General features: G+C 49.2%; 3 protein-coding genes and 1 non-coding gene across 16 annotated transcripts in view; 2 read left to right on the top strand and 2 right to left on the bottom strand.

Annotated features, from left to right (window-relative positions):
• IKZF1 (IKAROS family zinc finger 1) overlaps positions 1-31,146 on the top strand; it is a 95,935-nt gene extending 64,789 nt beyond the window's left edge. Inside the window, exons 4-8 of one of the 5 annotated variants that reach the window (XM_045864960.2) lie at positions 3,583-3,843; positions 9,349-9,516; positions 13,618-13,743; positions 18,156-18,260; positions 26,722-31,146. In XM_045864960.2, coding sequence (XP_045720916.1) covers positions 3,583-3,843; positions 9,349-9,516; positions 13,618-13,743; positions 18,156-18,260; positions 26,722-27,431 — 1,370 coding nt within the window. In that variant the 3' untranslated portion in view covers positions 27,432-31,146. Of the gene's footprint in view, positions 1-3,582; positions 3,844-9,348; positions 9,517-13,617; positions 13,744-18,155; positions 18,291-26,721 lie in introns of all 5 variants that reach the window. The other 4 variants (XM_045864959.2, XM_054505364.2, XM_054505363.2 and 1 more) reach the window with 4 other exon arrangements.
• Positions 31,147-64,516: 33,370 nt separating this feature from the next.
• FIGNL1 (fidgetin like 1) lies at positions 64,517-70,429 on the bottom strand. Of its 9 annotated transcripts, none has more exons than XM_064575482.1 (4): positions 70,130-70,429; positions 67,276-67,419; positions 67,073-67,157; positions 64,517-66,716 (listed from the first exon to the last, which is right to left on the bottom strand). In XM_064575482.1, exon 4 carries the CDS (start codon positions 66,704-66,706, stop codon positions 64,676-64,678), a length of 2,031 nt encoding a protein of 676 aa, XP_064431552.1. In that variant the 5' UTR covers positions 66,707-66,716; positions 67,073-67,157; positions 67,276-67,419; positions 70,130-70,429; the 3' UTR covers positions 64,517-64,675. The 9 variants fall into 9 exon arrangements, with proteins under 9 accessions (XP_064431552.1, XP_045720911.1, XP_064431549.1 ...); XM_045864955.3 differs by lacking the exon at positions 70,130-70,429 and adding an exon at positions 69,411-69,557; XM_064575479.1 differs by lacking the exon at positions 70,130-70,429 and adding an exon at positions 69,411-69,430 and having other exon boundaries at positions 67,276-67,535.
• An 8,208-nt stretch (positions 70,430-78,637) lies between these two features.
• Positions 78,638-141,883, bottom strand: DDC (dopa decarboxylase). Its single transcript, XM_045864961.2, has 14 exons — positions 141,569-141,883; positions 138,619-138,732; positions 136,231-136,350; positions 130,283-130,417; positions 129,458-129,601; positions 116,180-116,246; positions 111,359-111,453; positions 106,679-106,746; positions 95,041-95,117; positions 90,882-90,901; positions 86,988-87,086; positions 84,774-84,875; positions 80,998-81,227; positions 78,638-79,030 (listed from the first exon to the last, which is right to left on the bottom strand). Exons 1-13 carry the CDS (start codon positions 141,767-141,769, stop codon positions 81,027-81,029), a joined length of 1,443 nt encoding a protein of 480 aa, XP_045720917.1. The 5' UTR covers positions 141,770-141,883; the 3' UTR covers positions 78,638-79,030; positions 80,998-81,026.
• On the top strand, positions 127,726-127,862 carry LOC123836224 (U4 spliceosomal RNA). Its single transcript, XR_006788910.1, has one exon. It is a non-coding gene; the product is annotated as a U4 spliceosomal RNA (small nuclear RNA).
• Positions 141,884-142,417: the final 534 nt, after the last annotated feature.

Raw genomic sequence — 142,417 nt, 5'->3', positions numbered from 1 at the left:
AGATCTCACCCCGGGCAGGACCCCGAGGCTGCATCTTCTGTTTCTTCTTTTCCAGCCGCATCACTAATTGAGCCCAAAGCCCCAAAACCTTTTTCACACTTAGACAAGTGGGGCCGACACCTCCCCCCCTCCTGAGTTTGTGTTTTTATAAAAGGTGTTTTTTAACTTAAGGGGACTTGACGTTTATGTCCCTTAGATCACAGTTTTGGAGACTGGTGTGTTTGTGACTTATTACGATAGGTTCGTACCCTGAACCCCTGGAAATAATAACCCTTGGCCTGTGTTCTCCTTGTAGCCAGAGGGGACACCCCGTTTTCAGGGACGCCCTCTTCGGAGGGCAGGAGCCCGTCCGTCTCTTCTGTGTGGCCAGCACCCACTTTGCATTTGTCCACAGAGATAGGAATGCTTTAGGGAGCCTGCTGGAGATTCTCGCTCTCCCTCTGCGCCTCCCACCACTCTCTCTCCAAAAAATAAGTCTTTAAAAAACAGAAAGATAGGAATGCATTTTGCCCATAGTTAGGGAACTGTCACTCGTGCTTGGCTCTGGTGTGCCCGTGGGGACAGTGTTGCCCCTGTGATCTCCCGGCCCCTCCCTGTCATCCTTTCTCCCTCGGTCCCTGCAGACCTTTCCTGTCCTAACGTGGCCTGGAATCTGTCCCCGAGAGGCTGCCAAGCTCCCAGCCCTAAAACTCTCTGCATCTGCCACCTGGCTCCAACCTGGAACGTGGGTGGCGTCTGCTTCCAAGGGCCCCCGTCGCGCTCCCGTCAGTCACGGTCGCCCGACCTGGCCCTCCGGTGGCCTGGGGCATTGTCTGCGCTCTTTCCTTCAGAGACCCACAGCATTACGGCACCCCGAACCCCAGTCTGTGAGCTTTCCCCCTCCGGCATGGCCCAGCTCCACCTCAACCTGTACCTGGGGTCCGCAGAATCGTGGGGTCGCTTCTCACAGGCTCTCATGCCTTTTGAGCCTCCTGTTTTGGTTCTGTCACAGTTCTCGACTATCACATGACGTCATGGTAATGAGAAAGCCGGATTATGATGGGACTCGGGTCTGGTTTGAGGACTTCCGTGCTCCCTAAGGTGACACGTGGGCCGTGCCGCCCCCCAGGCCACCCTCACCTCCTTCCTGCCACACTGCAGGTAGCCTGCTGTCACCCATGTCACCCGGGAGTTCACCCCGCTGCTTCCCGCTCTCCTGCCCACCGCCAGGAAGGCCCACACGTCCCCAACAAGGCAGCCCCACAGCACACCGCAGGGTGATGGCCATGTCTGTCTGCCTTAACCACGTGCAACAAGTGATGGTTTCTGGCGAGGGTCGGTTCTCTCCACGTCCGCACACCCTCCACAGGGGCGCGGACCTACACCCCTTGTCTCAGCGCCACTGGCTGAAGAGCCTGCCACGCCAACAGCCATGTGCCCCGCCGTGCTCTGGAACGCCCCAGTCTCGTTTGAGAAAAAATACAAGCCGCCAGTCGGATGGTTACAAATAATCCCAGGTGAAGGCGTTCAGGAGTCTTTGAAACTTGACGGTCGTGTTTCCAGAGCCTTCTAGCGCAGAGCCCGGGGATAATGAGACCCTAGAGAATGAGCTTGCACCTGGAAAGGTACAGGGCGTGACTGGGAAGAGGGATTCTAGAGAGCTCCGAGGTCAGAAAGCCTGACGGCACCCCCACCGCCTGGCCTGCCCGTGTCCTGCACTCCCCATGTCAGTGGGACTTGGTCCCTTTCTCTGGCAGCTGGGAGAGGTCAGCAGGGGGCCCCTCTGGGGCGCTCCAGGGTGTCTGGTCTTCGGAATCTAGTAGGAAAGCACGGGTGGGGACTCCCTCTTTCTGGATGTAACATAGGGACCGGATGAGAGGAGATACTCCCTCCTGGGCTCTGGCCCGTGTTCCAACTCACTGTCCCATTTATTTATTTATTTTCCTCCCCAGAGAGCTAATGGGAAAGTCTTGGCGGGTCAGCAGCTAGGAATGTGGGTGCTAGAGCCAGGCTGTGTGACCTTCCCACGTCATTCAACCTCTCTGTGCCTGAGCGTCTTCAACTGTGAAACAGGATGACAGCATGACCTCCCTCAGCAGGTCCCTGCGAGAGCTAAATACCCCAGAGCAAATAAAGTGCTGTGTGCCTAGCACAGAGTCAGGGTCGCAGATGTCATGGGGGTCGGGGGGCCCTTCCACGGACAGCTCTGTGGGGAATGTGCAGGCCCCGTGCTAAGCTGACTCCTCATCATCTATCACTGAGTCCCCGCAGCGCCCCTGGCCGGCCACCGCGGATCCTTCCAGCCTTGACAGATGTGAAAACCAAGGCACAGAGAAGGTGTGTGACTTTGCTCCCGAGATCTCAGCGCTCGGAACGAGTGGAGCTGACGTGCCCAGCCATGAATGTCAACTTCAGAGTCTGGGCTCTCGACTTTTATAATCAAAGCGTTGCATAAAATGACCCTGGGGGGTTACTAACTAGGTTGATTATTTAAAACCGTGGTCTCAGACAAGCCTGTACGTCGGAATGCCCTGGAGGGTCTCATGACAACACAGGCACTGGGTCCACCCCCAGAGCTTCTAGCCCAGCGCATCTGGGGCAGACGGGAGAATTTGCTCTTCTGACAAGTTCTCAGTTGACGATGATGCTGCTGGTCCAAGGGCAAAGCCTGGAAACCCACTGATTGAAAATGTCGGTCAGAGATTTCATAGTCAGAACTACTATCTATGTCACTGTTTCTTGTACTTGGCAAAATTCGCCTCCCCGCCCTTCTTAATCCCTGAGGCCATGATAGAAGTGATAGCTTTCAGGGTCGTTGTAGTTTGTCCTACTGATTATGGGGTGGGACTCATCAGTTCATCGCCAGGCTGTGTTTCAGAATGATGCACACGGAATGTCTCTGATTTTCTTTGCCAACAAAAATATGCAAATGGCAGAAATAACTGCCCTCAGTGTGACTTTAGCGGAATCAGGAATGCAGAGCAAACAGAAGCCGGTGTGTTCCTTAACATCAGCTCTTCGCCCTCACGCGTGGGGCCGGCCCCTCAAGAAGCTAACGAGATCTGTCACCTCCACAAACTCTGCCCATCCACCCTTCAGCAGCTCGAGACCCTGTAGGAAATCGTGGCTCCACTCCAGGGCTCAGGCTCTGTTATCCTGAGGCACTAAAAAGGAATTAGGAGGATCCTGTACCAAAGAAACAAACAGAACTCTTGCGGAAACCCTTCGGGAGTCCGTGGCCAGAAACGGGAACACGTGCTTTTGCTGAGCTTTGTCCCAGTGTGTATTAACCCATGAAACAGGGACAGGGCGCCTCACGAGGAGGAGGAGTTTTTCAGGCTTGATGACCCCTTAGCAGGGATGCTGCCCCAGGCGGGAGGCACCACGCGTGGTCGGTAATCACCTGCCGGCCCAGCCCCGCTTGGCTCCCTGGCACTTGCCGCCGGAGCCCAGCTCGGGGCCACCGTCCCCGGTGGTACAAGCCGCTGAGAACCTTCTCTGCTTCGATGTGCTGTCTTTTTGCTGCTGTGTCGTTTTGGGTTTTTTTTTTTTTTTTTTTTTTTTTGCAATGACACTGAGTGGCCCCTATATTGTGTCTTTCAGCCAGTAATGTTAAAGTAGAGGCTCAGAGTGATGAAGAGAATGCGCGTGCCTGTGAGCTGAATGGGGAAGAATGTGCGGAGGATTTACGAGTGCTTGATGCCGCGGGAGAGAAAATGAATGGCTCCCACAGTGGCCAAGGCAACAGAGCTCTGTCGGGAACCGGAGGCATTCGACTTCCTAACGGCAAACTAAAGTGTGATGTCTGTGGGATAATTTGCATCGGCCCCAATGTGCTCATGGTCCACAAGAGAAGCCACACTGGTAAGGCCTGGCGCAGTTCCTCCTTTGGTGGCCTGGAAAGGTCCGCGGGGTGTAGCGGGATGAGAATAATACCCTGGCTCGCAGCATTGGCTCCAGGTCGTAGCAGGGGGTAGCCTTGTTCTTGCCGATCAGCATCGAGAGGGGCTTCTAAACACGCACCAGTTCAAACCTAGACTTAAAGCCGTCAGACAGGGACCATTCACAGCCTCTCCAGTCCTGCCAAGGGCCCCAGGGCCTCGCCGCCCGCTAATGAGCAGGGCTGTGTGGTTAGGGCACCTGTAACTCCAACCCCCCTCCCAGCCAAACACAAGACGAAACCAAACAAAAAGAGAGCGAGCCGCTGACGTGCACTCCTCCTCCAGGTTTCCCCTGAGAAACCATGAGTAAAATGTGCCTTTTTGAAATCCAGCCTGCCAGAGCTCAGTTTTTAGAAACGTGAGTGAGCAGTGGAAAAGCAGTAAAATCCAGTGTGTCACCGAGTCCAGCTCAGTTTTCAGGCGGCTTCCCCGCCAACAGGTGAGCCTCAGAACAAGACTGCTGATGGCTGCTTAGTTTCCATCTCACACGGGCACAGAATTTCCCATCAGAGCCTCTGCCTGTTGGAGGCTCTGGAAGCCTCAGAGAAGGAGGTAGCCTGTGTCCAAACAGGAAGGGGCGAGAACAGCGTAGCATCCCACGGCTGTGTCCAAGCTCACGAGGTGTTCTCACGTCAGGGGTGGGGGGAATAGTTCTGCCCCTCCATGTGCTCGGCCGTGGCAAAGGATCAGCCCCATACTCTCCCACCAGGACTGTGGGATCACCTCGAATGGCCCCCGACAGTCTTCGAGACATGAATGGGGCCCCATAGTACCTGTTAACCGTACGCAGGAGGTGTCCTCCGAATTGAAGAGAAACCTGACTCTTTTGCCCTAAAGGTGTGCAAAATGCAATAAAGTCACCACCTATAGTTGTCACTGAAAGTTTAAATGTACAATGCAGGAACCCCGAGTCGTGGCTGCCTAGGGGCTGGTTATCAGTGGGTCACCACGGAACCAGCATCTGCCACCGCCCCCCGCAAGGGGATTTAAAACAAACAAACAAACAAACAAAACAGCTGAAATGTTTACTCTGGAGGCACAAAGGTTTTTATCAGATAACTTAGGGAAGTAGGAAGAAGGCTTGAAAATCACAGCCTCGTGTGACTCTCACCCAGGGCCAAACAAATCCAGTGATCATCAGAAATTAAGCAGGAATTCAGAAAAATCATTGAGCGAAACAGCTAGCTTGTCAGGACACGCAGGCCTCAGTGGAGTTGTGATTTTTGACATCTGATTCGGGGCAGTCTCCTAAATGATATCTTCCATTTGCAATACATCGGGAGAATCCTAAAAACCTGTTTACTTTCGGTAAACGTGCGTTTTCAATAAAAACGTAACTTGTAAAATTAAGCAAACTTTGCTTTTCCTAATGCGTCCCTTAATCTTCCAATTATCCCGTGAAATAGACCCCTCACATCAAGCCCTAAGTCAAGCTTGCGTGAGAGTAGTCAGGTTCTCCCCTTTTGTAATGACTTGGAAATTAAAGCGAAGGTAAGTTACTTTGTGATAGACACCTAACAGAAGACGCTGGGACCCAGGTTAATACATTCCTGACGGAGGAGGAATGTATTCCTCACAAATGAATTACTTTCCTTGCTAATTCATGTAAAGCCTGACTGTACTGTGAAAATTAGCTTAAATAAATATTTGATAAATGAATCAAATTCTGGCATACTAAATTGTCAAAACATAATGACTGCCTGCCCCAATAAAAAGAATAATTGCATTTAATGAATAAACCTGCCAAGTATAGATATGCAGAGTAGCCCCCACTGTTTGCTCCCCACTTCTCCCCACAAATCGCGGCTAAGTGCCAAGCACACAGTAACACGCCGATTCTTTCACTTGTAGGACAAGTTTATTCCAGAAATAGGGACATGCAGCCCGTCATTGTTGTGGTTCCTGGCCTGGCTTTTATTAAACAAACCAACCAACCCCTGAAACAGTAAACTCATGGATTGTCTTCCTGCTGTGTCCCCACTCGCATAAATGTGGAGGGTCGCAGGTGAAGCCAAACGAGGACTGAGTAGGTGGACGATACTAGGGAGGTTTCCATTTCTCTGGGATCTGAGTGGAGTATGTTCGAAAAGGCACGCTTTGCTGACCATCAGTCCCACCCCGAGTTCTCTGAGTTTCCAGTGTTTCTCGAGCAGTTTCTTCTCAACCTTGAAGGCCATCTAAATCACACCAGGGTTTCCCTCGCTGGTACCCAGCAGCTCCCAGGGGCAGGCTGCCCCCTTGCCTCTGCCCAGAGCCCCACCTGGGGAAGGTGCCGTGGGCGCCACTCCGAACTGTGTATTGATCCCACTACTTCCGTCCCTAGTTTTGCCGCTCAGTTTCTTTTCTTTTTCTTTTTTTTTAACTCAAGTGTAAAAGCACTGCTGTCCCCAGCAACACCTCGGGGTCGATGTGAGAATCACAGGGGAGAGTGGTACGAAACAGCCACGCAATGCAGGGGGAAACCCCGCTATGCAAATATGCAGCGGTGTCGTCCTAAGTGATGGGACTTTGAACTATCAAGATCAAGAAAAGTGTCTGAATTATGGTTATTCTGGACAGTCTCGGGCCTCCCCTGTTCCATCATCACCAGCATCAGAGTACAATCTGCTCCGACGTATGGTTGCAGTGGGCCCGAGTTCATTTTTGCAGCTCAGGTATATATTCTGTAATCTGCCTTCTTCTGATATCCCCTCTTAAATGTTATGACGGAGACACCCGTGAAGCCTCTGTTTTGTACCCAAATAAGTTCTTCAGAGGGGCTCAGACCTTCTTACGGAGAGTCCCTCGAGTGGGACATCTGTAGACCCTGAGAGTAAAGACTTAATGTTGAGTTAGTGATGACGATAAAGCCTTCGTCCCGCCAAGGAAAAGCGATCCAGCCTCGGCGCGCTTGATGTCACTTAGCCACAAGAAGCAAGCTAGGGACCCAGAGGAGGCAAGCGGTTGATGCTGAGCCTCAGCAGAAGAGCACAGGTAATGGGGGCTGTGTTCTGTCGTCCCGCAGCGGGGCCGTGCCCCCTGTCCTGCTAACGCCTCCAGAGGGAAACCACCTTGAGCCGAGCCCCGGGTTGTCACTTCGGAGAACGCCGTCTTCGGGAGTCTCCAGGTCCCGCGTTACATATTCATGCCAGCACAATCAGAAACAAATAGATTTCCAGGAAAGCTTGCCAGTAGGATTAAGATGCCAGGCACAGCAAGATACACGAGAACCGTTGACTCAAATTAGAAGACAGATTTCACTCTTGACGCAACGGCCGCCTTTCTTCCCTTCCCGCCCTGTCGAGCGGGTGGGGGGCATGGCTTGCCTGCGAGGTCCCACCTGGGTCCGCTGTTGTTACTTCTTCACAGACAACGGCTGCACGGCAGGGTCCGACCTGCCCCCCCCCCGCCCCAGCCCTTCGGATCCCCAGCGCCTCGTCAGCCTGGAGCTAGCTAGCTTTGGGTCACGCCACAACACACCTGTGTCACCAGGCATGTCCTTCACCCTTCCTGTATGCATTTTGGGTGGCGTGAGCTCTCCCGACTGACGACCTTTCCGGAACATTCAGCCGAAGGTCCACTCTGCCAAGATCCATCGCACCCTGCTGATCGCCCTGCACCTGCCCCCAGGGACCAATTACTTCTCTTTTCCCTTGCATCTACGTGGAGTTAAAATATGCACATTCACGCACGTGTGTGTGATGAAGGCCCAGAAGTGTTTCTAACAGATAATGATCTCTCGCTACTGGATGCTCCTGGGGGCCGCCCGGCCATCGACTCTTTGAGATTTAGCTCCGGCTGGTCAGGGTCACCGTCACCTTCCCACCTGCCTGACTCTTTGCCCAGCCACGTCCGACCCAGATGCAGATTTGGGACAATGCCGAATACGTCCTGGTTGGTATCAGGATCCCTCCAACTGGCCTGTAATTAAATATCACTCTATCCTTATGGCAGCACATCTGTCCGGCCCACTGAAAAATAAAAGTGATGGTAATCACGGCATCCAGGGGCCAGTGTAAACTTCTCCGTTTAAGCCGGTGGAGGTTTGACTAGTCCCAGACACGCTTCTGCTAGTTGCTTTCACTAAGTGCCGCCTTGTTCACCAAAACCACATTAAGCAATTGAGAAAATTGTTAAATATACATTTTCACACATTCTTTTTTCCTAAGAAAAACCCGTTACCGGGAAGTCTGTTGTTTTTGTTTTTGTTTTTGTTTTTGTTTTCATGGTACCTCCACACCAGCGATGGTGGGCACAGAGAGCTCTTCTTAAAAAAAGAAAGAAAGAAAAAAAGAAAGAAAGGGAAAAAAAAAAAAGCAATTGTTCTCAAAAGAGCTTTAGCGTTTATTGAAACCTGACCAGTGTATCATCCTTTCTACACGAGAGCCAAGTAAAACGGTCACTGATGTGGAGTCCAAGACCCGGGACTGCTCAGTGGCGTATTTCTTTCTCACAGATGCCTGTGCATCCCTTTGTTGGATCCCGAAAACATGGGACGGGTGCTGCTGTGCACATCCAGGGCTCCCCTGCCCTCTTAGCCACCGCTCCAGCCGGAACACCCCTAAAAGAACTCCTAATAACAGCTACATTGCCTCTCTTAAATGATTTGTACTGAAAACACGACCGACCTTCCGTGGAGATAGGCCAGTGATAGTTTTAGTGGTTTCAGGATTTGGGAGAAGGAAAAAGCCAGAAGGCTCCGTGAGCCTCAGGCTGGGACGCCCCACCACGGGGGATCTGGGACTTCTCTCTGGACCATCTGGAGCATCCTTCACAGTTCCTTCTCATTTTATTCAGTCTTTCTCCTTCTCTCTCTCTCTCTGAGCCTCACACTCTCTTCTGTCTGTCTCCTTCCTGATTTGCCTGCGTAGGGACAGACAGGTAATGGAGAAGAAATTGAAAGGCAAAATACAGGAAAAATGTAAATGAAAAGAAGTTATTATAACTGTTATAATGAAGTGCCTTTCATTTAAATATAAGAATGTAACGCTGAAATGAACTTGTGATCCTGAAATGCATTTTTAATGAGTTTCCTTTTTATTTTGCTGCTTCAGTGGCATATTTTAAAGACCCTTTGAAAAAAGCCACATTAAAAACCCCACCAAATGCCACAACACGCAAAATTGGATATTGGTTTATTCCAAAACTGCTGATCAGGAAGAGTGGCTCTTCATCACAAAATGTTGCAGTCACTTTATTTAAATGAGTTTGAATTTGCATTGTGATGTGCCATTCTGATTTAGGGGAAAAAAATTAGATTTTCAGATCAAATTGACCCAACCAGTGAAGCGTTAAGGAGCTGGCAGGTTTAGTCTGAAAGCCTCATGTTCTATCAAACCTGCAGCCGGTGGAAGTCACCGGGCCCCGTGGGAAACCAGTTCCTCTCCGGTCCTCCTCTTGTCCCCGCGCCGAGTTCTGTTCTCACCCATCCCTCTCCTCCTCCTCCCAGGGGAGCGGCCTTTCCAGTGCAACCAGTGTGGGGCCTCCTTCACGCAGAAGGGCAACCTGCTCCGGCACATCAAGCTGCACTCCGGGGAGAAGCCCTTCAAGTGCCACCTTTGCAACTACGCGTGCCGCCGGCGGGACGCCCTCACGGGCCACCTGAGGACGCACTCCGGTAGGTCCTCGGGGCGCAGGTGCCGGGCGTCCCGGCCCGGGTTGCGCGTGGCGTGTTGTGTGTGCGCGCATCCGCGGGGGCCCCCCCACCCGCCCGCCCCAAGGTCTGGGCCTGATCCCCAGCACAGCCCCCCCTCAATCGGGCCTCCCCACGCACCCGCCCGGGACTGTGGCAGCACTGCCCTGGCCCCCCAGTTCGGACTCCCCCGCGGGGCAGAGGATGTGGGTGGGGGCGCGCGCGCACAAGTCCCGCTTTATGGAGACTCGTTCCAGGGAGACCTCGTCTTCCCGGGGTCCTCAGGTAAGTGGGGCCCTTCTGCAGGATTCTTCCAGCTCTCCTTTCACCCGGCACGCTGCTAACACCCAGAACATTCCCAGGTGCATTTCCTCACGTTAATGGTCAGGCCGCAAGTATTACTGCTTTAGGCAGGGGACTCCCGGCGCGGTCACTGTCGCTGGCGTAGTTTTTTTTGCAAAGCTGAGAGAGAAGGTGAGCAGGGCCTGCCGCCCTCCGTCCTGACTGGAGACACGCCTGTGCCCCCGGGGACACGCCCCCCTCTCTGCGCCCCAGCCTAACTCGTGCCCGAATCCAGGCAGGCCTCAGCAGACAGGCCACTCTGGGGCTCTTACCAGATTTTAGCAAATGCACGTCGAATAATCCGGAGACTCGGAGCATGATTACCACAAACGCTTGACAGTTCCCAAAATACTCCCAGCCTGCGAAGCACACATCCACCTTTGGGTTCAGTCTCTGCCTCCTGAGGAATCTTCCTGGCTATCCCATCAGGGGGCCCCATGGTCTTGCAGGTCAGAGGAACAGAGAGGGGCCCTCTGTCCAGCAGGGATACTTCACCCCTGCCTTCCCAGAGCTCATCATCCAGACCATCGGCTGGTCAGCGACTTCTCTGGAGCGGGGCGCTGTCCGGGGAGGAAGAGACTTCAGACCAGCTCCCCCCGCCCCCCGACATCTCCAGGGCCTCGCTGTCCCCCAGGGGCAGGGATGCTGCGTCTCTGGGAATGCGTGCCTAGCGTCAGACTGTCTCCTTCCCAAATGTGATGAGTGTACTTAGTGGCGAGGTCCTAGTGACCTCTCCCTGTGCCTCTTCCTTTGTCACTGAGCATTTACAGAGCACCCAGGGGCCCCTCTCTCTGTGGAGGAGGCTGGTGGGAGGCAGCCAAGTGCCAACATGTTACCAGTGTGCTGACACAGTGTCTGAGGGGCCGGTGGGAGCACAGGGAGGGGACAGCCAGTCTCCAGGGTAGGATGTGAGGCTTCAGGAGAGACTTCCAATAGATGGAGGGGCTTGAGTCCACACCAAAAGGGGAGTTTCTGAGGTTTACCTTCAGAGAAGTTCCACGTGAATGTGTAATCCTGTAAGTGACCCCAGAAGGAGGCGTGGTACGCATTTTAGCCAGTGTTGTGGGGAACATCGTCTTTCTCCCAGAGCAGTGCCTGCAGGAGCTCACGAGGAGGCTAGGGGGGTGGTCACAGGTGCCCTGGGAGTGCCAGTACCCTGTCGGGGTCCAGCCAAGCCATCTCCTCCCCATGCTGATCTCCTTCCTGGTAGTGAACATGGAGGAGACTCCCAAATGCTACCCCTTCCCCCACAGGGGTCCATGCTGACGGCTGGGGAGGGTTTTGCTGCAGGGGACAGGTTGAACAGATGGCTCCCCCAACATGGGAGGATGACAATGAGCATCTTACAGTGTTTACAGTGTGTCAGTAATGAGGAGCATGTGTGTTGCCCCCTAGAAGTGAAGGTGTCTGGGGAACTAAATGCAAGGCTTCAGATATGACCATGATACCGGTGGTGTGCAGAGCCGAACAGGTGATCTGGGACAAAGGAACTTCACACATATCATTCATGCAGGTCAAGTGGGCATCAGCGCACTTGACAACAGGACTGCATCGGGGTTGGTAGGAAGCACAACTCCATGCAGGTGGAAAACACAAAGACTCATCCCTAGGTGACACCAACCACGTCATCGTCAACCCCAGTGACTCTGATTTGCAACAGAAATCTCTCCTGCATATCGGTCCTTAAAACTCAAAGGGATGCCGCTCTCTTTGCTCTCCTACCTATTATGAAGTTTGGAACATCTAATACAGTACTTTTGGTTATTCTGGCCCCATGCCTGCTTATTTCCTTCAAGGTGTGATGATGGTATCCTGCTCCAAGCATGGCCAATGACTTGAGTAATTATATATAAGAGTGGTAGACTCTGCTATGGATGCAGCGATGAGCAAGTAGCTAACACTGTACCATTGACCCAGGGCTGCTGGTGATTCTGGCATCTAAGAGTGCCATTGACACACAACTCTTAGAAAATACCCAAATGGGGCCACTCCCCCCATTCCACGAAAGCCATGATCAGCCTCATAGCTTTCCCTGGCCACTGGTGGTGGCCTGAGGTGCCAAAGACCAACACATTCGTAGTGATATAGGCATAGAATGTGTCCCATACTGATAAGAGGAGGGCTCAAGTGGTCTGGCAAGGTAGGGAAGACATCCCGCTTTGTTCCTCACTGCTTTTTTTCGGAGTTGAGAGCTGAGCCAGAGTCTTTCTTTCCTTCAGAATACTGGGCTGTGATGCAAGGTATACTTTAGTTTGGTTTCTTACTGTGAACATATCTCTTATGTTCCAGAGTTAAAAGCAATCATATAGTTAGAAAAATGGATATTCAGACACCATGCCATATGTACATGAATTTGCTTAAGTGATAGCTTTTCTAGGAAAGGGCATTGACGGGTTATCTATATCCTATTAATTTCTAAAGGTGGCACTCAATAAAATGTGCAATTTTAGGCAACATTGTATATTTCAGTGTTACTTTCCTGACATTAGTGATACAACTTTCTACAGATAAAGATCCATCCTTTTCTTCCTCTGTTAAATGTCCCAGAAGTCAAATTTTGTTTTTTTGTCTTAGTCTTCTTAAACCATTGCCTCTATTCACCTAAAGAAGAGACTGAACCAGTACAAGCTTTGGTTAAACCTTTTTACCAAACATTCCTATTTGGATGGTATTGATTTTTATACCATGCATTCAAATCTGTGAAATCTAACAACGTAAGAAGGAAGTCAGAGAAGATTCTGGTCTGAGGATAGAAATTTATATTTGCCATTTAAATAAAGATACTTTACTTATTTCATCTCTTAAGTTGCTGTGTATTAAAGTCTTTAAGCTTAGGCATGATATGAACTTGTTTGTGCTAATCTTCTTTCCCAAAAATACCGCTCAATAAAGTTCAGGAAGAACCAAACCCATCATACAGAACCACACTGCTTAATAGGGTAGCCACTAGCCATATATGGTATTTAAATTGTAAGTCTAGTCAACTGAACTTAAACAAAATCAAAACTTCAGTCCTCGGTGACTCTAGCCATACTTTAAAAGCTCAGTAGTCATGTGGGGCTGGTGGCCGCCATATTGAACAGCACAGTGGCTGTCACGTTGGACAGCGAAGACAGAGAACACTTGCATCTTCATAGTAAGTTCTGTTGGTAAGGGCTGATCTCGAAACCAAGTCATCCTTAACTTTTTGGGGAGAATGCGGAGCTTTCTCTAAACTAGAACAAGGAAATACATTTTGGAAAGGAATGCTCATTTCATTAATGTATATCTATCCACTGTGGTTTCTTAGAGACCTCAAATTATCCAGTTTAGTATCCTGGAATTTAATCCACTTTGGCTGCATTTGGATCTGTCCCCAGTGTCATGCCAGACCTGGCCCACAGTGTAGATGCATTCCTCACGTCTCCGCCCAGTTGTTGGGCATCTACCTGATCACATGGCAGTGGCCCATTTCCTCCAGTTGAAGAAGTGATTGAAGTCCAAGAGAATTTGGTAGTTAGGACTGTGGGCAAATTAAGATGAAACAAAACTCACAGGAGTTCTTGGTACAATCAAAGAAACCTGTGGGCACTAACGTTTTTAAATTTAGCAATTTTGACTGAGTCCATAAGGCTTTTAGCTCTCAAGAGTAGAGGGGTATTTTTTTTTTTTTTGATTTTTGATAATGATTGTATTGCATGCATCCCCATTACACATATGGCCAATATTTAATTGGGGTCTTGAACTCAATTGTGTTTTCTGCAGTTGGTAAACCTCACAAATGTGGATATTGTGGCCGAAGCTATAAACAGCGAAGCTCTTTAGAGGAACATAAAGAGCGTTGTCACAACTACTTGCAAAGCATGGGTCTTCCAGGCACGCTGTACCCAGGTAAGCGCTGGCATTCCCTCCCCAGCCCGCGGGGAAGAAGGTCCCCGGGCACACAGCTCCGGGCGCAGAACGCGCAGGTGTGCGCATCACCATCACCAGGACGGACGGATGTTTTTGGCCACTAACACGGCATGGTTTCACCCGGAGCTAACTGTGCTTCCTGACTTTTGAAGCTCTCATCTCACCAGAGGGAGCCTGACCTTGAACCCCTCCCTCTTGAAAGCTGGGGAAGCATCTAAGACAATAGTGACCCCTGAAATTTTGGGGGGTTTTCTTGGTTTTTGGTAATTTTTTAAAAAATTTTGGAGTATCGATTGCTTCTTTGTGCTTAGTAATCAAAATAAGATGTGAAGTCTTGTTCAAAAAACTATTTTTTCATGAAGTTGATCGAATAAAAGCTTTCAGGCTTTGGCACCTGCCTGGAACAGGTGAGCTCCTTGGAAAACCCTGACAGTCCGGATGATTGCGGCTGTCACAGATTTCGAGGAAAGGCTGCTTTTTTCCTTATGAGCCTTGATGTTTCTGCAGCACCCCATCACGAGGTAGCGTTTGACTCTGATCTTAGATAATGTAAAGTGAAGGATGTAAACAGATGGCTGAATTTGCAGGAGGCTGAATTTACTCAGAGGGACGGTGGTGGGATAAAAGGCACCTTTCTAACTTTTTAAGACATAATAAATTTATGAATAGATCAACTGAAGCTAACCTCTTTCAAAACACCGCTTGCTTGGTGCCGCCAAGGGAAAGCTCATCGTCGGACCCAGGAGCAGAAGTTAAATTAAGAGTTGAAAATTTTTTAAAACCTCATTCAGCTCTCTGACTTGAATGAATGGCTCATAAAGGAAATCGACCAGGGAACATGAAGATCACTTTTATCATTTTAAATTTTATGTGGTCACTTACTGGATTTTTATTAGGGTGCAATGCACATAGCAGACAACTTAGGATCTTAACCATTTTTGAGCGTATGGTTGAGCGGCACCGAGTAAGTTCAAGAGCACTCAGACTAAGGACAGGTAAGAGCAGGAGAGACAAATGGTCAGAAAGGCGTTCTAAGATTCGAATGGTTTTGGCACCCACGGGCAGCGTGTTACATGGCCAGAGCTCCCTGGTTCTAGGGCTGCCTTCCCCACCCATCAGCCATTGATCTAGGGGCTGACTCTTGATCTCCCTGGGCCTTACTCTTCTCACCTGTAAAATCAGGAGATCCCATTACATTTTCAGTTAGCCTTCTCCAAAGTCTGAGGTCTGTTTCTAGAATGGAAAGGTATTGAGGGTTACTAGAAGAGAGGAAATTAGGTACTAAAACAGTAGTAACAATGTAATAGTCATCAATTTGTGGCCAAACCCCAAGGTGGTATCTAAGGGATGAGAGGAGGATGATGCTCCTTTAGAATAAAATCTAAACATTCAGACATTGTGTTTTCCTGCCAAAAATAAATTAATGGATCTTGGAAGTAAGTGCCACCGTGCCCTGCTTTGCCGAGAAGGAGGGACATGTGAGGAAGCGTATTAGCTCAATAGGTCAAGCATATGACTGGTGGGATTAGGTTTTTATGGATATTGTGTGTATCCTTCATATAAGTCAGGGTGTGAGCTTTTATGTTTGCCCATTTAATGAAAAACAAATATTTCCAATGTTGAAAAATTGCATATACCAGCTATAAGAACGAATTTGAAATATATGGAATAAACATGGACTGATCCATGTTTAAATAAGCCATTTATCTACCCAACAGATATTTGCTGCAATTTATTATCTACAATACTGAGCCCTCTTTGAGCACAGTGATCTGAATTTCCTTTAAAACCATACACATGGAATTTCTAAGACAAAATGAACAAGAGACACAGACAGAACACATTGGTTTTCTCTGCCATTTTGTTACTGAAGGAACGCGTTAGGAAGTCAGCCCAGGCTGATCCAGGGGAGAGCAGCTTCTGTGTCCCTAAGACCTGGGTTCAGGTTGCATCTCTGAATCTGTTTGTGAATGCAACCCTGGGCTCTCAAGTAGGAGTGGTAATTCTGGCCTGGCCAACCTCGCAGAAAGGCTCTGGAAGAAAGAGGAGAGAGCCTTAGGGAGCATCGACATGCATCACGCACTCACGTGAACATACAAATGTCAGTCACTGAAGTTTTGACACCTGACTGGTCTCCTCTCTTGGCTGTCTATGTCCGTGAGCTTATATGTCCGCAATATATCTTACCCTCTTGCCAGAATCACCTCCGTGTTGAAATGTTAATTTGTTCCCTTCGGTGATCAGATCATTAGGAATACCACAGTGATATGTCCTTATGTTCCTGTGTTCAGGAGATAAAGAAGGTTTCCTGTGTGCAGTGAAGGAACTCGGGGTGTGGAGGGAATCCATAAAAGCACTTCAGTGCTAGTCCTACAAGCTGACATCTGGGATTCAGAGGGCAGGCATTGGGCTGCTGGGGTGTGGGTAGGTCTGGCCGGTGGTCCTTGCTCACTTAGCTTTGCTGTGGTAGGTCTGGCCGAACCTGTGCCTTCTCATGCCCTGTCCTTCCCACGGCGCCCGAGACCAGCCCCTTCGGTGCTCAGATGGACACCCAGACAGCCCCCCCCTCTTCAATCCCCATAGGTTGGGGCCATTCTTTGGGATTCTGTAAAAACAAAGCCTAGCTTAGCTAGGATGTGGGAAAGTTTAATTTTCCTGAATATAACTTTATTTAGTTAAAGGCTTGTTGGTCCTCTGTTGTAATTTCCCTCATGGAAAAAGTAAGTTTCTCTTGAGCGTTTGGAAGATGATCCATCAGGTACACAAATCGTGTTACAAGCTCTTAGGGGAAAATGCATCGAAGACGGGGTAGCCACTGACCTGGGAGCTTTGGACTCCTTTGTCCCTCACTGTGATGACTCTGAGCATCTCTGCTGTCAGGAGGCCCTGTGGCCCGTTGGGGACGTAACTCCACTTGAAGTTCTGCAGGGGTCCTGGTTGGGGCTTGGCGGAGAAGCAGGGACATGTGAGGAAGCATATGAGCTTGATAGGTCAAATGTACAACCACTGGAATTGGGCTGTGTGGGTTTTGTATGTAGCCTTCATCTAAATCAGGGTGTAGATTATTATGCTTGCCCATCGAATAGCAAACACACATTTCCAATGTTAAAAACTGCATATACCAGCGATAATAACCAATTTGAAATATGTGTTTCCAAAATGGTCTTCATAATAGCAATGAAGACCTCAAACACTTAGAAATCATCTTTGCAGGTAATGCTCAGGACATAATGAGGACAGCTGTCTCACCATGATGGGGCCAGAAAGCAAAGGTGGGAGGTGGAGAGGGGGAGGGCCAGACACTGCAGGCATGTGTCTTCCCAAATCAAGGCATGGTTTTCACATAAAATGTGTCTGTAAATCGTATTGGAATATCTAGAAGAACAGAGGAGGGGATTGGCATTTTCAAAAAGGAAGAGTAATGTCTAGTGCTGTATTCACATGCAGCTAATGTGGAGCTCTTTGAAGAATAGACAGAAATCGAGAATAGGAGTGGATAAGCCTACAGGTCTTGTGCTAAATCAGCGTGTCGTATCTGAGAAAGCAGGAGGAGGTATACAGCAGTGGGATTGAGGTGGACCATTCAGAAATGGTGCTGGAATGATTGAATAGCTATTTGGAATATAATTGACATTTTCAGCTCCTCGTACATTAGGATACATTGCAGGCACATGAAAGAGTTCTATTTCCAAGCATCCAACATAAAAACTAGAATATGGATGGACTCCACAGGATACAAAGTTGTCTCTTCAATTATGGAAAGAAACAATGTAGAGAAAGACAGGGCTAGAAATACTCCCTACGTCAACACTTACCCTGCAGGGTCTAGGTGTTCTGCAGTTAGAAGGTGTTGATTTTCCAGAGTTTGCTGTGTGTTCCGGGATCAGGAGCTCTGGATTCTTCCCCCCACCCCCGTGTTGTCAGGATTCTCTGTCGCATTTCTGCATCTCACTTCACTGTGCCAGCCGATGGCATCGGACCCTTAGATCATTTCCAGCTCTGACAATTCTTGGATTCTCAGCCAGCTGATGAGTAGTGGATTTGGGAGCCCTTGAAAAGTTAGGAGGACTCATCAGAGGGACACAAGTGCTTAATCACATTCAGCTTCTGGTGACAGTGCTTGTTTTCTTTGGTTGTGGGAGATAACGTGCGGTCCCCAGGTGTCATTAGCAGGTGGCTGTGGGCAGACTCTGTCTGCCTGGCAGAGTTGCTGGGGAGATTAGAAATCATCATCATCACCATCATCATCGTCATCATCATCATCATCCCTCCTATGAAGGGCCTGGCTCTCGTAGGCGCTTAACAAATGTCAGATTTAGCGCGGGACGCGACCAAATTCTTTCAACTGTAAGCGTTTCTAAACTGGCCTCTCTAACTGTCTTTGACTTTAGTCATTAAAGAAGAAGCTAATCAGAGTGGGATGGCAGAAGATCTGTGCAAGATAGGATCAGAGAGATCCCTCGTGCTGGACAGACTAGCAAGTAACGTCGCCAAACGTAAGAGCTCTATGCCTCAGAAATTTGTTGGTAAGAGTCCAATGTTTGCTGTCTCTTAAAAAAACAACTACGCGGGTGCTTTAGACTCGGGTGGCCATTAGCTGAGAGTAGGAGAAAGAAAAAGCATCTCATTTTTTTTAAAAAGCAAACATCGGCAGGCTTACCGTGTCTTAAATATTTTGGATTTTTTTCTAATAGACTTCTTGCACATAAGAAGTCTTATCCGGGCAATTTTTCCTAGATGTGGGCTTACAGAGTCCTGGGCACCCAGGAGATCTGCCTGTGGACACCTGTGTGCTTCCAGGGGTGGCCGGGTCAGTGTGCTCAGGGCCGAGAACATGGGCCCAGCGTGGCTGGGGGAGATCCCCACACAGCCGATTCACCTGCTGCCTGAGCACCCCTGCTGAGCTGCAGATGCTCAGAAGTTCATAATGCCCCCTGCATGAGCTACCTTGAATCGCACAGCAGCTGGCCCCTGAGAAGGACCCAGGGAAGAGGGAGCACAGCCACGATCGCTGTGCTCACCGTGGAATCTCTGCCCCTGCCAGGTGCTTTGAGGGATAAAGGGAAGAGCAAGGTGGCCCTTTCCTCTAGCTCGCTGTCCAGTGTAGATGGTAGACAGATCCACCAGCAGCCCTCATCAGGCCACACACTGCAAGTGCAGGAAGAATGATACCTAATTAGCTCAGTGTAAGAGTGGAAATGCCCTGGGCTTGGGTCCCAACCTGAGGGTGTCAGCACACAGCCACGTGTTAATGCTATCACCTGGGTGACATTACTTGACCTCTCCGAGACTTGGTTCCATTCTTTATGTACCTCACAGGGCTCTGTGAACATAAATTAACATCAAGGATGTGAGAACATTTAGAACCCTTAGTGTAAAGGTCAACTATTATCAATAGGATAACGTGGAAAGAGAACGCTGGGGGAAAGGTCATGTGCAGGAAAGAGGACCACAGGGGAGGGTCATGGTCAGGAAAGAGGACCATGGGGGAGGGTCATTGTCAGAAGAGAGGACCGTGGGGGAGGGTCATGGTCAGGAAAGATGATGATTAGTGAAAGTTTCACGAAGCTGATAGTGACCTTGACAGGGGACTAGGATTTCAGCACATTATTAATAGTGGAAGAAAGGGACAGGATTCTAAACAGACATAAAAGTACAGGGACATGGTGACGCCGGGTGTAGGGGCTGGGGCGGGGAGGAGACATGTGGGACCTGACCTAGGAGCAGGGAGTGTTCCAGGCTAATTCATGTGCCCTCAGGGAAGCAAGAAAAGTTAAGTCCCAGTAAGCTCTAGCCACAGAATCAATGGCCTTTGAATGCCAAGGTGGGAAATGTCTCCTTAACTCAGGAGGCAGGAAAAAGCACTGGCATATTTTTGATGGGAGCCACCTGTTAGAAAACCAGACCACAAGTACCAGAAGTTGACTGGAAAAGGAGAGAGCCAGTGGTGGCGGGGAAGGAAGAGGAAACGGAGCAGAGAACAGAGGGGTTTGGTGAGGGGCGTGGGGGTCAGGGCAGGGACTCGGGGGGTGGAAGCCATGAGTCAGGTGGTGGTAGGAGAGGAGGATGCCATTTACAGAAATGGTAAAGCCAGTTTCTGGAAAAAGATAGAGTTCTGGTTTTGATCTGCTCATCTTCAAGGGCTTTCCGGTATAGAGGCCACATGGGAGCCTGGAAAATGTGTGTTGGGAGAGCGTGGGTCTAGAATGGTGCTAATGGTTAATGAGGCCTGGGGTTCCAGAGGACAGATGGGACAGCAGGAAGGGGGGAGGACCAAGGAGAGGCCAAGTTCTTGGGGCTCCAGCCTCCGTCTTGCACTTAAGCCTCCATTTGATTAGATTTGAGAGGCTAGCCACAGGCTGGGGTGGGAGAGTTGAGGGAAAGAAGGATCCAGTTTAAAACACTTTTGCAAGCCACTGGCTGGAGACCCTGTGGGGAGTCACCCACATAAATGTGCGCTCTTAGACTGTGGGAATGAGGGAGACCCTGCATTTCCTGAGCAGAGTGGGAACAAGGTCCTGAGCACAGAATAGGCTGTTGGGATGGGATTTCAAGTCGCAGTGGTCTAGGTGAGAGCACAGCACTCACAGGCGGTGCGCAGAGGGCGGGGCTCGGGGCGCAGTGGGCGGGGCGCGGTGCACAGTGGGCGGGGCTCAGGGCACAGTGGGCGGGGTGCGGTGCACAGTGGGCGGGGCTCGGGGCGCAGTGGGCGGGGCGCGGTGCACAGTGGGCGGGGCTCGGGGCACAGTGGCCAAGGTGCGGTGCGCAGTGGGCAGTGGGCAGCAGGCGGCAGGTGACGCAGAGGGCAGTTGCCGGGTAACCAGGAGGGGAGATGGAGCAAAGACCCAATAGCAAGTGTGCCGAGGTTATTAGTGGTCACTGATTTTGGGAAGCTGGGCACGACTTCTCTTTCATGTTGGGAATTTGGACAAGTCCTGCTGAGGACTTTTTTCAATGAAACTTCGCAGCTCATATTAGCTTTTGGAGGCTTCCAACCAAATGAGACTACCCGTGAACCTCTCCTGTAGCCACCTGGGAGGAGGCCACGAGTTAGGTATTGTCTTCAGATTTAGATGCTTCTGTGTTTAAACAAACAAACAAAAAACAAAACAAAACACCACACCTCTAATCAAGCCAAGCCAAGGTTAGAAAGAAGTCCCCGGGGGAGAGGGGGGCACAGGAGAAGTGTGATGGGTACAGTAGGATGAGGACAGCAGCTTGGAGATTCGAACAAAGGGCTCAGGAACAGCTGTGTATTCTGTTAGGTGTTTTCCCAAGAGTTTGGTGGTTGATAAGTTATTTCTAAAACAACGCCTCTTTCTACCCCCAAATGCCTAGCTTGTCCTCACTTCAATGTGATGGGATTTCAGTCAACCACTCCTGACTTGTCACAGCTTCTCCATTGTTAAAATAAAAAATAAAAAAAAAAAAGGAAGGAAGGGAGGGTGGAAAGAAAGAAAGAAGGAGGGAAGGAAGGAAGGAAGGAAGGAAGGAAGGAAGGAAGGAAGGAAGGAAGGAAAGAAGGGGAAAAGATGGATCTCTTAAGGTCCCTCTTAACTTCTAGATGCTGACTTTATCCTATATATAAATTCAGAAAGTGTGTAGGAATGCAGCTGTTATCAAACATGATCATACACACAGGTGGAGCCATTGAAAGAGCTCCAGGTCTGCATTCAAGAGACCTGAGTTCAGGTCCAGCTCCAGCTATGATTGGCTGGTGACCTTGAGCACGTCACTGGACTCAGTGTCCCCATCTGTGAAATGGGTGTGATGCCTCCTGCCCTGCATCCTTCCCAGGGCTATTCTGAAGATCAAAAGGGAGAATGGGTGTGGCACTGCTCTCAACTTGAGAAAGCACCTTAAAAATGAAAGGTGACATTATTTTCCTGTGGTATATTGCTCAGAATGGCCTATAATTTTGCTTAATTGATACATGGTCTATGATTAAAATTTTTACCTTGCACGTTGGCATGACTGTAAGTAAGTATTGATTCTGCCAGCAACATTCCTCACCAATTATGTCATCAAAGATCTCATCCTCGAGATCATCAGATAGAGGTCAACAGGATCAGTGAAGCCCAACAGAAAGGGGATAATAATGTTACATAGCAACGATACTCATTGTTCTTAGTCTGCCGAGCAATTGCGGGGAGAAAGTGTTGTTTCTTGTTGTTGTTGTTAGAGAGAGAGAAGGGGAGGGGCAGAGGGAGAGGAGGAGAGAGAATCTCAAGCAGACTCCACGCTGAGCACAGAGCTGGATGTGGGGCTCGATCTCACATCCCTGAGATCATGACCTGCACTGAAATCAAGAGTTGGATGCTTAACCGACTGAGCCACCCAAGTGCCCTGAGAAAGCTTTTTAAATACAAAAGAGGAGAAAGGGGAAAATAACAATGATTAATATTCCTGCTATCCATTATAATTATCTTGGTGTAGTTTCTTTTTTTTTGGAAAGAAAAACACTACTCTGTTGCATTATTAAAATGACACATGGTTAATATAAGGAATTTTAATGGAAAGATGATTGTTTTAGAATTACCCAAAAACCCCAACATCCAGAAATTGCCAATATTAAGAGTAGCTGAGCATTATTCTAAGTATCTTTCTATCCATATATACGTATGTGAGGGGCTAGTATGATGAACAGGTGGATTGACAGACAGGTGTGAAATAAATACTTCTGTAAAGATTCTATCATATTACAGATGCTATTTCAAAATGAAAGTATCACTTTTATTGCTGTCTTAAATTTAAGAGGTGAACAAAAAAACAAGTAAAACTGGAGGCATGGCTGATCTTCAAGTAAATATTTTCTCACAAAAAGATACTATTTTTAAAGGATTTTTCTAAGATTAGAAAGATGTACTGCATTATTTAAAACATGAAGACCTTCAAATCAATGTTTTAATCCATTTGTTTCCATTTAGGCAGTATCTACTGACTTGTAGCTTTGGGAAATAAGGACATGATTTTATTCCCCTGTCTTCAGTTATATTATTTTTACATCGTCCTGCTTCCTAATATTCACATTCTATTTCATAATCTTAATTCTCCCAGAAATCTAGCTACTTATTGTTAACTCTATATTTAAATAGATTCAAGGCTCAGACTCAGTCCTTTTACTGCTATTTCTATTTATTTTGATTATTCTCTTAACTGATTGGACTTAACATTAAAGGTGCTATAGGGGGCCTCTGGGTGGCTCAGTCAGTTAAGCATCTTCCTTTGGCTCAGGTTATGATCTCAGGGTCCTGGGATCGAGCCCCGTGTTGGGCTCTGCACTCAGCGGGGAGCCTGCTTCTCCCTCTGCCCCTCCCCCTGCTTGTTCTCTCACTCTCTCTGACAAATAAAGAAATTCTTAAAAAAAAAAAAAAAGGTGCTATAGGTGTTCTAGTTCCACGGTTGTTTTGTGTTCGAGGATGTCTACCTGTTGCCTTTCTATCTTGACAGAGTGTGGTGCCACAATGGCATTGCTTGTTGAATGTTGCCATGCAGATGTCTAAGGCCAATCTGATATTTTTTTCTGCAAGGTGATTTCCATTTTCTTCCTGAATGCTGGAAGAGTTCTTTCTGTAACCTTAGAGTTAAATAGCCTCACAGGATGTGTCTTGGTATTTTGTATTCTGAGTAAAAATTTCCTGCCATTTTAATTTGGGGAATCCCTTTTTTTCCTCTCTATTTCTGAGAAATTCTCTTCCTTATAGAGACATCTTTTGTTCCGTCTTTGTGATCTCTGTCAGGGATACCAGTTGTCCTTGTGTTGGATAATTTGTCTTCCATATCTGTTAGCATTTCCTTAAGTTAATTTTTTTGTCTTTTTTCACATTCATTCACACTTATTATCTTGTGTTTTTCCTCTATGTCAATCATTCCATTTTTAGTAGCTTATGTTCTATTACTCAATGCTTCTAAATCCATGGATTCATTCTATAATAAAACTGTTTGGGACCTCATTTTGTTTCCTGAGATCTGACATCTTTTCTCATCTCATTCTGTTGTTTTACCATGCTATCTTTCAGTACTTTTTTTTATGGAGTCCATGTCACAAAGTAATTATGAGATATTTCCTCTATTCCTTGAGTTAAGCTTTTTTCTTAGGATGGGCTCATTGGTCTGTTTTACTTCCTTTCCTCCCTTGTATTGCTAGAAAATATTTTCACCATAATCATGACATTTCTTTTCATCTTGCTATTCTACTTGGGCTGATATAGCCTGATTGACGTTTTGACATTCTTCCCACTGTATGTGAGGCTTTTTTTTTTTTTCCCTGTGAGAGCTATTGACTTTTCTAAATCCTGAAAGAATGCCAAGGATGGGGTGGAGGGGGTAGTTCAGGTGAGGCAAAGTGCAGTCTTTGTTGAAAGACTTTCTCTTTGCTCTCTCTCCCATCCTGAGATTTTTTTAAATGTCCTAAACCAGTTATCACTGTACCTGGTTAGAGAGTGCTTCTCAGCCCCACAGGGGGACACCAGGAGCTTCAGGCTGCCGCCCCCCCCCCCCATAGAGGACCCGACTCCTGTCAGGAGAGCCCACTTCACTGCTCACCTGTCCAGTGCCACCTGGTTCTTGCTAGCAGAGGTTTTCACTGCTTTTTGGTCAGAAGTGGAAGAAGATGCTTATTTGAAATGGTTCTCTACAGATATGAGGATATTAGGGAGAATGCTGAGGATTTTGTTGACTCATATTTAAGGTTTCTTAGAAGTCAGATCAGCAGACACCCTTTACTGTATGTCTTAGGACAGAATTGTCTTTCCTTGGTCCTTGATTTTTTTTTTTTTTAACTATTTCATTAGAACGCATTCTTTTATTTAGTTGATTGCCAAAGTGAACGGTGTGGGTTTTTATTCTTCTCAGTTTGTGGAGTATTAGGGAAGGGAAATTCTGTGGGTAGTTTCAATATGCCACAGTAATCTGCAATATATGTATTTTTTCTTCTGTCCATTTGTTGTTGAGACCAAGTTTTAAAAACAATGGACTTTAATGGTTGCTTGGAAAACCAGAGAATCATGACTTTGAGAAGAAGCAGGATGATGAGGTGGGAAAGCCCCATTTTTGGTGGGGCTATAAACACTTTGATACATACCTAAATCAGCCTCAGTATCTGTGCCTCATCTTGTCCCTACCAGGGTCCCTACAAACCTTCTGTTCTGGGGTTAGAGCAAAAAAGATATTTAGCACCTCAACACAAAAATGAGGAAAACTGTGTAGTGTTAGTAATGCTATTGAATTACTTCTTTGAACTTTTAAGGGAGAGAAACACCACCTCTGTGTTCCCTGCCGCCCACCTCATGGAGAGATTCCATCCATATGTTCCGTTTCTGAAGAGGGTGTAACGGGTCACCAGCCAGTTTTCCTTTCTATAATCTGAGGATCACACTGTTCCGCTATCAGGGCATGTGCCCCTCCTGACCACCAGTAGATTAGAATGAATGCAGGCTGAGCCGTTTCGTGATAAATCTCCTCTGCAAGCAAGAAATGAGGCCTAAAGATACTTTAGAGTATGATGGGTCTGATCCCTGAACAATTATCAGTGGTCAGAAACATTTTTCTAAAAGAATTAGTTCATAAGTTTTGAACTACCAGGGAGTTTGTCCTCCTGTTGCTAAGAGCTAGCAGGAGACCTTGAGGTCAGGTGTCAGTGTGGGGGGTGCGGGGACTCCTTCTCCCCTTGCTTTCCCCTTGCTGCTCCCAGTGTGGGACGCAAGCCCCACTCACCTGGCTGACTCTTCTAGGTCAGAAGCTCGTGTGACACAAGCTTTTCTTCATCAGACTTCACAGGCTGAGACCTGCTGTTTGTGCAGCCCTGTTCATACTGAACCTATAACCAGTATTCCAAGAAGGTGCATCTTGATGCAAATGTTTACTCAGAAGCCAGAGCTGGTCTCAGGGTTCACCATTCCCAGGGAGCAACAAGCTTGCCTACTGCTGCAAACTCTACTCTTAGACCAGAAGTTTCTTGAGGTGAAGCTCGTGAGCTGAGAGTCCTCAGCAGTGGTTCATTGAGCACCATTCAATTTTTGGAAAGATTGGATGAATGGCACACCTTCTCCCCTGAGCTTCCTTGGTTTGCCCCCAACCTGCCTGCACATACCTCTGTGGCACATGGCCCCTGAGCATCTTTTTACTCTCAGAGCCCAAAGTCAGCTTTCGATAAACCTTCTAGTTGTATCTTTTGATTAAATTTTATTCTGAGTATTAAAGTTCTGAATTTGAAATTCCATCATGTAATACTATTTTATTTATTTATTTAAATATGTATTTATTTATTTAAGAGAGAGAGAGAGAGGGATTGCATGCAGGGGTGGAGAGGCAGAGGGAAAGGGAGAGGGAGAGAGAGAATCCCAAGCAGGCTCCACACCCACCGTGGAGCTCAATCCCACAACCCTGGGCTCCTGACCTGAGCCAAAATCAAGAGTCAGACGCTCAACCGACTGATCACCCAGGCGCCCCCCATCTAATACTATTTTAAATAAGTATATTGCATACTATCATGAGTAATTGTATACTAATGTACTTTAATTAAGTTTATGAGAAGTTCACTAGTTACTGGAAATCACTTAGAAGGCTCTATTGAAAATACATCATTTAAATATTAATCTTAAATTAAATATAGTAGTGTTCTATTATACTGTCCAGAGGAAAAGACACAGGTGGTGGGTGAGTATTTAGTCGGAGGGTGTGCTGTTTATATTGACCCACCCTGACTCTGGGTCACGGATTCATTTGTCCGGTCAATTCTGTTTAAGTGCAGACTCCGGGCAGGTCCGTGTGCTAGGTGACCATAGGCAGAGATATCTCCACCTTCCCCATTTGGGAGGCGTTTGTGTGGCGTGTCTGCCTGAGCACTGGGACAGCCTGAGGTGGGGATGTCCCCCCCGCACCCGTGTAGACTTCAGCTGTCGCTGTCATGCGCAGAGCTACTGCGACCTCACTGACTGTCACCTGCCCCCCCCACAGGGGACAAGTGCCTGTCGGACATGCCCTATGACAACAGTGCCAGCTACGAGAAAGAGAATGAGATGATGCAGACCCACGTGATGGACCAAGCCATCAACAATGCCATCAGCTACCTGGGGGCCGAGTCCCTGCGCCCGCTGGTGCAGACGCCCCCCGGCAGCTCGGAGGTGGTGCCGGTCATCAACCCCATGTACCAGCTCCACAAGCCCCACGCGGAGGGGCCCCCGCGGTCCAACCACTCAGCCCAGGACAGCGCCGTGGAGAACCTGCTGCTGCTTTCCAAGGCCAAGTCGGTGTCCTCCGAGCGGGAGGCGTCCCCAAGCAACAGCTGCCAAGACTCGACGGACACGGAGAGCAATAACGAGGAGCAGCGGAGCAGTCTCATCTACCTGACCAACCACATCAACCCGCACGCCCGCAATGGCCTGTCCATTAAGGAGGAGCACCCCGCCTACGACATGCTGCGGGCGGCCTCCGAGAGCTCCCAGGACGCCTTCCGGGTGGTCGGCACGAGCGGGGAGCCCATGAAGGTGTACAAGTGCGAACACTGCCGGGTGCTCTTCCTGGACCACGTCATGTACACCATCCACATGGGCTGTCACGGCTTCCGCGATCCCTTTGAGTGCAACATGTGCGGCTACCACAGCCAGGACCGGTACGAGTTCTCGTCCCACATCACGCGGGGCGAGCACCGCTTCCACATGAGCTAAGCCGGGCGCGAGCGAGGCATGCGGGGCCCGGGCCCTCCCCTCCTGCCAGGAGCCCCGGACTGGACCAGAACGTCGTGCTTTGAGTTCTAGGTGGTTTTTCGTTTCGTTTGGGGTTTTTTTTTGTTTGTTGTTTTAAGTCGGTCGTTTGGCTGGGGTTTGATTTGCTTTTGAAAACAAGATTTTTATTGTTAGATGCAGGGTTACATGGGGAGTCCCCCGCCCCGCCCCCCCCCAAACTGCTATGTTACTAGATGTGCTCAGAGACTGCTCGCCGAAATCCCCCTCCCCTGGTGCTTCCTAGAATTCCCCTCCTCTAAAGAAGTGCTCATTTTCAGAGAAGGTTTCCTCAAAACAGGTCAGAGCCTGGGAACGAATGAGCTGGTTTCTGGGCTGAGCATCCACGGCCCCAGACCCAGTGAGCACAGCCCCCGGGGTCAGCCTGGCAGGTGCCCCCCCAAACACAGCAGGGCCGAGAAACCCATCTAGGTCTGGAAGGCTGCAGTTTATAAAAGATGTGATTATAGGTAAGTCACAGCCTGCACGAACAGTACCTTGTTGGAGAAACGGACTCCCCGGGGAGTGGTCAGGTCAAAGGGTGTGGGGAGGGGTCAGAGGACCTGGTGGTCTCCGTCTCCCTTTCCAAACCACTGTAGCAATGCTCAGCCTTCTCCGGCTTGCCGGCAGGTGGAAGGAACCCCCAACTGCACACTCCTGGAGGCCGATCTGGAGACCTCTGTCCTCTGCCTTCTCGAGTCTGTGCCTCTCACGGCCCAGAGTCTGGCACTGCAGTTTTAACATCCATCCTGAAATGCCGACCCTAATTCCTTTGAACCTCTCAAATGGTGACATTCCTCAGAAACCAAGACTTTATTCCAAATTCCACACTCCTTCCTTCCCTGGCTGGTTCCACCGACAGCCAGAAGCCTGTTTCCCCTCAGAGGCCCAACCTAGACCCCATTTCAACAACGTCACTGTTTTGTTTGTTGGTACATTTCGTTCCCCGCCCTCACTCTACATTATTCGTGTCTTAAAATCCATAAAGGAAGCGTGCAGAATGATCAGTCATTTTCAGAGCAAGGAACTATGACGAGCAAAGCCCAGGACCTGTGCCTAGCACGCAGAACCTACCTGCTAGAAACTAAACTTTGCAACAGTCTGAAACTCTCCCCGGAAGGACAGAGCAGCCCCTATGTGCCCACCCATATATAGGAGCCATCCTTTCTCACTGGGGGGGCTTGGAACGTGCAGAGCGACGCATAACCTGCCAGCGAGGTCTGCCGGGAAAGAGGCAGATGGTGCTGGAGGTAGAACCTTCCCCACGCACGCTGCCGGAAACCCCCATGAGATGTTTGGTGACTCCAGGCCCCACTGGAAGGGGTACCCCTCAAGGTTAATCCTATCATTAAGGATAATAATCCCAACCACCTAGGCAAGGAAGAGCGTACCATTTCCAATGTTTACGTGTTTTTGCCAAAACTGAACCAATGTGAACATGGAAAAAAAAAAAAAAAACACAGAAGAAAAATTGTCCATAAGCACCTCTGCATGCATTCTAAATCTGGGTTTCTTAGTCACGGTGCTCTTGACATTTGGGGCTGGATAATTCTTTGGGGTGGGGGATTCCCCTGCGCCTTGCAGAATATTTAGCATCATCCCTGGTCACTACCCAGTAGATGCCAGCCTCATTCGACAACCAAAAATCTCCCCAGCTGTTGCCAAATGTCCCCTGGGGAGCAAGTCACCCCGAGTTGAGAACCACTGCTCAACTTCTAAACCAGTCAAAGGTCTGGGAAGCCTCCCAGAGAGCCAAGGCACTGTCCCCATCGGGAGTCTAGCTCCTGACCCGCATTCCTTTGTCTTCACTGTCAATCCTATAAGTGAATGAGTACTTTCCATTCTTCGGAAGCAAATCTCCTCATGAGCTTTGTTGAAAGGACGGAGTCCACACATGTCCTACTTGAGGCGCGGGTTGCTTGGCTTGTGGAACGGGATGGTGTTTTGAAACTGGGAACACAGTCGCAGTGATTGAGGCTCGGGCACACTGGATGCACTGAGTCGGGTAGAGACAGACAGGGCGGCTGACAGCAGTAATTCCCCACACAGTCACAGAGAAAGCCACGCTTCTGCCATGTGAACATGCTCAAGGTGAAAGACTTCAGAGACTTCCGGCTGGCCGGCCAGTTGAACCTGCCTGTTCTTTTCCGTCCATCCCACACAGCCAGTCGGTTGAAAGGAGTCACTCTTCCCCACCCCATCGCTTCAAACAACGCTCAACCCAGAACTGTACATAGTGGCCACAGATGTCCTTTCCTAAAACGCTCCCCATCCCCTCCCCCCCGCCACTGCCTTTTCCAGCCAGTGTAACCATCTATTCACACACCTTTTCTTGTGGTTTTATATTGTAACACCGTTTTTCTTTGAGATTATTGTGCTTAAGGTAAGGTCCCATAGAATGGCAACAAGTAATTAAATTATGTTAGAAAGGTGGTCCTATTCTGTGCCGAAAGCTGTTAACGTTTTCTCTTCTAGCTGGTTAAAGTAGGATTTTGCATGACTTCACCCCTTTTTTGTTCTGTGGGCTGTTCTGTTGTTGGATGGCGTGAGTGTGTGTCTTGGGAACCGCTGTGTCCTGAAGGGTACCTAGGCTTTATGCACTCGTCTTTAGAATGAACACCGGAGACAGGAGGGTCGCCAGTCGTGGGTCCATGTGTTGATCGCAGTAAGAAATTGCTGCCCCGCCCCTCCCGACCCCGTCACTGAGCTTCCCTCGACAGAAAGCCTGGACACATGCTCCTTACCCAGGTGCCTTCTGTGACGTGGACCCGAGAGCATGGGCTGTCCTATCGGAAGAATCACTAAAAAGATTTGCACTGTCATTGCTTTGTCACCAAAGGGCGTATCCCAGCACCAGTCACTTCAGAGACCAGCATGTTCCATTTCCAATCGAGAATCCTCCACATAAAGAAATCTTAGAATCTTCATTGAAAAAGGAAGCTACTGTTATGGAGATGTGAGTTTGGGGGTTTTTTTTGGGGGGGGTGGGTTTCTTTCTATTTTTGTGGGGTTTTTTCCTTGTTTTGTTTTGATTTCCATGTGGCTCTTGTCAGTGTGGTATTCTTGCCAAAACAGAAGTGGGATGAGATGGACTTGCAGAGACAAATCATGAAGCAAATGTATTTCTCTTTACCTGCACTTCTTGAGTTTCAGCAATAAGGAAGGATCAACTCTACTTAAAAACCAGATAGCTTTCATTCAGTTCAGTGTGTTGTGTTGTTTGTTTTTTTTTTTAACTTTAAAATGAACCACAGTCAGATCTATTTAAGGTGTATAGGCATCAGAAGAAAGAAGCACATCCACCCATGGGTATGGTCGCATTCACTGTGAACAGATGTAACCAGGTATTAATATGCAATATTGTCTCAAATCCTTTCTAATACACTTTTTTACAATGTTGTCCGTGGGGATCGTCAGGGTACAATTTGCTTGTATCCCGGTGCAGCTTTAGGTCTTCGTCCGCCATTCTGGAAAATACGTGTACAGGATTGTAAATGAGAAAATGCCCTTGTATTTCCCATCGGCCTTCTCTGGTGATGTTAAATTATTTCTGTTTAGCTGTGAACAAGGGGTAGTGTACCCCTGGAGGAATAGAGGATCCTTTTGTACACATTTGGAAATGCTTCTTCTGTAGTGATAGAACAAATAAATGCAACAAATACTTTGTCTGTCCCGTCCCGTGAAGTCCGGGGCCCTGCGGCGCAGCCACCTGCTGCAGACTCCTCCCCCCACCCCCCAGCGGAGGTGGGCGGGCCTTGGGGGCGGCTGAGCCACAGCTGGGGACCACGTGACCGTGGGCATCAGACGTGTATGCAGTGCTCAGCTCGGCACGCTGACCGCCTCCCGTCCCCAGCTGCACTGGGCTTGGGGTGCTGAGTCTCGGCCTTTGACTTCAAAATGTGGATTTGAGGCAGGTGGAGGTGGTGAGCATCCATCAGTGCACCCCATGCTCTTTACAGCCCGCTGCGTAATGCCATGGGAGGCGAGTCCATGGCTGGGGGCGCGGGAGACAGTGGCTGACCACAGTGGCCACCTGTCAGGGTCCTGACCCTGCAAAGCTGCACACTTAGGTCAGGGCCGGGCAGTGCCAGAAGGCTCATCTCTCTTCTGGAGAGAGAGCCAGACATCAGATGGGCTCAGACCTAGTGAACGAGATGGGGTAACCAGGTCTGCATGGTGCAACATTTGATCGGAGCAAGGTGAAACTCCAGTGAAATAAACGGTCGTACTCTTTCCCCATCAGCCCCTTCCTGCCATCAATTCCCAAAGGAGACTTTCAAAACCAGCCCTGGACGAGGCAGCATCTTTTGAGGGAGTGTTCAGCCTCCTTAGGTGAGCTCGCTGCTGGAGCGTGTTGCTCAGATTGATGTGACCGGATGCCCATTTAGAAATCCGGTCCACCATTTTACACCTGCCCCTTGTTATTTCACAGGGATCATAGATCCAGAGAATAACGAACATGTACACTTACTTACAGATAAGCCGAGCCCCGCCTAAGGGGAATAAAGTCACTCAAAAGGATACGTTTGATAGTGAGAGTGAGGAACGTGTTTGTGTGCATCCTGGCAGTTCACATCCTTATGAAGCTTAATAAATTAAACTTAACGGAATGGAGAGGAAAGCTGGTGCTGATCCCTCCCAGACATCCCCGGCTCTCAGCTGCACACGTTGGAGGCTCATCCTGGAGCCGAGGTGTGGCCAGTAGGTGAGAGGGAGGTTTCAAATCTCGATTCCAAGAGCCACCGGTAGGACGAGAGGCTCCATTTCTTGGTTTTCATTATCCTTTATTCTCAGCACATCTTTCTGACACTGAATCTTTAGTGTCCCTGCGCCTTCCCTGGTCCTTGCGCACTGCGAGTCAGCGGTGCCTCCACTCGATGGGCCCAAATGATGAGACCCACTCTGGGAAGGCTGACCCAGAGGGGGTGCCCCCTTTGTGGGGTGGCAGTGAGGTGTGCCTGGTGGGCCCCAGGAGGACGGCACCGGATTCCAGGTGGGATGCAGCAAGGTGCGAAGAGTTGGCAGCAGGTGCAAAGGACCCAGAAGAGGCTGAGTGGAAGTGATGCATTCCTGACGCCCTGCCACTGTTCCCAGCCCACCCAGAGCAGCCTCTGAGCGCCCCCACCCTCTCTATCTCTCCCGGGGAGCCCCAAGGCTGCTCCTGAGGTTTCCTGCATGCATTTTTATCATTCCCACTGGAAACTGCTGCTCTTTTTTTTTTTAATATTTTTTGTTTATTTATTTGACAGAGAGATAGCACAAGTAGGCAGAGTGGCAGGCAGAGGGAAAGGGAGAAACAGGCTCTCTGCAGAGCAGGGAGCCCGACGCGGGGCTCGATCCCAGGACCCTGGGGTCATGACCTGAGCTGAAGGCAGACGCTTAACCGACTGAGCCGCCCAGGCGCCCCAAGGAAACTGCTGCTCTCGCGCACTTCACTTCTGTTCCCGATGAGTGCCGTGAATGTACAGTCGCACTATATATATTTTTAAAGATTTTATTTATTTGAAAAAGAGAGAGAGAGAGAGAGAGCATGATCAGGGGAGGGGCATAGGAACAAGCAGACTCCTGCTGAGCTGAAGCAGGGCTTGATCCAGGACTCTGAGATCATGATCTGGGCCCAAGTCAGACGCTTAACCAACTGAGCCACCCAGGTGCCCCAAAAGTCGCCCTATATTTTAAATGTTAGTGTGAAATTGGGGGAGCTAAAGATCAGGATTGCGGGTCCAGAAGCCAAAGATCCCTGTTCCCATTGCTAATTAATTAGTCATATTTTCTATCAAAATGGAATGTCTTGGAGGTTTTGTGACTCCTTGGTGGAAGCGTGCGTTGTCATCGAGATCATACGGATTCTCAAGGAACAGAATCCCTTCAGCACTTTCTAAAAGTCCTGTGTTTTTTTTTTTTTTTGTATGGCTTCTCAACTCCAAACAGAGAGCAAGGCACAAGAGGAAAGTCAAGGGCACCCAGTGATTGATACAAGACTAGGGGTGGGACGGTGAGTTTCTCCCCAGGCCAGGATCTGCTTGATGTCTCTGGGTTTCCTCTGCACCAGAACCTGGAGAAGCAGGAGGTGGCCCAGCCCCACCGGCTCAGGGATGCTGCCAAAGCATCACCACTCCCTGCTCTGCTTGCCTCCTGGCAGTCTTACCTACCTTTCCCCAAACACTCCGCCCCCAAGCCCTCTACAACAGGAGGAAATGGAGCCCCTTGGCTCTGAGGATAACAGTGCTGCCTCACAGCCAGGCCCCTGTCCTCTCACTGGCCCCTCCTGCCCTGAACCCAAATTCCCAATCCCCAGCTGCCTCAAGGCTTCCTCGCTCACCCACCCCAACCCCACCCTGGTGCCAGGGCTTCCAGAGATCCCCTGTGACCCTAGTTCTCAAGTGCAGCTCAGAATCACCCGGGTGGTCGTTAAAAATGCAGTTTCCAGAGACCCGCTGCTGATCATTCCAGAGCTGGGGGTCTGCGTGGAGTCCACCCACCGGGCGTGGGACCAGCTCCCCCAGACCAGAGAAGCTGATTCCCCATCCCGTTTCTCCCCAACACAGTTTACAGCTTAACCCTCTTCCTCTGCTCAAACCTATTTTTTTGGGGGGTGAGGAAGAACAATTATTAATGACTCTCTCTTCCCCTCTCGAGTCTGAAACAACTCAGAGACAAGAGGATTAGAGAGTGGAAAACCAAAATAAATTGCTGTTACACATAAAACCTAGATTAGAGGACACAGCTTCAGGGCGTGATCACAGCGGTCTTGCAAACTCCCTTGACCTGAATGAGACCAACGTACTCCCCTGGACTCAGGCAGCATTTAAGTTCATGCACCCCCCGGAAGACTGAGCCCCAGCCCTGTGGGGGATGGGGGATAGGAGACCCAGGAGGCAGCACAGCCCAGCAAAGCCGAAGGAAGCGTGCTCAGTTCCTGCCTCCAGAAGAGTGTGACGAGGTGACCAACCAGGTGATAGGGAGCCACTGGAAGCAAGGAGGGAAGATGGAGTGAGAACCAGGGAGGACCCAGGCGGTCCTTCCCGCAGGGGTCAAGCTGCTGACCTTGGAAGGGAGTCCAGATAAGAGGGAAGCAAAGATGGGAGGGCTTGGATTCTTGCCACTAAAATGAGATTTCCATGAATGGGGTGGTTTGGGATTTTTTTTTTTTAATTTATTTATTTATTTTAGAGAGAGAAAGGCAGACGGAAAGGGAAAGCGAATCTCAAGCAAACTCTCCACTGAGTGTGGAACCCGATGAGAGGCTCAATCTCACGACCCCAAGATCATGACCGGAGCTGAAATCAAGAGTCGGATGCCTAACCCACTGAGCCACCCAGGCGCCCCCGGGTTTGTTTTGTTTTTTTTAATGTACTAACTGCCACATCCTCAGAGTCAACAAGATTACCTGGAAGAGCCTAGGTCCTGCTCTGATCTGAAAGTTTGTGTCCCCTCAAGTCCGTGTGCTGAAATCCCAGCAGAGCCTTCAGGAAAGGGATTAGTGCCCTCATAAAAGGGGCCCCAAAGAGATTCCTGTCCCCATGTGAGGACACAGCGTGAAGCCATCACACAAAAGAGGGCCCTCAGTCTGACCCTGATCTCACACTTGCAGCTTCCAGAACTCTGGGAACCAGTTTCTGTTGTTTCTAATCCCCGTGAGTCTGTGGCTTTTCGTTACTGCGGCCCCTTGGGTGAAGGCGGTGCTCCATGAACATAGGCTACATAATCCCCTATTTAAGATGATTTGATCCATTGCTCATTGAAGGAATAACAGGCTCAGGTCCTAGAGGAGCCATTAAGACCACAGAGGGTTTGAAGAGGGGAGCGAGGTTTGGTCTTCTCTAAGCGACCAGATGACGAGAACAGGTGAGCTGTAGGGAGAGGTCCAAGACCTGAGAGTCACCAGGATGTGGATGGCTGGCTGTAAGGAAAGTGACAGATGAGCCACGTGCCTGAAGAGGAAGACCGGGGGGCAGGGCAGCAGCTTTGAAGAGCCCACGAAAGGAAAACCAGCTGCATGCAGCACCCCGGATTTTCTCTGTGCAGGAAGAGAGGCCACAACCGGGTCCAAGAAAGCAGTGGAAATGAGGAGGGGCAGGGAAGGAGCCACTGGCTGAGGGTCCAGGACACTCACAGGGACATTCAGGGAGCACCCCCACGGAGGAGTGGCAGAGAAGAAACCAGGAGCCCTGTATACTGTGGGCCTCAGGCCTCAACTTGGACCTGCTGCTTTAAAAATGCCAAGTTCTGGGCAGTATTTTCCCAGGGACACAGGTACAGATATCATGGTGAAGTCCCCTTGCTTTTTTCACTTTTTGGCAAGGCCAAGGACAGGAACAAGGCTGACATCCCTGAGCTCAGTCTCCTGGCTGCCCTCCTCTGGGGCCAGTGGGCACCCCAGGGAGCAGGATGATGTCCCCTCCCTGCTCAAGAGCCATCCCAAGTGTCCCTCCTCCCCGGCAGTAGGGTGCTGGCCCGCGGAGCAGATGGGCTGTGGCTACCCGGTGAATCGGCACGACGGGAAGCAGATGTAGCCACCAAGGTCCCCGTGCACAACTGGGAACCAGCCGGTTGGGGAGGAAATTTGCATAACAAGGATAATTTGGTACCAAAACTGTCCCCTGAAGTGAACTACATGGATCTCGGTACAGCTAACAAATTTCACTTCTTCTTTCCCATGTTTGTCAAACCAACTAGATGTGACATTGAGCATGTGAATTGTCCCAAGCTATTCTATGTGTCCCTCCGTGGGTCAGCTCCAGGCCTCCCTTCTGTGCTGCCCATCCCGGGGCCTCTCACGCAGGGGTCCCCTCCCCGGGTGTGCCCAGGCACATGCACCCATGCCTACGCCCAGCAGGGCGGGCCCAGGCTCTCCAGAGGCCTGCTGGCTGCTACGCTGGGGCGGCATCACCTCCGGGGCATCTCAGCCCACCCGGCACCTGCGGCAGCTTCCTCATCACATCTCCCTCCCGCTTCCTGTGGGCAAGGGCGGGCCGGGCCCCACAGCAAGGAGGGTCTGTGGTTTTGGGGCCTTCATCTGATTCCCCTTTCAGGGCCTCCTCCCTCTGGGCCCTGCCCCTCCCAAGACCCACTGTGGCCCCCCTGCCCACACCCAGATCCCATCCCTGAAAGCATCAGGATGTCGTTTCAAAACCGCGGTGTGCCACCCAGCGGGAAATCGGTTGCATGTTTATATCCAGTGTGAGTTCGGGAAGTCTGCCACCATGACTGCAACCCTGAGAGGTCAGGGAGGCTGGTCTAGGCTTCAAGTCCACTTTCTCCAGAATGGCATCCAGCCTGACCACCACCTGACCACGTGGTCCCTCCAGCCTCGCCGCTGCTGAACTAGTCATGCAACAAGGCTGAGCTCACTGTACTGAGCTGGTTTTTGGAACTTTCTCAAGACCAGGTCTCTGTGTTCCTGGAATCCTTGAATAAGTCCATGCTGGGAGGTCTCAGGATTCTGTGTCTCAAGTGTCCACCTACTCCATCAGACTGTGAGCCTCTGGAGGGCAGACGTCTTGCCTCCATCATCCCCAAATCTCCAACAGCAAGCAAAGTCAGGCATTCACAGCTCTAGGAATGTTGTGTGGTATGTGAAATGGATCTTCACTTCTACTCCCTGGACTCCTGGGGTCTTATCTTGCCCTGAATGATGACCTGGACCCCACCTCATGACTCTTCCTTCTGAAGCCCCCTCCCATCTTCCCACTTGCTTCAGGGCCAGGGTCACTCTCCCTGGAGACAAGCATGAGGCAATGGGACTCAGGCCCCAGGCTCCCGGGCTCCCTGAGGCTCTCCAGGAGGGTCCTGTCTGCATCCTGGCATTTGGGCCCTCACAGGGGTTTCCATCCAGGGGACAGATTGAGTGGTCCTGACGGGAAGCTGCTGATATAGAGCAAGAGGGGCTGAGAGTCAGGGAAGGCAAGCCTGCTGGGGTCCCCTGGACCAAGTGCATCTCAGTCAAATCTTGAGAGACAGAGGTAGAGAGAAGAAGCGGAATCATGCAAAATATCCAGTTAAAACCAGAGGAAAGCAGAAAGAATGGAAGAGAAGGAGGGAGGGAAGGAAGGAAGGAAGGAAGGAAGGAAGGAAGGAAGGAAGGAAGGAAGGAAGGAAGGAAGGAAGGGGAAAGGAAGGAAGCCAATAAATGGAAAGCATAAGAATGTACAGTTGTGTGCCATTGGTCTAAATGCACCAATTAAAGGGACACCTGGGTGGCTCAGTCGGTTAAGCATCTGACTCTTGATTTTGGCTCAGGTCTTGATCTCAGGGTCCTGGGATCAAGCCCTGCCTCAGGGCCCACGCTCAGCAGGGAGTCTGCTTGAGATTCTCCTCCCTCTACCCCTCCCCCAACACGTGAGCTCTTTCACTCTCTCTCAAAATAAATAAATAAAAGCTTTAAAAAATAACTAAATGCACCGATTAAAGCACAGAGATTATCAGAGTGGATCCACAAACAAGCCCCAACTATATGTTGTCTGCAAGAAAGACCCTTTAAATATAAAGACATGTAAGCTAAAAGGAAAGACGTGGAGAAAGACACCATGTTAGCACTAATCCAAAGAAAGCAGGAGTAACATATGAAACTTCCAGACAGAACTGACTTCAGAGCAAGGACACTTATCAGGGACAAAGAGGAGCCTTACCTAATGATAAAGGGGTCTGTTCTCCAAGAAGATTTAACAAGCCTGAATGTGTATGTAGGGGCCTAACGACAGAGCATCAAAATACATGAGGCCAAACTGATAGAAATGCCAGGGAGAAGAGATGAACCCATGCTTGCAGTCAGAGGCTCTCAGAACCAGACAGATCCAGCAGGCAGAAAATCAGCAAGGACACAGAGAACCTGCAAGACAGAAGAAGTTATTGGGGTGAAGGAAGGTGGCGAGAAAATTCAAGGCAAAGGGACAGTATGTATACAGGTGCAGAGACTCGAACGTGGAAATGGTGTTTGAGGAAGGCCTTGGTCCACAGTTTGGCTAGAGTGTCCTGGGATGGCTCTCTGGGCCTGTGGCCTCTGGCCGTCCCCCTGTGGGGTGGGGGACAAGCAGGAGGAGGGGGACCATGTTTAGCCCCAGAAGTGTCCTCTCAGCACCAAAACTAAGCAGGGGCCAGAGAGGGGTGGAAAATAAGCCCTGTTCTTGTCCTGGAGGGGCCAGGCTGCTCGGGAGGAAGGGCAGAGATGGGTGTGTGCATCAGTTTCAGGTAGTGAAACTAAGGCCAGGGAAGCAGAGTGACTTTTTCAACGTCACAGAGAGTCACCCTTGAGCCATACTTCCTAAAGCTCATTATGCATAATACAAAAAGAAGAATGGGACAGAGTATTTTGGGAAAAAGCACCCAGTCCTGCCCCTTCTCAGAGAGTAACGCTGTATGGTAGCATTTGAAAGGCTCCAAGAGGGGCACCTGGGGGTCTCAGTCAGTGAAGCATCTGCCTTCAGCTCAGGTCATGATCCCAGGGTCCTGGGATCGAGTCCCGCATCGGGCTCCCTGCTCAGCAGAGAGCCTGCTTCTCCCTCTGCCTGCCCCTCCCCCTGCTCATGCTCACACACTCTCTTTGTCTCAAATAAATAAATAAAATCTTAAAAAAAAAAAGTTAGGCTCCAAGAAGAATGGAATATAGGTTCTTTAATCCAGATTCCCACAAATGGATTTAACTCCACCAAATCCCCACTGCCCCTTGTTTATTGTTAACGTCCATGTTGCTCGGGGAAGGCATGGTGAACAGCACCTAGCCTGTCCCTGCTCTAGGAGCGGCCCCCCACCCCCAGCCATGCCCCAGCACTGAGGTCTGGACCACTGCTCAGCAAGACTATTCCTGCGGTGCCAGGCCCTATGCTGGGGGCTCTGTGTGCTTCTCTTACTGCTCCCATCACCCTGCTGGGTGGTCCCTAACATCCTAGGCTGTGGATGAAGATCTAAGCGTGGCTCCATGACTTGGCAGATGTCCCAATCCGGGGGTGAAGCCAGGGTGAGAACACAGGCTCCCAGGCCCAGACGGTGTCCTCCCAGCCCCCCGTGGAGCTGATGGGTGCCTTTGACACAGAAGGGTGCTTGTATGGGTTGTCTCCTGCCTTCTGCAAGTCGGTCTTTCCATGAGAGTAGAATTGTTTCAGGAACATGTCTTTTGCTGCCAACAGGGGTGTAGCTGGGGCATTTGAGAAGTGAATTTGGGGGTGTTGCATTCTCTTTATGGCAAGGAAAAAAGGAGGCAGGACGCTCACATTCTCAGCCTATGCCTCCACTCGACATTGAGACATAGGACCTGATGTAGGGCCTGGATGATTCAGAACAGGTTGAGGTCCTGTACACCTGGGCTGACATTTGAAATGGAGCACCACACCATTTCCTGGTTCAGGCGTTGGTGAAAAACACCATTAGACCAACCATAAAACACGTGGGAAAACAAAAGAAAGAAAGAAATGTGCTGAGTTGGTCTCGGATACCAGGCACAGTGCCCTTGTGATCCTTGCAAGCTCCCATCACACCTCACGTCTCAGACAAGATGCGTCGTTTCCCCCAAGTCACACAGCGTTCGCGGACCCCTGACACCCAGGATATTGCAATTTAATAACAAAATAAAAGCAATACACCAACATGGAGGTAATACAACTTCTTAATAATATAGCTACTACGTCATGTTCCATGTAAGGGAAAAGGAAAGGTATCAGTTATGCTAATAAATTATTATTTGTTTTCCAAACAGTTCCCCATGACTGGTTGCTGTTCGGTATTATTCACATTTCTGTTTTTCAGTACCTAGACTTTTCAGTTCAGACTCGGTCATATTTTGTATCCATCGCCATACACAGTTAGAATTTCTTTTCTTGTGGCAAGAACTTTTAAGATCTACCCTCTTGGAAACTCTCAGCTATGCAATACAGTGTTAAGTATCATTACCAAGCTGCGCATGACACCCATGTGACTTATTTATTTCATAACTGGAAGTTTGTACCTTTTGATCCCCTTCACCCATTTTTTCCATGCTATGCCCCCACCTCTGGCAACCAGCAATTATGAGGAAGAGCCCTCAAAATTGTTTCACTTGGGTGATGTAAGTCTTGCTTACAACATTTTATGTTCAGAGGCTAGGGTGAGAGGCAGGCAGAGAGAACAGTTTTGGGAAAAAACATAATAAAGAAACTTGAAAATTTACATCCATGGGGCATGCCTGAATTTGAATGATGGGATGAAGACATGTGTTGAGAAAGACTAATGATCCAGAAAGAGAATCAGAAGTAGTAGAAAGCTGAGTGGGAAAAAAACTGCACAGGAAAAAAGAAAAAAAGGTGTAGCCTTCCACTCTTCCCTGCTATCCGAGGGGGGAGGAAACCACCATGCCGGAGCCCACCGCCTCCTCCAGCGCCTCCCATGGGGCTCAATGCCAGGCCTTCCTCATGAAGGATGAGAACAGCCCTCCCACTGGGTGGCTGAATGCAGCCCTCCTCCAGCAGACCCAGAGACACCATTACTGAATGAATATTCGATGGGTTGAACACACAGAGCAAGGAATACGGCAGGAGCAATGTGGACAGCAAGCCTGGGACAAAGGTGCCATTATCTCTTATCTTAGAGATCATGGGAAAGAGAGTCCTGGACCTCGCTCGCCTGAGGTCCCCCAGCTGGTGGGAGCCACACGTGTCACCACACCATGGTGACCGGGGCTGGGACTCGTGTACAGAATCATGTGAAGCAAACAGAAGGAGAATAATTCCTCCGCCTTAGGATGACTTGGTCACCGGCAGGCACTCTGGGTGTATGCACACCCCCATTTAGGCGGCATCGAGGGTGTGAACATAGAGTAGCTGAAAAGGCATGTCTTACAGAAGCGAGGAGCAAATCTGATTTCTTGACCGTTTGCATGGAGGAACAGAGGTTCTTTCCTTGCCTGTAGCACAGAGATTCTGGAGCCTACATCACAGCCCACCTGTGTCAGTCCCCAAACAGTGGTTCGACGTAGAACATCACTGTTCCGTACATGGTTACTTACATTTAAATTCACTGAAATGTAAAGAAATAGAAAATTCAGTGGCGGGCGCCTGGGTGGCTCAGTTGGTTAAGCGACTGCCTTCGGCTCAGGTCATGATCCTGGAGTCCCGAGATCGAGTCCTGCATCAGGCTCCCTGCTCGGCAGGGAGTCTGCTTCTCCCTCTGACCCTCCCCCCTCTCATGTGCTTTCTCTCATTCTCTCTCTCTCTCAAATAAATAAATAAAATCTTTAAAAAAAAAAAAAAGAAAATTCAGTGGCACCAGCCACATTCCACGTGCTCGGTAAGCCATACGTGGCCACAGCTACCATATTGGACAGCGCAGATATGGACGCTCTCCACATCGTGGAGTGCTGATGAGCCCCCCAGCATCCAGCCCGGTGCCCAGAAAAGGTCGTACCTGACAAACACTGATTCCCTCCCCAAGTAAACCAGCTTTTCTTCATGAAGCCTGCCCTGGGATACCGAATCCTAAAGGCTCCCTTCAATATCCAAATTATGCAGCAACTTTCATTTCCCCTTTGGAGACCAGGGTTTTCACTCCGCCAGCCAGGGAGATGACATTTGCCTGAGGACATGCGCTTTGTGAAAAACAGGCTCACTGGGGCCTTCACGGTGTTGGCCAAGTGGGGACTGCTCCCCACCCCAACCAGTGCCTTGGAACCCAGGGACCTGCCTGACTTCCACCCCGTTCCCTGTGCTGTGTTGGAGCCCTGGCTGGCTGCTTCTGTGACCTCCAGTCCCCTTCCTGGAGCAGCAAGCTGCAAAACAGAAACTGAGGAGCCTGTGGTGGGAGGGTGGGATTTCCAGCAAAATAGGGAAGGGCTCGTTATACCCTGCTGGTACATTCTTGCAGGATCATTCTCCTCCCAGGAGAAAAAGAGGAAAAGAAGGCAAATCACTTTCCTCTTGCTTCTGCTTCTCCTAAATAAACTGCTTGCCTAATTTCCTTTGCACTTAGAGAAATGTTCCTTGTGAAAGCTGCTGTTTCCACACGTTCACACAGCAGGGCTCCGGGAGGCATTTGCATTTCGGGACCCTCCCCTCGCCAGGTCTTCCCCCCTCCCCCTTCCTGGAGCTCCAGCCATCCTTGCTCCTTGTATCTGGGCTTGAAGACAAGTGCCAGCTCAGATCATCTGCTTCCTCCTTCAGCAGAGTGTGCTGGTCCCTGCTGGACCCCAGGGCCAGGACACAGCTCTGGAAGATTCCACCAGGCATCAGGCTACAAAATACAGGGCTGTGTGCGCCAGGCAGTTACACACTCAGGGCCACAAGAAGGAAGTCAAGGCCATTCCTAATCCCAGCCTTTGTGTACTGGGCTGGAGTTGGACCTTCTGGTTAGTAACTCAGTCTGACCGACCTCCTCTTCGAACCAGAGTGAGATGCCATATGTGAAGAAGGTACCTACACAAGGTCAATCAGCCAGTTTGTGTGTGCTTGTCTCTGTGCTGAGGACTCGAGAACAGAAATTTCATGGGTAACAGAGATTTCGAAAGCACGCTGGCTGAAAGGAAGCCGGTTGCTCACCTCCCCCAGCCCCACCATTCATCATGTCTGGTTGACCCAGGAAAGAACAGCTTACTGAAAAGGGATTCAGCCACTTGAACTTATATAGAAAGCAAGCACTGGTGAAGGTTCTGCTGGAAATCTCCTGTGAAAAATACAGGCCAGAGCCTGTTGAAAGTCCGATTAATAAAGCGTTTTTTAAGTGCAGTACATTAAAAAAGATAAAAGTGAAGAAACCCAAAATTTGAGGTTTTAGCACATTAACTACTGGAACATTTTCTAATATCTGAGCTGGAATTCCTTTAAATTGTATCCACATTGAAAAGGATGTGTCCTGTAGCCTCCAGGGCCTTCCGGGAGCCCTGGGGGAAAGGTGGGAGAAGCTCTCCATCTAGTGGTGAACAAATGTGGGCTTGGACACAATCAATGCCTTTGACAACCAACCTTCTGTTTCCAGGAGGACGTGCTGCACCTGGGGGCTAGGGGTGAGCCACTCCACACCCAGCCCAGCTCCCTGACTGCAGGAGGGAGAAGCCGAGCCCTGGGAGAGTAAAAACATACCCCAGTCGCTCAGCCAGATAAGGGTGGAAACCGGCTTGCAACCAGGTAAATATCAGAATCATTTGGTTATGAGTTGATTTTCAAATGACCCTTTTAAATCTCATTCAGCCATGATGCCTCCTGAAATCAATCCTTGCATAAACTCTGTTAACACCAAGAGTAGGGATCTCCCTCATCCTCACTCTGGTCCAGAACCCCGCTAGCCTTGATGGATGCTCTTAATCTGTGTCTACCTGGGGAGCCACTTTGACCTTTGTTGAGCTTTGCCCTGAGCCAGGCAAGGAGCATAAGGAGCTCACTTGCAATAAGAATGTAGCCCAGACATCAGAAAGGATGAATGCTGAACTTTTACATCAACATGGATGGGACTGGAGGAGATTATGCTAGGTGAAATAAATCAAGCAGAGAAAGTCTATTATCATATGGTTTTACTTATTTGTGGACCATAAGGAATAGCATGGAGGACATTAGGAGAGGGAAGGGAAAAATGAAGGGGGGGAGTCAGAGGGGGAGACGAACCATAAGAGACTATGGACTCCGAGAAACAAACTGAGGGTTCTAGAGGGGAGGGGGGTGGGGGGATGGGTTAGCCTGGTGATGGGTATTAAAGAGGGCACGTTCTGCATGGAGCACTGGGTGTTACACGAAAACAATGAATCATGGAACACTATATCAAAACTAATGATGTACTGTATGGTGACTAACATAACAAAATAAAATAAGTTAAATTAAAAAAAAAAAAAAAAAGAATGTAGCCTAGACGATGATTCTTCTTATTGCTGGCCCTTTACCCCTTGGCCTCCAGATTCCTGGAGCTGAGATCTCTGATGTCTTGCAGGGGAGGAAACATTTTTCTCTGCCCTCTGAGATTCAGTGGCTGGGTCTGAGGAGTAAAGTGGCAGTAGACAGATCAACAGGAGAAAAGGTTTACGATTTTATTTGGTGTTAAAAGTTTTGTATGGCATGGAAGAAAGAAATAAATGCCTAGGCTTGGAGGCTTTTGTGCTCCTTGGACAAAGGAAGATGAAAGTCAAAGAAAAGAGACTGAACTTGCAGGGGCAGTGATTTGTAAGATGGAAAATATGATGGGAAGCTGGTGGCAGATGAGGACTCTCTGTTTGGGCAAGGGGAAGATGCCTTCACAAGGAGAATTTATGCTCTGCTCTCAGGAGGATGGGGAAGGGCAGAGAGCTCATCCTGTAACTACTTTTTCTCAATTGCCTTTGGCTCCAAATAATCCTTACACCAGAGTGGCATATTTGGGGGTGGTGCACTCTGATCTCAGGGACCCTGGTTGTGCCTGCCACCACTCCAGTGTCCACTGACCACAACCAGAGAGGACCCCGTACAGTGTGGGTGAATGAGTGGCCACTGGGGCTAGCCCATCTGGGCTCTTGTTCCAGACTTAGGGTAGCTCGGGCATGTTATTTGCTGTCTGCAGGCCCCCATGTGTTCATCTCTGAAGACGGGATGAGAACAGTCCCTGCCTTAAAAGGTTGTTATGAAGACAGCATAGGAAAGGTATGGTGCCCAGCACATAGGAGACACTCAGAGAGGCCATTTTCAACCCCTCTTCTGTTTCACACCCTCTGAGATATTTACATCCTGTCATCTAATTATCAAGATTGGCCTAGCACTGGGTCAGCCTCAGCCTTCAGACAGGGAGGTACATGGGCACACCGTGGAGAGTATCGACGTCCTCACTCAACTTTCATAAGCGTTTTCCACTACTACATCTCTAGGAAGAAAGGCATTAGTCCATTGAAAGCCCTCACTTCCCTCATGACTAATCTCTTGTATTTTTGAATGGCAGCTACACTGAAAGGAATCATCCAGTACCACTTCAATTAGTTTGAAGAGTGAAAAATTAAGGTATCTAAATGTCTGTCTGCAGCCAAGATAGATTATCAGGGACCAGATTTTTACCTTCCTGTCTAGAAAAACAAACAAACAAACAAACAACAACAACAACAAAAAGAGGGACTGTGGTCAAAACACAGGAAACAATAGTTTTCAAGAAAATACACATAAAGCCGTGACTATCAGTAATCCCTGCAAGAGGGACAACCAGTGAGTCGAGTCTTATAATTGACTCAACTCACTGGCTGGACAGAGCATCCAGGTAGCAGCACAGATTGGGACACTGGCAGACCCCTGAGTTGAGGGGAGTGGAGTGAAGGGTCCTATGAAGGCAAGGCAGGTATAGGACTCAGGACAGAGTGCCAGACAAGAGAGGGCTGCATAGAGACAGAACTCCCAGAGATCTACAGAGGCTTTCCCTGAATGTTCATCCCTGGGAGGAAACCATCTGAAGGTGGAAAAAGAACCATCCAAAAGGATTAGAAGGAGCACTCCCTAGCCAATCACACAGGGCTGGGAATAGGCCTCTCCTGCTAGGCAGGGTTTACAAGGAATCAGGGAAGAGTACACAAAATACCCTTGCCTCAGAAGTGAGGAATGATTAACCTTTCACTGATCCCTGTTCCATTCCCACCTGGCAAGTCTTAAAAGCAAGACCTGGAAGAATTGAACTATTTCCAAGTAAATTAAATTAACCTAGAACAAAACTCAAGAATAGTTATAAGAAGAGAAAAATACCCAGCACTCAGCAAAGTAAGATTCTCAATGTCTGGAATCCAATCAAATATTATCAGGGATGGAAAGAAGCAGGAAAACATGATCCATAAAGATCAATGGAAGCTAAGAACTGACATAGGTGTTAGAATAACCAGGTAATACATTACCCATCATTTATTCCATTAGTATGCGGAACATATAAGAACACATTATTCCATATGTTCAAAAGATGACAAAGTGACATAGTTGATATAAAAAAATGCAAACAGGTGCACCTGGATTGGCTCAATAGGAAGAGCATGCAACCGACTTTCGATCTTGGAGTCATGAGTTCGAGCCCCACATTGGCTGTAGAGATTACTTAAAAAACAAGTAAAAACTTAAAAAAAAAGTCAACATTAAAAAAATAAAAGATGCAAATAAAAATTCCATAGGTGACAACTACAATGTGTGGGATGACAAAAACTTAGCTAGGATTAAGGGCAGATTACACATTGCTTGAGAAAGGATTAGTGGACTTAACAGTATAGCAATAGAAACTATGCTAAATAAAGTACAAAGAAGAAAGAGGGTCCAAACTTCAGCAACTTATTACATGTTCAAGTGAAGTCCTTGAAGAGGGGAATGGGGGAGCCAAAATTTTAGAAAGTGGGAAATATCTCATCAGCTATTATGATTGCTATTATTAAAATGTAGTGGGATGCCTAGTAGAGTTTCTAGACTGACACTGGTGAGGCAGGAAAACACCAGCAGTGCCTGTCTACTGAGGCAGACCCTTCTTTTGCTCTGTGAGCAGTGGGAGCACCCACCCTACCTGCACCCCGAAATGAGCAGGAGACCAGTCACTCCTCAGCCTTCAGCACAGCCTGGCCAGGGGCCTGGGGTGGGGGGGAGCTTGCCCTAAAGGGAGCTGCAGTTGCCTCTGTAGCCAACCCAGGCAGAAGAGGAAGAACTTCTACAGTACAGGGAAGAGTTCTTTGGGGGCCAGGAGCAACTAGATCAGGGATCAGGGGAAAGCATTCTGTGCTTTGAGGTCAGCAGTGTCTGCACCATGGAGACAGGTGGGATGTGAGGAGTGGGGGCCATCTGAAGAGCCCCATGGAGCCAGTGGCCAGTGAACTCCAGGAGCACTCACATTGCATATATTGTTCTGCTCCATTACTTCTCTCTGTTGGCGCCACAGTTTACACAAAGCCAGGTCAATCTCCGCAGCTGGGTCTTCATGTGCCATGGGGTCCTAGGGTAGAGACCTGAGCCCACACGCTAGGTGGGGATTGAGGGCACTACCACTTCCTCAAATTGCCTACCACCCATCTTCAGGGAAAGAGGCTCCAGGCATCAGGCACAACTCCACGCTAACCTGGTCGTGTGGGCTGCCTTCCCTCTGGAGAGAGGCCAGCGTCATTTTCCACTGTATTTAACAGATGATTCCAAAGATTGATGCGAATGAATGCCTCTAGGCATGCCTTACATTAGGCCAAATCCTAGGGAATTTCCAACATTGGACCATCTGGTCTACACTCAGAGGGACATTGCAAGGTGGGAGCACGCGAAGTCTTCTGTCCTTGGAGAGCAGGATGGAAAAGCTAAGATCATCTCATGCTTTGTCTTACATTTTATTTTATTTTACCTTATGTAATCTTAGCTCTACAACGTTCTTCTTGTGCAGAGAACCACCCAAGCTTGCAGGTCCATGCTTTCCCAGGGCAGCATTTCAAATCCAGCTGGTCTTCAAGAAAGAAAAACATCCCCATGGTGAATGGCCAGGAATCCAGGTGCTAAAAGGTAGGGATTGCCCAAAGTTCCCCAACACTAATAAAGGAAGAATTAGAAATTATCAGTGGTGTAGAAAGAGTGTTCAAAAAATTTTGCCTAGAGAATTGGTGAGTTATTTGAAAAAAATCCATATAAATACCATTGTCACCTTTAACAACATTGAGAGGACCCTGCTGCATTTCCCACACCATGTAATATCTCATTTCACATACATGTTACGGCCCCTTCCTCTTTACCCCTCTCAGACTCCACATTCTCTAGACCAGCACTGTCCCATAGAATTTTCTGTGATGATGAAAATGTTCTACTTCTGCCCTGTCCGGGGTAGAACCCACAGGCATGGTGCTATTCAGCACCTGACATGTGGCTACCACAACCAAAGAACCGAATGCTTTATTTCATTTCATCTTATAATTAATTTAAAGCTTTATCACGACACGTGAATGGCGGCTATCTACACCACTGGAAAAAGAGTCCATTATCCTGTCTCTCAAGCAGATTTCCTACTTGGTACCTACCATGCTTGCTCTACCACGTTAACATTGTCTGAGTTTTGGCCAAAAGCTGGTCTGCGCTGGTTTGACTACATGCTTCATCTTAAATGAAACATCCCTACAGAATTTTAAATTTGGAAATTGTAGACAAGGATTCTTGCCCATCCTGAGAGGTGTGAATCGAGAGCAAATCCATAATTTAGTGGAAAGAACTTTGCCCATACTCACACAAAGTCACACACCTGGGACGTCCTCCAGCGCGTTGAGATGACACTTGTTACAGCTTGACCTGAAATAGTGCCTCCCTTCTTCCCTGTACTCTCCATTTAGTATTTTCTCATTGTTGCTTCTGATGCTGTTTTTATTTATTTTTTTTATTTTTTTATTTTTTTAAGATTTTTATTTATTTATTTGAGAGAGAGAGAGAATGAGAGAGAGCACACGAGAGAGGGGAGGGTCAGAGGGAGAAGCAGGCTCCCCACCGAGCAGAGAGCCCGATGCGGGACTCGATCCAGGGACTCCAGGATCATGACCTGAGCTGAAGGCAGTCGCTCAACCAACTGAGCCACCCAGGCGCCCTGATGCTGTTTTTAATGTGCTTAGCATGTCTTGCCCCAAAGGCCCTGGGTCCTGTGTGAAATGTCATTTTACTGTTCTTATTGGTTATCTAGTGCTACATGCAACTGATCCCCAGACCTAGCAGCCTCACACAGGAAACACTTGTTATCCAACAGTTTCTGGGGGTCAGGAATCCAGGTGCAGCTCAACTGGGTTTTCTGGCTCAAGGTGTCCCACAAGAACACATTCAAGTTTGTTGAGCCAGTGTCTTATGTGAAGGTTCAGCTGGGGGAGGATGCACTTCCAAGCTCATTCACATGCCTGCCAAGATTTAGTTCCTCTCGGGAGGTTGGGTGAAGGACTCCAGTTCCTTATGGACCAGAGATATCCCTCTGTCCTTACCATGTGGGCCTCTCCATAGGGCAGCTCACAACACGGCCGCTGGACACCATCAGAATGAGCAAGTGAGAGAGCAAGGGAAGGAGAATAAACAGGAAACTGCAATCTTTCTGTGAACCAACTGTGGACATGACATCCCATCTCCTTCTATATTTGGTTCATTAGAAGCAGTTCACACTCCAGGAAACCATGAACAAAACAAATCAGGATCCTGGTGTTTGTCCACCAGCATCTGCCCTCTGGCCCCAGTGGTTCTATCCTGACACCTGTAAGACATATTCATCTCCCATGTACCTCATCCCATTCATGCAACAACCCAAGTCCCAAATCTTATCATCTATGTCAAGCCCAGGTTCAGATAAGGCCCTAGAGGATGGTTCATTAAATGCAGTTCCCGGGACACAACTTCTCTTGATGTGTGGACCAGTGAGGGATCTGCCCCTTCACCTCCCACATAAATGGCAGGATAGGCACAGGACAGCAGCTGAGCACATTCTCATTCAAATCCAGGAGACACGAGAGGCACGCAGGGTCACTGATCCACAGTGGCTCTGAGGTTCTGTCAGGCAAATGTTGGGAATGTTTTAAGTTTCAAGGCCTGAGAATAAATTCCTCTGACTCTTGGCTTTACCTTCTGAGCCATCCTTCCTTTTCCATGAATGGTGATGGCAGGTGAGTCGTTTGTTCTTCCTGTTTCTTCCCAGAAGGACTTTGGGAGACTGATATCCACGTTTCAGTTTTAATTTACTATTGTAAATTGTCCTAATGGTTGGAAGTGGGCGAATCTGATGGGAATTCCAGCTGGGAATTTATCCCAGGTGTTCTTAAGGAAAACCAACTCTAGTCTCAAGATGTTTGTGAAGCTAAATTTTCTGAGTTTAAAGACTTTATGTCCAAGGCCCCTGGCTGGCTCAGTAGGTAGAGCATGGGACTCTCGATCCCAGGGTTGTGAGTTTGAGTCCCACGTTAGGTGTAGAGATTACTTAAAAATAAAATCTGTAAAAAAGTAATAATAATAAAGACTTTATTTCTCCAAATACTAATCAGGAAGTTTCCTATAATACTTGAAGAAAAATTCAGAGAATACAGGGGAAAAGGAAGGGAGTATGGAAGGAAGAAAAGAAGCAATGTTTTGACATATCCTTGATAGCTCCAAATACATATTTCTCATTTACTCCTTATCATGATACTTAATGTGGGAAATGTTATCCTCATGAGATAAAACACAGAGAACATTAAAAGAGATGAGGAACACAAAGATTCTTAAATTCTAGCACCTGCAATTGTATTTTATATTTTATTTTATTTTATTAGATTTTATTTATTCACTTAGAGAGACACAGAGAGCACAAGCAGGGGGGAGAGGCAGAGGGAAGGGAGAGTGAAAAGCAGACTCCCCACCAAGCTGGGAGCCTGACGTGGGGCTCGATCCCAGGACCTGGAGATCATGAGCCGAAGGCAGATGCTTAACCATCTGAGCCACCCAGATGCCCCAAGCCCCTGCAGTTTTTTTTTTTTAAAGATTTTATTTATTTATTTATTTGAGACAGAGAGAATGAGAGCACATGAGAGGGGGGAGGATCAGAGGGAGAAGCAGACTCCCTGCTGAGCAGGGAGCCTGATGCGGGACTCGATCCCGGGACTCCAGGATCATGACCTGAGCCGAAGGCAGTCGCTTAACCAACTGAGCCACCCAGGCGCCCCGAGCCCCTGCAGTTTTAATTGCTAGAGTTTTATGCTCAACGGAGCCAGTTTTAGTTGTTTTACTTTTTGACCCTGCACCTGTACCTACCTTTATGGTTACGTCAGAAAGTGTGTTGGTTTATTTTCTTTTGCAAAATTCAGCTTTGTCTGAACAGTTTCTCCTGTTTCAAGTTGATACCTAATCTTAGAGCTCGTTTATCTTAAGCTGATAACATCATGTATCAAGTTATCAGGAACCTGTTTCCCTGATATTTTTAAATGTCATATTTTCTCTAGCATATTATAAAGTGTGTACTGTGTTTTATACAAATTAGCACATTGAATCCAAGAAAGGAAATGCTATATGGAATTCCCCATTTCTAGAGTATATATCTTTGACTTGATCCCTCCACTGGAGTAAAGTTTTAGGAGCATCTTAAGTAGTAAAACTTTTAGTTCCCCTTCTTAACCTATCTGTTGTGTAGACAGCAAGAAATGCGAGCCTTGCTCATTACTTAATAACATTGCTCAATAAACCAGGAGTTACCAAGCTGGGGGTGTCATAGCCTCTGGGGGTCCTTGGGTTGGGTCCACCACCAACTGCCCTTTGATCTGGCAGCAATGCCAGGCAGATGGCTCTGTCCTATCTCATTAACCTATTTTTTGCTGAATAGAATTACTGGCCCTCAGAGTCCAAAGAGACACACTTGATCAAAAGAGAATTTGTGAATTCCATTCAGTGGTGAGCAGCTTGATGGCCTAGGGAATGTGTGACATCCAAGAAGTGTACAATAGATCGTGGGATGGAATTGAAAGAGTCAGAAAGAGCCTTTGAAATTAATTATACAGTGGGAAGTTTTCCCAAAGTACTTAAATGGCTTAGGAGAAACAATTTTTTTTTCATTTCTATGTATGCAACTGCAGACTGGATATCGTGTGCACTTTCCACTCTAATTTAGACCAGTTGAAAGGAATAAATAATGAAGTACTGACATATTTATTTTGCATCTACTAAGCTTATCCATTAAAATAGATTTATCTGCACCATTTCCCTTAAATTGCAATCATGCCCTAGTTCCACAGCAATTTTCTGTGTTTTGTGAAATGATGTCTCCAGAAGCCTATCACACCTTGGGGGTTGTGGTGTTGCACTGGGTCAGAAGGATGTGTGTGGCTGCGCCGTTTCTTCCAGATGTGAGAGCTCGACATTATCTGCACCCCAAACTCCGATAAATAGAATTTATCCACTTCTGTGGTCACAGGTGTAATGTTATTCATACATGTTGCTTGCTCCCAGACTTCTGCATAAAATGGGTTTCTGAACATTCAATTTCTTAAAATGCAGATGAAATCTCTATTGGCCTCACAGCTACTTTTTGAAGCAATTTTGACAGCTTCGCTCAATTTGGAGTTGAATGAACAGCTATTTGCTATGGATTCTGATCCTGAAAGGTTTACTTCTAAATACCACCTTATATATGTGCAAAACATTGACACTCTCAAATGATTTTTTAAAGACTTATTTTCAGTCTGTTCATTATTTTTCAGCCCTGTTTTCCATATGCGATGTGAAATGTTTTCTAAGAGGAATTAATAATCAGGGCTCCTGGGACTCTTTCCTTGTCTCTCCAGTACCTACGAACAAACCCGATGGCAGCTGGAATAATCTTTAAAAAAAAAAAAAAGCTTTAGTTATTGGACAAATCTATGTTCAGTACTTTAAAAATACTATTTCACTGAGTTTTTAAAAATATGGAAAGTGTAAAACAATCAGAACAACTGTGCTGTGTCAAGTCAGACCTGGAGACCCCTCACCCCCCAGCTCCCACCCCTAGAGGGTGAGCCCCCTTAATTGCTATTTGTCTATCCTGGTGGGGCCTTTTCTCATTCCTGTACTTACACATTATCATGTATGAATTATCGTGAAGTTTGCATGTTTCAGTGACCAACAGTGCCTGGAGCAGTCCCCCCATCAGTGTATAAACATACAGCCGCTTGAGTCTTTCAGACCCCTGCATTCAACCCCATGGAGGGGATTTAACGATTCTCCACGGAGGGATATTTAGGCTGGCCATTTTTTTCATACATTAGAAGGTTTCCACGAACTTCTTCACGTAGCATAGATGCCTCTCAGTGGAATCACCATTTGGTTTGGTCAAACTGCCTCCCAGACTTCTGATTCACCCCCAGCAGTGTGTGGAGTGCCTTGCTCCCCAAACCCTTGTGGTGCTGGGCACTCATCAGGGTTTTAGAATTTTTGCTAGTGTTTTAATAACCTCTAGCTTTTAGTTTTTCATTTTGATGCTTTGGGCTCAGTATGTAAAGGTTCATGGCTGGCATGAAAGGTAGTAAACTTTTATCCACATAAAATGTTTTTCCCGGTCCAGTTGATTGCTTTTTACCCCAAATCTGGGATTAACAGTGTTGCTCCTACTCTCGAACTGTTAGCCCTTGCCGTTTCCATCCCACTCCATCCCTTTCTTTCCAACATCTCTGTTCCTTCTATAAAGATAACTGAACTTTGCCTTTTTACATAATCTATGAGCCTCTGTTTATTAACTGAGGAGTTTTTCCCATTTATTGTGAACCCCACAATGTTTCATCCTGTTCCTGACATCTCATTTCAAGTTTTCTGTTATTATTAATAAAATAGCCTTTTTTGAAATCTTTTTTTCCTCTCTCATTTGAATTTTACTTTTCTCCTGTGATGTGAAAATTCCATGTCTCATTTCTGACCTACTCCTTGTTTCTATTTTACTAACATTTGCATTCACATTTTGCAGACATAGCTCATGAAACATAATACATATACATACATACATATGTTCCACAGATATGCATTTTGTTGTTACCCTAATTTAAATGGGACACATGTATATTTAAAGTGTATATATGTATAACTAAATATACGTATATTCATATATTACGTATTTAGTTAGATGTTTAATCAATGTAGATTGAACACTAATTTTTTATTTATTCTCGAGGACTGATTTCATGAGAAACGGTTGATGATCATGCATTAACATGGAGCCATCTGTCCCAAGTTAAGCAGAATGTAAGGACATGATACAGTAAGTTAAAATGCAATGTTAAACAATACTGTGTGAGTTTCAAACTTCAAGATCAACAATTTTAAAGACATTTTTCTATTTCAAGCATTTCTATTTTCATATACCTTCTCTCTCTCTCTCTCTCTTTTTTTTTTTTTGCTCCCTCGGTATACAGTAAATACTTCTAAATTACTCACAGATAAAATACTACTTACCTTTTCCTCTGACAATAATTTCTATCATGTAATTCTCACCACATGATTTTAGGTGACAGAGTGAGCTTGGGCTGAAGCAAAATGCCTGACAATGAAGACCGGGTGTGTTTATTTATTTTTTATAAGACTTTTTATTTATTTGTTAGAGAGAGAGTGTGCATGTGGGGTGGTGGGGTGGGGAGGGGGCAGAGAGAGAGGGAGAAGCAGGCTCTGTGCTGAGCAGGGAGCCCGATGCGAGACTCGATCCAGGGACCCTGAGATCATGACCTGAGCCGAAGGCAGATGCTTTCCCCTACTGAGCCACCCAGGAGCCTCAACCAGGCGTGTTTAAAGATCGGCATCAAGACTCGCAGCAACGCTCAAGAAGCATGGTTAGGACAGTGTTAGATCAGAAACCAGTTTCCATGAAGCTCACTAATTTTAGAAGCTAGATTCTCAATGTTCACTCTAAAGGTGTGGAAATGAAATGATTTCCTACTGCAAAAGGCGGCCTGTGTATATGCCACACAGAGTTTTAAGGGAAACTGCTTAGCTTAATTACAAGCGTAGGCTGATGCTATGACGCTTCGGCTCTGCCCCTCCACGTGGTGGCCACTAGCCACGGGTGACCGGTGAGCACGTGAGTGTGGTCACTTCTGCTGGGAAGTGTGGTGAATGTCCAATACTCACCGGGCTTCAGAGACTCAGTATGAGAGAAAAACACGTAAAATATCTCATAAATAATCCTTACCTTGATTGCATGTTGGAACGACATAATTGGGTGTTCATTTCACTTGGTTCTCTTTCAGTTTTTTGTAAGGTTGCTACAAGGACGTTCACGGTCCCATATGTGGTTGTCATTATGCACATCTGTCGGGCAGCTCTGTTCTAGAATTCCTGCACCCACCCGGGAGATGAAAGGCTGGGAAATTGTTGACAGCACCCATGAGTGCTCCAGGCCTGCCTAGATGCGGCAGATTCTCTGAGAACACGGGAGACCAGTCTCCCATCGGTACTGACACGACCAATCCTGCGACAGTTTCCTGGCAAAACGGTGGCTGCCTTCCTTTGGTTTAGTTCTCAGCGAAGGTTCCAGATTCATCAAAAGACCCAGGAATGGAACAAGGGGCAGAGTCTCTGACTCTGGGTTCCCTTTGTTCTTGCACTGAACACGGATCCCACCTTCTGAGTGCTTGGGACCTTAGTAGTTTATAACAACTTGCCCTAAAACTCCCTACTCTCTACACACGTGTTTTTCTAACAGCCTGACTTTCTCTCTCTCTCTTTTTTTTTTAGTCCTCTGATTTGAAAAGTAATATTCCAGTGTCCTGACAATATTATCCTTTTAAGAAAGAAATGTGGTCCTACTGTCTGTTTTTTTCCACCGTCCTAAAAGCTTAGTGGATGAAGTTCCCGGAGACCTCCTCACCCCATGGCCTGCGTGGCTCCCTCCAGCCCCTTGCTGCCACCCCCACCTCCTAGCCCACCATGCCTGTTCCTCAAATCACTCCCCATATGCCTGCCATGGGGTCTGAGTTCAGCCTCAATGTCCCTGGACCCTGGCCCTAAACCCACATACTGTCAATTAACTTTAAAACTTAACCAGAATGCATACCCCCCTTCCTCAAACAGAACAAAACACACAATAAAAAATCAGCAGGTGTGTTCTACTTCTGTTTCCCCTCACGGATTGATGAACTCACCTGGCATGTTAGCTCCGGATTATTTTTAACGTCACGCTTTTATTTTTAGGAATCCTTTTTAACAGTTTCATTAAACTTTACAACTCCTTTTTCAAACGTGATCTCGTTGGTTCCCCTGCTCATGGCTGTTGGTTATATCCTATGCATCTCCTTTTGTCAACTTCCCTGTCCTGATTATTTCTTCATTCTGCATAACTCATCCTTGATGGTTTCTTCTCTTCCTGTAAAGAATGTGTGAGTGATAATTTTTTTTTTTAAAGATTTTATTTATTTATTTGAGAGAGAACACATGAGAGGGGATAGGGTCAGAGGATGAAGCAGACTCCCTGCCGAGCAGGGAGCCCGATGCGGGACTCGATCCAGGGACTCCAGGATCATGACCTGAGCTGAAGGCAGTCGCTTAACCAACTGAGCCACCCAGGCGCCTGTGAGTGATAATTTTTAAAAAAAAATTATTTATTTGAGAGCGAGCGAGAGAGAGAGCAGCAGGGGGTGGGAGGGGCAGAGGGAGAAGAAGAGAGCGAGAATCTCCAGCAGACTTCATGCTGAGCTTGGAGCCCGACACGGGGCTCGATCTCACGATCCTAAGATCATTATCTGGGTGGATACTTAACCAACTGAGCCAGCCAGGTGCCCCAAGAATGTGGGGTAATTTCGGGTCTGTTTTGTCTAAATACGACTTTCCTATAGGCCTACATTTAACAGCCGGGGTTTAGAGCAGTAATCTTGAAATCATTTGCTCTCACAACTTTGTGAACGCTGACCTGTGATGTCCTGCAGATCACGGGCTGTCTCGGCCTACCCAGCCAGGAGCCAGTTCCTATAATAAATCTCCTCTTATGCACTCTGTGTATGCCCTTGGCCTGTGTCCCTGGAGAGCCCTAATACACCAGGAGATTTCTCAGTATTTCTTCTCCATCCTCAATTCCTGCCGGATACTCAATGCACTTTTTGTTTTATGTGAAGTCTCAGATATTTACTCAGGGTATCATCTGCTTTTATTAATGTGACTATTGTTTCTCCTCTCCTCTTCCTTCTCTGGAAAATTCCCATTACACCGAGATAAATTTCCTGGAATCTATCCTTCATACCACTGAACTCGCCCCTTCCTTCTGTTCGTCCTTTTGCTTGATGGTCTGAAATCGTCCCACAGGCCATTCCTCCATATCACTAGGTTGGCTTCAACCTTTTCCAGTTACATTTCGGTCCTTCCACTAAGATTTTTATTTTGACAGTTAGGACTCTTTCCTGCTTCCTGAGTCCGAATTTCTTGGCTGTGGTTCCTGTGGCCCAGCGGGATACAGCAGAGGTGTGATGGGCCACCTGCATCACCACGCCGGGGACACTTCTAATGCCAGTCTTGCTGGCAGACTCTATCCCTTGCTGGCTTTCAGGGAGCAAGGGGCCGCTTGGGAAGGCCTTCATGACAAGGAGTGGCGGGCAGCAGAGCCCGAGGTCCAAGGTCCTAAACACTGCCGGCAGCCACGTGAGCCTGGAGGCAGCCCCTTCCCCGGCCGAACCTCAGCTGAGACTCAGCTCCAGCCAACACCTCCAGGGCAGCCATGGGAGCCCCCAACACAGAGGCCCAGCCACGCCTGGCCCACAGACTCTGGGAGATCATTCACGTGATCATAGATCATTCTATACCACTGTGTTTGTGCTGAGATTATTGCCCCAGTGTAGTAACTCCTATCATAGCTGCCGATTTTTATTTTGTGGCTGCTGCGTCTTCTGGGATCAGGAGTTTCAGGACTGTGCTCGGTCTCCTGGACTTACAGGTTTCTCCAAGATGAGCTGTTCTTCTTCTCTGGGCATCTCCCCAGCTGTTGGGTTTTCTGAGATGTCTGGTGAATCTTGCGTGGTTCCGACATGAACGAGAAAGTGCCTGGCTGTTAGGAACTCCCTGGTGGGTGTGACAGGGAGGCAGGGAGGTGTTAGGGATAAAAGGGCGGTAAGCATAAATATTCTGGTTAGCGGTATTCGCCAATTAAAAATGGGGTGGTATGACAGTGATGGGTGGACGCACCCTACTCAGTGGTCAGGGAGGGCCTTTCTGAAGAAACCGGATGTGAGGCAACAAGCATGAGAGGAGATGGAGAACAGATTTCCAAACTCAGGAATGGGGAATAGAAAGGCCCTCAGTCCCTGTATTCGTGTGCAACTGCTGACATAGCATGTCACCACAAACTTAGCGAGAACAACTCACACTTACTGCCTGGTCATCGGGCAGGTGCACGTCTGGCGAGGTCCGGCTAGGCTCTCTGCCCGGACCCCGCGAGGCTGAAATCAAGGTGCCGGCTTGCCTGGGCTCTCACTGGGGATCTCTGGGGGGAAACCATGTCCAGGTTCATTCAGGTCGTTGGCAGAATTCGGTTCCATGTGGTTCTAAGGCCAGGCTGTCTGTTTCCCTGATGGCTCTGTGGCCCTGCATCCAAATACTGTGATGCCCCGTCAAGTCCTTCCCATGCCTGGCATCTCTGACTTCCACTTCGGCCACAGCCTGCTCTGCTTTCTCTTCTGTAACCACACAGAGAACATTCTCTGCTCTTACGACTGATATTGTCATAATCCAGGATAACCTCACCGTCTTGGTCCACAGCTATCCTGCAGCTGTCAAGTCCCTTCCAGAAGTGCCTGGATTCATGTTTGATCGAATAACCAGAGGACAGGAAGCTTGCAGGAACGTCAGCAGGATCCTGCCCCGCCCCCCACCTCCTGCACGGAGGGGAAAAAGGTTGCTGCATCTTCGGGCACCAGTGATATGGAGCAAAGTAAGAGTGAAGACAGGTGACATTTTGCTCTAGAAAGGAATTTGGATCTTTGATTTCAGTGGGAATCTGTTATGGGATTTTTACAGGGGAGTGCATCAGAAACTAACTCATACTTGAAATTTGCCCAGCCTGGCGAATGGGGAACACTTCTCTAGCAATCCCATGTCTTACACCGCACAGGGGGGCCTGGGGAGATGGGACGTGTCAGCCTGGTGTGCGCGTGGTCTCCTGCGTGAGCCTGCACAGTGTATGTGCACATTCATGCATGTACACGTGTCAGTGGGAGGGAGGGAGGCCGACACCCACAAACTGGGCAAGTAGGTAACAAGTCTCACAGTGTGATGGGGTGAGGAGGCTGGAAGCTCTCACCTGTGATTTTGCCTAATGTGGCCACCGAAGTGACCTGCCACTCCGCCCCTCGACTCAGGCCACAGGGCCCACAGGAGGCCACCGAAGTGACCTGCCACTCTGCCCCTCGGCTCAGGCCACAGGGCCCACAGGAGGCCACCGAAGTGACCTGCCACTCCGCCCCTCGACTCAAGGCCACAGGGCCCACAGGAGGCCACTGAAGTGACCTGCCACTCTGCCCCTCGACTCAGGCCACAGGGCCCACAGGAGGCCACCAAAGTGACCTGCCACTCCGCCCCTCGACTCAGGCCACAGGGCCCACAGGAGGCAGGCCACTGACCATCGCTCTCTGATTCAGGGAACTCCTCGCCCGCGGCTCCGTGTGAACGTGGTGCGGTACAGCTCTGTGCTAGACTCCGCATCCTCGCTGTGTCCAGCCCCCTGGCCCACAGCTGGTTTTGCCACCTGAGCTCCAGAACCACCAGGGCACCAGGAAACTAGCCTCAGCTGGTCTCCCACGCCCTTGTTAGATCACTGGTCTCAGCTCAGGGGTCTCGACAACTCAACACCATTTGCCCCGTAACTGCTAGAAACACCACAGATGTCTTATTTGAAAACGGTGTCTCCCCTCCCCTGCACCCTTTTATTTCTTCCTTTCAGTGCAGATTCTGCACATGTAAGTGGAAAAAGTTAATGTGTGGCTTAGTCCACTACTGTAAATGAAAAGACCTTTTCTTATTAAGCTGATATTTTGTTCTGGGAGAAAAAGAAGCTGGTGTAGTTTTTTGTTTTTTTCCCAGAAGCAAGTGGGCAGCACATCTTAGATACAAACATAAGGAGCAACTCTGACCCCAAAGGATGGGACCCCAAGTGAATGAGTCCCTCTCTGGGACTGCATGCCTGTCACCCGTCCAGGGCAGACAAGGAGCAACAGGCTCTGCTCTTCGGGATGCTTGCTCTGGCCGTGTCCCAGGAAGAGGAGACTCCTCTATTTTTAGCCTGAGTCTCTAACTTTCTGGGAAGAATGGATGAGGAGAGCTCTAGGATCTTCTCGGGCTGGGCAGGCCCCCTCAGTCATAGGTACCCTGCTGGTTGCCAAGACTCCTGAGCCGGCCAAGTACTCAGGGTCTGGTGCATCCTGAACCACAGCTGAAATGCCACCCTATGTGGAATTCCTAGTTTTTAAAATCTTCCCCCTTTTCTTACATGATTCATATATTCAGTGGTACATTATGCTGACTTACTTTCACCAAAGCTCTCCCTTCATGTCTTCCTAGTTTTGGGGGGGGGGGGTTAGATTTATTTTGCGAGAGAGAAAGAGTATGAGTGGGAGGGACAGAGGGAGAGGGAGAGAGAATCTCAAGCAGACTCTGAGCTGAGCATGGAGCCCAACACGGGGCTCAATCTCATGACCCCGAGATCACATCCTGAGCTGAAACCAAGAGTCGGGCGCTTAACTGACTGAGTCACCCAGGTGCTCCTTCCCAGTTTCTATCATGAGCCAAATTAGTAACATTGAGACAGGTAACATTTAGAGAACTATGTATTTTTTTGTATTCAGCACAGTGCCAGCACCCGGGGTACTCTGCAAGCACTCGTCAAATTGGTAACTATTTGGTAACTGGTAACAGAATAGCAGATCTGGGCTTGTCTTCAGGATTATCGAATACAACATCCTGACTCTTAGAGCTAAGAAAGCAGTCGCCTGAGGGGGTATTACAAACTGTCCATGATTAGTCACTGCTATTTTATAAAGCCCATTGGTAAGTTTTATTTCGGGACAAGAGTTGAAAGTGGTGACTCATCTATTCTCATAAGATGCCCCCTTCAGCCAGGCACCTGGGGCAAACTTTAAACAGCTGTCCCACACTGGCCTGCTCACCACCAACTCCAGATTTGAGGTCAAGGGCCAGGTATCTGTGAAGTTAAAAAATTTATCTTTAAGAGACACAAACCAAGAAACAGACTCTTGACTCTAGAGAACACACTGGTCACCAGAGGGGAGGTGGGTGGGGGATGGGGAAACAGGTGATGGGGATGAAGGAGGGCACCTGTCGTGATGAGCACCGGGTGATACAGGGAAGTGTTGAATCACCACATTGTACACCCGAAACTAAAATTACACTGCATGTTAACTGACTGGAAGTTTAAAATTTAAATAAAAACTTGAAAAAAAAAAAGTATCCTTATCTGACCTGCCCCTTTGCCATGGACCTGGACAGAATCCTGTCTTCCAATCAGATGTCTGCAGGTGGGTTTTAAAATGTCTCTTAAAAACACTGGGGACCAATAAATGTCCCTTAAAAATTCTGGAAACCAATAAATAAGACTTAAAGAGGAATAAGTGAAAATCATAATCTGGGATCTATCAAAAAGTCCTTCAGTCTCAAAGAGAAACAAAACTAAAAGATATTTCTTTTAATTAGATTTACTGCATTAAGTTTAGATGACACAGTATCTGTAATCAAAGGCAAGTATCACAAATAGTAAGCAGAACAAGCTAGAGTAGACAGCCACATCAAGCAGCTGAAAAGAAAATGATCCTTCAAGGCAATTAAAGCAGAGTCAAGGCAGACAGAAGGATGCACCATGTTTGAGCCATCACGAGCCAGGCTTTTTACACCTGCATCTTACCCTCACTCCCCAACAAGGCAGGTGCAGACATTCTCCCATTAGAAGTGAGGCTGAACATGTCCACGGCCCATGGAGCGGGCCCCAAAGCCCAGGCGCAAACTTTACCAGGACGCCGCTCATCAGGGTTCAGTGTGGAGGCGGACTTTACAGAGGTTTAGAGTTGAGGAAATGAATTAGAATTTCAAAATGGGAAGAGACACAGACTGGAAGACAATTTCCCAAATACACATGAAATGAAATCAGCTCTATGATACATACATTTAAAAAGGACTGATATTAAAGACTCTACTGTTTTCCTGCCAACATTTGTAGGCATGGATACACAAGCGAGCTCGAGCATTGGCACAAGGTGTGTGTGTCTACGACGTAAACGGATCCCCTGAAGATACGACAGACCAGGTTAGAGACCACGTCTCCAGTGACACAATGGTGGACACAGAGCAGCCCCAAGAAAACCCTCAGGAGGAGAGAATTTGATCCCAGATTTTCATATCCAATCAGAATGTGGAGATAAAAAGAAATCTCATCTAAGTTTCTGGAAGTTTCCCAGCCAGAGGCCTCAGAAACATACTCCAAGTCACAGAAGGCTGAGAGAAAGAACGCTTCCATGAGGGAGAAGGCAGAAACAACTCCCAAGTGACTCTCCAGCTCAAACTTTCTTTCCAGCTTCAAAGTATCTGCTGTATCCTTCAAGATCAGTTTCTCACATGAACAGTGCAGACCTCACCTCGGGAGAAGCGAGTTCACAGAGACACGGGCTCTGCCTGATCCAAGGTGAGCTGGGCCACCCTGGGTATTTCCTCTTGGACAAAGGCTAAGCTGAATTCCGCTCAAGGAAAGTGGCCCCGTGGCTGGTGACCAAGGGAGCTGAGTGTCGGGAGCGGCTGCCGAGAAAAACACTGGCGGTAAACAGTGAGACCAAGCTACAGAGCGAAGTAAGACTCGAACACCTCCTGGACAACTGCTGATGATGTATCTGGTCGGCTGCCGTAACTGTAACACCCAAGGGGGGCGGGGGGCTGGAGGAGGATTAGTAAGTATCAGGGAAGAAAATGTAGAAATACTGAGGAATCCAAGGTTACTGATAGTGCTGTTCATGCAGAAATGAAACAGGACAAAGTAATGTGTGAAATGCTTTACGATTTTAAAAGATTTAACTAAAAACTAGAGATGTCCAAATTCTAACAAAAGGCAATGACATGTTTCAAAGGGAAGAAGTAACAGTGGCAAAAGCAAAGCTGTTCAAGGAGCAAAAATCTAGGAGGGCCAAGAATAAAAGTTAAGACAACGGTCTCAACTCACCTATCCAAAGCGTCAAACGCCCTCTCCTCAAGAGCCCGGTCAAGAGAAAACCTGAGAACTTGAATGTCACCTACCTGAGACCCAGGATTTTGGTCTGCTGTTCACTGCTCTGCCTTCAGCCCCTGGAACACCGTCCGGAATCCAGTACTGTTTGAATGAAAGAGGAATGCTAACAAAACCGCGTGATGGTCGCCGGTGACACAGAAAACGGGGACTGTGGCTCAGTGAGGGTGGGAATTCTACATATGCACGACTTTTCCAGCAGACAGTTCAGAACACATGCCAAAGGCCTTAAAATTGTGCATCTTTAATGCATTTTACTCAAGAAATGTGTTTTTTAAAAAGATCACGAAGGCATTCAATGTGTTTTTGTGTACAATGAACAAAAGGGAAACCACCTAATGTGCTGCCCTAAATGCCCCCAAGAGGACTGGCTAAACTACGGTCCATCTGCATGGTGGGATCCTGAGGGAAGATGTGGTAACACAGCATGTTCCCATGGGAAGCGATGGTGACGTAAAGGAAAAAGCAGGCTACAGGGGAGAACGTGGTGCAATCCCTCTGCTGTGCAAAAGGCCTGGAAGAAATGACTCTGCCTTCTCCAAAGTGGCAGGGCGACAGCGGTTTTTACTCTCTTCTTGCTGTTCGTCTCTTCCCCAACTCTTCTACAATGAACACCTGTTACCTTGTAAAACACAATGATCCACTATAAAAATCTGAAAACTTATGTTTGAGAGACCAACGCTACGGGCTGTGAATTAGTGTCAAATAAAATATTAATTTAATTTAATTTTTTTTAAACATTTTATTTATTTTTCAACAGAGATAGAGACAGCGAGAGAGGGAACACAAGCAGGGGGAGTGGGAGAGGGAGAAGCAGGCTTCCCGCCGAGCAGGGAGCCCGATGCGGGGCTCGATCCCAGGACCCTGGGACCATGACCTGAGCCGAAGGCAGACACTTAACGACTGAGCCACCCAGGCGCCCCTAAAATATTAATTTTAAACATCATCTACCCCCTGGCAAAACAGCATTCTTCATCACTCGATTCTGTGGATATGTGTCTGGTATCAGATTACACCTGGCTACTTCTGAACGCAGAAGTAACACAAGAAAGCTGTAAGCAGTTACAAACCACAACCAACCACTGGCACTTTCCTTCTGGCGTCTGGGGAGGTGGTAAATCCATTCAACGGCAAGTAAGCTGCCTGAGCATAAACCACGACACTGGCCAATGCTAAGAGTTACATGGGTCTTCAGAAAAGACCCTTTCTTCAGCGGAAGGGGCATACCGATCAGATGCCACCACAGACACAAATGAGATTTTCTGGTTTCAATCTGAGCTCACTAGTCATCCTATTGTACATCTTGAAAACAAAGACTGCTTTGAAACCCGAGAAAAACGTTCATTCACGTTTTGTAGGAACAGGCTCACAATCAGGTAACACCTGGAAGAAAACTCAAGCTTCTGTTAACACAGGCTAAGTCAATCGATTGTAAAATGTAAGCTACTGTTACTCTATTTTATTTGAGCTATAGAATTCAAAATATACACTGTAAAAGTACAATTAATAAATTCCCAGTTTCCCATGCTAAAAAGTGGGAAAGGCTGCATTACAAAGATGCCATCTTTAGATTTCAAGTGTCCCGTGTGTCCCCTTCACTTCCCGCAACCAAAAGTTCTGTTCCAGTTCTCATAAAGCTCTAAATCTTTAGGAGACACACTAGGCCGCACGGTTCTGAAGGCGTTCTCAAAATCAACATAAGCTATTGGTCGAACTTGATCGGGTGTTACCGTGGCGATGTCAACAGTTTGTAAACTGCGAATAGGCCCGAGAGACGCCTCTCTGCAAAGCTGTGTCATGTCAGCTCCCGAGAACCCATTGGTCTGCCTTACAACGAGGGCAATTTCCTCCTCACTGAGGCAGCACTGCTCCTTGGACATCAGATTAATCACAATCTGTTTCCTAGCCGCAGCTTCTGGGAGTGGAATATAAAGCCTTTTGACCAACCTTCTCCGGGCAGCCTCATCAATTTCTTGGGGCCGATTGGTTGCTCCCACCACTAGAATCCGATCTTCAGAAGATGTGGTTGCTCCATCTAACTGCACTAGAAATTCCGTTTTTATCCTTCTAGAAGATTCGTGCTCACCATCTCCTCGTTGAGATAACAGGGAATCGATTTCATCAATGAATATCACAGCCGGCTGCTGACACCTTGCCACGGCAAACAATGCACGGACCATTTTCTCCCCCTCACCTACCCACTTAGACGTCAAAGAAGAAGCAGAGATACTGAAGAACGTTGCCCCAGACTGACTAGCAATGCACTTGCCAATTAGAGTTTTACCAGTCCCGGGGGGCCCGAAGAGCAGAATTCCTTTAGGGGGTCCTCGTAAACCCGTAAAGATGTCTGGCCTCATCATGGGCCACACGACTATCTCCTTTATTGTGGCTTTGGCAAATTCTACTCCTGCGATATCGTCCCAGCTTATGGGCGGTCCATGGTCCATAATCTCATTCATGATAAGTTCAATCATCTTTGGCTCCAAGTTCTTCAGCCGCTCATCAACTGGATGTGCTGGCTCCGCAGCTCCTGCACCGTAAGCCTTATACTGCATTCCCCCATTCTGATCTCCCCCATCTGGCTTAGGTACAGGAGGAACGAACTTCCCAAATATTCCTCGGGACCTACTAGCTCCCAGAGACTTCTTTACACCACCATAGGAAGACCCGGATGCACGCTGGGGTTGGTGGTACTTTTTTTGCTGATCTATCCATAATTGTTCCTTTGCAGTTTTAAAAGTAGGCAGGCTACTCTCTTCCCTTTGGCCATTATCCTCTGTTTTACTAAAAGCCTTATTCACTATCGGGGCAGAAAGGGCATCAATGGTGCCAGAACCATAAAAAGTTTTTCTCTCCCGTGGATTTTCAAAGCCAGAAGGCAAACAAGACTGATTAGATGAGAACATATTTAGTCCTATGTTGGCCTTTGGAGAGCTGTTATTTTCCTTCTTAACATTTCCAAATAATGGTGTGGCATGGATTTTTGCAGTGGCAAAGTCACCAAACAGTGTTAAGGATGAAGGACAGGTCTTTCTGGTGTTAGTCAGGACAGGTGGCTGGGCATCCTGAGGGCACTTCGAAGGACTGCTCTCTGGGATGTCTTGGGTCCTATTCGTACCAGGAGGTGCATTAGTTAATGGGCCACTCTCCCCAGAACCCCCACAAACACTAAGTTTAGAAGGCTCGAGGACAACAGCCTCTTTATGGATTACTACCGAGGCATCAGCAGGTGCCAACAGAGAGTCTCTGGATTTTTTGCCAGCTTGCATCATCTCCTGTACATTACTCATTATGAAAACATTATTTATTGACAGTCCAGACTGCCACTTGTCACTGTCAGTCTGCTGAGATCTTGCTAAAGTTAAAATGCTTTCTGCGTAGTTATTCAAGCCAGTCTCAACATTGTCAGAATCAATAACTGCAGAATATTTCTCTGCGTATTTTCTGAACAGTTTGGTGGCGCAGACTTGGGAGAGCTCAGCGTTTGCCCATGCATACTGAACGCGTAATATCTGTGCTCGGTACGCATCTGCCTTCTGTCCTGGGGTACATATGCCCGATGTAATTGCAAAGTAATTCTTCTGCCATTCACTCAGGTGCACAGACCTGGAGCTGGAGGTCTGCATGCTGGAGGTTCTCCAACAAATGACAAAAATGAAAAACAGTCAGTACCAAGAAGAAAGAAACAAAGATATAATATTGTAAGCATATTTTTTAAATCTCTGCTCATCTGAAGGAAGGTATACTGCACTGCTCACATATAAGAATAGAACACTTATACCAGAAATAGCTAGGTAAGCACAGATTTCAGGCATTCAAGATAAAGACTTAATTAATAATGCTTTGTTATAGGTTAAATGGTTTGAGTTATATCATTTTCCCTGCAAATGGGGAAAACATTGCTAAGGCTTAGATGGAAAGGGTTTCAAATTAATCAGCAAAAGAAAGGCAACACGTTAGAGCAAAGGAACTACAGACAAAGCAGAACATACCAAGCCCGGGGGTTCAGCTCCGTCTCTAAGAAAAACCAGATGAATGATCTCTGCCAAGCCTCTATCGCTGGGCCCTCAGTTTGATCTGTAAAATGAGAGAAATCATCACAAGAATCAAGTCAAATAATGAGTATGCAAATATTGTGAAAAGCACCATTCTCATGCCTGTTACACAAATGTGCAAACTAAGGCTGGGAGCTCACCGGAGATCACAGAGCCAGCAAGCAACAGGGCCGGGATCCACACTCGGGCGCGTTCACACAGGAAAAGGGCAAGTCACCGCACATGAGCCGCTCCTGGATGCCGCCCCCGAAGGTCACATCAGCACGGATCAAAGTCCTCAACAACTGCCACATTATCAAATGTTTTTAAGGACTTCCTCATCAATGAGCACCGAAAACAGGATGCCCCAGATTCTCACAATTTTCCAATTTCACGTGAAGTATTAAAAAGTGAAACTGACCTTGTAAATGAAATAGGAGAACAAGTCTGCTAAAGTATAAACACTCTAAGTCTAAACAGTGTGCTAGTAAAGTGCTTTTACTTTAGGATTCTTCTCTCAAGTTATTTTTATAAGCCTCCTTACAGTCAAATTATTTTACCAGGATTATTGGTGACTGTAATCATATTGCTAGATGTGTGGAATTTATCACTCCAGCCACAAGAAAAATGTGTAAGAAAACGTCTAAGTTTCCTAGGAGTATTGCAATAAAGGAGTGTTGTAAAAACCAAGAACTCCTGTATTTTAAATCTACCTCCCAAAATGCCTATAAATATAGCTTAATAATCTGTAGGTTCTTTTAGGACAAAGGTTAATACAGCCGTGTCTCACTTAAGACGCTACAAATACGAAAGGCCCAGTGAGATTCTAATTTGCTTCTGCAATAAAACTAAAATTAAACTAGTCAAAGGTAGAACTGACTTCTGACAAGCCCCTCATCTCTCTTTCCACTCGACCATTTTAGCTTTTAAGACTCTTTCAGGCAGGGCGCCTGGGTGGCTCAGGTGGTTAAGCGACTGCCTTTGGCTCAGGTCATGATCCTGGAGTCCCGGGATCGAGTCCCGCATCGGGCTCCCGGCTCGGTGGGGAGTCTGCTTCATCCTCTGACCCTCCTCCCTCTCATGCTCTCTCTCTCTCTCATTCTCTCTCTCAAATAAATAAATAAAATCTTAAAAAAAAAAAAAAGACTTTCAGGCAAAGCTGGAAGTGAGGAACTGAGAGGTGACTTGGAAAACATTTATCACCTTTCTTATCAGGAGGAACACCCTCTTCCTCTGCATGGCTTCATCCCCCTTTGTCACCTGCAATCCTGGGATTCCTCCAACAGCTCAGTGCTCTGTCACTGTTCCCAAGACACCCTCCTTTCCTCTCCACCTTCATCCTTTTCTTGGAAATTCACCTCCCAAGTCTACTTCCTGTCGACTCAATCATTTACCCCGCAAATGTGGACACGGACAGGCTAACACCTGTGTGGCCAGCCCTGGCCAAGGACACGGCCACTGTCCCCATTACCATCAGTCACTTTCATACGGCATTTCTTCCACCTAAAATTTGCGGCCCGTTAACACATATGAACTGCATTTCAATCTTTTTTTTATTATTATTTTGATAATTTTCTGCTTATTGTGAGAATGTGGAATCTAACTGGACAGTTGGCTTCTGCAAGCAGGACCCGTTTTCTATTACATCTATCCTCTCCCAGTATCTAGAACAGGGTATCCGCTGCAATAAAAACTCCTAAAACCCTGCCAGACACCGAGCCGGCAGCCCTCTGTAGGAATTTCTAACTCCCAGAAGCAGACCGGCCTCAGGACCCGCCCACCAGCCAGGACCCCAGCACAGTTCCCGAAGTTGTGCGTCAGGAGCACAGTTACAGGACTCAGCTCCCAGGGGCTGAAAGTTCTGCAAAGCACTCACCACAGGCCTCAGCACTTAGAAAATCCTAGAACAAGCGTCAGGCGTCCCCAGTCCTCGCAAGGACCCCTCCACGGGGGTGGGTGCACGGCCGCCGCAGCAGCCCGCCCCCAGGAGACCACCTCCCCGAACCGGCGGGCGCCGCGGGCACGAACCCTGCGAGAGCCTGCTCCAAACCGCCCGCCTTCCCTCAGCGGGCCGCGGAGACCCCTGCCCGGCCGCCCGGCCCCCCGCGCTGCCTCTGCCCGCCCCTGCCCCCGGGCCCTCCGCGACCCCCGCTCCCTCCCGCCCACCCGCTCGCTCCGCAGCACCCTGGCCGGGGCCAGGCTCCTCCGCACGCCCCCGGCCTGGCCCCTGGCCCCCATCCCGACCCAGCACGGTCCCGGCCCGGGCCCTCCCGCGCTTCCCCGCCTCCCAGCCTACCTGTAGCCTCCGAAAAGCGCGGGGCCCGATGTGCGCATGCGCGCTGCTTACGGGCTCGGGCCCGCGCCGTGCGTGCGTGCGTGCGTGCGTGCGTGGGGCGCGCCGGAGGCGGGGCGGTGGCTGGTGAGGATCTGGGCAGCGGGGATCAGCCTGGGGCTCGGGAGGTTGATGGCGACGGGAGACGCGGCGAGAGCGCGCGGGAATGTTGGCGAGGGTGGGGGCGTGCGCGGGGGGGTGTGCGGGGGCGCGCGGGGCGGGGGCCTGACCAGAGAGGGGGCGGGGTCGGGCGGGGCGGGGGCCTGACCAGAGAGGCGGCGGGGGCGCGCGGGCGGCGGGGGCGCGCGGGCGGCGGGGGCGCGCGGGGCGGCGGGGGCGCGCGGGGCGGGGGCCTGACCAGAGAGGGGGCGGGGTCGGGCGGGGCGGGGGCCTGACCAGAGAGGCGGCGGGGGCGCGCGGGCGGCGGGGGCGCGCGGGGCGGCGGGGGCGCGCGGGCGGCGGGGGCGCGCGGGGCGGCGGGGGCGCGCGGCAGGTCTCAGTCCGCGCTGGCTGACGGAGGCTGACTGCGGAGGTTCTGAAGCTGGTTAGCAACGAGGAGTTCACGGGAAGTGATGAACATCGTTTCATTGCACCTGTGCCTCCTGTTCGCCGTCCGAAATAAAGACTCGGAGACGCTGAGGGTAGAGCCCAGTTCAGAGGACCCCCCGCAGAAGGCGCCTTACCTGCGCCCCCGTGGGCAGCTCAGGGAGCGCGGTGCAGCTGCCGGCCGGGCCAGGCAGGCGGCGGCGCGGTCAGGTCGACTTGACGCGGGGGCCGTGGGGGGGGGCGGTACCCCCTCCTCGGAGCACGTGGAGGCCGGCTCCCCGCCAGCCCGTGGCGGTGCCCCTCCTCCGCCCCGTCTGTTCTCCACGTCAGCAGGCGGGTGCTGGGCAAAGCTTACCCACCGGCCAAGAGCACTGAGTAGAGGAGCGTGCAAATCGACACGCATTTTTAAGACAGACTAAGGGAATCCGAACGCCTGCTCTGCCTGAGTCTGGCAGCTCAGCTCTGCCCCTCAGCCGGAACACCCCGCCCCCGCCCTGCGCTCTTTCGGGACACTTTCGTGGAAGGAAGCCTTTGGAAAACACTCCGTTATTGCCTTGGACTTTGAGGACAGTCGCATGCCCAGATTAGTGAATTGCGTTTTCAGACCAAGAAACAGAATAGCCACCGGCAACGACCTCTGCTGTCCTTACTGTCATCGCGTCACATAACTGGAGACGATTCCGGCTCTGATCACGCGCCCTAAGGATGTCCTGAGGGTACACATTTCCATTCTGCCATCCCCCCCCCCCATCTCCCGTGACTTTTCCCTCCAGGCTTGTCACCTCGCTGTTCCGAGAAGGCCCCCACGATGCAAGGAACGCAGCCTCAAACTGCCCCATTTAAAGCGGGAAGAAGGGACCAAACTAGGAAAGACCTTTCACCCCTGAATACTTCTCTTTCGGCAAAAGGAAGAAGCGTTTTGTTTTTGTGTTTGTGTTTTCCAGGAAGCCCCAGTAGCCTTCCTCTTCCTCTCCTTGGCTCACTGATCTTGGGTTATCCCATCCTGAGAGCGGAAAATAACAGCACGTGACATTTAAATGCACGGTCTGAAGAAATGGGAGGCAAAAAAAATGTCAAAGACCTTTCTTCTAGCAGCTTTTTAAATGGGCACAAAATAAAAGGGATTAGACAATATATTTTTGTAAATAGGCAATCACAAGGGAAACCGCTCACAATTCATTTCTTGGCTTAAGTAGGAATAACAGACTCTTTATTCTAAAGGTTCATAATTTATTAGCTAATTTTCATAATTACTCAAAATATAGAGAATAAAAATAAAAGAAAATGTCAATGGAAACTGTTATCTCCAGGCTGACTCAGTTGTGCGTTTACTAGCTATTTTTCCACTTGTATATATAGAAATCACCATATGCTGTTAGGGTAATTGGCAGTAAATTTAGTAAATTTAAATAAATATTATTAGGGTAATTGGCAATTTTTGGTGACTTTCATCACTAATGTTTTAATGATAGCATTTGGAGAATTCACACAAACCGCTGTCTTACCATCCTAAGAGTCCAGAGCTGGTTTTCAACAAGTGACATGAGCATTGCCATTTCACTTTTGTGCCTTTGATACAAAAGCATTTCCCAATCCAGCAGTTTCCATCTTCCTGCGTTGCTGGCGGAAGTATAAGTCACTTCCATACTCTCCCCAATCGGAGCCTCCTCCTAACCTATGTAAAGGGAGTAAACTCCTCTAATTCAGAAGCTCTTCTAAGGATTGCGATTAATACGCGATACCGTAAATCCGCAGAACATTGGCTGGCACAATGCAGACATTCAACAGAAGCTGTGAGGTTGTCCTGTACTTACTGCTATATGAACACTACCATTGGGATTCAAACCCTTACACCGTAACGAGACATTCGCTCTTTTACAAATGGGATATTTTAGAATACTATCTAACACTTTAACCTAGTATGGAAGAGTTTAGTACTTGAGCTATGCAGATAAACTTTCCTTTTGAGACCATAGACTATGTTCTTTCTTCTGGGTAGGATTTTTTTTTTTTTTTTCTTCGAAACTGCAAGAGAAACGGTTCCACCTACAGCAAAGAGAGTGCCAGTTCTTTGCGTGAGGGATTCTGGGAGATGGCTACTCATTTCCATATTCATGAATATTATAAACATGGTCTCAAAAAAATGCCCGCGGTACACTTCAGTGATCTCATTTGTTTTTGAGCAGAGAGAGACTATGGCCCCAAATATTGTGCATCCCTGGGTGCCAGGAAAGTTACTTTCTATAAGTTTAAAAGAGATGTGTTTAGTCAGTGTGTAGGGAGGTGGATGGTTTGAGGACATAAGCAGACAGGACAGGAGTCAGGTGAAACAGCCAAACCTAAGCTCCGTTCCTTCATGGCCAGACTCCTGTGTGTGGCTGGATTCTCATTGACTTTAAAGCTGGCAACCCCCTAGCTCCGTGATAAGGCAGTATTCCTGCCCTCCGTTGGAGAAGCAAGACCTGTGTGCATCTGGACGGAATGCATGCACAGTCCCAGAAAAGGCTTTCATTGGCCACACTGAAGGAATCACAGGGGCCGTGGGGAGGATCCTGTGGCATCACAGAGTAAACAGAAATGGGGCAGGCAGAGCAGTAAGGACAATCTGCTTTGGTCATTTTTCCTAGAACATCACCGCCAACCTGAGTCAGCACTTCTGGCTGCTTCTTGTCTGCTCTATACAGGCTGTGGGTTGAATTGTGTTCCCAAAAGATATACTGAAATCCTAACCTCTGGTATCCGGGAATGAGATGGTGTTTGGATACAGAGTCTTTGCAGATGCAATCGAGTTAAGATGAGGTCATACTGGACCAGGGGGGGCCTTAATCCAATGCGACTGATGATTTATAAAGAAGAGAGGTACAGAGGGGAGGCAGAGACTGGAGTAATATGCACTCATAAGCCAGGGAGCATCTGGGGCCACCAGAGCTGGAGTTGCAAGGAGGGACCCTCCCCCGGAGGCTGTGGAGGCAATGTGGCCCTGCGGACACCTTCATTTCGGGATTCTGGCCTCCAGAATAAATTTCTGTTATTTTAAGTCTCCTAGTTTTTGGTGCTTTGTTCCAACAACCCTAGGAAAGTAATAGACTGTATTCTGATGGTCTAGGGGCAGGCTGGTGCAGTAATCAAGAGCATGGCCCATGGACCCAGCTTTTCAGGGTTCAAATCCTAGCCCCACTACACACGAGCTACATCGGGGGTCCTGGAGGGGAGGGTAAACCCAGTTGATCGCTGAAGAACGTTTGGATGAGAATGACCCCAGTAAGCACCACCCAAGTGCAGGACTATTATGGTCAGGTAAGCCTTTAGCTCAGCAGGGGTGTGTGTGTGGTGGGGGGGCAGGTGGCTGGCTAGCGCTTTTTACTCAAGAAGAACCCATCCTGGGGCAGTGCTTCCAATTTCTGTGCTCCCTAACCCTGCTGTTTGATCAATCAGCCCAGCTTCTCTGGTCTTCATAGACCCTTGAATCTCAGATGTAGGAGAGGGCTCAAAGGTGGTCAAGTTTTCTGTCCCCTCGAGTTTCCTTTACCACTTGAACGCCTGCAGGGGAGTCAAACTTACTGCCCGGTAAGAAAGCAGGTCCTGTGTGCTCACAGCCTGTCTTTTGAGTTCTCCACGTTGAAACAAAACCTGCCTCCCTCCGTGTCACTCTTTGGAGGCACAAAGACTCTTCGTGCAAAAGGGAGTGTACATTTATTTTTTTGTTTTGTTTTTGTTTGCTTTTTTAAATTTGAACCCATAATTTAAAATCTTTTCTTTTTTAAAAAAATTTTATTACGTTATGTTAGTCACCATACAATACATCATTAGTTTTTGATGTGGTGATCCACGATCCATTGTTTTCATGTAACACCCAGTGCTCCATGCAGTATGTGCCCTCCTTAATACCCACAACCTGGCTAACCAATCCCCCTTTCCCTCTAAAACCCTGTTTGTTTCTCGGAGTCCATAGTCTCTCATGGTTCATCTCTCCCTCCAATTCCCCCCCCCATTTTTCCCTTCCTTCTCCTAGTGTCCTCCATGCTATTCCTTATGTTCCACAAATGAGAGAAACCATATGATAATTGACTTTCTCTGCTTGACTTATTTCACTTAGCATAACCTCCTCCAGCCCCACCCATGTTGTTGTAAAAGTTGGGTATTCATCCTTTCTGATGGCTGAGTAATATCCCATTGTATATATGGACCACATCTTCTTTATCCATTCATCTGTTGAAGGGCATCTCGGCTCTTTCCACAGTTTGGCTATTGCGGACATTGCTGCTATGAACATTGGGGTGCATATGGCCCTTCTTTTCACTACATCTGTGTCTTTGGGGTAAATACCCAGTAGTGCAATTGCTGGGTCATAGGGTAGGTCTATTTTTAAATTTTTGAGGAACCTCCACACTGTTTTCCAACGTGGCTGTACAACTTGCATTCCCACCAACAGTGTAAGAGGGTTCCCCTTTCCCACAACCTCTCCAACATTTGTTGTTTCTTTCCCTGTCCATTTTTGCCATTCTAATGGGTGTAAGGTGGTATCTCAATGTGGTTTTGATTTGGATTTCCCTGATGGCTAATGATGATGAACATTTTTTCATGTGTCTGTTAGCCATTTGTATGTCTTCTTCAGAGAAGTGTCTTTCATGTCTTCTGCCCATTTTTTGACTTGATTATTTGTTTTTTGGGTGTTGACTTTGAGAAGTTCTTTAAAGATCTTGGATACCAGCCCTTTATCTGTAGTGTCATTTGCAAATATCTTCTCTCATTCTGTGGGTTGCCTCTTTGTTTTGTTGACTGTTTCCTTTGCTTTGGAGTGTACATTTAAAGACAGGAACCAAGTCCTCTCTCTGAGTCTTTCCCCCTGGATAGCCTTCTGTTTATAAACCTCCTCACGTGACTCAGTTTCCCTCTGATGGCACCAGGGGCTATCACCATAAATGGTGAGGTCTGGGGGTCTGCATTTTAGATTTCTTGGACCCACGTGGTCTCGTATAAGTGAGCCCACCCTGTTTCTTCCTCTTCTCTCTTCCCTCGACCATCTGTGTCACATCTCTGCTTAGAGCAGAAACACACAAGTTTCTCAAAAATAGTAGCTCCAGATTGACCCAGTTTATGCAAGCGACCTATTCTCACAGTGCTTTCTTAATAATTTGTTTCTATTATTTATGCCAGGTAGAGGTGATAGGAGGCAGCACAGAGGTGCTGAGGAAAAAGATTTTGGTATCGAGTGCAGTAAAAAAGAAAAAGCAAAACAGTTTCTAATATTTGATCCTTGGGGATTTACATGATTCAGAAAAGCAATCAAACAACCGTTAGAGCAAAAGGCTGCCAGGCAATCTCCATTCCTGGTCTCAAACACAGGCTTTCTGAATAAAATATCAGCAGTTTCTAATGTACTGAGTCCAAGGGACTCGCGAGTTAGGGGCACAGGGATGAAGTTAGTGGATACTTTAAACCTGCCTTCCCTCTGGGTCTTCTCCCCTTATGATGAGCAAGGGAATGCCCAGTGACATCCCACTTCTCCCGTCTGTCTTGGGCATTTCCACAGGTTCCTTTCAACACTGGCATGTAGTCAGCGTGAGTGAGCATCTTTGGTCCCACAAAGTTTTGTTGTTTGCCACATTTTGGAGAAGAGGCATATGATTCCAGGAGATTTCCTTAGTGTAATACAATAAGAACAATATATTCTCGGGTTTTGTCCTTGATACCTGACAGCAGAGCTCCGAAATCCCTGGGAATGTGTGGGTGACAGGAGCCTCTTTTGCTCAAAACTAGGGGACTCTTGGTTGCCCCCTAGATAGAACCAAGATGGGGGCTGGACACCAAGAAGACCAAAGTGTGATTAAAGGGTTGTAACTTTCAGGCCAGCCTCCTGACTTCTGGGGAGTGGAGGGGGGCCAGAGATTGAGCTCATCACCCGTGGCCAGTGATTTAATCAACCATGCCCATCTCATGGATCCACCATAAAAACCCCTAAATGACAGGGTTGGGAGAGTTTCCAAGCTGGGGAACACATGTAGGTACTAGGAGAGTGCACTCAGAGGGTGCGGAAGCTCCATCCGCCTTCCCCATACCTTGCCCTGCGCAGCTCTTCTGATTGGCTGTTCCTGAGCCTTACCCTTTATGATAAAATGGTAAGCACAAGTAAAACAGCGTCTTGAGTCTGTGAGCTGTTCTAGCAAGGCACTGAACCTAAGGAGGGGGTCAAGGGAACCCCTGCTTTATAGCCCGTCTGTCAGAAGTATGGGAGGCCCCGGGATTGTGACGGGCATCAGGTGCAGGGCAACTTATGGTTCGGAGCCCTAATTATGGGCTCATATCTAACTCCCGTTAGATAGTGGCAGAGAGTTGGAGAGGTAGCGTTAGAAGAGGTGCTGCTATTTGGTGCCAGGAAGGAAAAATCTCATTTGGTGTCAGAAGTGTTATGTATGACTAAATACGGTTTGGGTATCCGGATCCAGTTGTGTCCACATCCGTCGGGGATTTTTCCAACACCAAGCAGGCAGGAGGTGCCATTATCAAAGGCCAGGAGGCAATAGGATTTGCATCGACTTCTGGTGCCAGCAGGGGTCTACGACACGTCGTGACACCAAACGGAATGTATATTTACGTAAAGATGCTATGCGGTGGATCGAAGGTTAGGCTGAGTAGTCCAGACCTTCATAAACTATGGGACTATTTGGGGATCGTCAGGCTGGGATCAGGAGCCAAGACTTGACCTGGGAGGTGAAAATGGGTTTTTCCCAGAAGGGAATGAATGGTTTCACTGCCACTTATTCTGAAAAATGGTTCACCCTGAAGAGCAGATGGCATGTTTGGCCACCAGTTGAGTGGGCAAAGGGTGTGCATTCTAGTCCCAGGCTGCCTGAGTTCTAGTCCTAGCTCAGTCACCAATTGGCAGTATGACCTGGGACAAGTCACTAAACCTCTTGAAAAACCCTCTTGACAAACCCCATTTTCTCATCTGTAAATTGGGAGTAATAACTGAAAATTTAAAAATAAGGATAAAGTTAATATTTTAAAAATATTGTTAACGGTGCCTGGCATGGATCACATGCTATGAGTGTGTGTGTGTGTTTAATACACAGGGAAGCAGTGCTTCTTGCTGGGTCTAGCCTGGGTGGTTTGGGGCCTGATGGCTCTGTCCCTGAGATGTCTGGAGAAATCAGGAGGTGGGGTGAACTGCGATGATTTACGGAGAAATGAGCCCAAAGTCAGACAAGCTTCCATCTCTGCTGGGTCTACATCTAAGCGGATGTCTGGGAATCTCCACCAGAAAGACCCAGCCAAGCTCAGAGAGAGGAGCCCCTCAGTCACTCAGCTGACTTCGGACCTCCTGTCTGTGCATGGTTCTCAGCAGCATCCCTGTTGTCACCTGCCGCCCAAGCTCTTGCCTGGGACTCCAGCCTCCGCCATCTTCCCAAAGTAGGCTTATAGATGGGGCTGGGGAGGCAGCTCCACAAAAGCTCAAAAGCTGAGAGCTGGCCTCGGTGACTTTGGTGGCTCATTTTGGAGATCTTGTAGCAAACGTAGTTCAAGAGCACACTCAGGTGCAAACTATCTCATTGTAGAACACAGTCACCTCCACCTCAACTCAATGATCTGAGTGCTCAACACCCTACAGCTCTTAACATGTGGTCCCAGTGGCCCCAGTGGCCCATCCCACATCCTCACACCTTGATGGAAGGCAGGTCTGATGGGCAGAGAACCAATGATCTTATGTGTAAGATGGGGAACTACACAGGCTCTGATGAAGGCAGGTTCACTGATGGGCAGAGAACCAATGATCTTATGTGTAAGATGGGGAACTACACAGGCTCTGATGTATTTCCAGATTCCTGAAAAACAGACCATTTAATTACATTTAGCTATCAGAGGTCTTTGAAATTCAAATAGACTTATTAATAGTCCGAGGACCTTTTCCAAGAACGCTTTGCTTTCAATAGTTAAATCGTCTCTAAAGGACAAGAACTCATCTTGAGATTAAAATTCAAGTGTTTCTGCCAGTAAAAATGGTTTCAAACAAAGATAGGCTATTAGAGTAAATACTGCGGCTTACTGGTATTTACGTTTACAAGAACACTCTGGTTGTTTATCAGTCATGAGACCATAGGGCAGATGGACTCATCACTGGTCCTTGGACCAGGAAACCAAGGTCCTAGAAGGTAATCTTTCCCATCATGCCAGTAGAACTTGGTCTGTGATTGTGTCCTGGCTCTGGGTTTATTTCTTCAAGAGTTAGAGTCACTTCTAAGTAAAATTTGTGTGTTGCTAATGCATCTAGAACACTGCCTGATATGCACGAGGTAGTCCATAAACATTTGTTGGAGCAATGACACCATTGAAAAATATCCAAGGATGGGGGTGCCTGGGTGGCTCCGTTGTTAAGCGTCTGCCTTTGGCTCAGGTCATGGTCCCAGGGTCCTGGGATCGAGTCCCGCATCGGGCTCCCTGCTCAGTGGGGCGCCTGCTTTTCCCTCTGCTGCTACCCCTACTTGTGCTCCTCTCTCGCTCTCTCTCTCAAATAAATAAATAAAAATCTTTAAAAAAATATCCAAGGATGCCCTATCTTCAGCTGTTTTGAAAGGTTAAGTGTGCATTACAACAATCAGTTGGGTACAATGCGGAACCAAAGGATGCTTACCAGACACATTCACCACTGCACTTCACATTGTTTATTAAGCATTGAGCCACATGACAGAACAATTTAAAGACCACGGGTATAATCTCAAGTCCCTCGATCCTAGAATATCCTGGAAAATATTTCAGTAAGCCTCTCCCACCACTGATGACTTCAAGAGCATGACAACCTATGATTTCTTAATCAACAAAAGTCACAGTTGAATAATGAGTAAAAGCTACATGCACCGGGATTGCAGTAAGTAGTTTCTTCATTGGTAAGAGAGTGAGCAGACATAATCACTAAGCTTCTGGAGAACTTCACAGAAAGAAGCGTGAGGCCTCATGCAGGCTTGGGTCCTCGGGACCAGAATAATGTTTATTGTCTTCTCGTTCCACAGCTCTCAGATGTACTCCTTTTCAACTTTTGATCTCTACAGGGGAAAACATATGCATGAACGTATGGCTACATTCAAAAAAAATTAAAGAATCGGTATTTTGTATACTTCTTGTTAGAATACAGAGAAAGAATATGCTAGTTCTCCAGTGAGCTGGAGGGCACCGTGCATTGTAGATGAATAGGAACTGTGAACCACGAGATCAAGCGACTGATCTGGCCTCTCTCGGACACATTTTACCAATGTCAGTCATCATCTGTGCCAGTTTCTACCCTCCGTGAAATGGGGATAGTTCCTTCTCTCCGTCGGAATTACAACCACGTGAATTTGATATGATAATCTCAGGCGAGCGCAAGTAAAGCCTGGGTATTCAGATTTTCATTGCTTGAATTAACCTGGCCCCCAAAAGTACATGCGTTATGATTCACTATTATATCCTATATTTTTAAAAAATTTAATCCCATTTGTACCTTTTTTTTTAGAGAGAGAGGGAGCACGACCAGGAGGGGCGGGGCAGAGGGAGAGGGAGAGAGAGAATCTTAAGCAGGCTCCACGCCCAGCACAGAGAGCCCAACACGGGGCTCAACCTCACGACCCTGACATCACGACCGAACCCCAAATCAAGAGTCAGATGCTTAACCGACTGAGCCACCGAGGCACCCCCCATTTGTAACCTTTTGAATTGATAACGTGTATGATTCCACAGTCATCATGACTTTTTTTGTAAAGATTTTATTTATTTATTTGAGAGTGCGAGAGAGAACACGAGCATGGGGAGGGGCAGAGGGAGAGGAAGAAGCAGACTCCCTGCTGAGCAGGGAGCCCGACACAGGACTCAATCCCAGGACCCTGAGATCATGACCTGAGCCGAAGGCAGATGCTTAACGACTGAGCCACCCAGGCGCCCCAGTCATCTTGCCTTCTATCAGAAATGAGACTTTGTTTCTGCTCACATTTCAGAGCTATAGACTCTCTGTTGTTATGGGCACACGGGAATCAGATCCTGATATGATCGATCCTGATGAGATTTGTGCAAACACAGGGCTGTGGAAATGTTAACCAGGAGTGTTTGCCTGAGACGGTTTTGTTTTGTATATATCTTACAGCACTTACGCACCCCCCCACACACACACAGATGTACACATTCTTATCTGAAAGCAATGGAAATATTTGAAACTGTGATCTCTCTCCAGTACCTTCCAGAGATGCTCAAGCTAGACGTCTGGTGTTGCTCTGGGCAGGCTGGGCTCCTTTAAGAGAGGTTCTTGCCATACCAGGAAAAGGATCTGGTATTTCTGGACGGGCTTTGACTGAGAAGTTGCATCTTGGACCTCACAGCTGGGAGCCATATATGAAATGTGATATTGAACTTTTGATTTTTTGAGCATGGCTTCACGTATTCACAGTGAAAATTAAGAGCGAACAAGATAAAATTGTCTGCAATCTATAAAATAAATTATATAATACACTTAGGTTCCACACCCCCCATGGGTTTTAGTAAGTGGGTAACGGGGCAGTGAATATTGAGAGAGGGACAGAGAAACATAAATCATCAGTCACGTCAAACTCCTGTTATAATGTTTAATTTTCATTTATCTGCTGTTGTCCAGTTTAATATAAATGCTTGTGATACTAGTAAGCGGCGTCTGTAAACATGGAAGAAATCTGAGGGGAAATCAGAGAGATGCAGGATTGATAGTCTCATATAAAAGAATACAAAATGGGGCACCTGGGTGGTGCAGTTGGCTCAGGTCATAATCGGGGGGGGGGGTCCTGGGATTGAGTCCTGCATCGGGCTCCCTGCTCAGCAGGGAGTCTGCTTCTCCCTCTCCCTCTGCCCCTGCTTGTGCTCTCTCTCTCAAATAAATAAATAAAGTCTTAAAAAAAAAAAGAATACAAAGTAGAAATGTATCTCTGTTCCTAAAGGATCATTGCAGTGTGGGGGTCCTTCCTCTTCCGGCGGCCCAGCAGCGTGGAGCGGCGGAGCTGGGGGGACAGCCTACCTGCAGCAGCTTCCCTGCGGCTGGGCCTCCTAGTCCTTCTCGGCTCTCAGCACATCGGTGGCCAGCTGTCGGATGTGTTCCCAGGACCGCTGCACATGGGCAGACTCCACGGTGCGGGCGCAGATGGCCAATCGCAGCACGAACTTGTCTCGGAGGTGACAGGGGACCAGGTGGATTTTCTTGGCGCTGTTGATTCTTTCCAGAAGATCTTCGTTCAGTTTGTTGGAACCCTGCAGAGATGGAGAGAGGGGCCTTGCTCAGGTCCCCAAGGACTCAAACTTCAACTGGTCACCAAGGAAGCCTGGCATCTGGCAACCACCATACATCTGCGAGAGAGGCCGCCTTCCCACTAGCCTTTTGTTTATCAGGGTAAGAAATTCACCTCAGTGAGACTTCCGTGTCGGTGCAAGCCTCTAGCCTCTCCTACAAGACAGGTTCTTCAGGGTCGAACTACTGTCAAAAGGTGACCCTTCCACAGGCCAGCCTTTTTAAGGAAAATGGAGTTTCATAGGTACGCGATCTACACACTGACTAGTGTAGATTAAATGGTAGAACTGAGACTTCAAATGGCACCAGTGAGGGGGTCCCACCAAAACGTATAGGAGAAATCTCAGCAACATAGAACACAGAACACAGTCAACTCAGAATCTGGGAAAACTGCAGGTGAATTAGAGGACCAAGGGGCCATTGCTGGACTCCCCCCTCTGGAAAGGAGCAGCCCCTCCCTCCTGGGGCAGGCAGCCAGACACTGAAGCCATCGGGGTGGGGGGGGCATCTCTTCACCTGCTGGGTGCCCCTGCTCCCGGAGCCCATCTCCCATTTGTGCATCCTTCTCCCCGGCTCCTGTCACCTTCCTTCTGCTTCCAGGCAGCGCCCCCAGTTCCCTAAGCCCCATCATCAAAGGTAAAAGGGGGATGGAAGTGGGGCCTCACATCCCTGGTCTGTGACCCTCACAGGGCTCTCTGGTTTGCCTTCTCACTCTGTCTTGAGAGTCGAGAATCAGGGAGAACAGTGGGAGGAGAACAGTCCAGTTCTGCTCAGACACCTGCCGGATGCTGGGGACTGGCCTATGGATCCATGCAGACCCTCCCAGCCGCAGGCTGCGGGCCTCGTGGGGCTCGGGCTGGCACCCAGTGGACAGGGACTGGGCCAATGGCAGTTCAGAAACCGCTGGCGTGCCAGGTCTAGACAAAGCCTGTCCTATTTGAGGATGAGGTTAGAGAAGGAAGAATGTATGAGACAAAGCAGTGGAATTTTACCAGAAAGACTCAGCACAAGGGCAAACATCTGAAAGGTTGTTTGAAGAAATGAAAACAGAAATTAACAGAAGAAATTTAACAGAAATTAAAAACATATTATTTAGGAAAATGTAATTTTCAAATGGATTAGGCAAGGTAGGTCTTCTATTAAATAGAGGAAGAAGCCAAGCAGAACAGTCTAAGAGAAGAAGGGGGGGGAGGGGCGGGAGGGGCAGGAGGGGGAGGGGGAGAAAAAGAAGGGGAGGGAGAGGACAATGAGGGAGAAGGGGGGGCAGGACCAGAAGAAGGAGAGGAGGGGGAGGAGGAGGGAGAGAGGGAGAGAAAGAAGAGGAGGGGGAGGGGAAGGAAGGGGGCAGTGGAGGGGGGAGGACAGGAAGAAGGAGAGAAGAGGAGCCAGGGAGAGGGAAGGGGGAAGGGAAAGAAAGAAGAGGAGGAAGGGGAGGAGGGGAAGAGGAGGGGAAGGGGGAGGACTGGAAGAAAGAGAACTGGGAGCAGGGGAAGAAGGGAGAGGGGAAGGGGGGAGGAGCAGGGCGGACAGGAAGAAAGAGAACAGGGGAGCAGGGGGAGGAGGGGCGGAATCACACTGTGTATTTGAAGCTTCGGATAATGTAGAGGACTTGAAATCCACACTGGAGCAGAATGGCACAGGGAGATAAGGATGAGCCCGGAGACGTGGAGACAGAAACATGAACCACGTGCCTGAACAATACACTTCCTGATGAAGAAATGGGATCCGTGGAACGGAAGGGACAAGCAGATGCACAGAAGGCCACTTCTGTTGGCTGCGAAGCGCCCTGGGCTTCTGGAATTGTGGGGCCGGGGGTGGGACTTGCCGTGCTGCACAGGAGAAAAGGGGCCAGGACCACACACAGGTGGGTTTGGGGGCCATGGAGCCGGACAGCGGATCGGGGGCACCGAAGGATGGTGTTGGGGGCCCCGCTCTGGGGAGGTGACAGCTGCCTGCCCCAGCGCTTATGCTAAAATCAACACGTGTGCATCGGACCCTTGCAGACCCCACGCTGACACGTGGACTTTTTTCAAGAAATCCCACGCGACACAGCAAATGTATTTTCTCTTCCTTGTGGTTTCCTTCCTACCATTTTCTCTTCTCTGGCTCGCTTTATGGTAAGAATGCAGCGTATAATCCACAGAACATACAAAATATGTGATCCTCCCTCCCCTGTGTTATGGGTAAGGCTTCTGGTCAACAGTAGGCTGTTAGAAGTTCAGTCTGGGGGGAGTCAAATGTTGTATGCAGATTTTCAGCTTTGGGGGGCAGGGGGGTCAGCGCCGCTCACCCCCTAACTGTACTTTAAATGGACAAAGTGTGTGGTGTATGGATTACATCCCAATAAAACCGAAAATTAAAATAAATAAAGGTCCTATCAGAACACTGGCAGTCAAAACAAAACATAAGGTCTGTTCCGTGGTAAACGCATCAAAGCTTGCCGTCAACACCGATGTCAACCGAACTGCAGCCCGTGGCCCCTCTGGGGACCCAGCTGGGACACCAGCGCTCTGAGGCTTCCCCCACGCCCTACCAGGACGAAGGGCCCCCTGTCCCTTGCACACGGTTGGGTCCCACCACTGTGCGCTCTGCACAGAGCTCACAGCACCCCTCCCCGAGCCCAGCACGGGCCCACCAGCACCCAACTATCTCTGTAGAGTCCAGGCTTTCTCGCGACTGGTTCTCATTACCACCTCGGAGCTCCTGAATCAGGGAGGGGGAGGATATGGTGAGCGGAGGGCCACATTTTGATGACAGCACCTTGACAATGCAGCGGGGCTCAGCCCTCCTCCTCCTGATGGCCTCCGGGCATGCAAACAAGGAAGCCAATGAAAAGGTAGATTGCAAAATGCATAGCCAGCTCGAGAGTGCTCAGTGGGAGGCTGTCACCCGGTCTCACTCACACAAGATAGAATAATAAGGCGCCTGTGGGTGCAGCACCTTTCAGAGACTTCTCAGAAACGTGGTCATGATTCCCAGCAGAGCTGGCTTGTGCCCTCCGCCCTCTGGGCCAGCTTCCCCTCACACAGTGACCACACTCACCATCAGGCAGCAGAACAACAGAGCGCTGCAGACCAGCATTTCTCAAAGCCCCATGCACACCCAGCAACCTGGAGGGGCTCCTTAAGATGCCAGGGTCTGCAGGTCTGGGCTGGGGTCCGGAGCTGGTCCAGGGAAGAGCCTGTACCCAGCTTAGTGCTCAGAGCATTCCAGCGGCAGAGATGTGTGGATGGAGGAAGTGGAGAGGATTCTGGGGCCAAGTGTCTACACTAGCGAGAAATCTCCGTCTGATAGAGGGGGGCAGACGGCTCCTGGAGGAGGGTGCCCAGGGCCCCGTGGGCAGTCAGGCTGGGTCAGGGCCAGGAGGCGTGAACTCCAGATGGGAAAATGCATGCTGACTTCTGTGCTCTCCCGGGAGCTAGCATGCCCGTTTGGGGATGGAGGTGATGAATGATCCTCTCTCCTCTGTCACCGTCCAAGAGAACGAAGACTAAAGTAGATACACATACCTTTAGCCGAAAACAGACCAGCCCCAGAGTGACTTCTGCACAGATTTCAAAGCGGGGATCCTGGAGCACCAAATGCTCAAACTCGTGAGCCAGCCGGACATGCTGGAAAGGGAGAAACATCTGTCTGAGTTTCTCAACACCGCCCAGCTCTGGACTCAGCCACCCAGAAAACCTTCCCAGATGGCATGTCTATGATTCATGTACATGCTCTTAGCCGTTTTCCTCAAGCATGGATGCCGCCCACACGCTAGCTGTTCCCACACAGGCTAGGAAGAAGCTCACTACCATGACAGAAGGATTAGTGTCTTCAGAAAAATACCAGCTGGGGGCCTGGGTGGTTCGGTCAGTGATGTGTCTGCCTTCAGCTCAGGTCATGATCCTGGGGGCCTGGGATCGATCCCCACGTTGGGCCCCCTGCTCAGCTGGAGTCTGTTTCTCCCTCTGCCCCCCCCATTCGTTCTCTCAATCTCTCTCTCTCTCTCTCAAATAAACAAATAAATAATCTAAAAAAAAAAAAAGAAAGAAAAACACCAACTAACATTTTCTTCTGTTCAGGGGACTCTTAATTCCACCAAAACAATCCGTTAGAATTTCAGAAGGAACACCGTGAGGAGGTATTTAAACATTCGAGTGAAGAGAGAGGGCCAGCCCCTGCTGAGCGGCCCCTTGTGCTGAGGCCCGGGTGCCCCGCCACCACTCTGTCCCCTGCGCTGCCCGCGGCACAGGAGACACCACGGTTGTGCCCACTCTGCAGATAGGGAAACTGAGGGGGTGATTCTAACACAGCGGCCCACCGAAGCTCCAGTTTCTGCGGTGCTCTGGCTAGCTGTCACCCTGCAGCACTTGTCACCAAGACATGAGAATGACAGTCCCGGCCATGTTCAACAAATGCCTTCCTCTTGCCGAATTCACCCGCTTATTTGACGCCCAGGTGTTCATGGAGCCCCAAAGGGGGTTCAAATAGTATATGAACTGAGAACAAGCCTGCCAAGGTCTGTGCCCCTGTTGCTCATTCCCCCCCAGGCGCGCAGCTCGGTGCTCGCACGACAGTGCTCAGGGACTCAGCAGAAGCACAGCGGCTGAGTGTCCTTGGGACGGAAGCCTCCTTCGTCTGTGGGGCTCCCAGGCTCAGAATAAATCTGGGGCCGCTAGAGGGCACCAAAGACTTTGTGCGGGCAGGTGCGGCCCGCCTCCCCCGCGGGGTCCCGAAGAGCTACAGGGGCCTAGGGACAGGCTTTGACCATCCCCTCCCTCCCTGTGAGGCCGGACCGGAGCCGCTCATGAAGCCCAAGGACCTCTGTCCATCAAGATGGGGCCATGGCTGAGGAAGGGACACCAGCATGGGAGGAACCAGCTGGAAATCAGCAGCCTTCTGCAGCCAGCTAAATGGGTGGGCTCTGGGGTTGGCGGCAGTGGGGGGGGGGGGGGTCCCAGCACATACTCTGGCCTCAGTTTCCTCGACTGTAAAAAAAAAAAAAAGGCAGGGTGATGGGGCTTGAAGTCGACCGGTGGTTCTCACTTTGTAGCGCTCATCACGGCTGCCTGGTTCACTCATTCAGGCAGAGGTTGCTGGGACCCACCCCGAGGGTCCAAGGCCATGCGTGGGCTGCTACTCGGGGGCGCACAGAGGCTATCCATCCCCAGCAGCTCCGAGACTCTCCCATGCCGACAGTCCTTGGAGCCAAACATCCTGTGTTCTCAGCATTTCTCCACCACTGCTGTCTGGACCGGCTGTAGGTGAGATGTCTCTACAGGACCGGCCGTGGGGAGCGTGCACTTTGCAGTCTCCTGGACCTGACGGCTGTAGTCATCATGGAAGTGTCCAGAAGGTCCGTAATTCTGCACTGACTGTCTTCTAAAAAGCCTAACCTCGGAATGCCTGGGGACTCAGTCGGTTAAGTGTCTGCCTTCGGCTCGGGTCATGATCCTGGGGTCCTGAGATCGAGTCCCGCATCGGGCTCCCTGCTCCGCGGGAAGCCTGCTTCTCCCTCTCCCACTCCCCCTGCTTGTGTTCCCTCTTTGGCTGTGTCTCTCTCTCTGTCAAATAAATAAAATCCTTAAAAATAATAATAATAATAAAAATAAAAAGCCTAACCTCAGTACCCAAACCAACCTGCATCAGATATTTGCTGCTTCAGACATCTTCCTTCGTTTCTAAACTCCTACAGACCTCCCGATATTAATTACCCAGATACGTAATGAAAGCACTGTCACCTTGCGGATGTAGGCCTGCAGTCCCTTGACTCCGTACATCCTAAAAACAAACCACATCTTCAAAGAGCGAAATCTCCGGCCCAGTGGCAACTGCCAGTGCTGAAACAGAACAGAAAACTGCATCAGGACGCAAAATACCGAGAGCTGCTTTCCTCTGGCTCCTGGGGCACCTGCTTCTCTTGGAGGCAACTAATTCCCTGGACGTCCCCTGGCTGGTGCCATGGCCCACTGTGGACCGCAAAGCCGACATGGGGTGAGCAGAGCCTGCAGCCAGAGGTCTCTTTGCAAAGCTCCGAGACAGATGAGGATGCAACAGGCTGCTACTGGGGAAGCACTGTGTGCACTGAGCACATGGAGCTCACCATCCAGCAGGGGCACGGGGCGGGGGGGGGCAGCCCTCACTCGCTGGTCGCTCCATCTGCAGGAGGTTAGGAAGGAGGAAGCCAAAACCCACACTTCCTGCTCAGCGTATTCCCTGTGATGTCCTGGCACCCTTTTCCAGAGCAAGAGCGATTCTCTTCCTGTCCACCAGCCACCACAGAATGACCTGCAGGACGGTCACTAGGAAATGCAGCCCCAACAGGTTGGTCCTCAAATAATCTCCCCTTAGCTTGTCCTCAGTTTGCAGCTGGTCAGCACTCTACCATCTCCAGTGGTTGGACACGTAAGCAAGAAGGGACCCAGAGGGGAGCAAGGGCAAGGGGGCCATCTGGGACGATAAAGCAGGGGCACTTCATTGTGGCTTCCCAAAAAGTCACATTCTGGCACTTACAAAGAAGATGCTGAGGGCAACTCAGTCTCCCTCTCTGTTCCCTGGACCTTCCCTGCAGGGCAGCACTTCCAGATGGGCCTGGGGAATGCGGGGCTGCAGGGGGAGGGGGACACAGCCTGGACCCTCCCCCAGGGCATCTGTGATGGGCACAGGGGGGCTCTCGGGGCAGCGCTGCTCTGTAGCCTGGTGGGCAGCTCGGGTTTTAAACCGTGTTTAAACGGTTTAAACACGGCATGCTGCTTCTGAACCTGGGGCTCCCGGCAAGGGTTTCGCGGAAGGCTCTCAAATCGGAAAGAGAAAAGGGGGCCCAGATATTTTCGCTCAAAGCCATCCAACATAGTGCCCCTGTGTGCGCGCCAGGCACGGTGCTCAGTGGGCTCACACATCCTATCACTTTATCTTCTTAGCACCGTGAAGCCAGGGTCTTATGGGAGGAGAGCAGGTGTGCAGAGGCTGGGGAGAAACGTACAGTGCCTCAGAATCACCTGCTGACACACGCCGTCTTATTTAGCAGTGCATCCGCAAGCTGTTGGGGGGTCTTCAGTACAAATGGAACTAACTTGCCTTTTTGGAAAATCAAAAAGAGAATTCTTTACCATCCCCACTAACTAACTAGTAAGCAGTAAAGCGATGGTTTCCTGTCATTGTTGCGCACGGAGGCTGCATTCTAACATCATTCCTCACCAAGCCAATGTCCGGGACATCAAAATGTGATTTTTATCTAACACTGGGACGAATAAGCAGGGTAAACTGCATTTCTACGGTCCGGGAGTAAAAATGCACACAGTTTAATGATGTGCTCATTTGAATATGGCCCTAAAATGCTGTCATGACCTGTTCTGAGCCTGGGGCAGGACTGGGGTAGATGCCCCCAGAGCAGAAACTCCCTGTGCACTCAGCCTGGAAGTTCAGAGGGGACAGGACTCTGTTGTTTGCCATTTTATTCCCAGTTCCATGCCCAGCTCAGAGAGGCCATCCTATACTGTTTTAGGGACTATTGCTGACCACTGTGCTTATATAGTCGGGAGGAAAATCCATTCCAGCCTTGTACACGGGTCACCTAAAATGATTCTACAGGTAGAAACCAATTCGAGGTTTCTTGGACACCAAAGGAGCTATTTCTAGGTACTTTTCCCTCCACAACTGAAATTTTTAAAACCCTATCTTCAGTTGTCCCGCTCTTGATAAGCCACTAAAAGGGACCAGAAAATGTACTTTCCCCACCCAAGTGGCATGGGGATTGTGAGGCTCAGAAGGGGAGCTTTTGACCTAAGTTCTTGGTTCTCTTTTAGCTAGGTTCAGCAAATTCTTTGACTTCTCTGAACCTCTGTCTCCATGTCTGTGAAATGGGTATAATGATGCCCACTTTGCCCAAGACCAGGTACATTGTAGGCAAATGACGCTACCTTTCCATCTTCAGCTCATGCCGCTCATGAGCAGACACAGTGTAAAATCCTCTGGCCAAGGTGTTCCCAGCCCCCTCCCCTTGGTGCTGAGACTGTCCTCATCCCCGTCCCTTGAGGGCTGACAGTCCTGACAAGGGGGCTGCTCACCCCTTTCATCCCACACTTCCCGAACGAGCCTGGTAGACGGCCCAGAATCCCGGGGTCTCCTCCGCAGCCTGGAGGCTGTGACCACCTCAGGCTGGGGCTTCCAATGTCTTTGAACAAAATGATGATGATGTCTATGATATTCTTTTTCTTTGTCTGCTGAGCCCAGCACTCCCTCATCAAGGAAGAGCCTGGGCCCCAGGGCATTCGCCCAGAATTCACTCTAAAGGAAGAAACCATAAAAGAGCTCCAAAGGTGTCTATAAGTACATTGAAAAGGAAAGACATCCCAGCTAGGATAGCAGTAAAATTGGTCAGGGGCCCTGTAGGGCTATGGCACAGGGAGAGGGTCAGGTGGGAGGCAGGTGACACTTGTGCTTGTGATGAGGGGATGGAAGGAACAACACTCATAGTGCAAGACTGGTGCCCCAGGCCCTTTGCAAGGCCGGGAGCCCAGACACTGGCTCCCACTGACCTGCGTGTTCTTTCCTGGTGGAACTGCCTTGTGTTTGCCCCATGTAACCTCTCCTACTTCTTGGTACCCTAAGGGCTAACTTATGTGCATCAGTTTTTAGAAGACTCTCGGCTCCAAAATAATTTCCCTCATCCCTCTAATTTGATCCTCCATAAATTTCATCTGTTTATTCATTAACTGAAATATCTGCTGAGAACGCTCTATGTGCCTTCCCCTGGCTTTGTTCAGGGGCTCAGCAGCACAGAATGCACAATTATCCAGGAGGACCTCCTGAGCCAGGTGGACGTCCGTTACGGTGTCCAAAATCAGCAGGTGGACCCACTGAAAACTGTCCACACGTGACATACAATCCATAAGCTGCCACCACTTAATGCCTGGGACTTCATTACCACAAGGTACTCGAAATGGCGTAAGGAGAAGCTGAACTACCAGAGGACTAGCTGAGGACTTAGAACATTTTCCCTCAGGCCAGAAAGAGCCATCGGAAAGGAGCGGCATGTTTGAGATCTGTCTCAGAACGGCAGCTCCCAGCGGTGTGCAGCAGGCTGATCCTGGCGTGTGGGACCATCTGTGCCCTGTCTCCCTCGGTAGCCTGGGGGTCTGGGAGGGAGGAAGGGGGCCTCGCTCATCTGTGAGAAGCTCAGCGCAGCATACGGTTCCCGGCTGAGAAAGGAGGCTGGCCATCAGACCACCACTGTGGTCTCTGACCCTGTTCTCCCTGCTGCCCTCAGGAGGCCGACCCTGGGAGCCTAGGAACAGCACAGAACCGAGGGGCCGTGTGGTCTAAGGATAGTGCCCATCCTCACGGAGGAAGCTGAGCACAGAAGTTCCTGCCTCCTTCCGAGGGGGCAGGCAAGATCATTTCCTCCTAACCCTAGACCTGGAGTTGGGTGGCTGAGCCGAGCCGTCCGCTGCCTGGCTTGCTTTGCTAGTTAGGACCCAGTGAGATCATGTCCTCTAGCGTGACTCCGAGCCTGAGCAGAATGGGGGTGGGGGTGGGGGGACAGCAGGAGTGACGGCCCATGACAGCACCCAGCACTGCATTCACATTTTCCATTACCTGAGACCTGGACTCGGCCAGAGAATTCTCCCACTTACCCTATAGTCAGTGATAAGCCCTGGAAAAGAGAAAGAAATAACAAAAAGAAGCCATTAGATCAACATTGGTTGATTACATGCCTCACCTCTCTCATTTTCAAGATTAAATTTCTTGTGTCGCATCTGTCATCTCCTGCACTGGACGTGAGACCACGGAGGGCCGGGATGGGTGTTCTCTGTGGCACTTCTCATGGTAACAGACCCAAGGGGCTTTCCAGAGGGCAGGGTGCCCAGAACAAATTGGAAATGCTGGATTATGAGTGGATTCCCATTTGCTTCACTTTCTATGCTTCCGTAAGCACAAAAATCTAAGCTTTCTTCTATTGCCCAGTAGTAACTTGGCATTCAGATCATGTAAAGCCTTCATTGTGCACTGATTCGTGCATAGGAAGGTGGATTTCTGATAAACAGAGGGATTAGATCATGAGACAAGAATCAGACTTTTGATGGATGTTCATGTCTGCATTCTCGGATCTTAGTCCAGAGTCTGGCATGGAGCAGATACTGGTGAGGAACCGTTGGATCGATATCACCATCCTGGATTCAAATAGCTTCATAGTGGATACAAAACATGTCTGGTTTGCCTTCAGTCTCCCCTTGTGCCTAAAGCAACAGAGCAAAGGATCTTATGGAGGACAGAACGCTGGACAGAGTCTCACCGATGGAAGTTGCTCCATGGTGATCTTAGGCAAGCAATCAGCTGGGAATTATGAACCTGAGCTGCAGTCCTGTGTTTCGGACATCTGGTCCTCTAGTGTAGGTCCAGACGAGGCACGCCGGGGCTCATCAGTGTCCCCCATTTCCCAAGTAAGAGCAACGGTGGCCTGGCCATAGCAGGCCGCCCCCGTGGGCAGCTGAGACTAGCCGTCCACCTAATGCAATCCACCCCCACCCTCACAGACTGCTCCTCACCCACTCTGCAGAGGGGTCTAACTTACACATAAAAGGAAATCTAAAGTTATTAAACAAACAGCAACAGCAGGGTCACCAGAAATGACCCGACGGGGATGCATAGAGGGGATGCATAGAGGGGATGCATAGATGCCAAATGCCTATGTGGCATGTAATGAGCACTCAGCAAGAGTCTGTTAAAAACGCAGATGACGTCGTGAGTGAAGATGAATAAATGACCCTCCTGTTTAGTTCACATCCCTGTGCCATGCCCGTAGCCATGAGCCATGTGTGGCCATTTACATTTAATTAAGATGAAATCAACTTAAACACGGAGCTCTTCGGTCAGACTAGCCACATTTCCAGTGCTCAGGAGCCATGTGGAGCTAGTGGGCTACCACACAGAGAGCGCAGAATTAGAGAACCTTTCCTTCATTGTGCAAGTTTTACCGGATGCATGACTAAAGCTTGAAGTAGGTTTCAGATGTAGAAGCTTCTGTGGCTAAACATCACGGTTAGTGAAAGGTGGAGCCTGCGTCTCGGCGACCCTACGTCCTCAAGGACCAGCTGAAGGCCCGGTCCAGTTAGGAACTTCGCGGACACGGGTCTGCTGTGAACACAAGGAATGCCCAAGCCCTCCTGCCAACAGCTTGCTACGACCACAGTTGAACTTACGGTGCAGACTTCTTAATAAGTGTCATGTGCCTAGGCGGTCTTTACAACTACATACGAGGTATGTGGGCTGAGCAGCTCCTCCATGCAAACAGCATGCAGTAAACACAATAGAAACAAACAATGCATCAGACAGGACTGGCAAGAAACACCACCATGGGGCGGAAGCACCTGCACTCGGGAGGTGGGCTCATGGGGACTTCCTGACTCACCCTTCCTGCTTCTTGTTTCCAAAGGTACAGTTTTTATAATGAAAGGGTTTATCTGGAAAAGTCTGTGCAACAGGTGTGACCACTTTTCCCTATCACCAGCATTGAGACAGAATTTTCTGTTATATATAAAAAACACAAATCCCGCTTATTTGGGTCCCGGTTCCTTGTCTCCCCCCAGCTGATAGGTGTCCAAGGAGATGAACGCATAAAAGTGCAAGGCAAACGCAGGGATGTATTGGGACGGCGACCTCTCCCACATTGCTGCCCCCACTGCAGCTGTTGGCCACCATCCCCTGGGTCCAGTGGTGTTCCAGCAGCAGGACGATGGGTCTGAGCCTCCAGGGGGACAGAGGGACAACAGACAAGAAGCCAGTGAGTGAGAGGGCTTCGTGGCCAGACTCAGGATGGGGGCAGGCATTGGCTTCAGTGGAGAGATCTGAGAAGACCTCACTGAGAGGGAGGCTTTTGCCCCGGACCCAGTGATGAGCAGGGGGCATACTAATGACCCCCAGGCGGGACAGGGGGCTGCAACAGCCTAGCCAGCCGAGTGCCACGACATGAGGGGCCACGGGGCAGTCGTTGAGGAGTCTTCTTTATTACATAGAAAGGATCTTTAAAAAAAACCCGTAGAACACTCTAAACACAGTTTCATTTCAAGGAGCAGAAGGCTTAGCGGCACTAGGGCTGAATCCGTGCGGATAAAAAAATGCCCTTACATCCACTGGCCGTAAGAACTTGAAGTTGATTTTTGCTGATCTACTTGTGAAGCACAAAATGGGTCACCATCTTTGTTGACTTATAGAGGTTTGCGGATTTTGTTTTGTGTTTTTTCTTTTTTTGTAGGGGAAAAAACAAATAACTAATATTTTTCATCTCTAAAAGCCATAGCAAATATTTCAATAAGAAACTGCCTTCCTATAAAAGCAACATAAAATAAACTTTTGTATGCCTCGAGCGATAAGCCCTCAGGTGCCCTTCGCTTACACTCATTCCAAGAATCCTTTCATTGTTTAAGGGCAACATTTTGTGTTTTAACTGTCATGATTGCAAAGATTTTTATTATCTGAACATGAAATACATTTTTTTTTGTAATAGGAGAGCTTGGCAGTCACTTCAGAATTTCACAGTGTTTCATGCCAATTCCTTTTTTCCAAAGTAGACTTTATTTTTTTAGGGCAGTTTTAGGTCCTGAGCAAATCTGAGCCGGTGTGTGGGGTCTGCGAACATCAACGGGGACGCGTGTCTGCACCATACCTGAGAACAACAACACTTACATAGTTCTAAGTATGTTTTTAAAACTGTAAAAATATAGAGCAAATTAAGAAAATTCACAAATAATTGCACCATCCAGCTGTAAGGACTATTCACATTTGGAAAATTTTCATTGCATGCTTTTCAAAAGAAAAAAAAATGGATTGCTGGGATCATTCTTCTAAATATCTGATTCCTATCTCTTTGGTAAGAATCTCAGAGGGGCGCCTGGGTGGCTCAGTTGGTTAAGCATCTGGCTTTAGCTCAGGTCGTGATCTCAGGGTCTTGGGATCGAGCCCCACGTCGGGCACCTTGCTCAGTGGGGAGCCTGTTTCTCCCTCTCCCACTGCCCCTCCTCCGTGCTTGTGTTTGCTCTCTCAAATAAATAAATAAAATCTTAAAAAAAAAAAAAAAAAAAGAATCTCAGAAGAATCTACATTTCCGCCCCCTCGCCACCCGCTTGGAGCCTGGCCTGTACTAACAGGATTTGGCGTTTGGCTGTGGCCTAGGACAGTAGCCATACGAAATGAGCTATTCTGTGTTTTCTAGGAACTGCTCCAGCATCTCTCTGTGCCAGGGAACTTTCTGCTCCTCACCACGGGACTCGAGCACCTGGCCGTGTCCTCTCTTGGCCCCCGTCATCGAGAAGCACACACAGCTTCTCAGAACGCAGGCCTGGGGTGGCTCCGGTCCCGCCAGCAGGGACGGGCACAGAGGGCAGGTCTATGGACCCAACAGGTGAGATGCACATGGACACGCCGATCCTGCCCGGGTGTCACTGGCTTTTCGCTTTGCTCCCCGGGCCCCCAGCCCCACTCCGTGTCCCCCTGGTGGTATTGGTGAGTGGATGCACACTCAGAGAGACAGTAGGGCAGTCAAGCTTTTAAAGGTCCTACACAGGACATGTCCACACCCGCCCTGAAAGCTGTGCCGTGACCCCCCCAGCCCCATGGGCCCCTCCTCAGCTCCTGCACTGAGGCAGTCCCCAAGGCCCCATCAGCACCCTTCCCCCCGGGGAAGCGGCTCCCAGGAGCTGGTCCCTGTGGACGCGAACCTTCCTCTCTGGCTCCCAGCAGAAATGCAGCTCTGATGAAAAAACCAGAACATTGCAGAAAGCAAGGACCCCGGCGTACCTGAGTCCTGATGGCCATGCTTCAGGTAGAGAGGGTCCAGTTTAAAGGCTCCTATCAGGTCTGTCCTCTTCTTCACCCTGGTTTGAGAGAACAAATGATGGGGTTTAATGAGGAAGCCCCTCAGATGGGCCCCCGTGGCCCTTCCCTCCGGCCCCTCTTCCAGCTGGCTCAGATCAGACCCACCTGCTCTGAGACCCTTCCCTGGACCCTGCTCCGTCAGCATGTCCCTCATCTGTGCGCCCTCCACCCCTCCCCCTGGCCCCACTTCAGCACAGCATTAATCTCCAGGACTCCAAGCACTCAAGGGGGCCGTCTAATAAAAAAACAAATATTTGGTTTTCATCCCTGGTTCCGGGCATACAGCAGCTAAAACCCTTGGAATCCCTGGAGGGGTAAGAATTGCTCTTGTAGGGCCAATGTGACTGGGGGCCCCTGGGGAGCTGCAGGATGGGGGCTGGTTGCCAGGAAAACCAAGTCGATTTGAGGGTGGGACTCTGAGCCCTACCTCCAGTCTCTGGGAAATCAGGGGGAGAGGGAAGGACTGAGATTGAGTTAATGACCAACGACCAACGATTTAATCAATCATACCTATGTGGTGAAGGACGGTGTTTGCTGAGCACATCAATGTGCTGGGATGGAGCCATGCCCCGGGGAGGACCGCAAAGTTCTGTGTCCTCCACCCACACCCCGTGCCTTGTCCTACCCAGCTCCTCCCTCTGGCTGTTCACTTGTTTCCTTTATAATAAATCAGTAAATGGGGCGCCTGGGTGGTGCAGTTAGTTAAGCGTCTAACTTTTGGTTTCAACTCAGGTCATGATCTGAGGGTCATGAGATCAAGTCCCCCACCGGGCTCCACACTCAGCGACATGTCTGCTTGTCCTTCTCCCTCTGTTCCTCCCACTCATGCTCTCTCTCTCTTTCTCTCTCTCTCTCTCAAATAAATCAATCTTTTAAAAAAATAAAAAAATAAATCAGTAAATGTAAGAGAGCTGCTTTCCTGAGTGCTATGAGTTATTCTAGCAAATTACCAAATCTGAAGGAGCAGGGTGTTCATGGGAACCCCCCACTTTACAGGAAGTTGGGCAGAAGCGCGGATACCCTTGGACCCACGACTAGTGGGACGGAGCCCGTCTACCTGTGGGGTTTGCGCTAACTCCGATACTTAGCGTCAGAATGGAATCCCATTATGAGATGCCCAGTTATCTGCAGAGCTAGTGAACGGATGTAGGAAGAGGAAACCCAGCAGGTGAGCATATATCCCCTCTGTCGGCCCAGGCCTAGCACCTGGCCACTGACAGGCATCACTGGTGCGCGTGGGATGAACAGAAGCTAAACGGGAGAAGGTGGTCCTACCGCGAGCCGCCCTCAGACTCCGTATGCAGTGATGGTCTGGGATAGCTCAGGTCAAAACTCGCATTTGGGCTGGGATTTGAGGTCTGAGCTTTAGGATAATTGCCTCTCCACCTCATTTGGCGAGCACGGACAACATCTCAAAGCAATTTGATGGCCAACAGACTATCCTAAGGGCAAACTGGAGAAGAAATGTCAGTCTGACAGTAGCTTAGGCTTGAAAGCAAATACTACGTGAATGAGTCTCTGCAAGATAAAACCGAGGGGGGGGGGGGGCGCCTGGGTGGCTCAGTTGGTTAAGCGACTGCCTTCGGCTCAGGTCATGATCCTGGAGTCCCAGGATCGAGTCCCGCATCGGGCTCCCTGCTCAGCAGAGAGTCTGCTTCTCCCTCTGACCTTCCCCCTTCTCATGCTCTCTCTATCTCATTCTCTCTCTCAAATAAAAAAATAAAATCTTAAAAAAAAAAAAAAGATAAAACCAGGGGGAACGAAATAGCATGGCAGGATGTGGCTCACCAGCGAGGGGGCAGGAGAAAGGCCAGATTTATTCAGGAAAAGTAATTCAAGTGCTATTTCTACAAAGGGTTAAAAGACAGACTCTGTCAGTAAGCCGTAGTGAGGGGTCTGGTCCACGCTGTGCCTTTGACCTCGGGCAAGAACTTGGATCACACCTGACCTTACGCATGTGAACGCAGGAATTCTGGTGCATCCCGAGTAGCATATGAGGAGGCCCTGTAGGAGTGTCCTTGGTCTCCCTGAACTGGGGAGGGCTCTGCACTTAGCCTTAGAGAGGGAAAGAAAGATGGAACAGGGTAGAAATACTTCTGGCTCGCAGTAGAACTCCGTCCTTCATAAATGAAGATCATATTCCCCTTCCCAAAGCACGTGTCTTTGTGATCCAAACATTTGTGCAGTGCTAAAGTCCCGCAAGAGGGTACACATTATAATATACTGCCCTCACTGTTGAGGAAACAGAGCCCGCACACAGTTAAATCTGTGTGTCCATCCCCTCACCACCCCCCAGAGGAGGCCATGTGGCCACATTTGGCTCTCTCACTCCCACGGAGTTCTACAGAATCTTCCCAACAAATTCCTACATAATCTATGGTATTGTTTTGCAGGTTTCTTTCTTTCTTTCTTTCTTTCTTTCTTTCTTTCTTTCTTTCTTTCTTTCTTTCTTTCTTTCTTTCTTCCTTCCTTCCTTCCTTCCTTCCTTCCTTCCTTCCTTCCTTCCTTCCTTTCTTTCGAGATTTATTTATTTATTTTAGAGACACAGAGAGAGAGAGCACCGAGAGGGAGAGGGAGAGAGAGCATGGGAAGAGGCAGAGGGAGAGAGCGAATCCTCAAGCAGACTCCAGGCTCAGCGTGAAGCCCAACACAGGGCTCGATCTCACGACCCTGAGATCATGACCTGACCCAAAATCAAGAGTCGGATGCTTCACGGACGGAGCCACCCAGGTGCCCCCTGAACGTTTCTAAACATAACCCAAACAGAAGCTGTTTAAAGATAAATGGCATCTTTTTGTGTATTTTCCCCTGACCTGCTTTTCGTCTCCAAACTACATTCCTGAGCTTCCGACCCGATCTTCCGTGTAGATCTTGTTCACTTTGCCACCTCGCTGGATGGCCCCACCAGCAGACCCAAGTCTGTCCACTCTCCTCTTGCTTGTCGCTCATTGTGAGACAGGCCAAGCTGCCCCAGAGCCCCGCGGTGCACTGGAGGACGGCCCCTCGGACACACGTGCAGTTCTGGAATGGGGACGGGGCAGGCAGGGCCAAGGCAGCGTCGGAGGGGGTGTGGCCCTCGAGCCCCTATGGTTGCCCGTCCTGGTCAGCAATCAGTGCAGAGGGACTTCATCTGACGCAACTGACAATGTTCCCAGAGGGACTTTAATGCGCATTTCTGATTTCTAATGACGTGGAGTAACATTGCATTTGTCCAGCGCCCCCTGCTGTTTCCTTCGGTGAAAAAATTTTTGTTCATTTTGTATGAGCTCTGGTATCCTGCCCTGGATGGTAGGAGTTACATAACCAGCAGTGATGGGAATCCAGGTAAATGCGGGCTGCTTCTAGGCTGTCCCCTCCGGATCTCCGCTCCACTGCCTCCTGCTTGAGCCATACTGACTTCACCTGCACATCGATGTTGGGTGGGGCAATATCCCACCGCATTGTTCTTCGATTCTTTCCTTGGCTATTCTGGGCCCATGTAAATATTAGGCTCAGCTTCACCAAGTGCCACAAAAATACCCAGCCGGGATATTTAGGGTGATACTGGGCTCTGATGCTCAGTCTCCCTCTCCACGAACACAGCATACCCCTCCATTCAGCGAGGACTGCTGGAATGGCTTCCAAAACATTGTCTGTTTTCCCCTCAAGAATCTGCACAACTTTTTTTTTTTTTAAGATTTTATTTATTTATTTGACAGAGAGAGACACACAGCGAGAGAGGGAACACAAGCAGGGGGAGCAGGAGAGGGAGAAGCAGGCTTCCCGCCAAGCAGGGAGCCCGATGCGGGGCTCGATCCCAGCACCCTGGGTTCATGACCTGAGCCGAAGGCAGACGCTTAACGACTGAGCCACCCAGGTGCCCTTCTGCACAACTTTTGATACCTTTATTTGTCATAACCTTATGTCTTATTCTGCTATTATAAAGGGTATTTCTTTATTTATAATTTACAATACTATAAAATTGTACAAATATTACAAAATGTATAAAATTACAATTCTGGGGCATCTGGGTGGCTCATTCGTTAAGCGTCTGCCTTCGGCTCAGGTCATGATCCCAGGGTCCTGGGGTCGAGCCCTACATCGGGCTCCCTGCTCTGTGGGAAGCCTGTTTCTCCATCTCCCACTCCCCCTGCTTGTGTTCCCACTCTCGATGTGACTCTCTCTGTCAAATAAATAAATAAGATCTTTAAAAAAATAAAATAAAATAAAATTACAATACTGTAAAAAAATACAGTATTTACAATACTGCATAAAGTTTAAAAATTACATGTGCTGACATGCCTAGGTGGCTCAGTCAGTTAAGCATCCCTCTTGATGTTGGCTCAGGTCATGATCTTGAATTGGGTTCCACCCTGAGCATGGAGTTCGCTTGGGGATTCTCGTTCCCTCTCCTTCTGCCCCTCCCCCCTCTAAAAAAATTACATGTACCATTTATTGTATATGTAAAACCTTAAAAACGCATATCTAGAGGTTTTGTTGTGTTCTTTTAACACTTTCACTAAATTTTCTTTTTATTGCAGACAGTCACATCATCTGAGAATAAGAGTTTTATGGTTTCCATTGTAATCCTTATACTTTTACTTCCTTACGTCTCTTACTCCAGAGGCCAGGAGAGCAAGAACTGAACAGAACGTGAATTATAAGAGTCCTTATTCCTCCCTGACCTTAAAGGGAGTGCTTCTAATATGTCACCATTAAGAATAGGCTTACTGTAGTTTTTTGGTAGATATCTTTCATCAGAATAAGAAAGTTCTCTCTGTTCCTATTTTACTAAAATTTTTGTTTGGCGTGGGTGTAGAATTTTACCCGATGCTTTTTCCACATCTACTATGATGATGATTCTCTTCCCCTTGACTCTTCACACAGCAAATGACATTTAAAAACCTTCTAATATTTTTAAAACACCCCACATACCTGGAATAAACCCATCTGGGGCAAGATATACAGTCTTTTTTTCCCTTAAACATCATGGAATTTCATATGCTAATATTTGACTTAGAGATTCCATATTTAAATTTATGAGCAAAACAAACTTTGTTTTTCTTTCTTGCTTTTCTTTTCTTTCTCCGTAGCTTTCTTTCCCTCAGCTTCTCATCCGGTTTTGGAATCCAAGGTACCCGAACTTCATGACATGAGGGCCGGTGTGTGTCCTCCTTGCTGTTCTTTGTGAAGTACCCTCATGCTCAGACTGATAAATGCCTTGACAACTTGGTAGAGTTTGCTGTTGGGAGAATTTGGAAGCTCCCGTTGAGGGAAAACTTTAACTTTTGGCGAATAATAATTTCGTTATAAGTATATTGAATATAGCTATATTCAAAAGAGCTGCATATAATCACCTTTAATAGCTGTAAGATTTTTTCAGTTTATTTATTTAGTCTGTTTATTCTGGAGTTGGTTTTGTTGCATGTGGACAGTGTTGGGCATGATGTTTGACAGGGTTGTAGAAGGAAGGCTACTTAGACAGACAGATGAGCATGGGCACACCCACCCACCTGCACACGCGTGTGTACGGGCACACTCAGAAACGGCCTGCACAGCCGTGATTTACCTCATGCAGAATGGGCCTCGTGGTGAGGACAGTGTCTCCCTGACTCCAGACACACTCCTGAGGGACGGTCCTGGGGGCTGAGGGGAGGGGACTCCTGCGTTTGGGGACATCTACATTGTCTTTCTCTAAGCCTACCATACTGTGTGAGGCTCACAGAATGAGGGCTCGTGTTACGTCCTGGTGCCAGCAACAGAGGAAAGCATTCAGGACAGGAAAGAGCCCTGGGACCGAAGTGCAAAGAAACCAAAAAGATACACAGAAAACTGTGCATTAATGCTTATAAAACAAGTTCTAGCATCCAATCTTGCCATAATAGAGTGATCAACCATCTTCCCAAGAAACTGAACTTCAAAAGAAATCCAGTGTAACAGAAAAGTGCAAAAGCTATAAAACTACTTGCGATAAAATTTAAATTTTATTTGGAAAAAGGCACTGAGCCTCTTTTTAAAGGTAGAGTAAAACACGCCCTTGGCGTTGTGTGGAATCTGAGGCTTTCTTTGGAGAAAATCTGATGTTAAACAGATACTGAGGTCTGAGCAGAATGGCTCATATTTACAAGATTCAAATGAATAATAAAAAACTTATGAACAGAATAATGAAATCATTATGAAATGTAGTTACTATGCTTATAATGATTGCAAGTTTTTGAAACTCCAATTATCTTGTCCATTTCAATATTTAGAGAAAATAACCAATATGTTTACTTTAAATTACAGACTAACCATTGGTAAAATTTCATTACACAAACGAGAGACCCTTCTGATTTTAAGGAATACAAAACAGCCAGTGAGAGCAATAAAAAAAACAAAACAAAACATTTATATCTTGTTGTATTAGCAAAAATTTAAATATATCTATAAAAAACTCGGAATTTAGGATTATTTGCTTATTTTCAACTCTTAGGGGTCTAAAGGGATGCCTATTCTTTCTGAAACCTGGTTTTTACAAGTGTCTTCTTACCTTTTTCCTAATGTGTTGACACCCCATTTTACCGCAATAACCTCCTAGAATAGCAAAACCTAAGTATTTGGAGTCCACGGATATTTGGGACAGTGCAAAGAAGCCTCTGAGTAAATTCTCAACCCTCATTCTCTGCGCACTGCCTGGCACCACGTTTCAAGGTATCGCCTTCTCTTATGTTGCCCACGAACACGCAGGGTCCCCCCAAGTCCCCCTACCCCGGGAGCTGGAGTGAGCATGCCCGGGGGACCCACAGCTCAGGCGGGCAAACAGAGGAGGGAGGCTGCAATCCCTCCCTTCCTCTCTAGCCTATTGCTGTCCATGCCTGGGCTCAAATCCAGGATTTGCAGTAGTCAGAAAGTGAAACCAATTGACAGCTTGAACAAAAGTGAAAACACAATGGGGCCTGATTTTGCCTCATTCCCACCAAAAAACAGCTCCCGTTCTCCAATTTCTTCTGCATCCATCCGGAACAATTCTAATGGGCTCCATGCTTTTTCTTATGTATGTGTTTATAAAATGTGTATCGATTTTCGTGCATGTATTCTTTTTTTTTAAGATTCTATTTACTTATTTGAGAGAGAGAGAGCCAGGGGGAGCGGCGGGCTGAGGGAGAAGCAGACTCCCCAGTGAGCAAGGAGCCTGATGTGGGGCTGGATCCCAGGACCCCAGGCTGAAGGCAGACGCTTCACCGACTGAGCCACCCAGGCACCCTCATGCATGTATTCTTAATTTGCATCCTGAGAGATTCATAATTCTCTATCTGATTCTTTTTACTCAGTATTAAGGGGTTTTTTTGTGTGTGTGTTGTTTTTTTAGAGAGGGAGAGAGTGAGAGCACGATTCAAGGGGAGGGGCAGAGGGAGGGGGAGAAGGAGAATCCTAAGCAGGCTCCACGCCTAGCATGGAGCCCAAAGCGGGGCTCGATCCCATAACCCTGAGGTCATGACCTGAGCCAAAATCAAGACTCGGATGCCCAACTGACTGAGCCACTCAGGCGCCCCTACTCAGCATTAGCTTTTAAAACTTCACCGCATTGCCATTAAACATTTGTGGCTCTGGCCTGGAGAGCTGTGTGCCCATAAGCAGAACCCGTTGCTTCATCCATAAACTAGGGATGACCATTCCTGCACCAGCTCAGCTGCCATGCAGGTATAACCCTTAAAGTGTGTGTGCCCCAGGAGCCTGGCGCTCACCTGTGCCCAAGACCAGGCTGGCCCCAGTACTGAGTGCGGAGGCCAGAGGGGCTGTGCCAGGCGGGAAGACACATGTCCCACCCAGGCCTGCTCAGTCCCACACCGCTGACCTACAGAAACGGTGCTGTAAGGGCTCGCATTACTTAGTGAGACATTAAAGAGCTGCATGTATCTGTAAAAACGCCCATTTTAAATGTGGAGAGCTGATTTAAAACAAATTAATTCCATGTGGACCACCTGAACGATTTCAGCAGCTTCCACCCACGTTCACCGTTGCACACACATCTGTCTCAGGGCCTTTGCATGGATGGTCCCCCCCACACACACACACCAACCCCAGCCCAGGTACATGGACTGCTTGGTCTACCACCTCACATGGCCTTTTGTCAAATGCCCTGTCACCAAATAGGCTTTCTGTGACCTCTCCGTCTGCAGCCACCAGGCAGTGAATGAATGGGACCATGGAGGCGTCTTCCCGACATAGTCCCCCTACTTTCCAGCTCCTGGCCACGCCCCCCACCAAGCTTCTCACCTGAACCTCTGCCCTCTCTCTTCCCGAGCCCTTCCCCTGCTGGACCTCAATCTACATTGGTCTATATTTGATTTTATTTAGTTTTTTGTTTTGCTTTGGCTCTATGTCATTTACTGGAAACTCTGTCCCAAGGCTGGGACCCCTAGAGCCCAGGGACAATACCACTCTGGTCTCAGCTCCATGGTGCTCAAAATTAAATGCTTTCCAATGAAATCATGACCTTTCCTCTTCCTTGGTGTTCTTGGTTTGGACGGGGCTGCCCCCAACTTGGATGCTGTCCTGCCCACACCTCCACTGTGCCATCCCTGGTGGGGGGCAGATGGCTGTGGGGAAGGGCCCTCTGCAAGCAAGATGATGTTAAACATCATCCCTGCCAAAAGGAGAGAGCAACTTCTTTGTAGGAAACAACAACAACAACGAAGACACACACACACAAAAAAAAAACAACAGGGAGGGGGGCTTGGGTATAGTGAGATCAAAATAAAACCTAAGTTTGATAAGAATCAAATAAGCTAATCAGGAAGTACTGGCATAATCAAGGTTGTATGTAGGGTTTAAAATAAGCTGACCTGGTTTAAATCCCCTAAATGTCAGCCTTGTGGTTTTATCTCGTAATTTCTTGGGAGCACCATTATGCACTGAATTGTGTCCCCTTCCCAAAATTCATAGGCTGGAGCCCTAACCCCCAGGACCTCAGAATGTGACTGCATGTGGACACGGGGTCTTTAAAGAGGCGAAATGATTTAAAAGGAGGTTAATGCCTGGGCCCTAATCCAATGTGACCGGCGTGTGACCAGTGTCCTTACAAGAAGAGGACCCAGAAGGGACGCAGCCATCTGCACCCGACGCAGAGGCGTCCGCAGAAACCAGCACTGCCCACACCTTGGTCTCTGGCGTCCAGCCTCCAGAATCATGAGGAAATAAGTCTCTGTCTTTGTCCCAGAGGCCCTAGCCCAGCGCCTGAAGAAGCTGACAGCAGCCGTTTTCATGTTGAAATGCAAACCCTTCAACACCAGATGCCGTCAACCAATATTCTGTGTTTATGAAATCACGGGATGAACCCTGGGGTTTGGGGGAGGATGGATTTCCCCACATGCGTGAAATCACCTCGAAATCTTGGACAGCTATTCTGTCCAGGACCCCAGCAGCTCAGGACCCAGAAAGCATATCCTCTATCCCAATTCAAACTTTGACTCATGCCTTCGGCCTTTCGAATCCGCAGGTGGGCAGGCAGCCCCTCAAGCACTGACTCCCCATCTTCCCCCCGGTCGCACTGACTCCCCATCTTCCCCATGGTCCCCCATACTGATTGCCCTTCTCTAGGGGCAAAATTGCAAACACCGGGGTTTGCCCTGACATTTAACATGGAATTTTATTCGGCACGGAATAAGCCTCACCTCTGTCCTTCTCCCATGACATGGCACCACCCCTGTTTCCCTGCGTCTCTCCCACAGGTCGCCTCCACGGCAGCCCTGGTCACACCACGCCCTGTGACGGGCTCGGACCCTTCTCCCCCATGCCACGATGTAGCCGTCCTCTCTCGTCCTTAACCGATGCACTGGCTTTTTGGACCCAAGGACAGGAGGCCACGTTTTTGTATTCATCCTTACCATATCTCAATGTCTGATCACAGATCGTGGCCCCAAATGCTTGACCCTGAGACCAAGACCTGAGCTGAGATCAAGAGTCAAGACACTTAACTGAGTGAGCCCCCCAGGTGCCCCTAAACATCTATGTGTGATAGGATTATTTTGCCCAGGTAAGGAGTGAAATGTCTGGGCGCACCATGAGCCCGTCTGGCCACCACCGCCCAGCAGCCCTCCTGGTCCCCATCGCTTCACCCCCGACAACCCTCCAGGCTGTTTGGGTGGCTTTCTTGGCCTGACACCTCACTGGCCGCTAAGGACCCTGTGGGCTCCCCCATCAGCTCACACTGAGGCCACTACCCCTCCCCAAACAGAGGCGGCAGAGCCCCTTCTAGGCTCTGCACCAGCTCCGTGCCCAGGACCCACAATCTGGCCAAATACACCAGCAGAACAGAATTATATTTCAGTCTCAGTTAAAGCTCAAAAAAAGGGACTTTCTGGGCACCTGGGTGGCTCAGTTGGTTAAGCGACTGCCTTCGGCTCAGGTCATGATCCTGGAGTCCCTGGATCGAGTCCCGCATCGGGCTCCCTGCTCGGCAGGGAGCCTGCTTCTGCCTCTGACCCTCCCCCCTCTCATGTGCTCTCTCTCTCTCATTGCTCTCTCTCTCTCATTCTCTCTGTCTCAAATAAATAAATAAAATCTTTAAAAAAAAGGGGGGGGACTTTCTGACACCCTGCTTGAGTTATTCTTCAAGCGTTCCACTTTAAATAAAATAGACAAACGTAGCCACGAGAATACAAAAGAACACTGACGTTGATAAAAGCTATAGCTTGTACAGATCCTTACTAGTATTTCGGACAGAGCTAAGTCTAGAATGCTCATATCCACAGGGGCTTGAAAATCACATACCAAAGTTTGGGTCAAAGGCTGACAAAAAAAGAACTGATTTGAACTTATTTTTTAGTAAAGCACTGAAAATGTGATTTTATCTTTGGACAAAAGAGTTAAAGAGAGCCCGGATGACTCAGTAAACCGGGAGAACAGACTTTGGGTGGGGTGGGTGAGAACTGCTTTCTTCACCCCTCCAAGGTGAAAAACCATTCATTCAATTACACACCGAACGGTTTTGCACAAAATTCATGCAAAGCGCCCCGGTCTTAAGGTTGGTTAACCTCTTTCTTCCTGTAAGGAATGTAGCAGAACCAATTTCCACTCTTCCCACACCACTCCCAGCATCCACGCGATGGAATATCATCCACTTAAATTTCTGAATTCCTTTTCTTGCCCTAAATATAAACCAATGTAATTATGGCTCTGCTATTAAGAATTTTCAGGAACTTCGTGGGAAATAGGATTCCTCTTATTTTTCCTTAGCAAATGCTTTTAAGCCCTGAGGGTTAGATGCGTTAAACACCTAAGAAGGGAAACACAGAAACCACCGAATTAGAAAGATGCCTGCAATTTCCTTGCATTGTTTTTGCTAATGCTAGCAAGCTTTCTGTATTACCCTTGGCTTCTTGTGCAGCCACGTTGCCGTACCATGTTCTGGTCAACAGGGTACTACCAGGGTAAGATCTAGCAAGAATCCCACCCATGGCTCAGAAGGGAGGCGAGCAGTACGCGGGGGACGTCCGCGTCCTCCAGCGATGGCACCCTCACCTGCCGGGCTTCTTCTCTAGAAAGCCACTCTTGTCAAGTGCAGTGGGGGCATGGACATCCAGCCATTGGGGAAACTCACCACATGGCAGAGCAGTCAAAATTCACCAACAGCCATTTGTGGGGATTGAAGTTAAATGAATCTGCAAACTGCCAAGGAACAGTAATGACAAGAAGAAGACATTTCAGTTACAAGTGTCTAGTCGTAAAACGAGACTCCACACACAATAGTTAACAACTTGTTTTCTCAAGTGCAAGACCACGTGGAGGGGACGTCACTGAGGCTGTGGGGCTTGGGGTGCAAGGGCAGTTGGGAAGGTCTTGGGCTCTGAAACTCCCTTGGGCAGCCACCTGACCTCTGTACCTCTTTGTACTCATTTTCAAGGGAGAAGAATGCGTCGTAGTTCATGAACACATGGAGCTGATAACAGCTGATTCTGGGCTGAAGCACAAAGCAAGGGTTTGATCCCAGCTCAACAGCTTACTCAGTGTGGACCAGAATGGGAATGGCTGCTTTATGGAGAAATCCTGGTATCACAGCCAGGAACCCCTCAGCCCAGCTCCTGACACGGAGTACACTCTCCAGGTGGAAGGCTGTGCCGTGACTATTGCTGATGTGAGGTGGTTAAGATTTGTGGGTGGTAAGCCAGCCGGGGGTGGGGGGGTGGTTCCAGGGACCACAGTGATGGCTACTGACTCCCAGGAGCTCCTGCTGAGGCGGGAAGATCTGACCAGAGAGCAGTCGTCAGGATGCAATGTGAAAACGAGCACTGGGTCGCTGCTCAGAGGAGGAGGTTGACTCTCTGGGTCGGGCTGGAGGTGCCTGCAGAGGGGCACCCCGCAGAAATTGAGCATGCAGGCCCCCTGGCCCCCTGGCAGTCCTTGGGATGCAATGCCAGGCCCCTAGGAGACATCCAGAAAGTTCGTCTGAAGAGTGGAATGAAGAATCTCGTTTTTTTTACAATGGAAAGAGGTGTAGGCTTTGGACGAAGAGCCCCAGATTTTGGCCTTAGGGCTCCCACTGCCTGGCTGAGGGCCCTCAGTGGGATGATTCTATGAATTTATAAATGAGGGACTGGAATGAGCTAATCTAGAACCTTCTTGTTAACACTCCCTTTTATTTCTGGGTTAATCCTGATTTTGGTGTAGGGCTATCACATTCAAAGCAAGGGGATACATTTTGAGGACCTTGGATAATTCAAAACATGTGGAACCCCAACATGCAATTCAAGGGCGACCCCAAGAGAAGACGAAGAGAGTTGTTGTCCCCCCGTGAGGAGATGCCTGCTCCCAGCAGCAACAGGGACACGGCTCACAGTTCTGGGGGCTCTCCTGCTCTGAAGCCACGTGAGCCCCTACTCATTTTTTTATTACTTTATTTTTTTTATTATGTTATGATAATCCCCATACATTACATCATTAGTTTTTGATGTAGTGTTCCATGATTCACTGTTTGTATATAACACCCAGTGCTCCATGCAGAACGTGCCCTCTTTAATACCCATCACCAGGCTAACCCACCCTCCCACCCCCCTCCCCTGTAGAACCCACCCCTACTCATTTTTAATTGGGAAAATTCACAGTTCTACCTTTCCTTGTAAAACGAGATGTCATCAATATTTTAGGTCATACACTTTCAAATTTGCATAGTCTGGAGTCATGTAACATGTATCTACCTTTCAAACTATTAGATTCTTTGGAATAATCCAAATTTGAATTCACGTGTACTGTGTAGGAAATTGTACTGATCTGGCCTATGAAATACTTTCTGCCGGCACCTTCCTCAAAACTCACGAACTAGCAAAGTTCTCAGAATACACGTATCATCCTAAGCAGTGGGAGGGTGAAAACGTCATACCTAACCTACGGTAATTGGGATCACCCCAATTTTTATTTAATGGGTTGGCTCTTTTACTAACGCTAGTGCAATAATCAACAACTCTTCCCACACTACCTAAGCGTTTTCTTCTTTATTTTTAAAGATCATATCCAAGTTCATTGCACGCCTATCAGTAACGGGCTCCCTTCCTGGAAGACAATGGGAAGCAACTGCCAAAAACAGGCGTTAGCTCATCGATTTGAGGGGCCGCCATATTTCCAAGCAGAAAATAAGATTTCAATGACTTGAGACCGGCCGAGGAGGGCCCTGGGCATTTTCATTGTGCTATCCTAAGTGGTGCATTCTTGCATTCTCCAAAATGCATGTCCAGGTTTATCCTCTGGATGCTGAACAGGAGCTGCATCCCGCTGGAGGCCCAGGGGTGCAGCCATGGATGGGCGCCCCACCACCAGCCACCAGGGAGACATCTGCTGGACTGACGGCAACCTCAAGTGTTAACCCGCTCTGGGGGGAGCAGATTCATTTCCTTCCACGTTTCAATAAAAGCAATTTTGAGAAAGAGACGGGAAACGACAACACGTTTCATTTGTTGATAAAAGGAGACAAAAGGTGAAAGAAGAGTTTTGTTTGCCGAGAATTTTATTAGCTCCCTTCCCGGGGGGGAGGGGGTGGTGGCTGGTGTGTTTAATCATCTTTCATTACCCAACTGCTCTGTGCTCTTTCCTGCTGGCAGAGAAAAGAGTTCTTATCTCGGGGCTAGGGACGGAGCAGGATATTGCAGCCCCCTTATCAGACCAGCTGAGCAGCAAGGCCCTCGCCCCGCAAGGAACAATGCGGGAGACATGGAAATGACTCAGTGGCAGGCATGAAAATCCTGTCTGCTGCAGATACCATCATGCTCCAGTGCCCAGCGCTGCGGTGGCCTGACAGTCACCCCCTATGAAAGCCGAAACCCCGGGGTCCTGGGATCACGGGGAGGAGGAGAGGAGTAGCAGCAAAAGATTGTGCAATCCTTAACCTGATACTTAGAAAGACCAGATCCTGGGGACAGGCACACAAATCCCCGATGAACGCTTTGCCCTCCATCCCTGAGGTGCAGGGGGAGACCTTCCCAGTCATATGCATCATCTCTGTATAACGTACAATGTATAACGTATTATGACAGGAGTCATTTATATGGTAGAGAGGTTTATTTTTTCATAACACCCACAAACCCGGCTTCTGGCAGTGAACTTCACAACGTGGGGTTCTAGCATGCTTAGCAGAACTTCTCACACACCACCACAACCCCTTCCCTCATATTTACGGGGGCCTTTGGAGGCCCCACATATCAGCCCCTCCCCAGCACTGAGCAGAGGTCTGGAGCATATTCGGGGATCCATAAGTGATTATGGAGTGAGTGAGTAAATGAATGCACAGACATGATGGAGATAGGGACCAGAATGCTACTTCATTCATCAGCAACCAGGGGGTATTCTTTCCGAAGATGGGAATATTTGTATTCTACACCCGACACCCACTTTTCTGGTATTACGGCATTATGAGGATCCAAATTAGCAATTAGCAGATTAATTGGCAGCATGACAGGAGAGCGGAGAGAGGTTCTCAGGGACAGGCCCTGCTGCCGTGGTGAAAGATAATAAAAGGATCCAACTCATTCACGGGACTCACTATGTGCCTGATGCTGTTTTTAAGTGCTTTAAACATGATTAACTCCAGATACTTAGAGCAACCCCTCGAAGGAGATACTGTTACTAAATCCACTTTGTGAGGTTTGGAGATGCCACTAACCTACCCCCAGGGACACAGCTAGTCCCTGGGTAGAGCATTCAAACAGTCACTAAATGCCAATGACCATGCCCTTAATTCCTGCACCTCGTGTGGCCCGGGATCTCATGAAACCCTTGCCTCTGGGCATAAAGTCAGGACTGAGGCTCTTCTGACTCACTATCTCCTTCCCTTGGACTCGCTGCAAAGTCTGTCTCTCTGGACCCTTTATTGTGTCTGCAGCTAAGTTCCTGGCTGGAGGAACATCCTACTTGAGCCTGAAATGACACATCAGGGCACCCCCATAGTGTCCTCTCTCTGCATTAAGTCTGCACCACATTACCCTCTGTGGCCCTGTGGAGAAGCAGGGTGTTTGATCGATAGTTTTGATGACTATTTCTCAAAAGCAGCAGGTGTTTCCATGGGCATTACAGGCCACGGTTTCCAAATTCCAAAAGCGGTATAGACATTTAAATGCACCCATGGCTGCTCATTCAATATCTGTTAAAGTAATACCCTGCTCAGGTGCATGGTCAGACCATGCTATCACACTGAACCATATCAAATAAAATTGCAGGTTGTGTTTATCCATGACCTCTTGATCTGAAAGGCATTAAGATTTTATATTCTTCCTAAAGATTTCCCCACAGTTTCAGAAGCTAAAATTTATCCTACCATGAGAACTCTGCCCAGGATTCGTGCAGACAGAAAAAGAGCTGCAAACGTCAAGTGTACTTCCAGAAGACAGGTTGTATGACTGGGCAGATTCTCAACCCCCCTTATAAGGAAATCTGATTTCTGATAATCACAGACTTTGTTTGAAAAGAAGTTGCTGAAACAAACCACAGCAGTGACAAATGGAATGCCACAGCCTTGTAAGGAGAAGTCACTGATAACATAACACTTTTTAAACAGTGATCTTATTAAAGAGAGGGGCGCCTTGGTGGCTCAGTGGGTTAAGCGGCCGACTCTGGGTGTCGGCTCAGATCATGATCTCAGGACCGTGAGAGGGAGCCCCATCAGGCTCCACACTCAGCGAGGAGTCTGCTTGTGGATTCTCTCTCCCTCTACCTCTGCCCCGCCCCCGCCAAAATAAATAAATAATACATCTATTAAAAAAAAAAGGATCTTATTAAAGATAAAGAGCACACCCACCTCTACTCCATTCAGAAGATACCGGAACTCGGGGCAGATGAAGGAGCTACCCGCGTAAGCAGCATCAATGTGCAGCCACATGTCCTCCTTGGTACCTGAAATCCAGAGGTGACTGGTAAGCTCCCCAGTGGATGCCCTGTTCACGGCGGCCTGACAACCGCCTCATCCCATCCAGTGCTCTTACTGCATACTGACCATCAACAGCATTTCTTGGCCCCGTCCCGGACCCTAACAGGCTCCTCGGGTCTGAAGGCAATGAAGCTAAGGGCAGAGGTCATGAGCTGGCCCCAGACGGAGCTAACACAGACCAGGTGCTCAGGGATTGTGTAGAAGATGAGGAAAATGGGATCAGCTGCGCTGCTTGATTCTTGAAGGTCGATGCTCATGCTCTAAGGGGCCATCGTGCACTGTCCCTCGGGGCTCCTCGCACACACACCTCATTCCAGTTATACCACCTTTCTCACCCTTCCTCCATCTCACCCACTGGGAATTTGCTCCCGATTCTCCTGGCTAACCCATCCTAATGTCCTTCCCCACAAACTCCTTGGGGACCGGTGGAGTACGCAGCCCCAGGGACCTCTATCCCCCACGCCCCACACCATCTGCACACAAAGCATACTTGTTTGTTTCATGCTACCTGCAATCATCCTAAGCTCCTTGGTGAATATGATTTCTGTTTTCCAACCTTGCCAGAATCGCCTGGCAGGAAGGGACCACGTCTTCCTCGTCAAGTGGAAGAGGGTACTGATTAAATGCGCTCCCTCAATTGAGACTATCTGGGTTCATCCCTTGCCTCCAAGCACCTAGCAGCTGTATGGCCTTATGTCCCTTCAAGCTCATTCTTCCTCACAGGCAAATGGACATAGAAAGAGCACCTGGAACCTAAGGGAGACAAGACCAGGTCCAAGGTTTGTGAGAAATATGTGCGAGCATCGTGATGAGTCCCTCCCTGTGTTCTGGGCACTTAGCCCATCATCCAATCCATAACCACGAAAGGCTGGGGCATCTTGATGGGGAGCAGATGTCCTGTCCTACCTGAACTGGGTCAGGGAAGCACCTGGAGGGCTCAGTCAGCCCCTGGCACGTGCATTTGTGACAACTGACAGATGCAAGCTTCACCTTTCCGCGTGTGATGCTCGCTAATCACACAGGATGCCGTGAGGAGTGACGAGTCATTCTGAGCTCTGCTGATAAAAGCTCTAAGAGGCTTTTCAAAGCCTTGATTCTGTTTGAACTTCAGGATTGGAGGGATCAAAGCCCTCGGTTGGATCCAGACCAAATGTCTTCTGAGCACATTCAATACAGCCCCGGAGGGTCAGGGTGTGGTTGGGGTCTGAGCACCCGGAAGCGTGTTTCATGGGCAGACGGTGTGTGGGCACCGCAGGGCCCCACACGATGCAGCTGGGAGCTGGCGAGAGCACAGGGCCTATGAAAGACGTGGGATTTCTGCTTCGAGACCACAGCTCACCCACACGTGTCCCTGCCCGTGGTCCTACCCCTGTAGAGCTCTCCTGCTCAAGCTCCAGATGCTGTGCAGCAGGTAGAAACCTCAGGTGCACTTCGAAGACAGACAGCAAACCACAGATCCAGGCTGTCCTCTCCATGGGGCGCCGGTCAGGAAACTTCGTTTTCTGTTAAGAGGCACATTGGAGGAGTCTGGGGCTCCAATGTCTCTGTCCGGTTCAGAACTGTCGAGGGAAGGGGTGAGGCAGAGCAGGACCCTGGGGGGCCTGCACAGGCAGATGAGTCAGGAAGGATGCAAGCCATGAAGGCAGGAGCAAGGGGAGCAGGTTCCAGAAGCAGCAGACAGGGCTCTCTTTTCCTCATTCAGCCATCATCCTTGTGAGGGGAATGTTTGCTACAACCCATCCCGGAATGTATGGGAAACCCGGAAAGGGGCAGTGGGGAGGAAAGACAGGGAGGGGGTACCCGGGAAGGAAGGGAAGGAGATGCACCAGGGGAAGGTGTGCAGTGGGGACTTAACTTTACTCCAGAAGAGCACTGACCTTTGCCCTCAGCTCCAGGGAGGTGACCTCTAGCCCCTGGAGTGCCCTGCCTGATAGGAGTCCTTTCTTGCCTGGGTCTTTGACCCCCAGATGGTGCATCGGTATGATTTATGATGGCAGCTTTGGGCCATATTCATTCTGACTTCTGCAGGAACTAGGGACAGAAGGGATTAGCTGGACCCTCCCAGAGGAACTGGAGACCATAGGAGAGCCAGGTGGGCGGCGTGTGACTGAGCCCCAAACTCTGGTGCTACAGGCTCAGTGAGCTTAAGTGGCAGGGGTGTCCCACTCTGTGTGTGTTGTCATCATAATTCGGGGGGAGCTAGCCATCCACACGATTTCGAGGGAGGAGACAAGAGTTTGATCCCTTCCCACATTCGGCCTGCACCTCTCCTCCCTGCAACAAACCATACCCATGAGAGGCTTTCAGGGAGTTCTCTAAGTCTTTCTGACGGATTATTGAACCTGAGGGTGGTTTTGAAAGGTGTTGGAAGTGAGGGCAGTCTTTGAGGGACTGGGATCCCTCTGTCCTTCCGGTGTCATCAGGGGTACACCCCCCCACCATCCCGGTGCCGCTGGGCAGGGCTTTGGCTGCCCTGTGAACCCTGCTCCCCTTCTGCACTCCCCGGGACCCCACCCCCGCTCCCCACTGTCACACCTCCCACCCGTCACCTTCAACTCCCTGCTTTCGGCATCTCCTCCTCTCCCCAGTAAAAACCTGCTGGACACCTCCGCTGATCCAGCCAAGGGGACCACGTGAGACCAAGTCTCTCTCTGGCGAGTCATTTTAAAAGGAACCAAGAAGAAAACATCTTTCCTAAAGCAGAGGTTTGGGGAAAACGATCTTCTGACACATACCGTCTTTGTCAAATCACGGTGGGTGAATAACCGACTGAATTGTTTTAGTGGTTTATTCCAATCATACCACAGAACGAGGCTAGCCCGGGATCCCAGAGCAGCCCTGGGTGATTGCTAAATCTGGTGACAGTCAGGGGGATGGTGTCAGAGGAGGGGGAGGAAACAGAAAGGTGCTGGTATTACTGACCCTCAGTAACAGCGTCATCGGTGGTAAATTGTCAGAATTACCCTCACGTATGCGCTGTGGCAGTGAGCAGCAGGGTCTGGCCCTGGCACGACCCCCCGATCCGGGGAGCAGAGGATGCTCCAGGACCGCCGGACAGCCTGAGCTGGGCCCCCGATTCCCCAGGGCGCTGTGAGCACCAGCTGCCTCCCCTGGGCCGTCAGCTGCCTGGGCCGCATGGGCTCTGCCCTGCCGAGGAGCTCCGGCCCCGTAAATCTGAGAGTCCTGGGCATGAGCTTTGCCAGCCCCCGCCAGGGACATCCAGTTCCCAGCCTGACATCTGAGCCAGAGGGGCGCCCGGCGGGCTCGGCCTGGCACACCAGGGTCCGCAGCTCACGGGGCCAATGCCATGGCCGCGGGCCTGAGCCAGTCGGTTGCGTCCCTTGTCCCAGCCCCAGGCTCTGTACCACTGACCTCAGCCCACTGCTCACAGAAACGACTGCCGCCGGACACACGTTGCACAGGGAAACCCTTGTGAACGGGCACATCCACGCCCACAGCCCCTGGGCACGGCCGGTCCCGGGCACGCCTGCCTCCACCCTGGGTCTCCATGATTTCTGTGCAGGAACTCACCCTCTAAAGAGCCCTGTGAGGGAAGGACTGACATTCGACCACGGCACCTGACAGATGGGGACGCGAAGCTTGGGACGGGAGGGCCCACAGCCCGAAGTGGCGAGGCTCGGCCGCTGCACGGGTGGGCTGTGACCAGGTTGGGCCCGGCCACGCTGCCTGGGTGTGCGCGCAGGTGGGTCCCCGTTAGGAGAGGCGGGGGTAACACACACGGGCCGGGGAGGGGAGCGGCGCCCACAGGTGGCATGCTGTCCAGCACAAGCCACAGAGATGTGATCTGAGGGCCTGAACAGCCTCCATGGGACCCCAGACCGCCCCGATGAGCAGCCCCGCGCTCCTGGCGCAGCGGGTATGCCCCGAGGACAGGGGAAGGGGGTCAGGAAGCCGTGCCCCTGCCCAAGAGAAGGTCTCTGTCACAGAAACCCCTCCCGGACCTGCTGGGTGTCCAGAGCCACGTGTTGAAGAGGTAACTTCAGAAACACAGTCCTTACTCGCGTTCCACCTTTGGGATTCTCTGACTCCTCCTTCCCCCGGGAGACCACCCGTGTGCTGTGAGGGAGGCCGGAGGGGGAGAGCGGCCCCGAAAAGCACAGCAAGCAGGTTTTTCTCCGGAGAAATCCAGGGTTTGGATCTGCTTAATTGCATTAGGTAATTTGCATTCAGTCATTCCAGAAACGCTGAAGAAGACAGGTCAGGCTTCATTCAAAGATGGGTAACTGTCGCGTCCTGCAGATGCACGAGCCTCGTGGGGCTTGCTCGAAGAGTTTGACTTTGTTCTCTCAGGTGGGGTGACGGAGCCCCGCAGTCTTGTGGTCCCGCTGCACGGCACACAAGAGGTTTTTCTTACCGATGGCATGTTGGTTCAGCCAAGCTCAGCTCTGGTCCAATTAGGCCACATTTCTCGGTTTGTGGATTTCAAGCTAATGAGGTTTATGCTATTGCAAATAGAAGAAGAGTCTAGCAAACCATCGAAATAGGAAGTTATTATTATGTGAACATCCCATTATATTATGTTTTATGCTATCTAAATATATTATGATATTATAATATAAACTTGACCTATATTATTAATATTATGAAGAAGGAGAGCCCAAAGAAGAAGGTCCACTAAAGTCTTCATATACCGAGAGCATTTTCCAGAAGAAAATCCGATCAGATACTCACAGATAGGACCCACTTCTAGGAGATTGTCAAATGAGCAGCAGGACGTGGTCCCCAGCGTAGCCACCACCTGGAGAGCAAAAAGCAGACCTCTTTTAGGCCCCCATGTTTTGGTCACTACTGTAACCTCCACACGGACAACGGCTGCCCCTGGTCGAGCCCAGAACCTCAGAGGTGGTGCTCGATCAGCGTCTGCTAGCCGGAGACCTGAGTCTGTGGATGCAGATGCAGTCTTTGCATGGAAGCTTCGAGAGAAACATCTGCCCACAGAAAACCAGGCAGTGAGGTTGGAAACAGCACTTGCACAAGACTGACTCCCCGTGTGCCAAGGGGCAGGGAGGATGCCTTGCTCTCATCTGCTGCCCTTTCCTCCGAGCAGCACAGCTCCCAAGGGAACATCAGTCCTCGAGAGATGAAGATTTGCTCCAAGGAGATTCATGAGAAAGCCCTACGGACACTGGAAACGATTTTTAGAGGTGCGTTTCCAGACAGCATTGAGCACGCTTGGTCACACAAGTGGGAAACGTGGCCCGGGTTTCTGGGCCCCTCCTGCTCCCGGGGCACTTAAGATGGTGACAGCATGGGTACCATCTGACTGGTGTCATCCCCACACACGGGGCTGTCTCTCCCCCTGGACCCCTGAAGCTCTTGAAACAAGGCTCCGCATCGTATTTCTTCGTGTTGCTGGGAATGTGCACTTTGCGCCACATGGAAGGGGTGCTGAGACCCATTTGCTAAATTCAGACTCCCTCCAAGTGATCAAAAAGTGGATTATGTTTACAAGACCAGAGAGCCTAATTGATTTACGATGCCAGCACCCTCTGGATAATGACATTTCTCCCTCAATGTGACAAGAGTGTGAATTTTCATTCCGTCTGGGTGGAAAATTCGATTCAGTTCTTTATGGAGCCCCCACGAAGGCCCCGGCAGCGCTACGTGCCCTGAGAACAGAGATGAAGAAGAAAAGGTCAGGGACCCACGCAGTCTAGTAAACTCGAAAACCTGGTGGGAGGACCACCTGCGTTTGACTGGAGACCCCAATGCACCTCTCAGACAAAGTCAAAGCGCTCTTGCCAGGGCGGCATCGTGCCTGCCCCGTGGAGGGCTCAGCTGACAAGCCCTGGCTCTCTGCTCACACAGTCGCCTGGGCGAGACAGCAGCTTCCCCGGGGACCGGCGTTGTCCCCTGCCCAGGGGCAGGGAGTGATTCCAAAGTAGCAATGGGGTGTGCCCAGGGGAGTTGGGCCCCCGAGGGGGCAAGAGCAGAGTGTCTGAAATTACTATTTTTTTTTTTACTATTTTCTTTTTTTCCTATTTTTTTTTCCTATTTTTACTTCTTCATATTTTTAAACTATTTTCTAAGTACTTTTTAAACTATTTTTTTACTATTTCTAAATATTTTTACTATTTTTTTTACTATTTTTCTACTATTGTACTACTATTTTTTAATATTTTTACTTTTTATTCAAGTACTATTTTTACTACTTTTTATTATTATTTTTACTATTTTTCTATTTTTTACTATTTTTCTATTTTTTAACTATTTTTTATGATTTTTACTTTTCTCTATTTTTTAAAACTATTTTCTAAGTACATTTTTTACTATTTTTTACTATTTTTACTATTTTTCTACTATTTTACTATTTTTTTTACTTTTTTACTATTTTTAAAACTATTTTCTAAGTACTTTTTTACCACTTTTAAACTATTTTTACTATTTTTTACTATTTTTCTATTTTATTATTTTTTAATATTTTTTACTTTTTATTCAAGTACTATTTTTGTACTATTTTTTACTATTATTTTTACTATCTTTCTATTTTTTTACTATTTCTCTTTTTTTACTATTTTCTTTTTCCTATTTTTTTACTATTTTTTATGATTTTTACTTTTCTCTATTTTTTAAACTATTTTCTAAGTGCTTTTTTTACTATTCTTTTACTATTTTTCTACTACTTTACTATTTTTTGTACTATTTCTTTTTATTCAAGTACTTTTTTTATTATTATTTTTACTATTTTTCTTTTTTTTTTTACTATTTTTTTTACTATTATTCAGGTACAGCGAAGACACCAGATTGGGAGCTTACTGCCATTGGAAAGACAGCTTGTCTTACTGGCTGTTCCCAAGAGGAGGGGGCATGCTATGCCATGGGGGGGCCACACGGGGAAGCACCGGGACCAGTCAGGAGGCCGAGGGAGGCAGCCAGCAAAGGCCAGAGCCTTTATGGTGGTTTCCACGGGAAACAGCAGGTACCGCAGGGCGAGCAGGCTGAGGGTTGGCTGGTTTGAATAATTTCAATGGGCTTTGGGGCAGAGGGGGCTGTCCCTAGTGTCCCTGGCTGTGAGGTGATGAGGGCAGGGGCTATTGGCCTGGAGTGCAGGAGCCCCATAGAGGAGGTGGTTTGGGGTGTAGGCTCTGGATTGGCTGGTTTGGGGAAAGATAATCCTTTACCGACTCTCGAATCAGCTGCTCCTGGGAGGAGCGGTCCCTCCAGGGTCAGCGAGGTTGCCAAGATGTCAAACATACAGAAAACAGAGATACAGAAACACAAACCCATGATGAATACAACCACATGAAAGTCACATAGCACTTGGGGCATAAACCCCTGGGTTGGAGGTTAGCAGCTAGCCGGGCTTCTGTTTTCCCACTTACGGCACAAATGCCCAGCCTACTAGGTCCCACCGGGTCTAGATGCTCCATACCTCAGCATCCTCGATGCTCTTAGCCCCCTGCCCCCCCATCCCGCTGTGCATGCCTCCCCCTCGCCAGCCTCACACACGCTCCGCATTGGTTCATTCTGACAAGATGACTCACTTAGTAGGACTCTAAGTGAGTATGTGATTTTTCTTCGGTACTTGCAATTTCTTCCTGATTTATAACTGAATAGTAAGTAACATGCTTCATCTAAGGCACTTGGCTTGGTAGGTAGAGCCTGAGACTCTTAGAAAGCTTTTCCTAAGTCATTAAAAGAATAGCAAAAAAGGATATAAAAAAAACTACAGAATGCCTCAACCATCTTAATATTGGCTTATAGTTTATTTTCTCAATTTTAAGAATCTCTTAGGAATGACCTATGTATTATTCAGCAATTCCTTCAATTTCCTCTGATTTTCCTCCAATTCTAATTGAAATAAAGGCAATAATGTGTTTTAAAGATGACACATATATTAAATATCCTCTTGTTGAAATTATTTTCTACCTAGGACTGTGTGCACAGGAGAGTATCTAGGGTGATGTTCACCAAATATTAATACGGCTCATCTCTTAAGATGAGATTTTTGGATCTCATCATATAAACCTCCATTCTCAATGTTTTCATATTGAGCACGGAGCATTTCTGTAAAAACTAAAATCCTGCCTCGTCGTCCTGGGCGCAGGCTCAGTGGAGAGCAGAGCAGGTGATGTGTTCTGAGCACGGACCATTCCCCAGGCCCGGGGCTTTGCAGACTCTGTTCGGCTGCCACAACAGCCCGAAGAGCTGGATATTCTTATGATCCGGACTTTGCAGTTGACTTGAGTGAGACCCTGCAGGTGGGTCAAGGACGCACGGGGACAGGGGCGGGGAGCAGACCATCATGTGAACCCCGGTGTGATGAACTCTTGTCTTGCTAGTTGAGGAAAGAACCCAGGGCCCTGGGCCAGGCCAGTGGCCGCTGTGGCTGGCAGGGAGGACATGCCCGACTGGCCCTGCATGCTGTGTTCTAGACGGCGGCAGTCAGCTTGTTCTAATTCTCAGAAGCCTCTTTCAAGCCCAGCACCTGCTCTACTCCGGGGTTTGATTACCCCGGCTCAGCTCATTGACGCTAACCTGATTTGGGCTGTGCCGCAGGGCCCTAATCACATTTGTGCAGGGGGAGGGAGGGCAGGAACGGTGCCGGCGCCCCGTCCCTGAGAGCCTGCAGGGCATCTGCGGCCCAGACACACATCCCCTTTGCCCTTCTGGAAGCAGAGCTGCCTCCCCACCCCCGCTTTCCTTGCCACGGCTCTGATGAACACCTCGCGGGCACTTCCCTCTCCCTGTGGCCTGACCTTATCAGGTTGGCTCTCGGGGTGGCAAGCCACCACGGGGAAGAAAGAGGAACTATCAGAAGCCCCACGGAAGTCCGGGGAGGGGCCAAGATTCACCTTTCCCGGTTCAAACTTGCCAAAATGGGCCCCTCGCTCTCTGCAGAGGGCCTTGGATTTTGAGATGTCTGTAACCCCTTTATGAGTATAATAAAGGCTATGGGTCCACATCTTGGAATTATGCATGTGGGTATTATGCAGAACTATAACCACTAGATACATAGTTTTAGGGGAACGAGTGGGCAGTACTTCCAAGTTCAAGCTGCTGCCCTTCTAGGTCTGAGCCCGGCCTCCCTCTCGGGCTTGAGAAGCCCCTGGCTGAGGGACTCGTGTAAGATAACAAACCTATTGCATGTCCTCGAACCTCCTGTGACCTCTCACATCTCTGTACCCTTGTCACACTCTGTTCTTCAACCAGAAAGGCGCTGAGCCCATGAGCGCTGCCCGTGTTTCCTCTGGGACACAGCTCAGTGTTACCTCTTAGCCAAAGCCTTCGCTGATCCCCTGCAGCGTGTTAATCACACCCTCTCCCCTGCACGGGCATAGTGCTCACCAAATAGTGCGAAGACCTGGAAACACGTGTCATCCCACCAGGAACCATCCCGTGAGGAAAGGGACCGAGCCCTCACAGGTCCCCAGGGGCCTTCCTCGTGCTCTGATACAGGGGATTAGCCCACGCCCGTGGCTTCTATCAGAATGTCATACATGCCCTCAAACATTTGCTGCAATCTTGGTCTTTAAGACGACATTCCCATAGCGGCATATCCATTGGGTGCCCAATCTTCCAAAATAAAAAAAGTGGCTTGTTCCTCCTGGTGGTGAGTGGTCTTCTCATCAATACTTGCAACTGTCCTTTTTACTGAGCGCGTGAACACACTTCGGGCTCACCTCTGCACACCCAGCATTATAGCTACTGGCCCTTGATTCCCTTTCCCCCCTACACATGAATCCATTCCCACATTCCTCATTCCCACAGGAGCCCGGGGGAATCCGGATTCCACCACTGGCCACTCCAGGAAATTGACTCCTGCTGAAGTCCCAAATTGCCCCCCCTTGGCAAAACACACAAGGCCTCTCCAGATCCTGAGATCACAGGGCATGTCTGGCCTTCAGGTTGTGTCCCTCCTGGCTGTGTGGCCCCCAGCTTTCTGGTGTGGCTCCCCTGCGACCCCCCATCGCCTTCCTCTCTCTCCACACAGCTTTATCTGTTGGTGCTCTCTCCTGGGGCCTCTTTCCCCCCAAGCAGACCATAGGGGGCTGCATGTGTATTCCTAGCGATGTCGGGACCACCCAAACTCAGATGGGACCCACACCTGTGTCTGGTTCAGACCTCCCCTCCCAGGTGAACTCAGCTGTCTTGGGGGGCATCTCTATTTAGATGTGTAAACCTTCAACTCCTGCAAAAATGAGCTCAGCACCATCTCCCCCATGCCATGCTGCTCCCGTTTCTGGGCTCTCTGGATCTCCGAGCTTGGGGGTGGACTGCGGACCATCCGAGTTTGGGAAGTCCTCCTGCGCTTGTCCCTCACTTGCTGCTTTGTTGGCCCCCAGTTCCTTAGTGAATGCCTCTTAAATCCAGTCCCTTCTTTCCATACCCATTGCCATCATCATCCTCCACCAATCGCCAGAATATTTCATTTCCTGCTTCTTGTCTTGCCTCCCACTCACCTGTCGGCCACACTAACCACCTGCCAGTTATTATTAACATTAATCACGTTTTTCTGCCCCGACACATGTGATGAATAACTTTTACATCCCAAATACACTCCTGTGGGCCAAGCCAGATTTCGATGGAACTCCATTTCTCAGATAAGGAATGTTCTACAGTAAGTCACGATCGCTGCCCGTGTGGGTGGTTACTTGCTAATGATCACTTGCCATGGTTGAAGGATGAGTAAGACAGGACGTGAGAAGGACAGCAGCTCCACCACCCCGCCCCAGTGAAGCCACTCGAGTGCGCCCTGTTATTTTTATAGGGTACCTTTGAATTGATGCACAATGAAGACAATCACCCAGTTTTAGGCCTGTATTATAATGGACAGACCACCAGAGGCATGCTTTGCCACCGGGCTCTGTGCCCCTCGGCCGCCAGAGGGGTGTTTGAAAATACAAATCAGATCATGTCTCTCTTCCATTTAAAACTCCCTTACTGACTGCAAATTGCCCTCAGGAAGAAGCTCATCTTCCTCATGCTGGTCCCTGCATGATCTCCTCACCACGACCTCCACCTCCGACATCACTCCATTCACTTACGCTCCGGGCACTCTCAAAGCTTCTAAGACTTCCCATTTGCTCTCTCTCTGCCCTTCCATGGACAGCAGTGCAACAGGGCACGTGCAGCGGAAGCTTTGGGATCCCATCATGGTGCACCTGCCAGCTTCATGGCCCTAGCAAGTTCTGAGCCTCTTAGCACTTCAGGTTCCTGGGATACCATCCATTTTCATTGCTATTTCCTCCCCCCTGGAGTGCTTTGCCCAAACAGCCCCGCTACCCCCTCCCTCGGCCTGCATCCCTTACTCTTTCCAGATTGTGGATCCTGCAGCAACTCTTCCCTGATGCCCGCGTTCCAGTCGTGGGAACTGCTGGGTTGCTTGTATCATAGATCACGCTGCACCTGCTGTACATGACTGTTCGCTTCGTGTCTCTATCTAACCAATAAGACCCTGGAGGGCCCGCTGGCCCTGCATGCAGCAGGTGCTCAATAAATGTTTGCCAAGTGAATGAATGACTAAGCGAATGAACCTGCAACTGTTGCATAGCCCATCCTGATAAGTTTGGAAATAGAACAAGTGGAGGTATCTGGCACCTGCTGCTAAGCCCACGAATTTGTCCACCATTTGCATGAGAGCCCACTAACAAGGATTATAAAATGTAGTCAGGGTAGATGCCTCCCAATAACATATAAAAAATGTCCCGACAAAGCCTTTGGCCACTCTGAAATGCCCGCCAATGCTGCTTCATTTCAAAGTTCTCGCTAACTGGCGGGCACAGAGCCATCGTGAAATGCTTTGCTGCCTTCTGAAATCCCACCACCAAATCATGAACGCATGCTTTGATCGTCCTTCCTTTGTGTAGAAGTGTGAATATGTGATGAATATGTATGTATTTTCAATACGACATTCTATAAAAATACTTAAAGACCATAAAATTTATTTTCTAAGGATTCCTGAGGGAAGACCACAAAAGTTTACACTTTGTAAAATAATACGGAAAGAAGAGATGAAATTCGATCTCCCCCCCCATCCCTAAAACTCTCTACATCATTGTATTACTTAATACATACATTTGGTTTTCCATCTCAAAGATGAAGGGAAAGGGCGCCTGGGTGGCTCAGTTGGTTAAGCAACTGCCTTCGGCTCAGGTCATGATCCTGGAGTCCCGGGATTGAGTCCCGCATCGGGCTCCCTGCTCGGCGGGGAGTCTGCTTCTCCCTCTGACCCTCCTCCCTCTCATGCTGTCTCTCATTCTCGCTCTCAAATAAATAAAATCTTTAAAAAAAAAAAAAGATGAAGGGAAAAAAACACTAAGAGACGTTAGAGCTTTGACTTTGGTAAGGAGACATCTTGGTGAGGATGATCAGATCTTTCAGTAGACCCTTGTTTTTCAGTATTGCGGTTATAAGACACACAGAACTAATTGATTATGAAGCTGCGTACACATTTAACTTTAATTAAAATATAAATTCTAATGTAGATGACATCTTACATTCTAATGAAGGAGCACATAAATGGGCAAAAGGGATAATAAATAATAGTAAATAATAAATAATACATCCTTCTCCCTCTTACCGGTATCACTACCATTAGCAAATGGTGTTGGATCAACTGGACATTCACATACGAAAGAAAACAACAAAAAACAAAAAGGTGAATCTGGACACAGACCTTACACCCTTCACAACAATTAGCTCAAAGTGGATCACAGACCTAAATGTTAAATGTAAAACCATAAAACTCCTAAAAGATAACACAAGAGAAAATCTATATCCTCTTGGGTGCGGGGATGAGTTTGTAGCTACAACACCAAAGGCATGATCCGTGAATGAACAAAATTGATAAGATGGACTTGAGTAAAATTAAAAACTCCTGCTCTATGAAAGACATTTCAGAGAATGAAAAGTTACCCGCTGAGAGAATATATTTGCAAAATGCGACTCTTGATAAAGGACTGATATCCAAAATTATAAAAAGAAATCCCCAAACCCAACAGTAATAGAATACACAATCCAACTAAAACATGGGCAAAAGGTCTGAAGCTCACCAAAGAAGATATCCAAATGTCAAATAAGCCTATGACAAGGCCTTCAACAGCATACATCATTAGGGGATCTCAAATGAAAGCAACATTTAGATACCACCATACATCCATTTGAAAGGCTAAAATCAAAAACACTGACAACACCAAATGCTGGTGAAGATGTGGGAAAACAGAAACTCTGTGATTCATAGCTCTTAGAAATGCAAAATGGTACTGCTGCTTTGAAAGAGAGCCTGGCAGTTTCTCATAACACTAAACTCTCTCTTGCCATATGATCTAGCAATTACATGTGTTCCTGTTTATTTACCCAAACAAAGTGAAAAGTTATGTCCACACAAATATCTGCACATGAGTGTTCATAGCACTTTTTAAATAATTGCCAAAACTTAGAAACAACCAAGATGTCTGCGATACTGTGATTTATAAGGAGAAATACATATTTGGTCTTTGCCCCCATTTCTGACACAGAGCTCCTAAAACCCTTGGAATTTCCTAAGCACTGAAGGCCACAAAGGTATCTTCTGTCATGTTAATGAGGTGACTTTTAAAAAGCTGCTCCGTTGCCCATGGATGCTGGCTAGCTGCCAAGAGAACTAATCCTGTTATTAGAGTATTGGAACTATTAAGCCCTACCCCTGACCTCCAGGGAGGGGAGGGGGCTGATGGTTGAGTTCAATCACCAGTGACCAACGATTCAATCAATTGTGCTTGTGTAGTGAAGCCTCCATAAAAACCCCAAAGGGGGTTTGGAGAGCTTCAAGGCTGGTGAACAAGTGGAGATTTGGAGAGAATGGCAGCAGGAGAGGGCATGGAAGCTCCATACCCCTTCCCCAGACCTTGCCTCAGGCATCTCTTTCATCTGGTTGTTTCTGAGTTATATCCTTTTATAACAAACCAGTGATTTAGCAAGTCAAATGTGTATCTGAGTTCTGTGAGCTGCTCTAACACTGTAATCAAACCCAAGGATGGGGCTCCCTGAAATTTCTGATCTATAGCTGTTGATCACGTGACAACCTGGAGTTACAAGTGGCAACTGAAGTGGGGCAGTCTTGTAGGACTGAGCCCTTCGCCTGTGGGGTCTAATGCTGTCTCCTGGTAAATAGTATCAGAACTGAGTTAATTGCTTGGTGGTGCTGGAAAACCCCTGACTCAGAAATGGGTGCATCTTAATGTCCTTTGATAGGTACATCCAGACAATGGAATACTATTCAGTGATTTTTTTTTTTTTTTTAAGAGAGCTATAGGGGCACCTGGGTAGCTTGGTTGAGCGTCTGACTCTTGGTTTTGGCTCAGGTCATGATCTCAGGGTCGTGAGACTGAGCCCCTCGTCTGGCTCCGCATTCAGCGGGAAGTCTGCTTGAGTTTCTCTCTCTCCCTCTCCCTCTGCCCCTCCCTCCACTCATTCTCTCTCTCTCTCAAATAAATAAATAAATCTTAAAAAAAAAAAAAAAGAACTTCCCCAACTGACGATTTCCCCAAAGAAATGACAAATCACAGATTCTGGAAGTTCTGTGAAACCCAAAGAGAATCAGCACAAAGAAACAATTGGTTTGCATCCTACCAAAACCGCCTAGACACAAAGACAAAAAGCAAATGCTACAAGCCGCCAGAGGGAAAAAGTCACGTTTCCACACTACATGCCTAAAAGCCACTCTGAGACTGACAACCGATGTCCAATGGGCTCATGTATTTAATCTGCCAAAAGAAAAGACCGTCCACCCTGGAACTCCAGACCCAGCAAAAATATCATTCGAAAGCGAAGGCAAAGTAAAGACATTTTCAGAAAAACAAGAACGGAGGCAATTGTATCAAAGTGCAAAATTCTCAAGACAATTTTTCAGACAGAAAAAAAAAATGATCCCAGATGAAAGTAAGAAAATGCAGGAAAGAAAGATCAGCAGAAAGAGAAATATGAGATTTATATAAATAAATATCGGCTATATAAAATAACGATGTCTCATGGGATTTTAAATATATGTAGAATTAAAATATATAACAATAATAGCACAAAAGGGGAGGGGAGGCGTAATAATAAAATAAGATAAAGCTCGTAAGCTAAAAATGAAGAAAATGGAATAACATAAAACATTTGATAGTCTAAGACAAGAAAGCCTAGAAAAACCATCATATGAGAGGCGGACCAGATGGAAAACAAATAGTAAGATTGTAGAAATGCTTTTAAATGTATCGATAATTTCCTTAGGTAAATGGAGAAAATTAAGAAAAACTGTCATGTTGGATTTATAAACAGATGAAAAGACAAAAAACAATAACCCAGCAACAAGGGCCTACTGCCTACAGGAGATACAAGTATGAGAACAGAAAGGTACACAAAAAAGGAAACAATGTATCCCGGGACCACTGACTAACCAATGGAAACCAGACGTCATTGCAGGGACGTCAGTTCAAGCAGAAGACTAAGGGAGCATCTCTCAAGGATACATGGGTCATTCTGCAGGAAGTTTGGACAATTCCAGATGTGAGTGTGGCTGACTACTAAAACCTTAAACTACGTAAGAGAAACCTAGCCGGCCACAAAAGAAGTCATGGGTATGTCTACCCCCACAGCTGGGATGCTCTCATGCCTCTCTCAAGAGCCGATTTGCACGGCCTTGGTTATTAGAAGATGGAAACTGATTTGTGTTCTCGCTTTGCTGTGATTGAAAGGGGAACCAGCTGTTTTTGTATTTTGTGTTTTCCCACTGGAATGTTGCCTATTTGCTTATTGAGATGTGAGCCTCCTCTAAGATTTACTTTATAATATACATTCTATTTCCTGCCAACATTTGTCTTTTTATTTTGTTTATGAGTTTTGTGGTTTGTTTTTTTTTTTTAAAGATTTTATTTATTTGTCAGAGAGCAAGCACGCACAAGCAGGGGGAGTGGCAGGCAGAGGGAGAGGGAGAAGGAGACTCTCCGCTGAGCAAGGAGACCAACTCAGGACTCGATCCCAGGACCCTAGGATTATGACCTGAGCCAAAGGCAGACACGTAACCTACTGAGCCACCCAGGTGTCCCATGAGTTTTGTAGGTTTTATGAAATGAAATCTTCTCATCATTTTATGTGGTCTATTCCATTGCTTTCGTTCTTCAAATCTGCAAGAGTGGGTCTTAATATATTTATTTTTCCTTAGGCGGGATATTCTAATGAGTCTTAGAAGATTGCTGGTACAGCTTCAAAAATATTTACCTCGTTTAAATAGAGTCCTTTCAAACTATCCTGAAAGCTTTGCGCAGTGGCAGTATCGTAGCCAATGAGGTTTATCCGAGGCGTGATTATTGCTAATTGAAAACTTTTCCCAAACTATCCTGAAATTGTATGTGGGAATTTTAAAGGTAGTCTTTCTAACAAGAATGATCTCCCTTCCAAATCTTTGACAAATATTTATTGAGCGTCTGCTAAGTGTCAGGGGCAGGTTCCAGGAGCTGGGATAACGCGTTGATTACACGGACCCTCCCTTCACATAGTTTGCAGTACGGTGGGAAGAAGGAGGCAGCAAACAAATACACAAATAAATATGGGTGTCATGCAGCACACGGAAATGAAGCAGGACAGGGTGACTCAGATGACCTCTGGGCCAGCCTTGATCGCAGGCAGACACCTGCCTTGGCCATCAGCTCCTCCCACGAGCTACATCTGAATCTTCTTCATCCCTCTACAGTGTAATTATTGGTATAGATGATCTGGATTCCCCCTGGGAACTCCATAAATCAGGATCAAATTTTGTATCAAACCATACCCTCCATGCCTTCCCCAGTCACAAGTTAGATTTTCAACGAGGGGTAGTTCATTTGCATTGATAGGAACAATTTTTTTGGAGAAAAAAAAAGCTTGTCTCGGAGATTAAACCTTAAATTAAAAAAATAGTGGGCATGAGTAACACGCAGCCCATAAAAGTCTACCAAACCTAGATTGCTCTAACAGCTAGGAAACGCTCAGACACCGAGGACTGTTCAGGAGGCATATGAGCATCTTGAAATTGTTATGTAAAGCTTCCGTTTCTTTTTAAGATTTATTTATTTTTTTATTTGGGGGAGGGCAGGGCAGAGGGAGAGGGAATCTCAAGCAGACTCCACACCCAGTGTGGAGCCCAATTCTGGGCTCGATTCTAGGACCCTGAGATCATGACTTGAGCCAAAATCAAGAGTCGGACGCTTAACCCATGGAACCACCCAGGCGCCCCGGCTATGAAGAGCTTCTAAGGCCTGGCTCCCTCTCCAGAAATTCTGGTAAAAGTAACTGGGGCAGGGCCTGGGCATCAATATATTTTCAACACTCCCCAGGTATGTCTGGTGTGCAGCCAGGTTGAACACCACAAGGCTAGGGCCAAGATCACTATTAATTGTCACGACACACGACATTGCATCCCACAGTGGCCTCATGGGGTGTGACAACTCCCATGTCTAACTGCTCCAGTTACAACACCAAGTATTTCCTCCCCACTGGAAAATGCCCATTTGTGCACAAGATGGGCAGAAACCTGGTGCTATTTGTCTAGTTAGATATTTTACCGATAATTGCTTGCAACACATCTCTTGCAAGTGACGCATCTTGGTATCTGCTAAGAATACTGATCTAGGCGGTGAGGCCTTCTGGGTTTTATTTTTAATTTGGTTCACTGGTCCATCATCCATTCCTCATGACAGAGCATCTACATTGGCACAGAGGGCAGTCAAGGGATGATCACCTGGTGTCACTTTTAACAGGAGCAGAAATAAGACTTCTTGGCTTATCGGGATCCTCCGGGCCAGGTGCCCTGTTGCCTTCTTTCTGGGATTAGGCAGGCGGACGGAAAATTAAATGGAGTGTTGCTCCAGCCTCCCTCAAGGAGTGGCCACATGGCCACACAAGGACCGTATAGCCTGTGACCAGCACGGCAAGCAGGGCCCTGCCGCAGGCCCAGGCAGGGCTCGGAGACTCCCAGGGGCCCATACCCAACATGCCTGGTTGACTTACGAAGAAAGGAATCAGGCCCTCCGCTTTGTCTCTCTCCAGGGCCTCCTGCAGGGCAGAAGCACGCATGGCAAACTTGCCATCCGAAGGGATGGCTTTTATTTTCACTCCTCCGATTAATCCGGCTCTTTCCACCGAGGAGTGTGCCTGGAAGGAAGGCATCGGAGTTAGATTCTTGCATGCATGTGCGTGCCGTGTGCAGTGGCCATGAGCCCCCGGCTCTGCAGAGAGCTCCCCATGCTGCAGGCCCTCTGCGTCCCCCCTGCACCTCATTCCCGGTGTTGTCTCGGGTTCTGTGGAATCTCGCTTTTCAGATTAGTGAGCAAGCAGTGAGCAGAGTGAGACACCCAGGTTCTTATCTGGGGGCTCCTCTCACCATGGGGCCTTGGGCCGCTTGGGGGCCACGCTCAGCACATGGTTTCTGGAGAAAAGGAGCAAGGACACGGCACCATTGTGGGATGGTGGATCCATTGTGGCTCGGGGCCTCCCAGGAAGGCCAGCTCTTACTGAAGGTGCCCCTCTCTGCCCTGTGGCTCCCACCATCACTGTCTCCTCTTCGACTCTGTCCTGGGGTCTGGATCCCGCTGTGGCTCCCAATGGCCGACAGGAGGTGCAGGATTCCAAGCTCCCCAGGCGCTCCCCCCTGTGACCCTGGCCGGTTACCCCCCTGGACCTGCATGAACTCACATGCACACTGACAGAATATCAAACACCCATGTCCAAGCACGGCTGTGGAAATGTCTGAAACGCCGCATGGTTTTGTTTGGATTGGATTGGACACAAAACAAAGATTCAGATCTTAGAGGCTCAGTGGGGCTTTGCACTCACCTGATCCGATGAGTAGGCCACTAGCTTTTCCATGATGGCGCCCTGCGTCAGCCCCGGGGAGGCAGCCTGGAGGCGGCGCACCACCTTGGTCCGAGCGGCCAGCAAAGCCACCAGAGTGGCCTCACTGGCACTTCCCTGGATCGAAGAAAAGGTCGCGATGAGCTTTGAGGGGCAGCAAAGGAATCAGTGTTGAAACTGTTGGGAGGCATTAGCATCCTTATTTTTCTTAAAAGAGGAATCTGAAGCTGCAAAGCTGATTGCCCTGCGCGTAGGAAGCGGATTCCACCTCACTATGCCTGCCCCTGTAATTTGCGAAATAACTGTGTTTTTTAATTCTGTCATCATCAGGTGGGAAATGGATGCCCAGCAAGAGAGGGTCTAACTTGGTCCAGGTGAGCAGCTAGCAAGTGGCAGGGATAGCAGGGAGTCCCAGCTGCCTTCCAGGCAGGAGGGGGGTCCCCACATATATGGCCATGTCCCCCCTTCCCACTGCTCATGATCACCACCGCTCATGATCACTGCATCTTAAGTAAATCCTAGAAGAAACCCAGGAGCAGGACAGTATTAACATTAGAAAGGAAAAAAATAAAAGAAGGTAGATTTTGGTCGAGTATGAGAGATTTGTAAGATTTTAGGGTTTTTGCAGAGAAATGTACAAGAAAATCATTAGCTCAACCTCCCCCGTTAACATTTCATCTTCCTTTCCCTTCAGCGATCCTGATTTCCTCTTCTGTTTTACCATTTCGATGCTTTTACTCATTCTTCTAAGCCAACACATATCCTACAGGGAGGAGGGTGAAGTTTGAACATAAATACATTGACTCGGGAGTTTTGTAGCTCAAATGCATGGACTCAAGTATACACGATACGATCTTCTTAATTTGGCCTGTGAGGTGGGTTTTGCACTTCTTCAGGCCATCTTGTCTTGAGCAATCACTGTAGAAGTGGTATTAGAACAAAGGTTCTGGACGTGGGCTTGGTGACCGCGCGGGGCTGTCTGGGGCCTCACAGATTGTTGCGATCAGCCTTGTCCGCTGGGAAGGGTGGGCTTCCTGCCATGAACAGACACGGTTGCCTGCGCTCATACAGCAAAGTGAAGAAACAGGGCTGGCAAGGCTAAATGGGCCATCACAGGGAATCCAAGCTCCCTGAGGGCAGGCACTGGACCTCCCACTCCAGTGGCCTGGGCTTCCTCCTGTGCCCCACAGTGTGTGTGTCCTGGATCCACTGGCTCATTCCTTCTCATCGGAAGAGAACCAGGAGAAGCTTCCCGAAAGACACAGCTTCTGAGTGCTGGGATCATCTGCCTTGTTCGGTCCCCAACACCCATGTGGGATTGCAGCCCCCTCCCTACCTCCCACCCTCTGCCTGCGGCCTTGACCCCCAAAGATCTGTTCTCCCCTGAACCACTTGCTAAGGAAAGGCTTTGAATTGCCGTGCTAATTCATTATGGGGTTTGCCTCTCCGCTCTGTCCATGTGCTGAGACAAAGCTCCCGTCCTTCACGCAGCCAAAAGTGATTGAACCCATACAATGCCCAACGAAAGAATGAAATCCTCAGTGGAGTCTCCAGAGCTCAGGGGCTCCCGGGCAGCCCACAGGCTCCGGCCCTGAAGTCAGATTCAGGCAGATTTCTGGCCCTTTGTGGAAAGCTGAGCTGAGCTTTGCCCGGGAGAGAGGAGCAGGGGGTCTGTTCTGGAACTGAGGCTGTGTAATGACATCTTAGCTTTACTGCAGCAGGGACAAAGGTTGCCATGGCAAGCCGGCTACGAAGCAGAAGGAAATGCTGGTGACAAGTGACTCAGGGGCCAGAACCGCCCTTTCCTCCTCTGGGTGTTTCAAGGGTTACCACACACACGGCGAGCAACTGGCTCTTCTTCCACAAGAGCTTTCAGACCCAATTAAGAGACCATTTTCCGGCCCGGTTTGTCCAGCTCAGAGGATGACTTGCCATTTGACTCTGTTGCCCGTCACCGTGCTGATGTCTAGAAGCTGGGACTATGGCCTGGAGGGGCGCAGCGTCCCTCCACAGCTCTGGCCCCGCGGCAGTCACCAGGCCGTGGTGCTGTCTGGGTCTCACAGATTGCAGACAATCAGCCTCGTCAGCTGGGCAGTGTGGGCTTCCTGCTGCAGAAAGACACGGTTGCATGCGCTCATATAGCAACACGGAGGGACCTGGGCTCGAAGGAGGATTTGACCCCAGGGGCCAAGAGATGCCAGGATGATTCCCAACTGATGCTGGGGCGGCCGGTGCCTCTGCAAAATGGGATTGTCTTTAAAGTAAGGATAATTGCAAGATGAACCTCTGGATACTCTAACCCAAACCAAGAGTCACAGATGAGCTGGTGGAATTTGTCCTTGCCTTGCCTCTAGCTAGCTTGCGCTCTTGGGCACGATACGCTCCCTTTCTTGGCTCCAGGTTCCTCAGCGATGAGAAGTCATTGATAATGCAGTCAACCCTCGTAACTATTTGCAGGTTGAAAGAGGATCGCATGAAGCACTAGGAATAAGCCTAGCCCAGAGAGGGCATTCAGTAAAAAGTCACTGTTGATATAAAGGGCATGCCTGAGATTATGGGGTATTTGTAAGATTTTTGAGAAGCATCAAATTAGAAGAATCATCTCGACCGGCTGAAAAGAGCCGAATGCGAAATTGTTTTAGTCGTAAGATCCAATGACCCAGAAACACTCTTTTTATTTTTGTGGGGTTTTTTTTTTTTTGACTTTTTGTGGAGCATGAACAGTGGATACGGTCTTAATTCAGAGAGCCTCAGCAGGAAGGCGATAATTTCCTTAGAAGATCGTTGCACTTGCCCTAAATGGTATCCTCTGAGATGTTATTTATAAAGGGGAAAATCTGATACAATGTATGTCATGTATTATTTACATAAACTGTGACGCATCGTAGAAAATAATGCAATAATATCCTCAAAGGATGGGAAAAGCTCCCAACAAAATAGTGGCTAAAATACCATCCAGAAAATATTGTATTATCCCAATCTTGTACACACACATACACACACACACACACACCTGCAAGGACTGAAATAATACCAGAAGTCTGCCCCCAAAACGGTCCTGTATCTTTTCCATTTTTACTGTCAAGTTCTGCTTTTCTCTATCTTTTTTTTTTTTTTTTTTTGTCAGAGAGAGCGAGAGCACAAGCAGGGGGAAAAGGAGAGGGAGAAGCAGACTCCCTGTTGAGCAGGGAGCCCGTTTTGGGGCCCCATCTCAGGGATCATGACTGGAGCCGAAGGCAGACACTTAACCGACTGATGCCCCCAGGAGTCCCATGGGTCTGGTTTTCATGAATGAAAAGGGGACGACACTTTTGTAAAGAGGAATAGCAGAACCAAAGTGGATCTTGAAGGGATAAACGGGCAATGTGGAAAATGGAAACGGGTGTGGAGACAACGATGAGCAATTTCCTCCAAAGAAAGCTGGAAATGACGGGAGAGGTGGCCGCCTTGTGGAAAATGGAAGGTCCTGGAAAACCCACAAAGGGCTTTTGGGAGGGCGGCCCACAGTAACAGGTGCAGCAGAAGCAAGACTTCCCCGGGGCGGGGAAGAAGGAGCTGAGTCTGGATTAATAGGGCTCACCCAACAGGGGGGCGGAAGGGGGTGGGGGGCGCTCAGAGTGAATGGGACAGATGAGAAAAGTGGATCTGGGCACACTGTGTGGAATTACAAAGGAAAAGTAAAGTCTGCCACCAGCATCCAGGTGGCCGGGAGTGTGAGCTCTCCCCAGACCTGGAACTGAGTCAAGTAGGATTCAAAGCCAAAGTCCCCTCCCCGAAACTCTGCTCTCCTTCTGCCCGCTGCGGCCGCCTGCTCTTCTGTCAGTACCCGGACTCTGCCCTTCCTTAGAGGAGGGACTGCCGTGGTGGCCTCTGGAGAACCAGGTCGGCTGTTCTGGAGTTTGCAGAGCCGCCAACCTCTTCCAAGGTGAGGAGCAGGGGAGGGGCGCAGCCTCCCTCCCTGAGGCCAGCAGGTACATGACAGCCTCGCCCTGGGTCCAGGGAGCTGAAATAGTTTGCCCTTGTGAGGAAATCCTTGTTTTACTGTGTTCACGTTTAAGGCTGGCTCACGGCCTCAAACTGAAACCTGCTCAGAATCAGTGTCGGAGGATGGAAGTTTCGAGAACCAGAGACGGGAAGGCAGGAGAGGACAGAGGGAAGGGCTCCGAGCCTGGCCACAGTGGCCTGTTGGCCACAAAGAAGTCAGCCAGCAGTCCCAGCACGTGGCTCTTCGGAGTGACCTGAGCTGGGCCCAGGAATGCCCCTTCCTGAGCCAAGACCTGCCGAGTCCAAGCTCGAGGGGTCGGGTCTAGGACTCCCTCCGTGACTCTGACGCAAAGTGCGTGCAGTTGGCCAAATAAGGCCTCCCAAAGATGTCCAGGTCTTAATCCCAAAGCTGTGAGTGTTTACGTGGAGACAGGGATCTTGCCGATGTGATTAAGAGCCGTGACACAGGATTATCTTGGATTATTTGAGGGGGCTCCTGAAAGTGGAGAACCTTCCTCATCTGTAGTCAGAGGGAGACGTGACTGAGAAAGAGGGGTCAGAGAGATGGAACGCTGTGGGCTTTGGAGATGGAGAAGGGGCCATGGCCCAGCACTGTGGGAAGCTTCCAGAAACTAGAAAAGGCAATGCAAGATGCTCACCTGGAGCTTCCTGGGTGTCAGACGCCTGAGCTACAGAATTGTAAGATGATAGGTTTGTGCTGTTTGTTTGTTTTTCTGATTTTATTTATTTATTTGTCAGAGAAGGAGAGAGAGAGCACAAGCAGCGGGGAGGGGCAGAGGCAGAGGGAGAAGCAGGCTCCCAGCTGAGCAGGGAGCCCGATGCGGGGCTCGATCCCAGGACCCTGAGATCATGACCGGAGCTGAAGGCAGAGGCTTAACGACTGAGCCACCCAGGCGCCCCAGGTTTGTGCTGTTTTAAGCCACCAAAATTCGCAGGAACAGCAACAGAAAACGGACACACGGAAGTCAGAAGCCCTGGTCTGGGTGAGCAGCAGGCCAGCACCGGGCAGTGGGGGCTTGCTTCCTACTTGACTTTGGCCACACCAGACAGGTGATGGCACACAATCCGGGCCTCAGCACTTCCACTGGCCCATGGGCAGATTCACAGTTGCTTTACCTGAGTCCCGGAGCCTTTAAATTCAACGGTGCTTTCCCAATTTCAATGTCATATACTTGACACCAGAAAAATGATGTCAAGGAGGGTGGTGGGTTCAACAGAGCCCATCGTGCATGCTGGGAAATAGAAAGAGCACAAAGCCCACATCTCCTTGGTGCATTTGTCCAGAGGCTCCCGGGGGGAGGGGACTATCCCTGGTGCCTGACTTGTCCCTGGCAATGCCTTGGACATCATTGCTGTCAACAACACACGTCCAAAGAAGAGAATGAATGACACGGTGCGTAGAAAAGGCAGCAACGTCAAGTGACCTTGGTTCTCATTGACATAGAACTTTCTAGAAGCTGTGGAAGGACTCTGTCACAGTTGCGCTCCCTGCTCAAAGGACAGTGATCGGGGTGGTGGCAGTCATGGCTCTGCAGTCAGACAGATGTAGGCTCAGAGCCCAGCTCTAGAACTTACCATCAGGGGGCTGGGGGGGGCTGGTGGGCCAGTCACCCCATGGCTCTGCACCTCAGTGCCCTTGCCTGTCAAATGGTGTTAAAATGGCCCCTAATTCCTAGTCTTTTGTAGAATTAAACGAATTAATGCCTGCAAAGTGCTCAGGCGCCACTTTGATCTATGGAGCCTGGGGGAGGGAGGGACAGAGAGCGCCAGGACCCAAATCCAGATCCAGAGGCTTCCTGACTGCTTGTTCCCCAGAAGGACACACAGGAAGCTCAAGCACCTCTTTTTTTTCCACCTGCCACTATGGCCCTAGGACGTCACCCTCAGCATCCTGGGAAGCTGAACACCCCTCCCCTGCTGCTTACCTGGATCACTCCGCCCCCTTCTCCCACTTGCCCCGCCAAAAATGCCTCTGGCAGCTTCAGCATCTTCCCCAGCCAGTCCATCATCACGGTCTCCAGCTCTGTGCACGCCGGACTCGCGGCCTAGCAGGGAGGGAAGCCCAGAATCAGCCACCTGCTGGCTTGTCATGGACGGGTACGCTCTGTCACTTAGGATCTCAGCATCAGTCTCATACAAAGGCTTAAACATTTGCAAAAGGCCCATCCCTGGGTAGGGTTAATGTGATGGCATGCTCTCCCACCCAGGGGTCCCAGGGAGAAGCATCAGCTGAGACTTGTCCTCCCCCCACTCCCCTCTTACCCACCGAGTGGGCACAGCCACAGGACCCCTCGCTCTGGAAGCTCTGAAGCAATAGGGGGGGGCCGCTCTGGGCACGTGCTGTGTGGAGTGCTTAGCACACACGCCATCCCTCTTCTTTCTCGCCCTCAAAGAACTGAGGGAACCACAATCCCCAGATCCCAGATCTGCCCCAGGAGGGACGGTGACCTCCCCATCCCCCATCTCTAGAGGCTGGTGTCAAAACAAGGGCCGGGTCTTGCAGGACTTGGGGAGCAGCAGGAGGGTTTACTCTTCCACTGAACCTCAGATTAAAATCTCCCAGCCCCAGAGGCTGTTCAGACGCCTGAAATGAGCTGAAAGGAGTTTCAGACCTGTGCCCTTTGAGCAGGACTCGTGGGAGAATGGCCGGGATGGAAGGCACAGCCCAGAATGACCCCAGTGCACTGGGCTGCACTCCACCAGCACCACATGCAGCCCCATCTAGCCACATCCGTGTATATACAGAAGGATCTAGAAAGACCCACTGGTGGATTCTCCTATATAGTCACAAGTGAGAGCAGCAGTGAGACTGGACGCAGTCCGGGAGGTGGGTTCCAGGTGGCCCGAATCCCCTGGGAGCCCCCGGGGCAGGTCACTGACCTCGCCTTTTATGGGCTCGAGATGGTGCTCTGCAATCTTGGACGCTCCTCTGTCATCTCACAGGGGCGAGGACAGGTTGGCTTGGTCCCCACCCAAGGATGCACACCAGCCCATGATGCATGGCTGGTAAGAACGAGCAGAATGTTCTCCCTGCTAGTCTGCCCTGGGGGAGGGTCCTACCCCACCCTAGCCAAGACCAGCTCCAGGCGTGGGAACTGCACTCACTATTAGGAACCCATGTCTTGGCCAGCACAGCCGAGGGGCAGGGAGGCAGCCCTCCCAGGCTCCAGAGAAATCAGAGTGTCCGCAGAAAGAACAGACATCATGGGATAGATACCGAGTCACCCCAAAGGGACAGGATGGCTCTGGACTAGCGAGCTAGCTCATGAAAGAAAGTGTCCTTCAGAAAGGGGTGCTCAGCAAAGACAAAGGGAGGAGGTGACCGAGGCCACCCTGTCCGTGTTCATGCTGCTCTCGGCACCTGGCAGAGAGCAGTTCAGAGAGGCACGGCAGGGAGCCTGGAATGACCCCCCCCAACCCTTCCTGGGAGGCTGACTCCGTCCCCCAGCAACTCCGGACAGACAGACAGAGAGATGGAAGTCTCGGTCTAAAGAGCAAGCGAGGCAGGTTGGGGGGAGCTGGGAGATGCTGGGTCCCGCTGCTCGGCACTAAGCATTCATAAACCGACACCTCCTTCACCTGCCTTGGGTCCTTGGGCAGCACGAGTCAGCACCCATGCGTCCACTCAGCTCCAAGGCACGAGCCAGGTGGCACTTTGGACCCAGGAGGCCCTGGGATCCCCGATGCTGTTGGCAGGCCATCGCTCTACTTCTGAGTGTTCTGCATTTAGGGAGGAGGGAATCCCTCCAGTAGCACTGGGCCTGGGAGCAGGGAGCCACACAGAGGAGCCAAGCCTGGCCGCTCCTCTGGTATTTTATCCCCAGATGAGGTGGCGCCAGGACGTCTGGCATGGGGGGCAGGAGTTGGCCCCATTTCCAGAGCCGCCTGCCCCGCATCACTCCATGCGGGTGATGGGGCGGGGGCCTCTCCAGGCTGCGGACAGATGGAATGAGCCCCGGGCAGCTGCAGAGTATGTAGAAATCCTCTGGAAGGCTCGGGAGGAATGCAGATGCCCAGGCGTGGGCTGCAGAAACTCCAGGGCCTTGGCTGTGATTTTAATTCATACCGAGTACCTCTAAAAAGAAGAAGTGCTGCTATGCAGACCTGGGCTCTTTTCCAGAAAGGAGACTTTCTCTCATTCTATCTCCCGGAATTCCAAGTTCCTTTACGAGGCACTCTCTCCAAGGCTGAGTCCTTCTCCCTTCCCACAGGTGCCACCACCACCTGCTCAGGTCCTGTGGGCACAGGAGCCCTGTCCCCACGGCAGCATCTCCCACCATTGCCAGGATCCCCCAGGGTCGCCCCGAGCTCACCCAGGAGAAGCCGATGCAGCCGATGGCCCCACACAGTATGTCTGCAAGCAGGGCTGGGTACGAGTTGGCCGTGGGGAAGTAGGCGAAGAAGTAGGGGTTGTGCCAGTGGGTCACCTGTGTGGAGACATTGGGGTGTGAGGGAGCCCAGCCCCGCGTGGGGAGGACCCAGGTCCCCTCTGCTTGCCGACACGGCAGGTGAGGTCTTGAAAAAGCAACACTGTATCTTATATCCTGGTTAGGTGCACTTGGCAGAGAAAGAGCAACAACAGAGGCCCATCTCCCTGGTTAGAAGCCTCGTTTTCCTAAAACTGCTCTAAAAAGGTAAAATCCATATTAGAAAAGAAAAACCAAACCCGATTTCACAGATTCTTCAGCTGGTCTTCCTGCCACCAACTCAATCTCCTATGCAAGTCACCCCTCCAGCAACCCTAGCTCCATCACCCCCCACATCCCTCCTCTCTTCTGTCCCCAGCCTTGCTGTGGGGGGGCCCAGGCTGGGGCAGCAGTGGGGCCACACCAGGGCGTCAGGGGGCAGGGAGCAGATGTGCAAGGACATGCCCGGTTAGGGAGGCAGGGGCCCAGCAAGCCCGCTGGGAATGGGAAAGCAGGACTGGCTGGGAACATCTCAGAGTCTGGGAAGAAGATGGGGGAGGGGAGAAAGTGGGGGGAGGAGGGGCTGTTGACCAGCCTGTCAGGAGGGAACAGAATAAATAAAGCATTTAAGACACCCTCCTCGGGACGCCTGGGTGGCTCAGTCATTAAACGTCTGCCTTCGGCTCAGGTCATGATCCCAGGGTCCCGGGATCGAGCCCCATATCGGGCTCCCTGCTCAGCAGGGAGCCTGCTTCTCCCTCTCCCGCTCCCCCTGCTTGTGTTCCCTCTCTCCCTGTGTCTCTCTCTGTCAAATAAATAAATAAAATCTTAAAAAAAGAAAAAAAAAGACACCCTCCGCCCCTGGGCAGTGGAGGTATTCTTGCCAACACGCCTCATTTTCATGGTCTGGAGAAAAATGCGAATACATCTTTAATAAACTAGTTACAAACTGTCCATTGGGCCCCATGTGGCACAAAAGATCACCCTGGTTGTGAAGGTAGCCGACTGGGAGTCTCTGAGAACTGGGAGCGGTCCTGGGGACTTAAGACCAGTCCTGCTCCTGCCACAGCACCCCCACCCCAGGTTGAGGGCGGGGAGCCAGCATGGATGCTCCTGGAGCACTGAGCAGGGGAGGGATGGACACATACTACAGAAACCCAGGGAGGACCAGGGGATTCGGTCTGGGGTGGGGGCAGGGGTCGCCAGGAGCTTGTGGGGACCAAGAAGGAGGGGGCAATGGTCTGGAGAGAGCTAGAAGCTCAGCACAGTCCCAGCCTGGGGGGCTCAGGCACGAGAGGCTGCTGCTGGAGCTGAAAGGGGTATAGGGAATGGCAGGTCCAGTGTCTAGGGCCTACAAGATAGTTTTAGGGGCCCAGAAAATATTTTAATTTCTTTGAAGAATCAGAAGGAAGAAGTAAACATTCAGGTCCAGGGGAAAAAAGTAATCTAATGCTAATACATTCATGTCCATGTCAGTGCCTTCGCAAATTATAAATTCCCATATTTCTAAGGAGGAAGGGGCCCACGGGAGTGCGAGTGGGCCCCCAAAGGCCCCTCACTGTGTCCCCTCCCTGCTTGCCCTGACACCTGGCGAAGGACAGGAGTGATTCTCCACTGGGGATCCCTGAACCTTTGCTTTCACGCTCAACTGATGCTCAAACCACACTCAAGATGGATATTCCTGCGCTCACTCCGCATACCTGCAGACAGGAGCCCCGAGAGCTCATCTACTGTCCCTTGCAACCCACCCAGGGACCCAGGGACCCAGGACCGTGCACATCCCAGCGCATCTCTGCACACTGAATGCCCCCTTCTCACACCGCCAGAAAACTCCAAATTCTATTGTCTCCCACATCCCCCGTTATGGAGGGCATGTTTGTGCTCCCCAAATTCCTATGCTGAAGCCCTAACCCACACTGTAATGACATTAGGAGTGGGGTGTGAGGGATGCCCAGAGGCGGCCGTCCACAAGCCAGGCTGAGAATCCTTACCAGGAACCAAATCTGCTGGCACCTTGATCTCACACTCCCAATCTCGGGACTATGAGAAGCAAATAATGTCTGTGGTCTGAGCCACCCAGGCCCAGAGTGTTTTACCACCCCCTCTGCCTGACATTTAACCACACCTCGCCTGGAAGGGCTTAGTGCCGTAGTGCGGAGTGACTCAGTGTGTTTGCACAACCTCAAAGGCGAGAACGAGAATCCACCACTTCGCTCCAAGCCCAAATGTCAAGGGAAACCCCTGGGAGATGGAAAGTGAGCAGCAGGTCTGAAAGAGGCATTCTGGTCTGGAGGAACAGCCTTGCCCCGGCTCAGTGGCCCCATGACTCAGTGGCTTCAGATAAAGAGGTCTGCCTCCATGGACAGAATCTGCACAGAAGCAGGGTCACACACCCCCCATTCTCAAGTAAAATAAATTATTTCCTCCAGGCATGCAATTTGCCTTGCTAAACACAAGAATGTTAGAAATGTGCTTGCTTTATTTTGAGCAAGGAACTTACTTGAAACAAACCACCAGGGGTCTATGTCCCCCAAAGGTCCTATGAGGGCTCACGCATGTACCAGGGGCTCAGGGTGGGGCCTGACCTGGGGATCTATGGAGGAAAGCATACTCATTGCCCTAGGAGTCCACACAATCCGGGGTGCAGTCCTGGCCCCATCACTTACTAGCTGTGTGACCTCAGGCTGAATACCTAACCTCTCTGGGCCTCCGTTGGCTCCGTTGGCTCACCAGCAAGGTGAGGACCTATGCCTAGCATAGGACTCCACCTAGCATAACACGTGTGACCTGCCCAATTCCCAGTAGGTGCCACCTTAATGCTAACCCTTCTGTTTCGCAGCCTTGGGTCCAGACTTACCCCTGGCATGATTATCTTCTCAACATCGTTGAGGATGTCCTCAAATGTGTCTGGCTCCTCGGGGGCAGTGGTGGGGATCAGGGGCCGCAGGTAGCCGGGCTCCACATCGGGGTAGACCTGGCGCCCCTCGATGCCTTCCAAGTAGTCAGCCACAAAATCCACCATCTCTTTCCCTCTCCTTCGGAATTCACTGGAGTTCATGGTGGCAGAACCTTCACAGTGAGAGAAAATAAATCAGTTAGCAAATATGACAACCTCTAAACTGGACTGGGGCAGTTACCAGCGAACTGACTGCTGGGGCCACCTGGGCGGTGATGGAAATACCCAGATCCCAGGTCGGGAGCACCTCCCTCCATGTCTGGATGGATGGAAGCACCACTGATTTTGGACACATAAGTCCCACGCTCAACCTACCATTGGCCAATTACTCTCGTCTTACCATCTGCATCAGTGAATGGGGCTAGAAGCACACACTTCTTGTCCTGGTCCATCCCAACCCTCATGACAAACACCGACCAAGTCCTGCCTTGCCCCTCACTAGCTGCTGGACAGAGACAGGCAAGCATAACCCTCTGAGCCTCTGTGCCCACAGAAGCGCTGAAGGTGACAAAGCCGATTCCTCAGGAAAGTGTGGAGGTGAACTCACATGGTGAGTGTCAAGCGCTCAGTCAGTCCAGAGCCCGGCGTGTGTAACCTCCCGCCAGCTTGTGTCTGCTTCCTTTCGATTCCATCCCAGCTGGGACCACACCCCTGCGTGCAACCTGCATCCCAGACCCAGCGCTTTCCTTCCTCATGACATCAGGAAGACGCAGGTGATTCTGGTTACTTGGGGCAGTTAGGGTCCATAAA

The sequence above is a fragment of the Mirounga angustirostris genome, unplaced genomic scaffold (assembly GCF_029215605.1).
Source record: "Mirounga angustirostris isolate CCGP_5_RB_7025 unplaced genomic scaffold, mMirAng1.0.hap1 SCAF_12, whole genome shotgun sequence".
NCBI lineage: Eukaryota > Metazoa > Chordata > Mammalia > Carnivora > Phocidae > Mirounga > Mirounga angustirostris.
Note: the sequence above shows the minus strand (reverse complement) of the source record. Positions and strands in the feature narration are given on the sequence as shown.

What these genes read in the sequence shown, in the direction of transcription:
- FIGNL1 (XM_064575482.1), bottom strand. Translation starts at nt 66,706, where the DNA reads ATGCAGACCTCCAGCTCCAGGTCTGTGCACCTGAGTGAATGGCAGAAG.
- DDC (XM_045864961.2), bottom strand. Translation starts at nt 141,769, where the DNA reads ATGAACTCCAGTGAATTCCGAAGGAGAGGGAAAGAGATGGTGGATTTT. An exon ending in AGAAGATAATCATGCCAGGG is followed by an intron (nt 138,733 to 141,568) that starts GTAAGTCTGGAC and finishes GTCTCCACACAG; the next exon opens with GTGACCCACTGGCACAACCC. An exon ending in TGCAGGCCTACATCCGCAAG is followed by an intron (nt 84,876 to 86,987) that starts GTGACAGTGCTT and finishes CTCCCTTTCCAG; the next exon opens with CATGTCCGGCTGGCTCACGA.